The following is a 144179-nucleotide window of genomic DNA, read 5'->3' on the forward strand; positions in this document are numbered from 1 at the left end:
GGAATCCCCAGCGCCTATAAAACTGTACTACATAATACAGTGTAAGCAACAATAAAAAAAAAAAAAAAAAAAAAATGAATCATGGCCCCATGTACCTAGGATGCTTTCCTGTGGAGCATTAAGGAGGAGACAAAACATGAGTCATGAATCAGAGATGATCTGCTTTGCAGCTGTCACTCTTCGTTGCACATAGACTAATTTTATAACCCTTCCATCCTTTCCTAAGATGGATGGCTCCAGGAACTCCTCACCTCCCTTGTCTCATTTCCAGTAACACTAACAGCTTGGGTTTTCCTACATCCGCCCCACCCGGTCGCCAAAGCAGCCTTCCGCGGGTACCAGCCTGCTGGGGAGAATAGGACGTTTCCACCCACCACTGTATATTGACACTTGCTTTGCTTCTGCCTATAAATCATTTGATGACATCACATTGTTGCTATAAATCCATGAACAAATAAGCTATCCTTCCATTAGGGAACATAAAATGGTCCATTTTCAGACTCAGTCTGCATACTGTTTATGAGCTGCTTGCTGCTTTCTGGAGTTTTACAAGAGAACATCCACTGTTTCTTCCTGGCCCTGTTCCAGAGAGCTATGCTCATTTTGCCCATTTTCCAACATATTCGGCAGGAGTAGAGCAGAACAGCGCCACATTTTTCCATCAAGGACCTGCACCCCATTTCAGTCTCTGATTCCCAGACTTAACCCACTGTTTCTCGAGCTTTCTTCAAACTATCTGCAAAGTACCTTCCTTCCTTGATTTAGTATGTGTGTCTCCATTCAGAAAGATGATCATGTGAGAGGGAGACCTTGAATTCACACATTCTACAATGCACGAATTATTAACCTAGCACCTTACACTTATCATTAAATTTCCTTAGGAAAAATTAGGTATTAAGGGTAGTCTAAACTTACAGCAATTAAAACAGGTTTATCTGCTCAGAAGAGGCAGAGGGGCCAGTGACTGTAAAAGATGCATGTGGAATTTAGAAGAATCAAGAATCAAGGGAGAAAGGTGGACATTGTGGTGTGGCTGGTTAAGCTGGAGTTCAGATGACTGCATCTCAGGTTGAAGTGGTGTTGGAGCCCCAGCTCCTTGCCAGTGCATCTTGGGAGGCAACGGAAAATGGTTCAAATACTCAAGCCCTTGCCACACAGTGAGAGAATTAAACAGAATCCCAGAGCAAATGGCTTTGCTTGGTCCAGACACACCTGTTGCAAACATTCACAAAGTGAACCAGCAGATGGAACAGCCACCTTTCTCCATTTTAAGTAGTTGGAAACAAACATTAAAAAAAAGGAGGACTCAAGAAAGGAGTACATCTTTACGTCCTCATGTTTTTTTCATTTCTTCACTTGAAAGTGAATCACCTAGTCTTAGTACACTCAACATTCAGCTGTGTGATTGTCCTCATATTTTTAGCATTAGGACTTTGGCTTAAAATTTTAATTGCTAAGTTGAAAGGATACTAAATAAATAGCTTTAGAATCTATATTTTTTTATTCAAGGAAGGAGATAGATACAATTGTTAGAAAACTCTCTCTAACCTTATACAGCCTGTAAGAGGAAGATGCTGGTCCCCAATATCAGCCAACTAGGCTCAAGAGAAAACCGATCTGAAAGCTATCTGATATTAATCTTGTCATATTAATAATGTAAACAAACGGTGTAGTAATTTACCCAATATGTTATTTAGTTATTGAGTGTTTTTAAAAGGGATAACATGGAACTTGACGTTGGAGAGCAGGCTTTGGCACAGGGGGAGGACCTGCAGGGGAGGCTTGGAACACCTGCAGCACATACCAGAGCTGAATCCAGCTTCCAGCTAACATGCATCATGGGAGGTGACATCTGTTGACTCAAACACATAGGCCCTGGCACTCAGGTGGAAGAGCTGGATTGAATTCCAAGCTTCTGCCTTTGAACTAGTCCCATCTTGGTTCCTGCAAGGATTTGAGAGGAGAACCAGGCTGTGAAATATCTTTGTGTCTGTTTCTCCCTTAGTCATTATGTCTTTAAATAAATAATAATAATAAACATGGGCTTGGCATGGTGGCCTACCAGCTAAAGTCCTCATCTTGAACATGCCAGGATCCCATACAAGTGCAGGTTCTAATCCTGACTGCCCTGCTTTCCATCCAACTCCCTGCTGGAGACTTGGGAAGCAGTCAAGGATGGCTCAAGGCTTTGGGACCCACATCGGGGACTAGGAGGAAGATCCTGGCTCCGAGGTTTGGATCAGTGGAGCTTCGGCCTTTGCAGGATAGAATATCTTCCCTCTGTCTCTTCTCTCCGTATAATTGACTTTTCAATAAAAATAAATAAGTATTTAAAAAATTTAAAATAAGTAATTCATTAACATAATTTAAAGAAAAATGGTGTATTTTATAAACAAGAAACAATAGCATGGAATGACTCAGCTGGAAATTGATGAGGCAAATCAGAGAGTTCAATAAAAAGACATTGAGTTATGATTAGTGAAGTTCCAAGGAATAAATGTTTTGATATTAGGTGAAATTTCACCTCCTACTTAAATTTCAAAATTCATTTCACATTTCTGTAAATACATCAACTCGGACAAACCTGAGTGAAGGATGGTTAAAGTAAGACTTCTGGTTACCTTGGTAATAACAGTCCTATAATATTTCGGGAATATCAACTGTAATTACCTAAGATCTTATATTTTATTGTTATGAGAAGATTACTTTAAAAACCTCCCCTAAACTTAGAATCAGCTTCTAACTTTATGGGAACCCATACTCTTCGGATTTGTTTATAAGCAAGCCTTCAACACTAACCAATTATCAGAGGTCATCGCCAAATTGGAACAATAAGTCAGGAAGCTGAATTCTCCTCCAGGTTGAAAGAAACCAAACAATTGATTTATAAATAAATTTCTGCTAGTCAAGATTTTTAGATACTGAAAGTTCAGGCGCTGGGGTCTCGTATGTTCCAGGACTCCAAGAGTGGTACAGCTGATGATAAACACATCCCTTCAGTGCTGTCACACTCAAAGCAAAGGTGAATCCCTGTTCCTGTGGAGCCGTAGCATGAAAAATAATGAAATAAATAAGAGTTCAGTAAACTAAAGGTGAAAAAGGCATCGTTTTAAATGGTTCCGCCCACACTTGCAGAGCTAGCTTTAGTACCAGCACTCTCAAACATCTGTGTGCTTTGGCGTCAGATGGGTCTATGTTGTCAGCCTCCTATATGGAGACGAAAAAGCAGTGACTGTAGATTCCTCGCTTCTTTCTAGTTGTTGACAGAGTACAGTGCTAAAGGTGTGGGGAAAAGTATGCTTCTTTAGGAAACATACACAACACTGTATTAAAGATTAAAAACGTGAAAAATGGCATATATTTATAAACACAAGAATGTTGTTGGAACAGTGAAACTAAAGCAAAACAAATAAGCCTTTGCTGGTTCTCCCCTTCCTGCAAAAACATGTTGTAAAAATGGCCTTATTTTCAGGCCCAGCACAGTAGCCTCATGTCTAAAGTCCTCACCTCCCACGCCCTGAAATCCCATATGGGAGCCCGTTCATGTCTTGGCGGCTCTACTTTCAATCTAACTCCTGGCCTGGGAAAGCAGCTGAGGATGGCCGAAAGCCTTGAGATCCTGCACCGGCGTTGGAGACCTGGAAGAGGTTTCTGGCTCCTGGCTTCGGATCGGCTCAGCTTCAGCTGTTGCAGCTACTTAGGGAATGAATCAGTGGAGAGAAGATCTTCCATCTGTCTTCCCTCCTCTCCGTATATCTGACTTTCCAATAAATATAAATCTGTCTTTTTAAAAGAATGGTCTTATTTTCTTCCAAATAATTCTTTCAACAATCAGCCACAAGATTTGTGGAAAGAGAGCAAACCAAATCTTCAGCTCTGAGAATGAGAACAAGATGTTTGGGACATGTGGTGGTGACAGGTGAGGTGGGGTATCTCAAGGGGACATTCCCCCATCACCTATTCATGGAGCAGGTGCCAGCCAGGGGCAGTCCCTTGCTGGGATGCTTTTCACAGAAGCTTCAATTCATATGGGGGAAAAATGACAAGTGCACTTTTATTGTGCATAAGATCCTAAAATTCTCCCAGGACAGTGTTTCCACTGATGTTTGTCTTTGGGTGAGGAAATCTTTTACCACAGGATAATTTTCCTGCATCTGGCTCTAAATTAATATTGTACGGTGACAGGCTACTGTGTATGTCTATCCATCTTTAAATTAGGACTTTATTCAGTCCTTCGGGGGTGGTTTTATTTCCAATATTTATGGACAAAGGTGACCAGCCAGAGTACTAGCAAAAATGGAAAAGCTGTTGGCTCATTTGTCAAACAGCTGCCAACCTAAATTTGCCCCAAACAGTGTTTTCTCTGAGGCTTCATTTTGGCCTAAATCTGCTTTTACCACTTCAGGTATTTTTTTTTTTTTAACAGAAAAACCTTAACATGCCAAATATCAGCACGGAAACATAATTATTGCTAAAATGAAGCAGGGACTATTAAATCTTTTCATTTCGATTTAGAAATAGATGATGAAGAGTTTAATATTAACTCAATCAGTCAGCTTCAACTAGATCATCATGTTTTACAGCTAATGGCATTAAGACATCGCTAATACAGCCCCTCAAAGACAAGTAAAGCATTATAGTTAGTCCAAGTAGAAATATTCTACAATGATTTGATTATATTTATGTGTTTTCTTGCAAACTGCAGCGGTCTTTCCAAAATTTTTTAGGTGTCAACATATGGTTTCAATTTCTCCAAAATATATAGCATAGCTTGTTCTCAGAGAAAAGACTGCCAAATAGGACTTGTAAATGTATCTTGAGGTAAAACTCCACATCCCGTCCTTTCCCCTAAGTCTCCTTGGCTAATGCCTCCACAACCACCTAGGACGGAAAGTCACACTCTCGCCCAAATGAAGTTTTCTCAAGTGGAAAGGGAAACCGTTTCTTTTTTCTGAGATACACTGTTCAATACAGTGACTGAATTTGCAATATGCAAATATCGCCCTTCAGTTTCTTAAATAATTGCCCTTTTTACCTGTTCTCTTTCACTTGATTCAAGCTATTCACAAAACACGATGTTCAAAATCATATAATTTGGGACATGTTAAAAAATTCCAATATGAAATATCAAGAAAATTTGAATTACATCTGAGATCAATATCTCAGCAAAAATTGAACCCATTCTAAAAACTGGAAACATCATTTTCTTCCGCTCATTTTCTTTTCTGCCAAAGTTACCGACTTAATTTTCTCTTCCTCATAATATCATGAATCATTTTAACATGGTATGTGTACATACATATATACATAGACACATATATATTAGAAATTTTGTGAAGCTGAATGATGTTATGACTAAACATGCAAATACAAAAGCAGAAATCCTTCCTTAAAGTTGAATAGCACTTACTGAATATAGAAAGATTGGGATTCAAAACAAAACCACCGTTAGTGTGTGGGTGAGCCCCGTTAAGGAGCAGTAAGTATGAGCCACAGTGTAAGCAGAAACTGGACCTTTGCACAGTCTCGAAGTACCTGCAGCAGCTCTTCAGTAATCCTGAGCAAAAACTCACGTTTACAGAGGAGAATCCTGCCGGACACCGTCTTAGCACAGGGATTCAGATTCACATGACCAGCAATTCAGGGTGGCACCGGATTCCCCTGACACCGTCGGAGGGCTGGATACTGCGGTGACAGGACAACTTAAGGGCAGGATGTGGCCCTGGGCATAATCTATTAGTGGGAAAAAAAAATCGCTACTTTTTAATTTTTTTCTAATATTTTATTACATCCATTTAAACATGTTTAGTTATTTTATTACTTTATGATACAATGTTATAGGTCTAGGATTTCCTTTTCCCCCTTCCTAACCACCCCACCCTTTTGTCCACTGATTTCCCCTGTATCATTACAATAATATGGTCCTTCATTCTAGTCTCTTACTTTTAAACTTTCCAATTAATAGTGTTGTATCAGGGCATGGTATGGTAGCCCAGCAGTAAAGTCCTCACCTTGCATGCACCAGGATCCCACATGGGAGCCAATATCTTGTCCTGGTGGCCCTGCTTCCCATCCAGCTCCCTGCCTGTGGCCTGGGAAAACAGTTGAGGATGGCCCAAATCCTTGGGACCCTGCACCTGTGTGGGAGACCTGGAAGAGGCTCCTGGCTTTGGATCGGTGCAACTGTAACTGTTGTAACTGCTTGGGGAGTGAATCATTGGATGGAAGATCCTCCTCTCTGTCTCTGCTCCTTTCTGTGTATCAAACCTGGCAATAAAAATAAATAAATCTTTTAAAAAAAGTGTTGTATCAGGGTGAATGTCTTAATTCTGAACAGTGGTTTATGGTTATAGTAGATATTAACATAAGGGAAAGGTGTCTTAAGGATATACCGGAATGTTAGTGTTTTTAGTAACCTTTTTTTAATGATGCATTTGCACAGCCTCTAGGATTCCCCAGATCTCCTCCGCACCACTGGTTTATTATTACAACAGTATATTGCATATATTTTGTCACAACAGCATGGTCGTTCATAAATTGTGAAAGGTCCATCATTCTGCTATATACACGTATCCTGACTTTGCAGGGGTGGACAATGGCAGAGAGCCCAGCATCCTATTGTTGAGATACATTCAACCGTTTCACTAGGAGTCCATCTTTGATTCGGAAGTAGGGTGCACACTGCGTTGTATCTTTGCTTCTGGAAAGGACAGACTCTGTTACACAGTTGCCCTAGAGGACTAAATGTCCCTGCAGGCTTACCTATGTATCTAATGACCTTGTATTTTGCATGAAGGTTGCCTTATACCTGGAAAAGCATATGGTATCTGTGCTTTGGGATTGGCTTATTTCATTTGGCACCATTTTGCTGCAAATGGTAGAATTTCATTCTTTTTAAATGCTATAATTTTTATAGCTCTTCTTTAAAGCTGAAAGTTATCTAGAAAATTTTAAATTAACTGTAAACGTTATGCACATGTCTGCATATGTGTATGTATCTTCTTAAGAATTATTTTTACACAATTGCCTTTATGATCAGTTGTGTAGCCATTTCACCTGAAGGAATTCAGGATACCTACATAAATGAAATAGCATCCTAAAATGTCCTAGTATCCTTACCAGAAAAAGTTAAAAGCTTTCATTCTGTTTCCTATAAAAACAAAAAATTGCAAGAATTTCTGATCGTGCTGTGGCTTCTGATATGACAGATATTTTCACAGATTTGTTTATCTTTAAAGTAGATTTCAGATTTGTTTTGTGTATATTAACTTAATTTGTGTGCATCCATTTCTGAAAGCAAGTAACTGTTACACATGCTTTACCAAACTGCAAATTTCCATGGAATACAGAGTTTTCTTTCCTGATTTTGAACAACGACATCCCTCGAAAATATGTGAGTACTGATTATTATTTAAGATGAAGTATGGTTCATGTAAAGAAAATGATATTTATATGATTATATAAAGAGGATAATATTGTTTGGCAAAAAGACATTTTGTCTATAGAGCCTTCCCCTAAATTCCAAATGATGATCTTGAAGGCATAAACAATCGAGCAGTTCATTAAACCGTATCTCTGGGTTGTTCAACATTTACATGCTTGGTCACCTCCACACTATTATTATTTTGTCTCATAGCAATAGAGTTTATAAAATGTGTGCCCAGGAACAGACTAAATAGAACTGGACAATGCTACGCTCCAGTGAGAACAAAGCTGCTTCAGTGTGTCTCCTTCACTCTCCTAGGAAAGGGCTGGGGGGAGGCCAAGACTCCAAGGACAGTCAGTGCTCAATGCCTTCTGATTAGAAAAGAGGTTATACACAGGTTAAAAAAAATTAAATACAGGTAAGCCCCCAAAATGGAATTAAAAATACATTAATCACATGCAATCGAACATTTAAAGACATTGTGAATATGTGAATTCCGGTCATCTTTAAGCAAATGGGGCCCAATTTGTTAAATATTTTCATTCATGAAGATGGATCAGATGCATGCTTCTGAGCCAGTTAGTAATTTTCATTTTTATAGAATCGTGTCTACATAAATGTACTTATTTCAGAAGCATAGCCAAATTGTACTTATAGAACCTGCTGGACTCTTGGGGGATTTCCTACTTTGTGCTTTAACTCACAATGACAAGGATGACCCTTGACTCGGAATTCACTCCATGTTCAAGGTGTCTCGTTTGGATGATCTGATATAAAAAACAGGACACTGTATCCTAGTCAACTCCAGCCTGCTGCCAGCTTTTCTAAGGTTGTATCGAGCCAGAGCTACACTCATTTGTTTATATATTGTCTGTGCTTGTTTTAGGTTACAAATGCAGAATTGCCCAATTGCATCTGAGGTCATAGAACTCATTAAAGCTAGCAGATTTAATATCGTGTTCGTAGAGAAATGAAGCTGACTTTTGTTACTCACCGAGTGCTAGTCTCTGTGATGTTGGTGCTGTTCTATACCCAATGCAGCCAAAGCAGCCAGAGCAGAAGTATATGAAAGTTTTCATTATTTTTTGCAATAAATTTCTGCTGAAATAACAATGGATAGCATGTTAATAACAATAAGAGATACTGTAAAATCACATGAAATTTACTGAGTGTCTCCAATGTCCTGTGTTCGTGTTGTGTTGCTGTAACAAGATTCCTAAAGCTGATAAGACATAATATATGACAGCTATCCAGCTTATAGTCTTGGAAATAGGGAATTTCAAATTTGGAGGAAGTGGGCCCATGTCTGGTGACAACTTCCTGCTTCATCACAGCATGGCTGGTACCACCCAGTGACAGCAGATTGTGCAGGAGTGGTGAGCATGCGTGCATGCACAGAAGAGGCCGGAACTGACCCTCATGCTAGTGGGCACGTACCCACAAGGCTTCAACTACTCTCTTAAGATCCTAGCCGCTTCCATACAGGGACATTAATTGCCTCATATAAGGTAGTGCCTTTATGCAGCAAGGCTCCACCTCCTGACACTGCTGTCTTCGGGAATTAAGCCTTACATGAGATTTCCTGCTGACAAATAACATCTAAGCCATAGTCCCAGCAGGGTGTGGGGTATCGTCATGCATGTGATGGGGTGACGGACATGCCCCCTTTAAACGTGGCGCCTGGCTATTTGAGAAAATGGGAAAAGCAGGAAGACCCCTCTCATCTCATGCAACCATGATTGTCCCTGAAGCAAGCCACAAAACCCAAGAAGGCCATTCCTGTAACTTCTCCCTCACTTGTCCTCCAAAGAGTTTTACGTGACAGGTGTCTCACTAAGTCCTTGAGGAAAGAATGTCACAAGGTAACCAAAGAGTGGACTGACCGGCTGTGCGAACTTACCCTCGATTCATGGCTTTTCAAAGATTGATTTTATTTTTATTTGAAAGGCAGAGTTACAGAAAGAAGGAGAGACACAGAGAGATATCACAGATCTTCCATCTGTTGGCTCACTCCCGATGTGATCCCAATGGCTGCAGCTGAATCAAGTGGTCTAAAGCCATGCTTCTTCCAGATTTTCAACATGGGTGGAGAGGCCCAAGGACCTGAACCCTTCTCTAATTGTCTTTCCATGCCATAAGCAGGGAGCTGGATCAGAAATGCAGCATCAACGACACAAACCAACACCCCGTATGGGATGCCAGCAGCACAGGCAGAAGCTTAGCCTACCACACCACAGCGACCAGCCCCACATTTATGCTTTTGTCCTCAAGTCTATTTGTGCACAACGATCAATAATAGTTTTCTGTAAATCTTTGTCTTCATTTGAAGGGTCTTGTGACTGTAAAAGTTACATGAGAGACATTTCCCTTTTTCCTCCATGTTAATCTGCTTTTTATCACATGGGATTCAACCAGGAACTTTGTAATGGGTAAGGAAAAGACATTACATTTGCTCCTTTGCATATCACACCTCATCTTTGGTTGAATGTGTTGAAGCCATCATGTCAGGGAGTTGTTTTCAGAAGCTAATGATCCCTGAATGCATGGACGCATGCGTGAATTTGATCTGACAGTTCCTGTCACATTGTATTCCTCTTCAGGCAACCATTTGCTGCTTACACACTTGCTTTCATGCTTTCATTTTTTTTCTTTTTTTCTTTTTTTTTTTTTTTTACAAATTTCCCTTCCAACCAAAGTAACAGTTTCTTGGATTAAAAAAAAAAAAAACATAGCAAAATTATAAGGAGAGCATAAACAAATAATAATTGAGAAATGGTGACTGAAATTTGGAGAAACGATTAGCTTGGTTAGGCCCGTCTGTTTCGTGCTTGGATCTCTAAAGCTCTCTGTTCATAACTGCATTTTTCTTGCAAAAAAATCCTTGGCTTTCTAATGACCCGAAAGTCTGCTTCTTTTTGATTCACTCTGCACCAACCGAACAGAGTCAAGCAAATGCTTTATAAATGAGGAATGACAAAAATAGCTTAATACATCAGCTTAACCAATAACAAATGCCATCTCCAGACAGCCATTTACAAAATTACTGACAATGCAAATCTTGATCAGAAAAACAAATCTAGGAGGGACGATTCTTTTCACTTAAATTCATCAAACGTAATTCTGTGGCGTCACCTGGCCTTGAATGTAAGCACACACGTGCACGTCTTTATCAATCTCCACGCACATCCCTGTATTTCATTTCCACATAAGTATACATCTGCTAGAGCTATATAGTTTAGAGTTTACTTGAGTTATAGCATCTATTCAGGTATTTGTTTTTCCTTTCCCATTTAAAAAACATTAAAAATGGAAAATTCTTCCCATAAAATGAATATTTATATAAACAGGTTCTCTCTATATATAACTAAATAGTCAAGTAAATCATTTGAAACATACACACTATTCCCTAAAAGCAACAACTTGGTTCCACATTCTGAATTTACATTTAGTGACTAATGTGTTAGTATTACTTTCTCTAGTTTAGAAAATACAGTGTCACTTGTTTTATTCCTAAGATGCAGCAATATCGGGAATAAATTTCAGTATCATTTGATACTTTATCAAATTTATTTAAATAAATGACAAGTTATTTTGGCAAAAAATTACATGACTTTTGAAAAAAAAATTTCCTAGATCTAGCCTTCGGGACAAAAAATAGTTGAAAATTGAGTCTCTGGTTAATTATAATAGAAACACAGAGCTGAAGCAATTCAGCCCATTGGCCTACAGATGAATTCTGTGTGTAACTGGTAACTATTCTTGTTGTCTCTTCTCTGACTCCCTAGTTTACAGACATCAGTCATAGTATGACTTGTTTTGATTCTACACAATCAACATTTGGCTACCTATAATTTCCCATATGCTTTTATTTCTTCAGCACTATCATACGGCCATCTTGTTTGGTCATGTGAACCAATTGCTATGTAGAAACTAACTTTGTAGAGCGGACTCTAAGGGGTGGATAGGCCTGTGATGGCAGTGGTCCATGTTCCCCTTACAGGCCAGCCACGGAGCAGGCATGTTCTCCTTTGTGAATTTCAAAACTACTCTACTTGACTCCTGCGGTACAATGGCAGCCTTCACTATCCTTTAACCAATGAGTGTGAAAGTTTTGCAGTTACACTCTGGACCCTGTGTTTGAATTTCATACAATACTTTCATGTCACAAATTATAATACTAGTTTTTTTTAGGTTTTTGAGCCATTTAGGAATATGAAGTCAATTTTTAAACTTAAACCTGTGTTAAAAAATGTAAGCTTTATCATGGGTGTGATTCAAGAGAACAATTTCCTAATATATGATTTAGTGTTATGTTCATGTTCAGATATCAATTGGGGGTTTTGAAATCTATCTTTGTGGATAAGCAAGAATGCTTGTAGATGGCAAAAGAATAGAATAAATTCAGAGTCATTGGGTCAGATCCACGATGCAGAAATATGCCACTAAGTATTCTTTAATACTGCTTATAAGCAGAAACACTCCATCAGCTCTCTTCCTAAAGCAGCTGCCCAACAATGCTATAAAAACCTGCCTAAAATAGCAATGATCATTTGACAGGAACATCATCTTAGCTCTTACAGTCTTGATTTGAGACAGAAGGGAACCGAACCTTGAAAGTTTTAAGTAACTCAGATCATGCAATCCACAGAAGTGGAAATCTGACTTTAGGCCAATCTGACATGTATTAGATTCTTCATCTGGCTATAAAAATAACTTCATTATCCATCACAGTGACTTAAGACAGCTGAAAGATTGGTGGAGTTCAGAAATGCCGCCTCCTGTGACTGAATCTTGGCATTTGAGAAAACAGAAAAAGGGTCATTCTGTCCCTTTCTCCTATTAGGCATCCCGTATCATCTTCTTTCAAGGGAGGCCCTCTTTGGGGACAGCATTGTGGCACAGTTTGTTGAACCACTGATTGTGAAGAGGCATCTCAGGAGTGTTGCTTCCAGTCCTGGCTGTTCTGCTTCCAGTGCAACTGCTCGCTCACATGGTTGGAAAGGCAGCAGCAGTTAGCCCACCTGACACAGCCCATGGCTTTTGGCCTGGCCTACACCTGGCTGGTGTGATAATTTAGAGGTATAAACCGGTGTGTAGAGCATATCTCCCCCAACTGCTTTATGCAGAAGCCTTTCCAGCAAGTCTCTTCGAATCTTTAAACAAAAGGGTGCTTCTTTAGCTCTGAATACACAGACACAGAGAAGTATCTGAACAGATGTTACTGTGGTCCACCCAATTTCTTACAATTACATCAATCCTTGTTGGCTCTGGTCATGATTCTGCATGGTCACCCACTTTTCACCATTTCTAACTACAGAAATACTCCAATTTCCCTGAGTCTTTGAATTTCCATTTCCTTCTGAAGGCTCTTCTGTCACCTACTCTGCAGACTCACCTGGATGCATTGGCTTGCCTTCCTCATCTGCCTTTTGTTCCAGGGGTTTCTGTCCTGAGATCCCATGGGTGAGACACTTTCTCATTCCATGAAAGGTCATTTTCTGGAAAAACTTCCTAGCAAAATCATGGGCAAACATGCTAATAGAATAGCAGTTGCCTAGCTTATTGAAAGGTTTCTGTAGTAATTTTACGTGTGTGTGTATGTGTGTGTGTGTGTGTGTCTGTGCACAGTCCCACAATATTCCCAATGAGAACTGCTCTTATTGAAAAGAGCTGTCGTTGAGAGAAGATTCATGGAGCAAACCTGAAAGCGTTGCTCCTTTTCCCTGCAGTTAAAAGCCCCACTCTAACATTTCCTTTTAGTTTCGCTCAGAGGAAGGAGGAAAAAAAAAATTACCCAGGAGAGTACACTGGGACAACACAATTTGCATATCTTAACAGCCTCCCGTGGTGCCCTGCAAGCCGAGAACAGTTGAAGGATATAGAGTTCCTTTTACACAGCATAACCAGCGGAAATGGCCACCGATGTTAATTTGAAACAGAATGAGATAGCCACACTGGAGCGCCTTGAGGAAGTATACAAAGACGGCCTTCTCTTGTTCACAAGGTGCTGACAGTGTGGCCGAGAGTCCATCCTGTGCAGCTGATGGAAGGCATGGCACATCCTTCAATCTCAACACCTGGACAGAGCTCGGGAGATCTTGAAAGAAAGCTGTACAGACGGTTTCTCATTATGACACTGTGAAAATCCCAGCGGGCATCTGCAGCTGGCTCGCCGAAGGACGGAGTTGAAAAAAAAAAATTCTTTTTTGTTTTTAAGAAAGACTCATTTATCAATGCAGACAATATTAAGCCATTTAATAAATCCTTTTTTTTTTAAATTCTCAGTTTGGATGAATATGTTTTTGCATCATTAATTCTGGGGTGCTCATTCTTCACACCAACAGGGCAGGTCAATAGTTTATCTTCAGTTCAGGTAGTTTAAGCCCAATGGATTAGTCCTGATAGAATTCGATTTTCTATTTTTTTGTTTCTTATTGAAAAATGCCACTTCCTTTATATCCATCTATAATTAAAAACAGAACGCTTTGAACATTTTACAAGTGAGCGCTTGAAACATGTAAGCTGCGCATCCTCCAAAAACCATGATACAACTTTCTTTTTTTTTTTTAAAGATTTATTTATCTTTATTGGAAAGGCAGATATACAGAGAGGAGGAGAGACAGAGAGGAAGATCTTCCGTCCGATGATTCACTCCCCAAGTGAGCGCAATGGGCCGATACTATGCCGATCAGAAGCCAGGAGCCTCTTCTGGGTCTCCCACTCAGGTGCAGGGTCCCAAAGCTTTGGGCCGTCCTCCACTGCCTTCCCGGGCCACAAGCAGGGAGCTGGATGGGAAGCGGGGCCGCCAGGATTAGAACCGGCGCCCATATGGGATCCCGGGCGTGCAAGGTGAGGACCTTTAACCACTTGCGCCACCGCGCCGGGCCTGATACAACTTTCTTGTCCTCCCAAATAATCCGATTCTGTACGTCTGCCTAACTGGTGCCCAAGATTTCCGAGATATGTAGATGAAAATATAGACTCAGGGAAATGGTGAATTCTTCTCTCTAATGGATGGGAAGCATGCTGGGCACAGTGCAGGAAAGAAAACTCAGTACTTTGGAGTGGGATCTGGTTTTTTCCTAATACAGAGCAGTAACATACGTTCACTTATCACCTAGGATGGGCCTGAACTTAAGCACAATGAATGTGATATAAAGGCATTGAAACAGTGGAGGACAAAGGCGTGCATCCACACAGGGAATTGGAAAGGACGGGTACTTGGCAGATGTGGTCACAACACGGTGCCATGGTCGTACAAGAGTTTTAGTCTGACATTTCCCAATATCTAGAAAATGCCCCTACACGGGTTGTTGAATGAATATCAATTTGCACATTAAGATAATTCTATGACAAGATATCTATTTCCAGGGCTTTCTGGGCTGATCCGCAAGAAGGACGATAACACTGGGGCATAAATCAAAAATAACTACTTGTAAGTTGCCTGTCATCTGCAATGTGCAAAGCTTCTGAGGGAGGAAAAAAAAAATCCTCACGATACGAAGCAAAAGAAATTTTAATCTCTTGGTAATTGAAAGCCGGGTGTTTATTTGATTAGTAGCCATGGCAAAATTCTATGGAGAGGACGATTAGAAAAGATGAATTTAAAAGTAGTGGAAAAAAAGAATGAGACAGGTTTTGTACCACTTTCTATCTCTAACATAAAGTTTTGGTTCAGGAAGAAATAATTATAAAAATTCAGGTTGGGGTTGGTGCTGTGGAATAGTGAATGAGGCTGTACCTGTGACGCTGGCGTTCTCTCGGGGCACCCAGCTGAATCCTGGCTGCTCCACGTTTGATTCAATATGCTACTCATGGCCTGGGAAAAACAGTAGAAGTTGACCCATGTGTCAGGGTCTCTGTTATCCCACTTGGAGGACCGAAACAAAGCTCGCAGCTCCTGGCTTCCCCAGCCATTGTGGCTATTTGAGCAGTGGAACTCTTTTCTGTTTCTGCCTCTCTCATTGTAGACTGACTTTCATGTGAATAGGTAAGTTTTTAATAATGGTAGTACCTACAGTGGTAGCAACAGCAGCAGCAGCTGCAATAGTAATATTAAAAGCAGTAATAATTCAGATCAAAGAGAAAAACAAATTGTAGAGGTAACATAACCAGAGGTCATGCGAATTTGTCTAGAGAAAAAATTGATCATTTTCTTAAAACTGGTTCTTGTCAGAGCACGGAAGGCTTTGACATCCAGGCTGGGAAGCTGAAAGTGAATGTAACCATTTCCATTCTCATGATGGTCTCAGGGAACATTCCAGTACTAAGATTCTATAATATTGAATGTTCGGCAAACCACATGTATTTATTTTTAAATGGTTTGCTGCCACAACCACAGTCTATTTAAGGAGTGAACACACACACACACACTGAACACCTGATTCTGGAAAAATTTAGTTTACAGAAATGTTCTATCTAGGGTTGGGTGTGGTGGCTCATATGGATAATTCTCTCCCTGGAATGCAAGTATCCCATATGGGTGCTGATTCATGTCCTGACTATTCCCCTTCCCAAGCAGCTTGCTGCTTACATCTGACAAAGCAGCAGGACCTGGCCCAAAGCCTTGGGACCCTGCACCCACATGGGAGACCCAGAAGAAGCTCCTGGTTCCGAGCTTCAACAGCTCAGTTCTAATTACAGTGGTCATTTAGGAAAACAAATGAACAAACAAACAACAACAAACAACAACAAAACAGTAGTTGGAAGATCTTTTCTCTCTTTCCCTCTCGCCATAAATCTACTTTTCCAATAAAAAAACTTTATCTTTTTTTTTTTTAAATAATATTCTATCACCATGAAACAAAAATATAAGGTTCATTATGTTATTTTAGTTTCTTTCAAAAGGCTGCTCTGAAGAGTTTCCCATCCAGGAACAAATCTTACAAGTTGATGAAATCACCGCACGTTCACACCGGTGGAGAGAAAGATCATCCCACTGCCATGTTCGGGTGGGGGAGGCTTTAGTTTGACTGTCACGTGATCTGGTTGACATCATCCCCGTCCACGTGTACCCTACAGAACCTTTAGACCTCCTCCAATGCTTGGCGAAAGAAGCAACAACACAAGGGAGAGGGACCAAAGTCCGTGGAGAATTACCTTAAGCTAATTCAGTAGTTTAATGAATTACAATAAAAGAGTTTTGAGAACTCATTCCGAGAAAATAAATAAAATAATCGAGCTAGAGTTACGTATTGGACAAAATTGTGCTGTCACATCTGATTAGTTGCAATTTAGACTACCAATTATGGTCGTGTCTGAGCTGAAAACAATAACTTCTGATTACCTAGCTGAAAGAAAATGCCGTAGGATGGAAAAATAAAACTTCACAAAAGAAGGATTGGATTAAAACAGTGGGTGAGTGGCTCCTGGGAGCTCAAACAGCTTTCAAATTGCCTGAATATTTAGGAAGGTGACTGGAACATTGACCAGCAAATGACATAAATCTAGAATTAATTATACAAAGTTAAATAAGCAAAAAGAAGGAGGCTTGCAGGATTCAGGCTTACTGCGAGATGTCAGTATAATGAAATTTTAACCAGTTTATTTAAGGAAGAATTAATTGCATATCATATTGTAGCAAATATAGACTACGGTAAAGTTATCTGACTTGAGACAATCATTTAAGTGGAGCACTCATATCTTGATTTTCTTAAACAATTTACAGAGGTTTTGGTTTTGATCAGGTTTGTGCCTAACTTTTTACATCACCTGGTTGAAACAATACATAATGAGATCTCTTAAGGGACGCAATTAATTTTTTTTTTTCTACGAACTGCTCGTCTTTCCCATCTCCACTTCTCCTGAAATATCATTCTTCCATATAATTTGAAGAAAGCTGTTTTTTTTTTCCTAGATTGTTTTTAATTTTAAATAAAGTGATGAGAGGCATCCAGCTTAGGAGAATCCCCCAGCGCAGTTCCAGAGATCAGCGCTGAAGACAACCCTTTACCAACTGACTTTAATCTTTCCTACCGAAAAAACATGATTTATTTGTGTGCCAAAACATGAGCTATATGTTTGAGTAAACCCAAATTTTTAATATGTCGCCTAAGCATATTTCCCCTGGAAATCAACTGTTTGTAAAAAGTGGTACGGATCAGAGTGACTGTTTGCCAAGAAAGGAACCAGAAAACACTGGTATTCAAAGCTGGGATATGTACATTTGCCTCCTATATTTTTAATTTCTAACTCAGCTTTCATTTCTGGAATAACTGTTCTGTACACACATTATAGCATTCAATGGTAAGATTGTCTTTAAGACTGAAATCCATTGTCTTTCCTATAGCATCCTGGAATTAAGGCAAACTAGTGCAAGTAACAATACAACGAAAGCATGGCAGTAGAGAATGGAAATATATATATAATATGAGAAAAATTTATATGTATGTGGTGCAAAAATTATCACATGTTTAAAGAATTATCAAAGTTTCCAAACCCACATGCCATTTTCGGTGTATTATTTTATCCAGAGGCCAAGATTACATAGCATTAACATAGTTTGTTCAATGGTTCATAAAAATCAGACACTGTTCGAAGGACTTTACATGGCAAATTATCTCATGAAAACTTGATGAGACACGTTACTATTATAAAAATTAACAATAGGGGGAAAGTGAGGTTTTCAGAGCCAAACAACATTCCAGTGGTGCAATGACCGGGAAGTAGGTGCTGTACCAGTCATTGTCTTACTCACTGAATTTTATAATGAGTTGACACCTAAGGAAATGACAGCCCCGTGGAGGGATCACTTCTTGGGGAATTAGCTAGTTTTTAGACATAGCAAACAGCTTCTGTGAGAGAAGATCTGCGGTATGCAAGCCCATTGATTTGGAGCCTGTTCTCTCATCCATTAGAGCCCGTACTCTCACAACATCCGCAAATCAGGCCAATGCTCCCCTCACATGAGCATGTATTAGTCGTACCCAGCGGTAACCCCTACAACCTCCATCAGTGGGAACCATTCTAGTTCTTAACGCTCTCTGTCGGCTGATCCTGCCTTACTTACATCATAGAAACGCAAATACACATCCTTAGCACATGGTTCGTTCTTACAAGGAATTAATTTATTGCCGATAAACAATTGTCGACTACACGTATGTCAACAGACGAGTACATCAGTATGTCTCATAATATAGCACAGGCGTTTATAGTGTCTGAAGGTTGTCGAATTGCTTTGGAGTACAAACAATAAGACAATTTTTTTTTGCTGTACGGATTATTTCTCTGAATCTCATATATCATGGGACATTGTTAGAGTCAGATTAAAAACCGATACACATTATTCTTCACAATGTAAAACATTAACTGAATATAGGGTCTTTTTGTAGCGACGAACAAGTAAGTTGGCTCAGCTTGACAAATGGATACAAAGGAAATGCAGATAATAATTTTAGTGTAAGGAACACTGAAATTTTACTGCCACAATTTTTATTATCAAAACTATACAGTGTGTTTAGACAAGATATAGTGTGTTCAATTTTTGTTCATCTGTTTAGAAATCCATATTTTCAATAAATTGAACTTGAAATGAAATCTATATAAAATGTGAGTAGTAGCCACAGTGTTCATGTGAATTCAGCAAGGTATCTGAAAAGATAATTTCATTCTTTTCATATTTTTACCAAACTTCTGTAACATCAAGGAGAAATGGAGCCAAGCTTTATTGCCAAACACTCCTACGAAAAACTCTTCACTTTTTTGTCAACAAAGGAAAATTGACAACATTTGATATAGAGACCAGCACTCACTTTCAAATCTGTTTGTTTCTAAGCTATTACTGGGTTTCATTCGTCATTGAGCCCAAATTAAGTGCTGGTTAATGTGGTTACGTTTTACTGGCGCTACTAAAATCAGGTTACATGAAGCAGAAGATGGAAATAAAAGTTTATAACACACTGCATTCTGCTTGCTTTCTTTGAAGTTCAGTGGAAACTATGACAGCATTGCACAGTTAAGTCTTTCCTATTATTAAACTAAAAAAAAAAAAAAGACAAGCTTCAAGAAAAAGAAAAATAGACAGCTTCCAGTTGTTGATTATTTTCTAAAGATACCCCTCCAGCTCCATGAAGAACAGCATCATGAACCGTGTGAAGAGTTATGTACTCATGATGTCAAATGTCTGAAAACTGCTGAACGTGAGTTCCTTTGGAATGCTGTTGTGGTGAACGGTCAGTGGATGGTCCATCTTTCTCCTCTACTAATTCCCCAGTCGTTCTGATATCAGTTACTCATGAAATGTGTATGATCATCTTCAGAATTCATTCAAAGCAAGTCACTGGCAAAGCATAAAGAGAAATATTTAATCTTCAGAATGAAACTCATTTCTGAAAAGCACAACCATGAAAACAGGTCATCCAAGAAAGGTACAAAATATTAACAAACCGTTGCCACATTTCTACTCTGTAGAAAACTTCTCAGTTTTAGAAACTCCTCCTTAGGACCATGACATGTTATAACAGTCTTTTTAAAAAAAAAATTATTTTGTTTTATTTGAAAAGAAGGATTACCGAGATACGTCTTCAGTCCACCAGTTCATTCCCCAAATAGCAGAACCAGCCAAGGTCGGGCCAAGGTCGGGCCAAGGTCGGGCCGTGGTGAAGCCAGCAGCCAAGAGCTCCTCGCAGGAGTGCAGGGGCCCAAGCACGAGGGTAGTGTTCCCCTGTTTGCCCAGGCACTTAGTGGGGTGTTGGATAGAAACGCAGCAGCCAGGGGTTGAATCGATACGTGTATGGAGTGTGGTCATTTCAGGCAGAACTTACCGCATTGTGCCGCAGAGCTGGCCAAACAATGTTCTGCCAAATTACAATGTAAACCACTTTCTGTTTGAATCTTGACATGCACCCTGTAGCATTCTGGAAGAATTCAGGCCAGAATCCCCGCCCCCAATGTATAACAATTGTAACAATAGCGCTATAATGGAGAAGAAGTTAGGGAAAAGATCCAAACCTGAAGGAGAAAGTTTCTGTTGCATTTCAGAAATAGCTCATTTACAGAGTATTTATCCTAAATTCACCTGTGCATCTCTAAATTAAAAATGCCGACATCTGACCACATAAACTACACCAAGTGATAAGAGCCAAATAACAAAAGAATCCAATATGTTGATACATTTGACCGAAAGAGTTTGCAGAGCACAGAGTTAAATGTGAGTGCAAGAGCGTGGTAGCAATCTTTGATTTCCTGTGCTGCCTACTTTTGGAAATTTATTTTTGCACGTATCTACTCCGCACCACTAAGTCACAGGTTTCTCAAAATCTGTCATACAAATAAATGCTCAAATAGCTATATTTAAGTAAAATACACAAATAGCGGTGAAATTGAGAGAAGGAAAATTTTACTGTAAAACTGAGACAATATCCCATTTATACATCTACAACCTTAATAGATTATGATTATAAACCTGACTTTGATCTTAAATAAATATTTTCCTTGATTTTTAATGTATATGTTAGAACAGTCTAGATCTTTCTTTGATCAAATGCTCTTTGCTAAACCCTATACACACAGCATTATGCACGGTATAAAGCACTTGGCAACTTAAATAGTCAAAAATCAGATACATTTATTAAATTTAACAAAACTGCCTGATTAGAGTAAGAAAGCAACTTTTGAAGGGCAAAAAATGATCTCGGATTAACTATTTAAAATGAGTTATGTTTCCATAGCTATTACAGATAGAGAATCCATTCCATTCCTACAACAAATAAAAAATAATAATAATAATTAAATAAAACAGGAACAAAACAAGACCTCCCATTTTTGTTTTCCTCTAATCCTTTTTATTTGTCCATTCAAACATTTTCATCTGGACTTTACTTTTACATGATATATACTCCAACAACTTTATAATCAAATAAAGCACCCTTCATTATTTTGCAACGCCATTTTTACAACCAACACCTTTCCTGTGCAGCATCGATCTCTTCAGCCCTTCTTACGGGAGGACACTTCAAAAAGTTTCTGGAAAAAAAAAAAAACAGATTGAAAGGAAAGTTAGTTTTAGTGCAAAAATATTTTGGAATCGCGCTTAGTTTTTTTGTAAATGCACATTTTCATTGAAATTTGCAAAAAAAAAAAGCCCTTGTATTTCATGGATTTCAAGATTTCTGGCAACAAACTTCTTTCCGTTTCATTTCCGCGAAGTTGCTGAACTGCAGTCAGGGCTGCATCAACCAGCGTAACTGTTGGTGAACAGAATTCTCTCCCTGCTTCTCCTGCCACAGAAGCAGAGGGGCACAGGGCAGACACAGGCTCTGTGGCAGGTGCAGAGATCTGGAAGTGCAAATGGACTTCTACAATGAAGAAGGGCAATACTTAAGTAGCACAGAGTAAGAGATGAGATAAATCCCTTCTGCCTTCGGTGAAGAAGCGTGTTTTGCAGGACTCCTTGTACAAGTGTCTGCAGGGGGAGTGGATATCAGTGGGCTCGGACTCATGTACTGATGACCTACAACACAAATAGAACCTCACGGTGGACACTCGTGTCTCCAGAACGGCCTCACTCTCCAAGTCCCCTGCATTTATCCTGTGGTAGGATATTCTACCTGCAATTGGCTAGCTAGATGCAAACACTTACATCGGACACTGATTTGAGATCGAACACCCTCTAAGAAAAGAATCGTCTTTCTTGATTCTATTCATCAGTCTATTCTATAGTTTTATAATGCATTTAATACCAGAGAGGACAAAGTCAGCTAATTTTTTTCTTTGTTTTCCAACAATATTTGACTGCGTCTTCTACAGATGTATCTTTGGAGCACTCGGTGTTTTCAAAATATTGTTAAGTGTTCAATTAGAAATGAATTATAATTCCACATGCCTTGAATTGTTCCCACATAAGCGCATTTGCTTTCTTTCTCTAAGTCCCAAGCGAGTTATTGTGAATAATAAATGAATTCTATCCACATATGTATGCACACAAACGATGTCAATCTATTAATCATAGTTGACAAAATGTGGACACTAAATAGTCACTAGAATTGCACACGCAACAAGTGTTGTAATATTGAAGTCTCTTAGTCTATAATCATAGCACACCATTTCACTAAGAGAAACAAACCTCATATTCCATAGTACGATATTTTCCTTTGTTTTGGCCCTACTTTTCATTACTCCAAATCTTTGTTTCTTAACATTATATGAACACTTTGGGATGAAGCTTATGATTATTCAGTACTGCAGCTTGATATATGTCTAGATATGACGTATGAATAACTTTATATCACAGCTGAATCCTGGAACTATTTACTAGTTCTATTTTACAGACTTAAAACAACAACAACCTGAAAGTTTGATTTTTTTCTCCCTTAACTACAAAACGATTAATCTCAAATCCAAGTCAATGTTAACCTTGAGGTTTCGAAAAACAGTTGATCTGTCTGTACTATTTTAATAGCGAATCACTTATTACTTAAACTTGTTGCTTCCAATTACTTCTAATTGATTGTCTTGCCTTATTCTTTTAAAGACATTCATAATAATCTTAGCTTTTTATAATCTTGCTTCTTCCTTCCTAAGAGTTATTCTTATAAAATCTTTTGGCCAAAAAAAAAAGGCTTTGATGAATTAAAAATATTATTTTTAAGTTCATATTTGAAGTTTTCACAGAAATAAGTGTCCTCAGGACAGAATGTCCTCTGCATTTCAAATCTAAAATATTTTGCTAAGTTTGTTTTTTTCTCCTGCCAAACCATGAACACCTAGAAGTTCCACACTTTTTTTTTTTTAAATAGGCTTCAGCTGCCACCATATAATTGTCCCAGCCTCATTTCACGGACATTCTCTAATGCTTGGTTTATGAAAGCAAATTCTGTAAAGCCCAGGAGCCTATGGTAGAGAAAGGTGTTTGGGATCCAGGTTAACCACCGTCACCACTCAGGACACCACATGCGGCCACACGTTCTTCTTTGGAATCCTCACACAAGCCAAAGCAGAGGTCTACGGCCCGAGCTCTGGGCGAGCAGTTTAGTTTTCAAAGGGCACATGACGAAAAGGTGACTTCAATTTTCCATGAAATCCTTCAGCTTGTTTTCCTTTAAATGCATAAATTAAAACATGGAAATGGAGGCTCTCCATGGTGGGAAACTGCCTTCAGAGAAACTGGATTATTCACCAGAGCTGAGGAATTAACCCAAGGAGACATTCCTATAATCACCACTGTGACTATAAGTCAAACAAGGGGAAAAAAACCAGCATCTGAGGGTAAGGCGGGAACATCGGCTCTCCCAACTCTGGTGACAGAAGAGAAATGATGGCAGCAAAAGTAGATTCCACAAAGTCATCACAGTTAGGACTATTTGATTGAGTGATTATTCCCTAGTGACTATATTTGCGTGGATTAAATAGACAGGACTTTAAAAATCTATTACGCTCCTCCAAGGAATTCTAGCATATTTCTATAAAGTACTTTCTCAAATCTGTTCAATAAATGTTTCCAGCAAGAAGAATAAGTGTATTTAAGTAATGGTTAAATGAGAAAGGTGTATTTTTTTTTTCTTATACTCATCTTTGTCAAGAGACATGAGAAAGGAATAGCATTGAAAAGTCTCCCTGTTTACAAAGCAAAAGCAGAGTCTGGTGTTGTGGCCTAGCAGCTATAAGCTGCTGTTTGTAACAGCAGAATCCCACGTAAGCAGCAGTTAGTACCCCAGCTATTTTGCTGCAGATTCAGCTTCCTATGAAAGGCCAGACAAAAGCAATTGTTTGTGAGAGAATATGGCCTAAGGTCCTGGTTCCTCAATACAGCCTGGCCTAGTGCTGTCTATTGGGGCCATCTGAACAGTGAAACAGCAAAGGACGATTCTTTCTCTCTCTCTCTCTCTCTCTCAGGGGTGTGTGTTTGGCCTGTTGGTTAAGGGGCCCATGTTCCATACAGGAGTGACAAGGTGTGAGTCCCAGGTTGGAGCCCCTGTGAGGATCCTGGAGGGAAGGCATCAGTGAGCACTCAAGTCACTGGGTTCTTGCCACACACAGTGGCGGACCCGCATAGCTGCTATTTCGCATCTTTGCTCCAGGCCTAGCCCTGGCTATCATGGACGTAGCAGGAGTGGACCAGGATATGGAAGGTTTTCACTCTCTTTCTCCGTCTCAAGTAATTTCTTATAAAAACTAAGGGAAAAGGAAACTGACATGGAAGGGGCAATACTGTACTGTCATGATGCCTAAATCATCTGTTACTTTTGAGAGAGCAACGTATGAAATTGACCTACAGGTCTACAACCCCGTACTAGACAACCTGTGACTTGCAAACATGTATATGTAGCAATAGATCAGCTTCAGTATGCACAATTAAGGAATAATCATGGAGCTCTCCACTTACCTCAGAAAATCTTACAAGTATGACCTGCTGTTTAAATGAAAGTGATTCTCTGAACATAAAACTAAGTAAAACACCCATCATTTCTCTGTCAAATATGCTGTTTTGATCTTTCTTTCTTTCTCTCTTTCTCTCTCTCTTTCTTTTTCCCTCTTTCTCTCTCTCTTGTTCTTTCTTTCTTTCCTTCCTCCCTTCATTCCTTCTTTCTTTCTTTAATTTTTTTTTTTTTTTTACAAAGATAACAGAACTCCAGCAGATGTTACGGCCACCTGCAAAAGGAGCATCCTCTACAGGTTCCAATCCCTGCTGCTTCACTTCCTATTCAGCTTCCTGCTAAAGTGCCTGGGAAAGCAGCATAAAAATGGCCCGAGTGCTTTGATAGGTGGCCCCATGTGGGAGCTCCTATTGAAAGGCCTGGCTTCTGACTTAGGTCTGGCCTATTCCCAAAGATCGTGGCTATTTGGGGAGTGAATCGGTTCATAGAGAATCTATCTCTCTCTCTTTATGTCTTCCTCCTCTCACGGCACCTCTGTCTTTTAAATAAAAATAATAACAAAAATCTTCGAACAAATATAGAGGATGGAATAATAGCTATGGGAAAAACAGAAAAACCAAAGTGATGGGAACGGAACAAGTACACTTCTCAGGAAACTACTGATGCAAATCCAACAGATACATAAGCACAGGTGAGAGACACAGTGAATGCAGCTGCCTGATTTGCATAAGCAAATCATCTCACGTACAATATCGGAAGTGACTGATCTTGTTAAAGAGGTGACAGAAGGCTGAGACCAAATATCATCATTATTAGCCTTTTAAGTAGAGTGACTCACGTACATGACTCCTCTCAAAACATAAATAAAAATCAACTCATCTCCTGCGCTGAAGGATGCACAGCCACTCATCTTGCAAAGGCTATTTCCCTTGAGATCTCTGGAGCATCAGGTTCACGCCTTCCCAAGGGCAGACACAGATCCCTACGTTGTTATACGCTGTGTGTGTCTGCAGAAGCATGCATAGACACACTTCTGATATCAAAAGGATCCACTTTCAACAACTGACTGATGATTAGAGCTCCCCCAAAGTCAAGTTCAAGAAAGCGAATGTGTTGCTAAGAATAAGGGCACAGAGCGTGGACCAGAGGTGCAAATCTCCCCCCCGCCACGTCCCTGCTCCCCCTTCCGTGTGCGGTTTCTCTCTGCCCGGGCCTTCCCTGCAGAGCCGCCGTCACCTGCGGAAATGGCCAGGCTCTGCTCGGAGCACCAGGCCGTCTCCCAGAGTCCTTGCGCAGCCGAATGGAGCCGGAGGCTTGATCCCGCAGCCCCTCTGCACAGGCTTCTTTTCACCACCTTCCGTTTATACAAAGACTGGCTTATCCCACTTTTTTCCCTGTTGCCTTTGCAATGAAAAGCTCTCCACGCGCAGCCTAATAAAATCCTGTGCCTGCCCCACCCCCATCCCAAAAACCCCTGCCAAAAAAAAGAGTGGGGAGACTTAAACCTGGAACTCATTTAGCTAAAGGGACTTTAGTTAACAAGAAAGTTACCCATCATGAACTGCAGGTAACACCTCCCGTGATCCTAAATCCATTAGCCGGAGTCCCAGTCCAGGCTGAGTTTGATTTTATGAACTGTGAGGTTGCGATGTTGAAAGTCTGCAAATTGGACATAAATTGGACGCAAAAGACTGGGGGAGCCTAGTGATTTTCTTTCTATTGGTGCAACAGGCTTTGGCTCTTACTAGAGATCCCTGTAATTGGGAGCAGAGACAGGGATGAGTGCCCGTGTCTGTACGTCTCTCAATTCAAGAATTCTCCCTCAAAAAAAAAAAAAGTTTGACTCTAACTCAAGTGGCTCTATCGAGAACAATTATGTTCTACCAAGTGAGCTGCTGATAATTGCACTGAAGAATTAGAGCGAAGAATGCTATGATGGGTGTGGTTGTATGCACACGCAGATCCGTGTGCAGTGACACAAACACACTGCCTATGACAGAAAAGTGGCTTTCTGTGGCTTGCTTAAGCTGTTTGGCCAATGCTGCTGGCCTGTTTGTATGCCAGCATTGGGTGTGAGTCCTGGCTTGACTTCCAATTGCTCCACTTCCAGTTCAGCTCCCTGCTAATGTACCCAGGAAGGCAAGGCAAGAGGACGAAAGCTCTTATGTCCCTGTCACCAAAGTGGGAGACCCAGAGGGAATGCCAGGCTAGTGGCTTCAGCCTGGCCCGGCCCTGGCCATTGTGCACACGTCGGGGGACTGAACCAGAACATGGGAGATAAGTTTCTCTGTCGCTCTCATTCCCACATTCTCTGTAGCTCTGTCTTTCAAATGAGCAAAAAAATCTTAACAAATAACTTCCACATTTTATTATTTTTTCGTAAAAACAAACTATGTGCAATGTTCTGTTATTTAAAGAAATTATAGATTTTCTATGTTAATGCCCTAGTAGCCATTCTCTATGAGGGAATTTTTATTTCACTGAAGAAAAGTAGAAAAAACGAAATTGAAATCCAAAGCAAACATCACAATATTTAATATCTCTTTTACCTGGGTAGTGGATGCACAGTTCTTTGGACTTCTATTAAACACGTTGCAATTTTAAAGATGCAAATGGCCTTATCTCTCTCTCCAAGTACTTGCCCTGTATTTGAGCTACAGCTGAGATGCCTCAAGTGTTTCTCAAAGCAACCAAGGAAGATGCCTTTGCTGCAACATCAAAGCGTGTGCTTCTTACATGCTCACAACGAACCTGCTCAGACAACAGGTGCCGGTGGACTGCTCAGTGGACAGGTGGCATTCCTTTCCCCTTTGTTGACGTATCTGAGCATCTCCATTGAGTGTCAGAAAGATAGAACTGTTTCCTCCCAGACACTGTGCGTCTCTGAAGCCCAACTTAGCAAGACGTGGCACTGGCATCCTTTTCTTCACTTGGATAACACAGCTCTAGTAATTTTTGTATTAATATGTAAGCTAGAGTTAGGATTCTACAGTAATGATTATTTTCCCTTTGAGCATATGGGGTTTTAGTAAAATATCTCTTGCAACTGTCACTCCTCTGCCATCCTCCATGGTGAAGACACGATGTCAGGTAGAACAATCGTGGACTCCTTGCTGAAGCAAGAGGCATCTTTTGTCCCTGGGCAACTGAGCTTGCATTCAGTGACCAAACTTTCTCTTTTCCCTTCTCATTGCGTTTCTCCCTAAAGGCTTCCTAAGGCCTCCTATCAATAAATTTCTTGTTGTAAGTGACCACAGTTTGGGTTTAAGTCAGGCTCTCTACTCAGCCAGGAAATATACTCCACATAATCTTGCAAAAACACGTGGGCAGCTTGAAACAGGAACAAGCTGGAGTCTGGGAGGCCAATACAGAAGGAAGCCAGTGCAAGCCATCGGACACACTTCCATTTTCACATTCCATCATCGAAGTCTATGTTAGTGATGGATTGTGGATGATCTATGAGGGATGTATTATATCTGCAATGTGATAGTATTTCCCAGTACTTCAAGCACACACACACACACACACACACACACACACACACACACAAAAGAATATAATTAAAAACGGTCTTGATATCAGTGTCTCTTGGTTACCTGCTCTCTCTATGGTATACTCGAGGGATGACTGTTTGGTGTGGCTGTAAATACCCCACTTGGGATAACCACATCCATGCTGGAGCACCGAGATTCAGTCCTTGCTCTCGATTACTGCTTCCTGCTGATGCGCAGTCGGGGAGGCAGCAGAGGAAGCTCACTTATTTCCATTCTCCACACCTGTGTGGGTGACTTGAGTTGATTCTCAGTTCTTTGCTCTTTGGCCAATCTCCAGCTGTTTGGGGGCATTTGGGGAATGACCTTGAACATGAAATCCATCTCTCTCTCTCTTCCCTTCCACCATGCTTAAAATCATTTCAAACTGATTCCTCCAAATCCACGGTCATCTTCCTAAAGCAAAACTCTTGGGCAGATGTGGGAGATGAGAAAACGACCCCGAGGGACTAGATGATTAGCCTAGCGTTGCAAACAATTCATTGTTACCTCCTGTACATGTGCCATTGCCTATTTAACGCAACCACCTACATGTCTTACCCACAACAGCTGTTTATAAACTCTGCTGAGTCAAAGCAATGTTCAAACCAAGGAAAGCAACGATCAACACCTCAATTCACTGGTCAAATCACCTTCTATCATCATCTATTAAAATTTGGAGTCCTACAGCAAAGCTTCTTTAGGATCTCACGAGTGAGATTATGTTACTGTTGGTTACTGGCATGGTTCGAGGGAGACGAGATATTAATAATTAGCACTACAATGTTACCTTGAAGTGAGTATAAATTATTTTGTTTTATTCCATTATTAGAAGAGCTAGCATTGTAAAGTAGATACTGTTCTAAAATCTCATTTGCAAACAAGTTAGATCTCTGGTTTTGTTTGTTCACAGATTTTGATGGCGCATGTTGGAATTCAGGGTGTAAGAGGAAAGAAAATAAATTATTGTGTGAGTGGCCTATAGTACAACATCCATATGCAAGTCTCTGCTTTCTTTCAAGCGAGGTTTGCACGTTTAATCTCTCCAGCACAAGGAATAAGCCTGGATTTTTATGTGTTAAATTTTCAGATAGCCGCACTTGGAAAAAAGGACAGAGAAGACAGAATGGTGTGGTTACTCCCAGTCTTTGGTATACGTATGTGGTTAGCTCAAGTTCACTTACCCTGCGCACTGAACAATTAGTTGCCATAAAGCAAAATCTAAAACAAACCAACAAACAAAGCTTCTCTAGTGCTTTCAATTACCATCACCACTATCGCCAGAAAAACAGTCAGATGCTCCAAAATCGTTTCCTTACACCATTTGGGGGGAGGGATTAGATGTCAAGTAGGTCTGGTTTTCTTTCTATGCTTTGGGAAAATGAAGAAATGCTATACACAGAGAAGAAGAAACCGTTTCATTTCTTTCTCGCCTTGACATTGACAAAGCAAAGTCAACCAGTAAAGGTGGCACCTTGAAAGAAAGATCCATCAACATCTACAACAGTGTTATGCACTGGCATTTCATGTTGTGCCACATGCAGTTGAAAGCTTTCTCTCTCTCTCTCTCTCTCTCTCTTTATATATGAAATGCATTTTATTTACTTCATGTTTCTGTCCCTCAAACGGAAATGCAGTGTTCCCTTCTGACTCAAGGCAATTGGAAAGGAATTAACTGTTACGAGAAGTCGACATTACAAACACTTCAAGCTTCTTCATAAGAAGTGGACAATTGTCTAAGCAATTGCGAGCTCAAGTCGTGGTAAAGTGAAATTGAGTCCTCTGCTGCAGGGTGTAAACTGAGTAACTTCAGTGGCTCAGGAAGGCATTTTCACTTCCGCTTATTTATTGATTATATTTCCTGAACCCTCCAATGGCAGCAAAAGCCTGAAGGCACAGTCATGGATGGCCAAATATGCTACCTCGGAAGGCATCTTTTTATCTATTTATTTATTTTTCTTTCTGCATCTTACAGAGCCATGTGAATACAGGAAAAACTCCCAGCGAGCAATCATTGCGTTGGTTGAGCCATATTATGGGCTGTTGATGTGCTTCTATATGGATTTTTCATCACCCTGAAAACACTAGAGACCAACTTCCATGAGCATAATGTGTATTTGATTGGGACATTATTGGGCCTTTGTCATCATAGCACAAGCTGTACTTGTGGCTGAATTAAGTCAAGAGTATTACAGAATAAGAATGAACATGTGGGGGAAAAAAAAGGAATAAAGCTGTTTGGACTTTTTTTTTTTCTTACCACACATGTTAGTGACTTTCGACAATTTGAAGCTGTTATTTAATTCTTAGACGCTGTAGCACTAGGGTAGAGCAGGTGGGATTGTAATATCCACACTGAGATAGAACGGAAATGACACGGCTCTCTAGGACTTGTCATGAACCCAGTTTTCCCTTATTATTTCATTGAATACATTTTTAGACCCTGCTTCTCTTTCTGCACCTTCTGGAACTCCCATAACTCTTGTATTTAGCCTTTAGTTGTGTATCTTAATTCTTGAATATATTTTTAGTTTGACCCAGCTAACTCCCACGTTTGTTAGTGTGACAAGAAATATCTTCCAATTCTGCAGTATCTGTTAGCTGCAACACCACATTGTTGTCTCTGGTGCTTTCTCATGTCCACCGATCTTCGGGGGCCCCTCTGACCTTGGCCTGTACTCTTCTATTTCCTGGAAAGTGCCTTCTCTGCTTCCGCCTGGCTAATGAGTCTCTGTCTGTTTAAACGTGTCCTTATCCTTGTTCTGCATCTTGATTCTCCAAAACAGTATTTTCAAAGTTGCATGCTCATTGCTTGCAAACATGCATATGCACCTAACTCCGTGGACACCATGTAGTTTCTGTCCCTTAAAAATAGATCAGACTCTATAATCTGTTTTAAAATCTCTTGCACAATATTGTTAGATTCTGAACATTTTCCTATGCATGGAATACTTTTCTGTATTATAAGAAGTGTTGGTATCCATATTATTTTAGTTATCTAACTGTATCTTTCCAAAATGTTTACAGGTGTACTACAGTGGACCAGAACTAAGGCTATTGCTAAATATTTTCGTTTTCTACAGTATTCAGGGTGTATCAAATGACTGCCCAAGTACTAAAAAAAAATAATTGTTATTTCCACCTATTAATGCTATTCTTGAATTAATAATCAGTAGCGATGCACCATTTCATTGTCTGCACTGAAGGAAAACACCCAACTATTGCACGCAAAGCAAGTATTCCTTTTGTTTCCTTATAATTGTGGACACTCTCTTCACTTTTCCAACTTTGATTTTGTAGGCTACTATGTATAAAATGCATGGCATCAATGATTGATGCAAAACTATGCAAGATTTTTTAATGATTTAGCAGTGCATTATTGAAATTAGATATTATTTTTATGAGCAATACATTTTTAAATGTAAGGTCAATTCTTCATCAAATCTGTTAAGTATGTCCTTTGTGGAAACAATATATATACCTAAGGTTGGACTTAGAAGTAGAAAGATTTTCAAAAGCCAAAATAAGTGTCTCTGGTCATAGGGAAGTAGCAGAACTTGGCGGAAAAAGAAAAAAAAAACCTTGAGATTGGTCTTACTTATGTTGGGGATTGTAAGCAACCAATCTCAGAAGTGGTATAAACCAGTCCTTCTGTGGCAATGAGAAAAGAGCTAAGCCTGAGGTCAAAATGAGAACAGTGTTTTTTCCTCAATAAATCTAATTACTTGAATCATTGGATTATTTTAAGAACTGAAAAAAATACCCACCTACAATGTCAATAGAGTCATACTAAAATAAAATCCCCAAAATAAAAATGAAAATCCATTACGTCTCTCAGGAGTTAACGGTAGCATCTTGCTGTTCTATGCATTAGTGCGAACAGGTGGCATCTAACTACAGAATGCCGAAGGGAGAGAGAATGTTGCTCAGGACCATCGCTCTCCTGGGGACACAAAGCACAGTTAGCGGTGAGAAAAACTCAGACACTCCTCTTTCCACACGTACGTGAAACACTGTGTTTGTTACAGGGCCTGCTTGAGCATCTTGACATTGTTGTGAGAGAGTCAAGGTGATAAGACTTCATTATATCCTTTCAAATACTGGATCACTTTTATGAATCCTAAACCGATATTTGAAGAATAATCTGTTTTCTGGATTTTCAAATCCCACACATTTTCTTTCTGCAATATTTCTGTAGTGAGATCGGACTGGAAAATTAAAGAAAATAAACATTCAAATGAAAAACAGTTAGCACTCGTTGGATCTTTTGGTAAGTGAGGAGCGGGGTGTGTTCAGAGCCAAGTTCCTCTAGAATTTTGAAGAGAAACATGAAAACATTTCCGTTTAACTTTCGGCTTATAATTAATTTAGGACCACTAACATTATTTGGGGAAACAACAAAACTATTCCACAGCATCTCAATCCCCCTCTAGGAGAGTGTCCAAAATAAATGCTTGATACCATGTTATGAAATACATTTCTAAGAAAATCTTGGCACTTTTTCTTGGATTTCCATCACCATATACTAAAGAAAATCTTCAACAAAACCACACAGGTACCAGCTGAGGAAAAGTTTAAAAAAAAAATAATGTGAAAACCTAAGGACCCGAAGAGCATTTTTCAGCGAGTTACTTGGCAATAGCCACATGTTCTATATTAGCCAATAGATGTTTGGAATAGCATCATTTTAGACTTATTTTCCTAATGATACTACTTTCCGGGTCCGTGTCTGTTTCTCTGTATTTCTTCCATTTCTCTTCCTCCCCTTGTTTATATGTTAAATCAATATTTCCAACAGAATCATCCTAAACACAGTAGCCTTGCCAGCATTTCAGGATCTTAGACCTGCTTTACAATACTGCTTGAAAAAATCATAATGTTAATATTTCTTTAATAATACTGATTCCATTGTTATGCATTTTTTACAGATACACATCAGGGAAAAAATTGTTTAAAAAGGAATTATTCAGAGAAAAGACTTAAAATGTGTATAAAACAGATATTTTTCTGTATCTGAAGAAAAATATCCAGGTATTTCTTAGCAAGAAAGAGTTGCACCTAGGGTGTCTGCAGATAAGAGAGACAAAAGTAGGAAATAGATCAGAAGCATTCAAGCAATCATATTTCTAAAATTACAATTATGTACCATCTTTATATTAAAAAGGCTTATGGGCTCTTTGAATATCTGTCGGGGACCCGGAGATTTATGAAACCAGAGTCTGTCCCTGAGCCCTGAGAATGAGTTTAGAAATGTCATTTACTTCAGAATGATTTGGGAATGTCATCCAAGGTACCCCAAAGGGGAGCCTGGTGGTCTCAGTCTTTGTTTTCTTCCTCTTAAGCCCTTTCTGGTCCTCCCCTACGGGTGGGGATGGACATCCACATGCAGTGGTCTGACTCTTGTATGTGTGGAACATTCTCTCTGGGGGCATCCCCTGGCCAACAGACCTTTCATACCTTAATTACTGTCATTCTTGCCTTCCTGTCTTCACTATCACCTTTGACAACTGTGACATTCTTGTGGATGGATCATCCAATAACCTAATAGCGCCATTGCTTTAGCTCCTATCGTATGTCTTCATTCATTCTATTTCAATGCGCGTTGACTCGATTCCATAATACTACATTACTAATACTGATTCTAAAATATTGACAATCTATGAACTACAGATGTTTAGCTTACTCTAGTATGCCATCAATATAGCCAAATATCGAAAGCCTTGTGGTTTTATGATCCATCAAAATCCCTTTGACTCTGTGGCATCTCCCCTCGTCACCCATTTATGTTTTGTCTAGCACTACACTCATCCCATTAAGTGCTCCCATACTTCTACAATCACCACTACCCGCTAGATAACCTAGTTAACTACTTAACATGACTGCATTGGAGAGCCTGAAATTTTCTTGCAGTAACATGACAAATTCATGATCTCAAATCCCAGATGATCCCTTATGTCCCCAGCGATCTCAGCATTTAATTCTATCATTTGTTTCACAGATGTCTTTTTCCCACCATCTCTATCTAGACATCTTCAGCACCTTCATTCCCTACTCCCCCCTGAAAACTTCATTCAAATATCACAAAGCAGTTCCTGTTAGAACTGTTGTCTGTCTCACCACAACCACACCTGCATCTAGATCACCTCTTGTGACTAATTTCTCTGTAAAACATGTGAACTTTGATTTTCCTTATTTAATGTCCTTTGTGTACTCTGGACCCACATTGGATCAACTCCCCTTTATCTTCTTAGAATTTCAGAAGTTTCTCCTTTCCTTCCCACTGTCCCTACTATTCATTCTTATGACTCATTCCCATTATGATCCAGACATGCTTTGAACTTGGCCGTCCTTAAGCTGAAGTGCCTAGGGCCACATGCGCCCCATCACTAACTGTTCCACTTCTCCAGTTCTTTGACTGACAGCACTCATCCAAGGGATTGTCTGTAATCTGTGTTCCTGCTTCTTCAAAAACGACTATCTGTTCACTCCACTTGGACTTTGGTCTTCCTTACTGCTCATGTTATTGTTATAACAAGTTAATCCTTTCAAATATGATGCTCAATTTTTGCTGTTGATGGTAAATCACCTTTCAGTATCGACTCACAAAGAATAATGTTGCTTGTTGAAGCATCCTGTTCTTTGGGATATTTTTCCAACACCAACATCCAAATGGTTTAATCCCCTGCCCCAATCTTGAACTTACCTCCCTTCTTCCTATTTTACTTCTTCCTCTCTTTAATTGGACCTCAAAACTACAGGAGTTGTCAGAAGCCCCACAGTCAGACTTGGTATTTTGTGGTTTCACTGAACACTGGGCAGATTTAACTTACTATTCTCATGGTTGAAAATATTTTCTAAACTATAAGGAGCCTCAAGTTTCTTTCTCTAAATCTGTGCCTTAAGCATGAATGTGACACACCTGATTGCCTATTTGAGAGTCCACTAGAACGTGTTACCATCTCAACACAAAGTGACTCCAGGCAAAACATTGATCTTCACCTACAAATTTGCGTTAATCATTTTGTTAAGCCAGTATGACTACCAAATTTATGATACAAATAGTTTAAGACTTTCCACTCGTTCTGCTCCCCTTCATGCAAAACATGAACTCAATGAAAAAAAATCATGCCAGCTCTGTCTCAAAACATTTTGAAAGTTCAAATATTTCTTATCATTGCACTGTCAAATAACATGGCACCACGTCAGAGTCATCTCCTAACTTTATTCTGACCATCTTTCTTTAAAAATAAAGATGTATTTATTTTTATTCAAAAGATAGACTTTTAGAGAGAAAGATCTTCTACCCATTGGTTCACTCTCCAGGTGGCCACAACAGCCAGAGTTGAGCCATTCCGAAACCAGGAGCCAAGAGCCAGGAGCCAAGAGCCAGGAGCTAAGAGCCAGGAGCCTCTTCCAGATCTCCCTCACAGGTATAGTGTCTCAAGACTTTAGGCTGTCCTTCACTTCCTTCCCAATCCACAAACAGGAAGTTGGATGGGAAGTGGAGCAGCCAGGACACACACTGGCACCCAGATGGGATCATGGAATGTACAAGGAGAGAATTTAGCCACTGAGCCATCATGCTGTGCCCTCTGATAAGCTTTCTAACTGCCCTTACACCCATACTTTTTCTTAAGATCTATTTAGTTGAAAATCATAGCTCAAGAGGACTGGGGGGAGGAGGGCAGGAATAGAGGGAAGGAGAGACAAACAGAATCAGAATGAGAAATAAAAGATTTCTATATCTTCTGGTTTATTCCACAGATGATTATAATGAGAGTGCTGGACCAGTCAAAGCCAGGGACCAGACACTTCTGGTAGGTCTGCTATGGATACATGGACCTGCGTACTTGGGCCGTTTTGCACTGGTGTTCCCACTTCATTAGCAGGGGGTTAATCAGAAGTAAAACAACTGGAACATGAGCTGGTGCCCACGTGGAATTCCAGCATCACAGAGAGTGGCTTTACTTGCTATGAAACATCCACCCCCTTATTTTTCTCTGTAATCCTTTTCACCTGAAATTATCTTACCCATTCAGTGTTTACCTTTAGTATCTTCTCTTAAAGCCACCTAGAATACAATTTGCTAGAATGTTATGTTTACAGTATATTCCCAAACATCGATAGGGAAAAATTTAACATTCTGATAAAAACTCATTAAATCAGTTTACTGGACTAGCTACATCCACCTCCACCAAGATATGAACTGCTGCGCACTTAACACATTACAGCCAAGTCTGATGCATCCTCAAGAATGGATTATACATGAGTGAACAACAACAACAAAAATCAACACACTCTCTCTGATAAGTTTCCATAAATTAATATACAGAAAATCTCTAACACAGAGAGCACACTGAACCAGAAGATCAAATATTGGGACAGTGTGGTCTAGACCAGCGAGGGCGCCTGGTGCCCTTCCTTCACGTAGGACATGATGACCATGCCTGTCCATGGAGCGCCTCTGTGTTTTGGGGTCTCTGGAAAACAACTGACTCATATGAAAGCCTTCTCTGTACCTCCTTTCCTGAGTGTCAATCTTTAATTTAGAAGAAAAGAAAATTACAGCTCTTTTATTTGGCTATATGAAAATTTATGGGGCAGGGTGGTTTCCAGGCTGCTGCTCCTGCCGGGCACCGCTCTGATGATGTATGTCCATGACATGTCACCAGGGTAGCTGGGCTCTGATGATCCATTGCGGCAACAAGTCATTCGTCATACATCACTGTCTCGACAGCTGCCCCCATCTGGGCCTCTCCTATACACTCCAGCAGGGAGTCCTGGCTCCAAACAAGCTCCGTGTTCCACTGAGCTTCCATGATCACTGAATTCAGTGTGTATTTCTTACCAGGAGTGGGAGAGAAGAAAAATAATGGTTAGTAGCAAACTCTATTGGAATATTTTAAAACGTTTAAAGGTAAAGCATTCATCCGTTGTGATTCCAGAAGCTATTAACAAAAGATGAATATGGGAAGTCAGATTTAGATTTTTAGATTTTCATTTACTACAGCACTACTGTTCAATAGACACGGAGCATTCATTCTTTGCCAATTAGTCTGCAGAATTCACATGTATTGACTTATGTAATCCTGTAGCAGTCCTGTGGGAGTGTTAAGTACTGAGAGAGTATTATTATCGCCCATTTTGTAGATGAGCAAAATGTGGCTCAGTAAGATTAGCCTGCCAATTGTTGCCCTGCTAAGTAGACTAGACAGTACTTAGACTAAAAAAGTTGAAATTTGAGAACATTTGCTCTCAACCACTCGCCCAAAGTTGTATACTTCTTTTCATTGTACTCTGGGTCTTAATATAAGCTTGTAATGGCACCCATCTTCTAAGATGAAATGAATGTATCAACAGTGTACAGACATTTTACTCCTTTATAATAGCTATTACTATTAATGATAGCTTCATTAACAGTTACCTGTCAGATTCAAAGTTACATTGCAGGAGATTTTGTTTATGTTACTTAGGTCATTCAACCTTACAGAGTATCGTACTATTTGCTTTACTTTCAAATATTTGGGTAGAAAAAAGTACAGAAAATATATTGAAGGTATTTTAAATACATGTCATTTGCAAATTGATCAGGGAGAGAATCCTAAATAACTAGGAGGAAATTGTAACTCTAAAGAATGAATGGGGCACTGGAAATAACCTCTCTAGAACAGTAGAAATGCAATTTGTGTGCATTCTAAATTAGCTTGGCTCAAATCTGTTCAAATACCATCAACATGAAATCTACAGAATCTACTTTTTTCAATAAAAATCTGAAGTTGTATGGGAATAAAAATATATTTACACTTTATACGTTTTTTTTTTTTCATTCAAAAGGCAGACAGACAGAACTCTCACTTATTGACTCATTACCCGAATGCTTGCAGTGGCCATCACTGGGCTTGGCAAAACACGGAGCTAGTAATTCAGTTCAGGCCTCCTCTGTGGCTGGGACGGCCATGACTATCCCAGCAGCCCCCATTTCCTCCCAGGTCCTGTAGGAGTGTGAGTGGAAACCAAGACTAAAGATCAGGCACTAGGCTGTGGGACAGACGTCCCCAACTGCTGCTTCCCTACGAAGTCAAATACCGGCTCCCCCACAGCTTAACATTCGATTATGACAGATTGTGTCTTTCCATACCCAAAAGACATTAATGACATTTTATATTCATTTGAATAAACTAAAATAAACCGCATAACTAAAACACAATATTTAAAATAGAATAAATAAATAAACATAAATAAATAGATAAATAAAACTATCTGGGCTTTTTAGTATCTGTTATAAATGACCTTTATTGCTATTGCAAAGAATTGAGACTAGGAATAAAGATGTTTGTCCTACGCGTTGTGTACCTAGTATAAATGACCTTTATGATAACAGCAAGGAGTTGAGACTAGAAATAAAGATGTTTTTCCCAGGCCACAAGCAGGGAGCTGGATGGAAAGAGACACTGCCAGGCTTGGAACTGGAACCATATGGGATCCTGGCACATGCGAGGCGAGGACTTTAGCCACTAGGATACCGTGCTGGGCCCTAAATCCTGCTTAAATTTTAAGGTAAAATATAAATGGCTACTCTCCTCCAATGGATCAATCTCCCCATCAGCCATTTTTACACAGATTCAGTAATTTAAACTCAATGTTAAAAAAGAAAGAAAAAGTCTTGCCAGTTAGCAAGGTAGATTTTTAAAATGATTTTTTTTCTTACAATGAAAGGGAAAGAGAACTTGAATTTTGCTAAAATTAAGAACTTCTGCACTGTGAAATACTAAGAGAATGAACACATGAAAATATAAATACCAACTAAAATCGATAAAGGAATGTATGAACAAAATGAAATAAATAAATAACTAAATGAGAAACTCAGTTTACCAATGAGGCAAAGATTTACAGAAGATAATTTATAAAAGAGACATGCAGGTGACAAATAATGTTATCAACATATGCTCATCACTTGTCATTAGAGAAATGAAACAAAAAGAGTGAGCTAGCATAGCACATACACTAGCATACGTTAACTTTCAAAGATTTACAGAGAGGGGGAGAGACAGAAATGTCTTCCATTTGCTAGTTCATTCCCCAGATGACTGCAATGACGAGAGTTGAGTTGATTCAAAAGCCAGGTGTCAGGAGGTTCTTCCAGGTCTCCCACATGGATACAGGGTCCCAAGGCTTTGGGCCACAAGAGTAAACCTTCTAGATTATGAACTGGAACCAATATTGGAGGCTAATCTAAAATCCATATGTAAACCAAATAAGCACATGCATGTTGACAACAGATTCTTATACAATCTTCAAAAAGTGCAAGCAACCAGGGGGTCCTCCTAAAAGTGTGTCCTCCTAAAAGTGGGTCCTCCTAAAAGTGGGTCCCAACCCTGTAACAGAACACAATTCACCAAGAAAAAGAAATGGGCTGTTGAACTTCACAAAGGCATAGATAACTTTAGGTCTTGTTCATTTATTTGAAAGTCAGAGTTAGAGAGTGTGTGTGTGTGTGTGTGAGTGAGAGAGAGAGAGAGACGTTGAGGCAGACAGAGAGATCTTCCATTTGCTGATTCACTTCTCGGGTAGTTGCAGCATCTAGGGCTGAAGGGCTAAAGCCAGGAGCCAGAAGCCTCTTCTGGGTCTTGCGTGTGGGTGGCAGAGGGCCAAGCACTTGGGCCATCTTCTGCTGCTTTTCTCAGTCATCATCAGGGAGCTGGATCTGAAAGCGAGCAGTGGAGAAACAAATCCAGAAGGAATACTGGTGTTGCGGCTGGCAGCTGAAGCTCCTAGATCATAATGCTGACCTCAGACATAGAAAACCTTAAACATCAATCCCAGTAAAATAGGTAGCTTGAAAAGGCTCCAACTTATATGTTCCATTTATAGGCCGTTTTGGATAACCAGCTAAAACAAATCAATGGATCAATGGTGGAAGGAGTTATTGAGTAAACACACTGTGTTGGTTGTTGTTGTTGTTGCTGTTGTTGTTGTTGTTGCTTTTTAGGGCATTGAAATAATTCTATGTGATACAATAGCAATAGAGTCATGTGACTACAAATTTGAACTCAGAATGTAAGAGTACAAATAATGGTCGCTTAAGAAAGCTTTCACGGGGCAGTCACTGGGCAGGCACACAGTGGTTAAGACAACGGTTAGGGCATTCACACCCCAAAGTGGTAATGCCTGGATTTGAATCCCTGATCTGCTCCTTTGTCTAATTCACACCCTGCCAAGCAACAGGTGAAAACTCAAGCATCTGGGTCCCTGCCACTCGTGCTGGACATCCAGACTGATCTTCAAACTGCTGCCTTTGGCTTGGCCCAGCTCCAGCTGTTGCTGGCATTGGAGGAATGAATTAGCAGATGAAGGATACCTCTCATCCCTTCCCTGTGTCAATAAACCTGCAATATTTTAGAGAATGTTTTATATATTCAACGTCATTCTCTTCATTTCACTTGGACTAAGAATTCCCAGTGCGCCAGGAAACTCTTCAATCCCACCACCAGCTCTGCCTTTGAAAGAGATCTCCATAGATCAGGATCTTGGCTTAAACTCTACCCTCAGCTGTTTTATCTCTCTTTACGTGTCACTGTGTCACAGAAAAATGACAGTTCCACCCCAGATTTCCTCATTGTTGTTGAAGCAAAGGCTAATAGTTTTGAATCTCTGTGCCTCAACGGCGCCCAAAGCTGGACATTCCTCCACAATATTCTCCCGAGGCCAAACTTTTAATTTCAAGCCGAATACCAAGGTCAGCAGTCTCTAAGTTGACCCCCCCTGCCTCCCCCATCTGCCTTTGACAGAGTAAATGCCGGACTGCCTGCCACCAGCCCGTCTGGGATCAGCTGTTTCTCTGCCTTTGATCTGCTGGTTTTGGGCTGTCTCAGCTCCAGAGGGCGTCTGCTTCAGCTTAGATACAGACCATGTCACTGATAAACTGTCCCACGGCCTATTGTGGCCATTGTATTTGGGGAGGGGCTCACCTGTCAAAGTGACTGGTTACAACCCCTCCTTGACTGCAGGAAGCCTTTTTGATGCAGGCCAGATGATAATGAGAGTCTAATTGAGTGATTAACTGCCTTGACTGACTTGCAGGTTTAAATGACACCACCACCTTCAGGTCCCTATTTGTCAGCAGGATCCCAGTTTGTAACTGTATGGCCATGATATTTGCAATTATAAGCCTTTCTTTTTAACCAGCAGGGATTTAACAAATGGACTTGGTTAATCACAGCTAGATGGCCCTCACATCTGACTTTGTTATGCAAAAGCAGTGTATACATTCAACTTTATGATGGGATGTTTCATACACTCCCTTTCAGGATGCATAGGACCCATAAACTCAATTTCAGAAGACACAGAAACTCATCAAAACAGATCATGACCAATGCATGTTCAGCAATTCAGACACACCTTCAAGAGAAGACCTGGCTTTCGGGGACTGTCGCACACATGAGCCGTCTAAGCAATGAAAGTCTGCCCAAATATACTGTCTTTAATTAACTGGGTCTGAAGGGCCTATTAAGGCAACATTAAAAGGAACCAATCTCAGCGGGTTCTCACAGTGGGAAGGGTATCCAAGGCTTTCAATTTACAAGGTCTTATTACAAAAAAATGCCCTGCTGTTCTGGTCCTGTTGTTTCTGCTTAGGAGCAATTTAATGATCTGCTTTAGAGCAGAGAAATGATCCGAGAGAAAATGTCCAGGGTTGTGTGTTAGTGATCAAATGCGCTGTGGAATTTACAATGGAAACCAGGCACTTCCTTTTCGTATCAAAGTAGACCTGGGATAATGACATCAATACATTTGATTTGAAAAACCCTAATTGAACAAACCAGTAATCCTTCCGTGAATGTTTGCTGACAATATGAGACCGATGCAGGCCAGCGTGACCCTACATATGACACAGACTATGAAAGCAATGAAAATGAAAAGAAGAAAATAATGGACCGAAAACATAGTTAAGGATGAACATGGCTTTGGACTTGCAAGTCACTTTGCAGTTTTTCCCTCAGTGATTCAATGTCATTCAAGGAGTAGACACAATTACGTACCATGTTTCGAGCCCTCCGCTGCCTCTGTCTACGGTAACTGATGCCGTCATCCATTATACATAAAAGGAATTGTTGATAAATGGCTATAAAGTGACAAGCTTTAGGATAACTGTCTTGGCAACATGAAAGTCCTTCTATTTCTCCAAAACAGCATACAGAAGACCTAACCCTGCCCTAGGTCAATGAATACACAAGTAAGTATTTATAGACAGATTTTTCAAGGACAGTCTTTGGCTGCCAGGATGGAGTTCCTGGTCCATACTGGGCTACTGTGGCCATTTGAGAATTGCAGCAGATGGAAGTAGTCTCCTGTTTGCCTTTCAAACTAAAGGGATACATCCTTAAAGAAGATACTGTACAGGGCACCGGGATTTCATCTTGATTACTAGCTCTGCTTGGGTCCCTTCCACCCGTGTGGAAGATGGGATGGAGCTCAAGGCTCCTGACCATCCACACCTGGCCAAGTCAGGTATTTGAGGATAGACAGAAGATTTCCGGGCCCAGTACAACATCTCCCAGCTTAAATCCTGGCCTGCTGGGCCTGGCGCAGCGGCCTAAATGCTAAAGGCCTTGCCTTGCAGGTTCTGGGATCCCATATGCTGGTTCTAATCTCGATGGCCCAACTTCCCATCCAGCTCCCTGCTTGTGACCTGCGGAAAGCAGTCATGGACAGCCCAAAGTCTTAGGACGCTGCACTCTCATGGAAGATCCAAAGGGGCTCCTGGCTCCTGGTTTCAGATTAGTGCAGCTCCGGCTATTGTGGCCTCTTGGAGAGTGAATCAGCAGATGGAAGATCTTCCTCTCTGTCTTTCCTCTGTCTGACCTCCCAATAAAAATAAATCTTTTTTCTAAAAAAAAAAAAAAAATCCCTTTTGAACCTCTCTGCCTTTCAAATAAATTATCTTTAGCCCAATGAATATAGTTCTGTCTGAAATGAAACCACAGAAGTCACGAAGCATTCCAACTAAAAAAGAATAAAGATTTGTACACAACACCGAAAGAGTGAGGAGGAAAGCTGACTAACTCTCTCAGCTGGAATAAAACAGAACTAACGATGGGAACTGAAACACCGTGTGGTGAGATCAGAGCCTCGCAGAGGCTTGCATTCTGTGTCGGAAGTGTAGTCATCTCTTCTTTAAGGACAGACATTTGAAAATGCCTCATTCTATGTTATATATCCAGAATGCCTTTCTTTCCAAAAGACCAATGATGGGCTAAGTGACCTGAGAAAGCTGGAAGACTATTCTAGTTTTTGTTCTCCAATCACAGTTATCTTTAAGAGCACTGTCTTACAACAGAAGGTAGGTGGATCAAAGGGCTGCTTACACTGCAGAATGGCAGGAAACCCTGTGTGATATTAACTTGATCTTCTTATCTGGCCTGCGCTTTCATCACAGGGATTTTCCTTTCTTTTAGTAAAAATGTTGGGACAGCCATCCACGAGTAGTTTGAGTTGTCCCCTAGTCAGGTCCTTGTACCACCATCTACATTATGTGACTCTGTTTCTCAGAATCCAGAAAGTGCGTATTTCAGAGGTGCCCTACAATCAGAATAACGAGCTCACTAATTAAGTAAGCAAACTCTCAATGGCCAAGCCCTTCTTAATAGCATCAAGTTAGGTAACTAGAAACTTCTTCCAGTCTAATTCATGAATTATTTGCATCCAAAGACAGTTCGTGTCAATTAAGAGTGGATTTAATGTGTTGGGATGCTAAGCATGTTGAATTCATTAATAGATATGTATATGAAGCAATTAGAAACTATTATGTGTCATGTACAATATGAAACACTAGATACTATTCTTCTCTGTAAGCGTAGTAACCAAAACCATACTAGATAAAGAACAAGTCGCTTTAACACATTTCGATTCATTCAATCATGTGAAAGTTGTAAAATCTCCAACATTAGTTATTCCTGTATAGTTTTGTTGGCTGCCACTCGAACTGTATTTTAGCAAATGATGAGACACTCTCTAGGCAGATACAATAATCCACTCTTTGTCTTTAGTTTTACTTTAGCCATAGTTAACCACAATATGAAATAATACATGGGAAATTCAAAAGATAAGCCATATTAGAAAATCATTCTGTTGTTAGTAGTGTGATAAGCTCTTATATATTTTTTTTTCTGTGCCACCTGGAATGTAAAACGTACCTTTGCCCAGCCTAACCACCCTGTGCCCAGTACCATCCCTCCCTTGACCACGTAGGAGCCATCTGGGTTATCAGAAACACTGCTGTGGTTTTACAGGGCTTGTGTTCAAGTCATTCTAAGTTTATTTAAAAATAGTCCCAAATGTAAGAATTGTGATGCTAGCAATTCATAAAAGTCTTCTCAACATGAGAAAAGAAAGAAAGAAAAATCACGGCAAAGTTGCTAACATCCAGGCTAAGATGGAATGTTCTATCCACGGAAATGTAAAGAATGAAGAAATCATTGTGGTTTTGATGTTGTACTTCATACAACAAGAGGTATGACTGCAGCGTGTAAGTGCTTAGTTAAGTTGGGAAAAGTACAATATTCAGCAACATCCACTTTCAGTACTCAATCTGTGTTTCAAGTTATCCATGACTGGGGACTGCCTCCTCTCCATGTACTGAACAAGCAAAGGATGATGTTAATAATATGATTAATGCCTTTTACTGTGAAAGTTGATAAAAGCTTATCAAACCAAAGAAAAGTTTGAACTTGGTATTTTGAAAAAACTGCCAAAAAGTTCCGTATTAATTTTAAAGTTCACACATGCTGGCTTCTATGATAATGCAGCATACCACAAAATTTTTATGATGTGTAAGGAACTGGATCAATTATGACACTGGGTGATGTGAAAAATCACTATCAATATCCTTTGATTTTTCTCTAGTCTTTTAAAACTGCTCTTCTAGCAGCATATTTGTTAACAAATGACTTATATATATATGACCACACAATCTCATTTATATATATAACTTTTGCATGATCATTTGGGTTCTCATGAGACTTGATATCTATGTACTTCCCTAAAAGGGAAGAATCTGAGTGTTTGGCCTCAGTAAAGGTTATGCTAAAGTGAAGGCAGCAGAAGTAAAGTATTTGGCCTCTCATGCCCTCCTCTTTCTTGCCCCTCACTCTGCATAAGGCAAGCCACAGAAGCTGCAATTCCTCTTTCCTAAGGGGGTTACGGAAACCGGAATCTCTTTTCCAAAGCAGCCGTAAGCCCAGAAATATTACTTTAAATACCCCTCCCTGCTCAGCCTGCCTTTCTGTGTAAAAGCAGGACACAAGGAAATTAGAATGCTTATCCTGAAAAAGTCTTGCTCTACCTGTAAAGGGAAGAAACGCTACTACTACTATAGAATCTTGAGAATATGAAGCACAGAGACCCTGTTGGGTTTCCCGTCCGTCTGTTATGTTACTATTGGCTTTTACCGGTTTTGTTCCAGCATGTACTGCATGGATATCTCCATCCAACCCAGCTATGCAATGAGCAGTGTAGCCTGGGTCTTCACTCCTGAAGGCTCACATGTTGTACCAGACCGTGATGGAGTGCCTTGCTGGGCTTGATTCTTCATCCGTTTTATGCTACCGAGGTGTCAACATGACACTCCCTGAGAGGTACAAAAGCACTCAATCCCTTGGCAAACCTTGGATTAATGAAAATTAATTTGATAAACAAAACCATTGCATCTTACAAGATGTGGCTTTTAAGATGCAACATTCTAATTTTCTTTTTATCTAAGATTTACTTATTTTTATCGGAAAGTCAGATATACAGAGGAGAGACAGTGAGGAAGATCTTTCATCTGCTGATTCACTCTCCAAGTAGCCACAACTGAGCTGATCCAAAGCCAGGTGCCAGGAGACCCTCCAGGTCTCCCACAGGGGCTCAGGTTCCCAATGGTTTGGACTGTCCTTGGCTGTTTTCCCTGGCCACCAGCAGGGAACTGGAGATGAAGTGGGGCCTCCAGGACATGAACCAGCACCAACACGGTGTGTGTGTATGGTGAGGACTTTAGCCAAGGGTATTGCTCTGGGCCCAGAATGCTAATTTTCAAAGCTTTGGCTATAGCGATTGCATGTATCACTGATGACAGGTCACTGCACACATAACACTTGCACTAATTAGTCTACTTATACAGACGTTAAAGAGAAATCGATCCCAGGAATGTGCCTAGTCTGATTGTACAGACTCCGATTAGAGAACTCAGCTCAACTCCCAGCTACAGCATCTGACTTGAACATGCTGCTAGACCCTGAGAGGTAGCAATGATGATGACTCCACTAACAGAATCCCACCCACCACAAGGGACACAGTGGTCGGGCTTCCAGGTCTCAGTTTTAGTTCTGGTCAAACTCCCGTGGTTGCAAACTTTCATAGAGTCCAACTGCAGATGGGGAATTGTTTCTATTTCTTTCTTTCCTTCTCTGATGAATGAATGAATGCATTTTAAAAATTCCCCTAAGCCTCAACATTCCTTAAGTTGAAAATGAGTGGAACATGTCTTTGTTTTCTTTTAGAAGTACGGCTTGGAGACATTTGTCTGGAAAATGTGCGGGCGTGCACACACACACACACACACACACACACACACTGCATAGAAGAGTCACATTATCTAATGTCCCACTGGAGATAACCTTCCGACAATCTGTGGTGGGAATGGAAGACTCACCGCGCTTTAACTAATACATTTTAAGCAAGTAAAAGCACCAAAATCCCATTGCCTTTCCCCACGTGAAGGGTGATTAAATATTGTAATTCACTAGGAGAGTTATTAGCCATTATTTTTTGGTAGAATCATAGACTTTTAGTGTCTTATAGCAAGGGAAAGAACTGGCCCAGTAACAATATGCAAATGACCTTGGATATTTACTTGTTTAATTAGTGAGATGAAAGCTCTGAGAGAATATGGCTTGTCTACAACCACAGAACCACCCTGTGACCTAGCTGGTGTTAGAACTCAAGTGTTGCTGATATGTCACCTTGTTTTTTTATCTTTTCACATGCCGTGCTTATTTTTACTTAAATAGGGATGTGAGTTGTGTAAAAACAAGTATGAGTTTTTCCAGTGGAAGAAAGGAGCTAATGTCCACTAGTAGGGTTGCTATTGATTCGGGTTAGGCCCTATTGGAACATGGTGGAATGTGGTTTGCTTTATTTGGCTGGGAGCATTTCTCTGTAACCTGAGGATTCATTAGTTTGGAGTCCTGGCCTCTTGCCTCTCTCTAAGGCCATTTTAGATGCAAATTGTACCCCAGACATCATTTTTAAGTGACAGGAAAATCTCTGGAGATAACAAGAATCAGTCTGTTAAATTTATGAAGCCTTTGCATTTTCTAATCCTTCTTGATGAATAACTCAGTTTCCAGCCAGGGTTTGAATTTAAGACTTGATAAAGCATCAATCCAAGCTGCTGGCTACTAAATCAATGTAAGCAATGGCTTAATCAAGCCTACACACTCCCTCTGCTCGCTTCCCACACAATTCCATCAGACTTCTACCCAGCCAGGTCCGCAAGAGGCAGACAACCTGACACCCTATTTGTAGAAAATAGGCAGTATGAGCAGAGATTGTTGGCCTGCAAAATGAGTTGCTCTGGCTGTGGTAGATATTTACATCCTAGGGAATAAAAGAAAAACACTGACTTAGTCTGTTTAAGAAAGCATCGCGAATGAGAAGGGGCATATCGTGAGAAACTGGAGAAGCCATGAACATGATAGCATTCCGACAGCTGAGCTCATTGATAGAGAAGAAGCTTTTAAGGGTGCCGTGGACATAGATGAGAGGGATGGATACCTGGGAACAAAATACGCAACACACAATAGAAGGAATCGAGTGCTGTGATAGCCCCTACTTATGCTGGGCGAATGACTTTTGAGTTAGAATGGGTTCACACTCTCTGGGAGCTGGTGATGAAGACTTACCCAAAGAGTTTCCTCTTCTTTCGGCAGCTTCAGAAAGATGAGTAACTTTCGGAAGCCAAAACAAATTTAAGTGCAAATTAACATTACATAGAGAGAAGTCTACTGCCATGAAATGATCACCCAGCACCAAAGTTTTTCATTTCAAAATGGCACTGTGCACGTGAGATGGAGTGTGGTTCCCACTGGGAAAAAGTGTGGGTAAGATGTGTAGTATTTAATTCACCTGCACGCCTCCCCTCTCAGACCCATGAGGGGATGCTGGTCCCTTTCTCCCTTTTGGGCACAGGGAATTTGACTATGCCTTTCTAAGCCAGTTTTCTGGAGAAGACAGCCTGAGATAAGAAACTGCACCATGGTGGTGAGAAGGTAAATTATTGGGAAAAATAAACAGGTCTAATTTCCTCTAACCTGTTTTTTTGGAATCCAAATGATGGTCATGGAAAATCTGTCACCAGGGAGAACACACGTAATGTTGCTTGACAATGAATAAATAGCCACTAGGAAGCTGGCCTTGTGTTGAGATTCAGTGTTTCCTACATCCTGAGAAACACAGGGTGGATAAAATGTTCAAGGGATTCCAGGACCACCAGTCACAGCACGTATCCCCTAGAGACCTTCAGAAAACACACCATAGCAGTTTTCAACCCAAAGAAAAACCTACAATTTAGCTAAATTTTGGGGGTAATCCAGATGCACCTCGACTTATGAGAATCATCTGAATTCTAAAGAATGTGCCAGATGTTTTTCTCCATCGACGGCCTCAGTTCTCTCTTAGCCCCTACAGGCATCCAAAGTTTCTGTAGTTAAATCCAACTCTAGGACGACAGGCAAAAATCTATCATTGTGATTTAAATTTTTCAAATCAATTTTCATATGCATGTATATAAGCAACATTCAGGTTTTTAAATGATTGAGACAAATTTCTTTCCTCTGTCTCCTCTGTGTGTCTCCCTCTCCCCGTGACTCCATCTCTCCCTCTCACACCAGCTGGATATTCAAATCCATCAGTACATAAACCTCAGATATTTCCGTGTGAAAAAAAGAAGCATTGTATCTAGCATAAACTTGAGATTTTATTGACAACATAATGAGGTGGCATCTATGATTTTCATTAGAACTACAACAAAGTGCCCACAATGCTACCCCGATTGCCAAAGCCGTAAGGGAGCTGGATCTGTTACACAAATGTCAATCCATTTCTGCAGTTTGAACTTTAACATTTTCATCTAGATTGCATTAATTTTTGACCAAATGGAAGGGCTTGCAAAACGCAACCTTTATTTATTTATTATTTATTTATCTATTTTAGGGGGTGAGTGAGGTGAGATGGGGAATATGCTTACATAGGTACTTTGTGGCCAGAGGGGAGTTTGTGCAATCAACCAAAAACTTACTCTAGAAGGATCTAAGTAAGCAGCCCATGTTGGATTCCCCATTTCAATCTATTATCATTAGCTTCGACCCTTTCACACAGTCACATTTCTACTTGATTTTTATATATAGGAAGAAAGAGAGATATAGAGAGAAGGTCTTCCATCCACTGGTTCACTCCCCAAATGACCATTAAGAGCAAGAGCAGAGTTGATTCTAAGCTTGGAGTCAAGGACCCCTTCTGGGTTTCCTAAGTGGGTGCAGAGGCCCAAGAACATGGGCCATCCTTCACTGCTCTCTCAGGCCATACGCAGAGAGCTGCATTGGAAGTGGCGCAGCTGGGATAGGAAGCAGTGCCCATTTGGATGCCAGCACTGCAGGGTGAGGGTTAGCCTGTTGAGTCGCTGCACTGGCCCTTAGTTTGCTCTTTTTAAGTAATTGAGACCTAGAGACAGGGAGATCTTCTATTCATGCCTCAGACTGACACACTAGGCAGAGTTGAGTCATGTCCAGGCCAGGGCCTATCCCTTGTTGTCTTCCAGCGTGCACATTAGCAGGAAGTTGGAGTAGAAGTGGAGAAGCCATGACTCAAGCCAAGTTCTCCATGATGAAATTCAGGTGTCCAAACAACGATTTAACTTCTGCACTGGATGTTTGCCCCTCATCTTCAAATTTCTGATTGACAAGGTGGCTAGGGTATTTCTCAGTAAGACATTCTAATAAGGGGAAAGATATTAATGCCTACAATAGACAAAATCCCTTAATGAATTGAAGATATAGCACATGAGCTCATCCCTAGCAAGAACATTATAGAAACCAAGAGAAATGGAGCCAACTGGCCCTTGACATCCACAGCTCCCACATTCGTGGATTTAGGCAAACACAGATGGGAAGCATAACCCAAATGTCACCTGTTCTTAATACTTATTCAATTTTCCTTGTCATTTTTCCTGAAACAGTGCAAAATAATAATCATTTACATTGCAACAGACACCATATGTAATACAGAGCTGCTTTACAGAACATATGAAGATAAATATGGGTTATATGAACACACCTCACCATGTTATATACAAGATTGGAGAACTGTTACATTTAGACAACTGTTGGGAGTCCTGGGATCAAAATCCGTAAGACACTATGAGTAGACTGTAATCAGGGTTATGATATTAACAGTGAGGAATTGGGAGCTGGGAAGATATTAAATTTTGTTTTAAAAAGTTCTCAGTTAAAACACATAATGAAAGAAAAAGCTAAAGAAAAAGAAAGCAAGTTCTTTGGGACAGATACCATACAGCCTAGCTTTTCTTCCTCTGTAATTTTCCATTGCTAATTACTCAGAAAGAGCAAGAGAAGGAAAGTGAAGAGAAAGTGCTTTTGGAACAACCTGGTTCATAAGTTTTGAAACCGTGGCCATGTGCTACCTGTTAGTCATTTCTGGATTTTAAGTTTCTGGGCCAATGCAAATGATCACGTAGAGAGAGTACACACAGTCATGATGCCAGGAAGGTCTGGCCAGTCATTGTGGTCAGTGTTCTATGCAATGTCTGCTACTGAGTAACTCCACACGAGGGTGGGCCAAAAGCAATCACCCATTCCCCTCCCAGTCTTCCCACCACAGGAGCTGTGCTGGTCCCTGAGCAGCCCATGGCTCCAAAGGACTCCGGGAGCTGCATACGTCACAAGAACCAATTCTTGCTTTAAAGGCACTCTAGCTCATCCTGCAATTTATAAAAGCCTGGTGAGATAAAGCAGACTCTCTGAGCTTTCTTGATTCTTTGATTTATTTTATTTTATTTTTATTGGAATGTCAGATATACAGAGAAGAGAGACAGAGAGGAAGATCATCTGTCTGCTGATTCACTCCCCAAGCAGCTGCAACAGCCAGAACTGGGCCCATCCGAAAAAGCCAGGAGCCACTTCTGGGTCTCCCACACGGGTGCAGGGTCCCAATGGTTTGGGCTGTCCTTGGCTGCTTTCCCAGGCCACAAGCAGGAAGCTCGATGGGAAGCAGGACCCCTGAAATACAAACTGGTGTCCATATGGGATCCTGGCCTGTGCAAGGGAGAGTACTTTAGCTGCTAAGCTACAGTGTGAGGCCCTATTCTTTGATTTTTTTTTAAATTGATTTTAAAGGGTGAATTTTTTTGGTTTGTTTTTTTTTGTTTGTTTGTTTTTTGTTTTTTTGCTTGAAAGTTCTGAGGTAATCCCAAAATTCAACATGTGGGACAAAATTAATCATTACACTTTAAAAGTCATGACCTGTTTAGTTGGTTTTAATTAGATGTTTATTGTAGGTGATGGATCCTAACATGGAGCATATTAGAACTCTGGTGGAAAGTTATCACAATCTGTTGTGGCTTCTGAGACATACATAAACTCACATTTTTCTTAAATATCTGCATGTTGTAAAGCTGGGTCCCTGAGACCGCTCTCAGCTCTCTGTAACTTCAGCTTCCAGAAGCAGGAAGAGCCAAACCCTGCACCAATTCTGTGTAGCTTCTGAACTCACATCGCCATTGTCCTCTTTTGGTCCAAGAACAGGAACGTGCTCAACAGAACTTTCCACCTGCCAATATTTTTTTTCAAGCAAGAAAACAGCATGGCTGTCATTAAACAGCATCCCATTTTGACACATACGGAAGTGGAAACCCTGCCATTGAATACTTCTCACATATTCTAGAAGAGAGTGGGAAATGTGTTGCTTAAAAATCGATTCCTGTTATACCAGCAATACTGGGCAACATATAATCTCTCCCAAGATCATTCATGTGTCCAATGAGATGGAAAATGTCTTTTTGTTTCCTCTGGCATTTTCTGATCCTGGCATTTTCTGGCATCATGAACCTGATTTCTTTGGTTTGAAAATACAGGTAGACCTCTATGCTGAAGGAAACTTTTGGCTTACTTGCTTTTGTGTTTGTAAGCCCATCAGAAATCGTTGGTGCAGGAACACTTCCAAGAACAATGACTTAGAGATTCATCTGTTGATACAGGGTTCGGCGGATCTACTGAAATGATATACCTTATATGGCACAAACACGTTTATTTCTTTTAATTTAAGTGTTTATTTTTATCTTTTAAAAAAAGTAAAGTGATACACAGAGCAGAGAGAGTCTGGGACTTTATTGATTCTCATATTTCTGCAAGGATGCAATTGCATGTTTCACAAGTACATTGAAATTAGAAGAGAGCCTGGCTTGGCATTTAGCTCATCCTGAAAATAACTTGATAGATGGGCACTGCAGAGACCTTGGCAATGTGACGGCATGGAAAATCCCTGCTAAGGTCTCTTCTCATGCAGGATTCAAAGTCAGGCCTCTGGACTGTGGGTTTGCCCCCCGAGCCCTGAGCAGCTCCCGAAGAAGAATAGGTTGCATCAAATCATCTCTTTCTAAATATAGCTTTAAAAATAAACCCTGGTTTAGATATTCTCTTTAAATTTAAGAACAATTTCTTCCAGGAAGTGTAGACTGTATGTTAGTCTTAGCAAGAAAGTGTTTATCCGAAGGGTTAATACAGATGAGTAATCTGGCACTGAAGTGCCAGTTCTCTGGAGGTGGGATTCCCGCAAACAGCCAGACACTTTGAACTTATGGTTTGCACTTTATGTACTTCTCCAACCGCTAAAACAACACACAACTGTGCAGTTCTTCTCTGCTAATCCAAAACATACCTGCCAAATGGAAAATAATCCTGAAAAAAAAATACCAGGACAGAGAAATGCCCTCCAAGACAAGAATCATGTTCATCTTTTGGGTATTCATGAGTCTTTTCATTACACCTTAAACATATCGTGACTACAATGCATTAGTACCCTCAGCAAAACCAGGGTTCACATCCTATTACTTTTTTCAACTCCAAGCACATAGTAACACTCGATATGATTGTGCAATGAAAGATAGAACATTTTCAATTTTAGCCTAAGTTCTTCCATTTATTATTAATTTGAATCAGAAGCACTGTGTACACAGTGAAGTACACTGATTTTTAAATACAGTGAGCTTTGATGAAAGCATGTGGCTAGGTGAACTACCTCCCTGGGTGGCAAAGAGCACCCCAAGCACCATTGTGGGTCCCATTCTCCTTTCAATGGGGTCGTCACCATCACCTGCAACTCACATGATTTTGGAGAGTTCAACTCGTATCATTCCTTTGCTACTTATCATTTTACCTATTGCAGGGCTTCTTGTGAATGCAATTAGATCGCTTCTTCTCATTTTTTCTAGTTTTTAAATTTACCACTTGCCTGTGAGGTTCACCTGTAATTTTCCAGTATCACATGCCTATTTTTTATAATTATTTCTTATTTAATAATAACACTATTCTACAATATGTTTAAATATTTAAAAAATTTATTTATCTTTATTGGAGGCAGATCTTCCATCTGCTGAGTCACTCCCCAAATGGCTGCAATGGCCAGAGCCCAAGCTGATTTGAAGCCAAGAGCTTCTTTCCAGGTCTCCCAAATGGTTGCAGGGTCCCGAGGCTTTGGGCCGTCCTCCACTGCTTTCCCAGGCCACAAGCAGGGAGCTGGATGGGAGGTGGAGCAGCCAGGACAGTAACTAGCATCCATATACAATGCTGCTGCTTCTGGGGTGAGGGTTTAGCCACTGAGCCATCTCACAGGGCCCTAAATATTTTTTGGTGGCCATTTGGATGGTTTTCACTTATTTTACTATAAATGAAAGATTTGTGTATGTCCATGACCACATTTTTTCAATAAAGCCATTAACTCATTATTATTGACCTAAATATTTCCATTCCTAGCTGTGAGATCAAGAAAAAACAAACATTTATGTCAGTATCAAATATTGTCTCTAAGTGTCAATAGCAGCTGAATCCATAATAGCTGAACATGATAACAATCCAGAGATCAATGATAAATAGATAAATAAAAGGTAGTACACTTGTGACTTGTAATACTCATTTTAGTATAGTTGAATAACTGTTAAATGCTTTGTCGTAAATGAATCTTGAAAATAAAGAAAGTGAATGACAATCTCCAAGAGAAAAAATGTTGTATGAATCCACTGTAAAGCAAAAACAAATCTGAATCTCCATTCAGAAATATCACATACTCTGATACTTAAATACATAGCACTTTAGTGCTCACACTGGAGCACACTGATTGAAAGGCTGAATTCTATTACATTTTCAGTTGCCTGAAACAGGATCTTTTTTAATAGAATCATTATTCAGGTATGAAGGAAAACTCAAGATAACTCTTTAAGTGGCAAATTCATATTTTGCGTGGCAGGTAATGCTTAGTTCTTCTTTATAACCCCCATGAGCTTCTGGTGTGAAAGCAAAATGCATCTCTATTTGAAATTATCCCAAACTCTCTTGCTCCAGGGAAGAGTTCACGGAAGGTGTGAGTGATGAAAGCTGTCTTCATATAGAGTAGCAAATTCCCCCCAAGACCATGTTGTTATATGATAAGAAAAGCCAGCCATCACATAACTCATTTAACAATTTGGCTTTCTCCATCTACACACGTCAGTGAGCCAATGTCTAAATGTGGGTTGCTACAGGCAAAATGGTTACAGAGACAGAACAAATAGAACAGACTAGATGGAAAGTTAAAGAACTGATGAAAAATTACTTTGGGATGTGAATTTGCTATGGGAGATGCAAGATGAAGGAGAACCTCAAAGAAGGAAAACTACCTGTTCTTGGATGGTCAGGGCAAGCTCTTAGGAAAATTTAAATCTTTAAAGGCTGATGAGGCTCTTCAATGATTCAGAGAAGTTATGGCAGAAAAGGGGCGTTCAAATATAGTACTTGACAAGGTATAAAGTCAGAGTGCAGAGTGTGCATGTCATGTGCAATATTATTCATATTAACCTGTGCCTCAATACAGAAAAAGCATTCACTAAATGTTAACATTGAAATGATCAAATCCATGTATGACAAACCCTTAGTGAATATCCTGAATGAGGAAAAACTAAAAGCATTTTCCATAGCGTTTGGAGCAAAAAAGTCCACTTTTCCCATTCTTTTTTATTCTAAGATTTATTTTTCACTTGAAAGAGCGATAGAGAGACAGAGGGAAGGATAGAAATCATCTATCCACTGGCCCGCTCCCACAATGGCAGCAACAGCTAAGCCCATTGGAAGCCAGGAGTCAGGAACTTCTTCTGGGTCTCCCAAGTGGGTGCAACGACCCAAAATCTTGGGCTATCCTACACTGAATTTCAAAGCCATTAGCAAGAGCTGGATGGAAAGTGGAGCAGTTGAAACATGAACCTGTGCCCCAGGAGACACCTCAGGCAGTACTTGGGTCACTGACACTCACTTGGTGACAAGGATGAAGGTCCTGGCTCCTGGATTTGGCCTGCACCAGAAATGGTTGTATGTGACTATTTGAAGAGTAAACTGCTGCTAAAAGATCTCTCTCTTTCTTTCTCTCTCTCACGCTGATTTATAAAAGAAGGAAGGAGGGAAGGAAGGAAGGAAGGCAGGAAAAATAAGGAGTAAGTAGTCTAGAGAAGTGTCTACATACATTTGTAAGCTACTTATCTAGCCAAATATAATATCCAAAATTTAACAGGAGCTCAAAAATTTCAAACAAAAGGAAAAAAAAAACCAAACTAATGAATCTTGTTAAAATATAAGTGAAAGACTCAAATACACAATTCTCAAAAGAAGAAATATGAAAAAATCCAGAAGCCTGGAACTCCAATTCTGGTCTCTTGTGTGGGTGGCAGGGATGCAAGTATGTGAGCCATCACGCGGTACCTCCCAGGGGTGCATGTTATCAGGGAACTGGATTAAAAGAAAATCTGGAACTTGAACCAGTCATTCTGATGTGGTATGTAGATGTCCCAAACTCCATCAAAAATCCGCCTGAGACTGCAGAACATGACGATAGCCATGGACGTCCCAGGGTGGGGCTGAGCATGTGGCTGAGGGGCTAAGTCCTCTCAGAGTGTGAGTAAATGATCATTACCGAAGAAAAATATTACTGTGACAGGAAGAAAGGAGAAATGTCAAAATGAAGACCAGTAAGAGAGAAGCCAGCAAGCATAGTTGAATTTGGATGGTTCAGGGACCCTGCTTTCTCAGCAGAGGTAAGACAGAGAGCAAGACAGGTAAGGAAATAAAACCATTCCTTATTTCCGTTGGAAATCCCAAACAGCAAAGAAACACAATTTCACTGACCAATAATTGATGATGCCATGTCCAAGCGTCTCTGTCTGGCAGGAAGAGCGTATGATTTAAGGTGGAGAGTCTGCCTCTCTGTCTGCTAAGGGACCATTAGATAGGGAACAAATGGGCTCAGTGAGTGGGGGAGGCGGACAGGACGAATGAAGTCTCCCTGGGTCCATTTTCACTCTAATTTTATTCTCTGTGGACGAGAACAGATGTTCTCTTTTTCGTTGAGAAAGCACCATGCTTCCTTCTCAACTTCATTTTAAACAGAAGGTTTCAAGAGAGGCCACCCACCGTTCGCAGTGTTCCCACTGAGAGGAAAAATAAATGCCAAACCCATGTGCACTGAGCTGGGAAGAGCTGCCGAGGAAAACCGAAAACAGAAAACTGTCGCCAGACCCGTTGGCTAGCTTCTTAACAACGTTTAAATTTACTAGACGTGAAAGAGCAAGTTCACATGAATTGTTCACTGCCATTGATAATAGGTAACCTGCTGTCTCATTAGCGATAGCCCAATACGCTAAATGCAGACAGCGTAGAACTTCTTGGAATATTGTGGCTACTTCTTTGGGGGCATTCAAATGGCAAGAGTTTATGAAGCCATCAAAGCCAGGAGAACCAGCGACAGTGACCTGAAGATTTTCTCGAAGAGGACTTGGTGGGCACTGAGAACCTCTGCAATCAGAAGCAAGCAACAATCTAGAAATGGATACGGCTGCTGATTTTCCAGTGTTGCTTTGTACAACTTTGGGGGAAAATTCTTTATTATTTTTATGTATCGGTTTTCTTCATCATAAAATGCTTGCCCTAGCAGCACATTCCCTCCAGGGATAGGTAAATAAACAGACACATATGTGTAGTATATACATATACCATAATATTTTTATTGATTTATTATTATACACATTTTCTATTTATCCTCGTCTCTTTATTAGTATGTATGTTCTACACCATTGGACATCTTCCAGAAAGTAAAATTCACAGATGACTAAGAGGCAGACACTTTAAAGCAAAATCTACATCCCGGGGTGAGGGGCAGACGGTGTATCTGAAGTTGCAGTAAGATGTGCCTGACTTCGTGCCGATGTCCAGGCATTGCACAATAAGGACACGGAGACAGCAATAGGCATCAGAGCAAGCAATATCAGGAGTGTCTGGAACCACGGAAAAGGGGTCACCCTCACGCGTAATCAGTTATATGCCCTGCAAGGGGCTTGTGAATACGGGCAGAAGCAGGAAGAATGTCTGACCTCGCTCCCTCTCCTCCCAACCCTCTTTTGGTTCTTGCCACTGACCGAAGCGACCAGAACCGAGCAAAGCAAGACCGAGCAATGCCTTTGACAAAAGTCAAAATATCAGAGTAGGGGTCTTGAAGACAAAGAAGACAGAGGGGGCATGAGTGAAAAACATCAATAAAACATCCGAGACAGTTCTTAACCGACAGTAAAAGCTCAATAAAGTAGGATATAAATCAGTACAGTTATTAAATTGGTAGCAGTGAAGAATATGATGATGATGATGACCAAGTATTACAGAGGAAAAAAACTGTAGTTTGAAACAGGCACGTGTCTCATTAACTTTCACTTTAATGTTTCATTAACTTTCACTTTTTTAAAAGACAAAGCTCAAGTGCTAGGCATATGAGCAGGCTTTTAACCTTTCATGGCCAATATGAAACTTTACGTTTAAGGACTGCAGAGGTTGATGGAAGACATAGATATTCAGCCCAAATGTTTGGTTCTCTGCATATCACTGGCATCATTTTCAGTGACCATTAAATAGATGCTTGAATCTACAGTTAAGACTGCATGTACTGCAAACGATAGAGATGAAGGACAATCAGAGGTTTCATATGAGTTTTCCTTTTCCTAATGGAGAGAAACTGAGGCACAACGAAATACCTAAGCTGCACAAACATTTAGAGGTATGTAGCTTGAAGCCAGATTTCAAAATTAGTGCCAAGGAGATATGTAGAAACAATGGGTTCACTTTGATAAATCTCCAATTCCTTAATCCATTATTTTTCAGTGTTTTCTGGTTGGTTGATACTTCCAGTTTTATGTAGGTTTCAGTATTACTGTGTGGCTTCATTAAGGTTGCTCGACCTACTGTTTTGCATGGAAGAGGTACGAAGCCCTAAGCACTGAAGCCATGGAACGGTATCCCTCTCTTTGTAGTTTAGCATTTTCCTGGATGCTTCATGGGCCCTTCTAGAGGAGCAGTTTCCTTGAATGTTAATGGTCATCTGAATACACACGTATTTTAAGAGTAATTTATGGAGGACAACAGGTGGCTGTCACTCTGGAGTTTGGTAGTTGGAATTTGGCAGTTGGAGTTTGGTAGAAATAGCTGGAAAATGACCCACCAAAGAGATCTAAGAACGTCTGTACTCTCTTTTGCAGGAGCTGTGTGAACCCAGAGGCAGAGTTTGGAATCTGAATTGAGTCCTGAGATCCTGACAAAACAGCCTGGCATTCACAAAGAGACGACCACAGAAGCCTGAAACTTAGTTCCTAGACTTCCGTATGTTGCTGCATAGTTGCTATTAGCAATGCTACATGTCTTCATGTCATTCCTGCCTCTTACTTGAGAAAGCGCCAACGTTTCTCTATCATATGTAGCGCGGACTGACCTGTATTTGAAAAAATGAGCAAAATCAATTTTCAATTGACCATAAAATTATAATGTACTCCGGGGGAGACATAGTTTGGAAGACAAACTCAAGTTACAGGTAAACGGAATTATTTACTTTAAAATGTACTCACACTAATGTACTTTCAAGCTAGGTTCGTTAAAGGTTGAAAGTCTTTCAATATGCAAAGCCGTGACTTACACAGGATCTTGAGTTTATAAATGCAACAATCCTATTTTACCGCCAGCCTGCTCTTCCTGATCTGCTCCATGTTGTCTTACTGGCCTTAAACAATCTTTCATGGCATAGTTTTATTATGCATGATATTAAAACTAAAATTTGCAAAGATAGTTCTACATGTCTAGTAGTACGCATATCTATAATACGTGGGCTGTTATCACACATTCTGTGCTCCCAGAATCATCATTTCTTTATGGAAGCTATAAAGGGAAACAAACTAAGCTAGAAATGAAATCAAAATAGGAATTGAACTTGAGTTTATTTTGTTAAGGCATATGCATGCAAAATGATTTCCACTGTATGTGTTTAAAATTTTTAAATATAAAAATATTTTTCACATATGAGAAATTCTTAGACAGGCTCCATTTATTTTGTCATACAATAAAAGATGAGACTATGGTAATAATGACATCAGAAAGACATTCACATACTTATTAAAGGACCTTAGACAATTTTAACAAGAAAAATCCGAAATGGCTTTATTTTCATTCGTGACCTCATCTTCCACTTGGTGGACGATGGAGAATGTGGTCCTGATAAATTGGAGGGAGAGTAACTTTTGTTTTCCTGTATTTTTTTCCTCTTGCGCTTGTGTTGTCTCTTTGGAGGAGGCCTTGCCCTAGTTTTTGGCTTGTCTTATTTCTGCAAGTTTGCTGGATTCAAACGTGGGGGCATATGGTGCGCACGTCCTTCTGTATTCTTGTCCTGAGTTAGATGTTCTCCTTCTGCTTTTTTTTTATCCTCTATTTTGTGTACTTGTAATTTAGAACACTGTATTAATGATTTGCCTTTTCTGTTAACACAGGAAACTGTCACGTTGGTAGCTTCAATCTTTAGTACAAACAAAAAACCTAGGCATCTGAAAGTCTGCCGTGTATTCAGTAAGCATGTATTGTCTAAATCAACCTAGCAAAACCCCACATGAGCTGTATACACATGTTTGTGCTAGGATTGTACACTATTCTGAAGTTCATGTCAGCAGCCAGAGCAAGCATCATTTATTATTATGCTGCCAAGATGAATTTTATCTGTTTCGTTTCATCTGAGTTATTGTGCCCCCGATAAAATGGCTAACTCATGTTTCAGTTTCACTCATTTGGCCTTTCACAGTAGGGAACCAGACTAAGTCAGCATTTTTATATACTAAACTCCCTTCTAGGCATAAGGTCCTACTTAAAATAATAAATGGTCACCCTTCAAAAGTCAATTAGAATCAGAATCATAACAAGCTCTTCCCGGGAAGGATAGCTCTGAGAGACATGTGCTTCAGCTGGAGTTGAACTGACTCATGAATTTGATAATTGCTCCCCATGCTGTGAATGTTAGCATCTATTCAACAATAAGCTCCAGATACACGACCCTTTGCAACTGTACAACCTGTTCCTAACAATTGGAAGTTTGTATGCAACACTCTCCACTTTTTTGGAGCCTGTTTCAGTCATTCAGAAGTCTGAAAATGATAACTTTTAACCCAACCAAAGTTACAGGAGTGAGGTCCCATTCTTGTTTCTCCTCAAACATCTTGTTTTAGCTTCACGAAGCAGTAAACTTTAAAAGGGGGTCCCTTTAGGAAATATCTGACATAGTGATCCATGAATGAAACTCAAATCCAGAGGCTCTCCCTGGCAGAGAAACAACTTCACATAAAGTCTTGAAATGCCTTGGATGTCACTTGCAAGGTTTGTGTGGTATGTAAGACGTGTGGGCACACGCATGCCCAATTGTATGTGCATGCAAACACATATAACAAAGCCACCATGTATATGCACAAACACATATGCACACATGTATGTGCATATTAATCAGCTGGATCTCACGAAAGACACTGTCCTATGGAAACACCCGTGAGCTAACAGCTCCAGCATCTGAAACTGTTCCCAGGAGGAACTGGCAGAAAAGCACAGGTTTAATGGGGAGGTTAAGAAGGAGAGACAGAGCCATTAGTTACGTTACACAAAATGTGAAGTGGAGCATGGCATGCGGAATGGAGCAGACAAGGGACCACAGCGAGGAATCTTACAAGTGATGCACCGTTATTCAAAAAACAGCAGAGGCCGGGGCTGACCGAAGTGAAGGTGACAAGGTGAGAAGAAGCCAGGCAGCTGATTATTGAGGGGTGTGTGTGTGTGTGTGTGTGTGTAACAGGATGGCCCAATAGAGTTTGTGAGCTTTAGGAAGATGTGATCAGATTTTTGTTTTGAGAGAAAACTCTTGAAAGTTCTGTGCAAATTGGAATGTGTGAAGAAAGCAGAACAGATTGGACACAGCCACATCAGTGGAGGCTAAGGATGCTGGCACCTGGAGTGGAACTTCCCAAGTGGAACGAAGATAAAGTCACATAGGTGCAGCATGTTTGACTTGCAAGGAATCCGCTGTAAACAAAATCTAAAATTTGCTGCATATATTTGTTTCACACCAAGCACATGGCGATTTTAATGCAGGCTCTTAGAGTTACCATTTCAGGTTTGGCACGATGGCTTAGTCGCTAACTCCTTGCTCGCGTGCCCAGGGATCCCATCTGCGGGCCAGTTCATGTCCAGGCTGCTCTGCTTGTCATCTAAGAGCCTATGTCCCTGGGAGAGCATCATAGAATGGCCCAGAACCTCAGGATCCCTCACCCACACGGGAGATCCAGAAGTGCCTGACTCCTTGCTTCAGACTGACTCAACTCCAGCTGTGTGGCTCTTGGGGCTGTGAACCAACAAACTGAAGGTTTTTCCCTCTATATTAAAGAAAATACAAAGGCAGTTATCATTTCTAGATATTTCACTCCGCCACTACCTCATCATGAATGTCCAAGTATACACTCCCACCTTTGTACATATGTGGATGCTCACACACACACACACACACACACACACACACACACACCCCACACCCTGGCTGCATACCTTTACAGTGTTCACGCCTAAAGGGCCAGCATGACTGCTAATTATATCACAACTGAAGTAGAAAAATTCGATTTAGATCCAGGCCTAGCTCTCATTAAAGTCATCTCGATTTGTAAACTTAAAAAAAAGGAATGTTGGAGGGAGAAGAATACGGCATAAACTCTTCAGGGAGCTGACTCATACTCGATTCTTCGTTTCACTTTGAAAGTAAATACATTGGCCTTGGGCTCTGGGCTGCAAAGAAAATAATGGGCAATTATTCAGTTAATATGATCATTATAGACAGTGAAACCAGATAATGTCTGCTGCACTCCTCATTACAACCTCCTCTCCAGGAGCGCGTTGTTTTGTCTACACAGAAATTTCCCAACGTAGCCCAGGTATGTCGTTTCAGAGTTCACTTTTGCAGAGTGCCCCGTCTCAGTAAATTACAGAATAAATGCTTTCTGGTACATGGGGACTACCGGCTATCAGAGGGTGTTAAGACTGCTTCGACAGCGTTGATCTGCATTTGGCTCTAAAATACACCGAAATGGAGAAACAAATGCGTTGATCCTGTGATTTTTAAAGCATATTGAGAAGGAATGGAGCTTTTCGCTGGTGAGTAACTCTGCTGCGGTGACCTATTTGAGCTGAAGAATGCATTTGATGTAAAAGCAATTACCCCTCTGTTTTAAAGGAAATTTCTAATGTGTAAAAAGTCTTTTCTCATTGCAAGTAACCTTGTTTTCAAATTTAGGCAGAAAGCAAAAAATCCTTCTTTCTTGCTTTGAGTAGACTGTGCCTAAGTGCATTTTTTTTAAAAGGCTACAGAGGTAAAACTAGGCCACGGTGCTGATGTTAGCTCCAGGAAAAATAGTCTGATTTACACTTGAATGCAGTTATTTCAGCTTTTCAAGTAATGTAATCTTAGAGAGAGTTTGGTTCCAAAAATATGACAATGTACAAAGTTGAAAAATCAGACTTCACAAGATCATTTTATTTCCATTAAATTCTACTCTGAACAGTGCACAAGGCAATATTCAGTTTTATTATTGTTAATTCCAAATATAATAAATACTCGTCTCAATCTCCGTTGATTTATTATCATTTTAAATAGTAGAATATTTGAAAGTTTCGTTATATAGAAGCTACCATAGGATTTGCTCCAAACTACCGTTTCTACAATTCCCCTTTTGCTAAAAGCAGCATGGTCTAAGTTCTTAGAAAGCATACACTACAGGCATGGCTTCTTGAGAAAGCAAAAATATACACATGATTACGAAAAGATGCATCATATAAATGATTACTTTGAGGACAACAAAAATAATAATGGCAAGTGCTTCAAAAATTTTTTTTGAAGTTATGAAATTGGAAGTCAAGCAGCTGGCATTTGGCCCAGTGTTTAGGCCACTGCTTAGGTGGTTTTATTCTTTAAGGGAGTGCCACAATTGGGTAAGAAGCTCTCATGTGTCCCTTCTGGTGCCTTGGTGATGGGGGCCCTGGGAGGCATCAGGGGTGAAGGGGGAGTTTGGACTTTTGTCGCACCTGGAGTAAGTGCTCAGGGTCTGGTTGCAACTTCAGCATAATGGGTGATGGATGTTACAGAGTTCTCGAACTCTTGTGCTTCCTGTATCCTAAGTAAATCAACAACATTTTTGAAAGGAAGTAATAGTAATACTAATAGCAATACTAACAGTAATAGTAAACCATACCGTATCTTAGTATATTAAGATTTATCATCTCAGTTTTGCTTATGTCTGAATATTTAGCTCTTTTGTTGGGGGTCACTATTCAGAAGTTTTGTACGCTTCTACAAACAGGTAGTCCAACTGGCTAGGCTTAGTTATGTGTAGCTTATAAATAATATCCATTTTGAACTTTGGCTATTAAAAATGGATGGAATTGTATGACTGTTTAGGTGTTTATAAAAGCTCTTCAACTGTTGCCGTGTAGACTTTCGCACAACAACTGAACAGTGCAGAGTACTGTTTCTCTCTGGTGGATTAAGTACTTCTGCACCTAACTGTACTTGAATTATGTATTGTTAGCACTTATACTCTTCCGAGCGGTGACTTATGAATGTTTAGGTTATCTGAAAAGTCGTAGTAGGCACAGCTTATAACAGTGGCTACCAGTGGCCCGTAAACTAATGCTGGGAGCAGTTGCTGCTACAGCAGTCCTGGTGGAGAAAGTCACAAAGCTGACTTGAGGTTCAAATGCCACATCTGCAGGATAAACCTCTAGAGAATCCAGATGTTGGATGGTTTTCTGATGGGGGTAACCTCATAAAGGAGAGAGTCAGACAGGTTAGGCCATTCTGGACTATACCCAGGTAACAACTGGGCTTTGACTGCCAGACTGTTATTCATCCTATAAAAGAATCTTCCGGGTTATCTAAAAGCCTGTGGTAACATAGGGACGTTTAAACATCATGCCCGTTTAGCAGCAGTGGAAACCTTTACTGTTCAGAAGCAAATGAAAGCTAAATCTTTCAATTGTGGCATGCCAGGCCCCAAACATTCAGAGGTTTAAAATGTGGAGGAGTGTTATGGCTAAGAAAAAATTGCGATCCTTAGGAGCATCAGGTCAGCAACTCCCTGGAGGAGATCACTTGACTTATTGGTTGGAGATGGGCCATGGATTACTACAGAGCAGCAACCAAAACTACCTCAAGGTGCGCTTACTCATATGCGGAAAGTAGCATTGTGAGCCTGGGAGAAAGTCGACACCGGGTCTGAATCTGCAGGCCGTTATACAAAATTCATCCAAGGAGCCGGAGAATCTTATGCTGACTTTATAGGATGGTGGACGGATTGCATAGAAAAGCAGGTCAGGTATGACAGTATAGAAGCTCAGGCTGAAATTCACTGCTTTACATAGAAACTAACAATTGGAAAAAAGTTCAGCTATCACTGAAATCTGTGGATACTCTGTTTTAACAGTTATAAAAACCTGGCTGGTCTTAGAATGTTTATTTGTTTTGTTCCAGTTTTGCTCACACTGATCGAAGTCATGTATTTCAGAATTCAGCAACCACTTGTGAGATTGCAGACCACGTGGGAGCATAGCCATTGGCGGTGCCTGCTCATGAAATGGATCCACGAACTAGACGAAATAGGAAGAAACTTCCGAACCCCAGAAAGGCAGGGCCTACGCCCCCACTCAGCAGGAAGCAGCTACAGAAGACATAATTCTGTGTCCCTCAGCAACCTTAGAATTAAGGGTTGGGAAGTCAAAAGGGGAATGGGAGGTAGGCAGCCAGTTCAGGGTCATGAGCTTGAAAGTCACTCCCCCAGCCTGCAGTGGACACTGACGGGACCCCCATCCCTGTGTACCAGCCTGGAGACATCGTGTGGGTTAAGAGACATCACCTACAAATCCTGGAACATCCCTGGAAAGGACGTTACCTGGTGATCCTGAGCACTCCCATGACTGTGAAGGTGGCTGGAGCCAACCCCTGAATTCATCATTCCCAGCTAAAGAAGGCCACATCTGACCCAGTAGAAAAATGGACTGTTCAACAGAGTGGAGTACCCTTAAAGATAAGACTCTGTGGTTCTGTCATGATGCTTTTATTTTGTATGAATGGGAACTCTGGGATACAGGCATTAGGCATTTAAACTCCAGGACGCTGCCAGTGTTCTGGACTACGTGTGACTGAGTCAATGATTTGACTAAGGTGTTAAAAGAAAAATGGGGAATGTTATGGGGTGCAGCCAGTGATAGCCAGCACCCATTGACAGTGAGCAAATGAAATGTGGCTGTGTCCCCTACCTTCTGTCCTGAGGGTGGGTCCTAACAGCAGTGGAATGTTAATTCCATCCTCAACCACTTCCCCACCACCACTTACCTATTCACTCCTGCCCACCTGTGACTGGCCTATCATCTGAGACAGGATAGTATTACATTGTTGTGTAACCACTCCCCTCACCAGCCCCTTTAAAAGGGCCCATGAAGCAAGGACTCTCTCTTTTTCTGCTTCCATTACTCTGGCACCTCAACTCTTGGCTGTCCCATCAGTGTCCAGGACAGATCATCCTCTGAACATGGTTCCTGTGTACTACTTAGATGGGACAATAGATATAGCAATGTTATTTCTGGTTTGTGTACTATCAGGAGTTCCAGGAGACATGAGGCCTAGCAGTGATGGAATGTGGGCAGAGAAGCCAGGGAAAGACGAATGTCTGCAGCTTTGTAAGTGTGTCCAGGTTATTCGTGGCAGGTCTCTTAGGATAACTTATGTTGTTAGGGAAGCTGGGACATAGGTCTCCAGCTTAACGGATGGACTTAAGAGTAATGACCGTTTGTTTGTTCCTCTTGGGGTTATGTTTGGTTGGATTGTGATTGGTACTTGTAATTTGTTATTTTTAATGTGCTCTATTATCACCAAGCTTGCTTAATAAAGACTCCTTAATAAACCTTTAGGAAAAAACAAAAAGAAACGTAAGGTTATTTTGAAATCCCTGACCACTTATTTTATAATATGAATTTCCATTGAACATTTTGGAGATTCTTTACTTATATGCAGTTATCCAAGAATATATATATGTGTGTGTGTATACACAGAGAGATTGTGTAATATATGCTATATCAGAATTTTTGTATCATAGCCTGGCATTTTCCAAAAATTAGGCATATTCCAGCTTATACAAGATCACTGAATCAGGTGCTACAAAATATTATCAAACACAAGTATTAAAAATACCTTTCAGAATAGTCTCCACAGTAATGGATAAACTAGTGCTATTATTCTTACCGTAAACTGTTAATGTCTTATAAGGATGGAGTGAGTAATATCTCAAATGCAATCAGGAAGTGACAAGCATGCTTCTGCACTGTGTTCTCGACAGGCAGTGAGTCTGTTTGAGCAGCAGTGGAGTGTAACATTGGGGAAATATCTGCCAGGGTTCAAATTCTGACTCTTCAATTTATTATTGCTTGATATTGGGCAACCTGCCCTTCCTGAAGTGTCTCTTTCTGGTGCCAAATTATTTGATCTACTTCATTTTTAAAAACAAATTTTAAAATGTTTTGTAAGAGGATGAGATCATAGATATGTGAGGGTCATTGGAATTTAGGGTAATACATTATTTGACCCATATCTGCTCAAGGCTAGCCTCAATTCAATTATATTATCTTAACTGGAGTGCTATACAATTGGAGATAAGAAATAAATATTGAAGTAAAAACCTACAAAGAGGGCAGCAGATCCCTTATTATATATGCTGAAAAAGAAAGGTGAATGACCTTGGTTAAGAAAAGATGCTGGGGAAAATTATATATTTGGGGGTTGAAATATTTCACTTCTAATTCCTGGGATCAGATCAGTACCATGATTTATCATTCATCAGATTCTACATATCTGTACTATTCCTCTCAACACTTTCTAACAGTCTTAGAGTTTAGATGCCAAGAAACATGTTTGCATTTAGGTTCAGCATCCTTTCAACACTTGCAGAAAAGCAGCAAAAAGGAACATAGGCTTAAATGAAACAGCACTGTTCTTTCCAACGTGGACAAAAACATTCCTTGTAGACCATGCTTTTAAAGAACGCTAATCTTGTATTTATTGTAACTTCAGCTCAAATAAGGATACGTTATAGTGGAGAATAAGAATGTGAATATTTTTTACTCCGAATATAAAGGACTTCTCTGCCCATGTCGTTCTGTGGAGCGTTAATAAGCATGGCATTTGATTGTCTTCTTTCTGCTGCACAAATTACCTACAAGATCCTTTATCTTTTCTGGACATGATTAATGTGAGCATACGTCAATGCTAGGTCTCCTACGTTCTCTACTGAGTGTCCCTTAAGAGGATTACTTACTGTGGGGAACAATAAAAGATAGCTGGAATCCTAAAAAAAATTGAATCAGGCTGGAGAGAAAAATCCATCTATTTCATCACTAAACCTCAAATAAATGGATGACCCTGTTAGGATCGCCCTTGGAGCCCTAATGTGATACAAATTGATCATCAGATATTCTCTCAATGGAGAATTGTGACCTATTCAGTCCAACAGAGCCAAAGACAAAGTGAAATCTCTTAAAATATCACACCCTTGGTGCTTCAACTATGTCCTTTTGTTGCTCTTTAATTTGAGACATTTGCCAAGTAAAGAAAATATATGCCTTCTGGGAATTCCCTTGTGGAGTTACAAAGGATGCAAATCTGACCAGAGATACAGGGAGTTTTCCCAAACTGTCAGGCCTCACGTTGTTGCTTTCCTCATTTACTGCACCACTTGTCAGCTGGAGCTCACTGAGTCCCGCTGCCTCGGACGAGAGCCACCACCTAGGAGCAACACTCATCTGCTAGATACCAAAGGATCTTTGCTGAAGCCAAAATCTGAATTGCAATGCTCCAAATAAAGAAAAAAAAAAGAGCCAGGATACAACATGAAGAAGAGGAAGCTGGTAAATCTTGTGGTGTATTTTGCCAGAAAAATGAGACACTTAGCTGGGATTTCTTAAACAGATTTATATTGTTTCATGCAGGCTGGTTTCATCCCAGAGGCTTAGCTCCATTTTAGTTTATAGGGAAGATGAGCATGTGTAAATTCTATGGTATATTTCGAATTTATGATTTAGTTTGGAAGAATTAGAACTTAAGAAATAAGCACGTTCAAATAATGAAAACCTTGGAAAAATATAATTTTTTGAGATTTATAAGAGGAAAAAAAACACAAAGCAGTACAGAATGCTCTTTTAAATACATTTAGAAAATTTCTTCATCCCAATACTCTTGACCTAAAACATCGCTGGTTCACATAACCTCAAGTTGCAACTGGATTGGGCTGCTGTTCCTACTTGTGTATTTGAAAGAGAAAACAGTTGACTTTAAATCTGAAAACTCCCAAGTTGCTGGAGACACTGAAAGGTGAGCAATAATTGCAAAACTTAGCAGCAATAGAATCGTCAAGCCATGCATGCTGTCCACTCACACACGTGGGGTTGATTACCAAGATGCACCTGGGTGACAGGACAAAGCTGAAAACACTTTACTCTTTTCCAAAAAGAAGCTGAGGAACTCTGATACAATGCTATTGTTTATTATATTATAGACTATGCATTATGTATCATACATCATGTAGCATGTATATATATGTACATGTATGTGTGTGTATGTAATTGATTCAGAACTCCTTCATGGACGTTTCTCTATGCACATACAGACATACAGAATCCTATGAATGGAAGTATGTCAAAAAGAAGATCATGTGGTGCAGGATAGAAATTTTTCACAGGGAAAATGAAGACTAGTTGGAGGATACATCATTTGAGCTGTGCCCTAAAACATTTTGAGTGAAGGAAAAAATCCATCCATTTATTTGCTCATTTTTTAAATTACCATTTCTTAAGCAATGACAACATAGGCGGCTGTGAGATCAAATAAAGCAAAACCTTTACCTTTTGGCATCATTACTTATATACAAAGCAGCTAGGAGATTAGTTCATCTACACTATAAAATACCTAGATGAGAACACAAAGCGTTACATGGGGAACAATGGTTTAAGAAAGTAGCTGTGAGGGGCTTGGATCTCAGCTTAATCTTTATTTGACAGGCAGCAGGAGGGACATAGCAATGTCTGAGCAGCTTATACAACAACGCACTAGAAGTAAAAGTTGCCACATAGGTTGGAGCAATATTGATAGGTCAAAATAAGATAAAGCTTGATCTGGAGAAAGGAAAACACAAAGCTAGCATAATACGTTTATCATGGACCAGGGCCTCTATTTTCACAACCTAAGGTGGAGAACTCCCTTTCTCTACGGAATCACAGCTTCCTCCCAATGGCTCTCTTGAGGCTTTTGTACAGGAGGTCAACATCCTAGACCTCAGACAAACATGAAGAACTAAGTCAAAGTGGATCAAAGAAACTTGGAAAGACAGCAAGATTCACCAAGGCCATCAAGTGAGTCAGAGATGTGTCAGGATGGGGCTGTGTGAGTCATGGCTTCCATTCAGTTCTCTGACCATAGTACCAAGCCCCTCCCTAGCAACCAAGATACCACTCACTCAGTCCAAACCTGACCAAGTGTCCAAACCAGCTCTTTCTATCTCTAGCCTCCACTGATGGCAGAACCATGTCCATAGCATTTGTTCTGTAGCCTGGAATAGAGACATTTTGGACAGATGGAGCAGTGATAGCAATGAGCTCATTCAGCTTCTAGTACTGGCCCCATATCGCCCACAAAGACAGCAGGGCTGAAGCAAGAAGCAGAGCAAACAGACTGCAAGGAGCGTGAAAGGTGGAGTTGCAGTTGAAGCAGGTGAGGAATTCAGCAAGTCAGGAACACATGGGAAAGAGGAACTGGGTAGAATACAATGTTCAGAGTGTTGTCTTTCCAAATAAGGCACGTCTGATCTGGGATAGTGTATCAGGAAGGGAAACGAGTGCCTTAGTGGAAGATGGGATGACGAGTTTGCTGACACTGGGTTGGGAGGTTTTCACTTTGTTAAGATATATTTTCTTGTTACTGTTTCCCAACCTTGAGACTCTAATTTATCCTTCTAGCGAAGAAGATGATATTTATGACAGTGGTAAAATGTTGTAAGCCAACTCTTACTGGAAATTCTTGTCCTAACATATCAAGAGTAGCTGTTTGGACTATTGGTGAACATGCCGGTGTCCCTTTTTGTGGTCCCTGGGTCTTAAACTTGGCATGGACCCAGACTCCAACTTCCTATTGGTACGGACTCTGGAGAGCAGTTCAGGTGTCTATATGAGAAGCCTGTCTTGATTATAGAGATTCTCATTCTGGCCCTGGCCCAGCTCTACCAGTTGCAGATTTGGAGGAGTGAAGAGCAGATGGAGTGGGTTCTTTCTCTCCAATTCTCTGCCTCTCAAAATTTTTTAAATAAATAGCAGATTCACTTTGTTGGAGTGTGTCTCCTCCCGACAATAAAGAGATGGGTTTAGTTTTTAATCCAGTCTACTAATCTATGATGTTTGATTGTCGGGAGGAGACACACTCCAACAAAGATCAGCAGAAACTGTATCTCATGGGTTTTGTTGTTTTCTGTTGGTTTCATCTCTTCAAAACACTTTCTTCTGATTAAATCATTCAATGACTCATAGATCATGCAGTGGCATCATTTTCTTCAAGAAGGTTCTTGATTTTCACTTCTTCAGCTACATGTTAGACATTTAATAGCATGTTGTTTAACTTCTTGGTGTTGTTAATTTCTTTTTCCTCTCGGATGCTGAGTTTTATTTGTGGCTCTTCATTTAAGGAGATGTATAGTAGTTGTGTAATGGGGACTGTCATATCTAGTAACATGTCATTTAACTTCATGGCATTGTAAATTTCTATTTTTCTTTCTATTGTTGATTTTGTATCATGACTTTTCATTTAAGGGAATGTACAGTAGTTATGTAATGGAGACTAACAACCAGATGTGAGGATGCAGTGTGGTATGCATTTCTGTTTCCAGACAACAATGGATTTACAGTGAAACTGTTTATATTATATTTTGACAATAGGATTCTGGACTCTCTGCCATTGTCCATGCCCGCAAAGATGGACATATGACTGAGTATGAAGAACTATATGTTAGTAATGATATAGAGGAACTAGGTGGGGGGGGAAGGAATTGGGGAGGGGATAAGGGAATATAGAACTGTATCATAAAATGATAGCAATAATAATAAAATGTGAAAAAAATAGATTCAAATTTTAAATGCATCTGCTGTTGTTGAAATTATTTCTATTTGTCTATCATTCTTTAAGTCTATTTTTAAAGTAATATTTTTAAAATATCTTTTTAAAACTATCATTTGGATCTCTAATATTCTTAAAATTGTGTTCTATGTTTTGTATGTTTTTGTTTTTTTTTTAAAAGATTTATCTATTTTTATTGGAAAGTCAGGGATACAGAGGAGGAGAGACAGAGGAAGATCTTCCATCTGATGATTCACTCCCCAAGCAGCCACAACGGTCAGAGGTGAGCTGATCCAAAGCCGGAGCCTCTTCCAGGTCTCCCACGCAGGTACAAGGTCCCAAGGCTTTGGGCTGTCCTTGATTATTTTCCCAGGCCACAAGCAGGGAGCTGGATGGGAAGTGGGGCAGCCAGGTTTAGAACCGGTGCCTATATAGGATCCCAGCACATGTAAGGTGAGGACTTCAGCCGCAAGGCTACTGGGCAGGGCCTCATTTCTATTTTTTTTTTTTTTTAAGATGCTCTTTTATATAGATGTGCGCATGATGCAGTGTAGCCAACATCCAATTCTTCAGAAGGTCTTGCTGCTGTCAGGTGCACTGCACTAGCTCCATCCTCGCTGCAGTGAAACGTGGGACGTTCGGCCCTTGTGAGAAAGTGATTGCTGTGGGGAGAGGCATTGTGGGAGTGGGGGTGGGGACGGTGGTCCTCTGGCATCTCTGTAGAGCTGGGGATGAGATGGTGGAAGCGATGAACTCGCGGGATGACACAGCATTCCTGCCGCACAGCGGGGCCGCGTCTTCGTCATTGGTACACACAGTCATCTTCTTACCAATGCCATCCAGTCATCCGTGCCATCCCAGGGGTGGTGCCATAGTCCTCGATCGATCGTTGTTACTTGTTCTGGTTCCTTGTACTACGCCAAGTTGTATTCACAGCACTTTCACATGTCTCTGCATCTGGACTTCACAGTAAACCGCTGTGGTGGCCCACTCGGGTGGCAATAGCCTTGTTTGATGGACAAGGGTCCTGAGCTCACAGGCGGTCAGTGGCTCTGCCTGCTAGAACTCAAATACTCTGCTCTCAGTGTAGCTCACTGTACGTCGTTATGTGCATATCGACCAGTATTCACTTGTTCAACAAATAGGATGTGCAACACACACACATATTGTGTTCTCCAATAGATTTATTTTTTATTTTATTTATTTTCATTGCAAAGGCAAATTTACAGGGAGAAGGAGAGACAGAGAGATCTTCCATCTGTTGGTTTATTGCTCAAATGGCCACATTAGCCAGAGTTGAGCTGATCTGGACCCAGGGATAAGCAGCTTCTTCCAGGACTTTGGCCATCCTCCCCTGCTCTACAAGGCCACAAGCACGGATCTTGATGGGAAGTAGAGTGAGTTGCCAGACATGAACCAGCACCCATGGGGAATACCAGTTGGAAGTGGAGGATTAGCCGGTTGAGCCATTGTGCGTCCCCAAGGTTTTAATCTATAACATTAAAACTTAGCTTTAGTGGTGTGGAAAATAAGTATTCCTTACCAATACATATATTTATATGTAGTTGCATATAATAATATATATGTATATATATTATGTAGTATATGTATATATGCATATACATTTCTGTATATATTATATATAACATTTATATGTGCACATTATATATACACAAATACATTTGTAAGAAATATTTCAATGTATACACACATATATATTTTTTACTGTTCCAAGCAAGGGTAAAAAATGAGTCACAATATTTTTCTCTTCTGAAAAATCAATTTTGGACAATTAGTGTTCATCACTCTTTTGGATGAAGGACTTACAGATTGAATTTTCTATTTGTATACATAAGATAAAATTTTAAAGTTGAATAAGCTGTAGGCGCTAAAAATTCAGGCAGTAAACATATTGAACAGCTGAGCCATGTTGTTGAAAGATGGATACGTAGATGTGGACATGGAAATACATACACATACAAGGAGTATCACAAATTCAGATTCAAACTACCACTGGAGAAGGGAGGTTCCTTTTGTTGTTTGTTTCATTTTGTTTATGCCAGAGGTGTACAGGGTGAAGCACACAGTTCTTTCAGGAACTACACATGGTCTATTTTTGTTTTTACTTGACTGGTGTTATATATATATATATAACTGGTGTTTCATATATATTTATTATGTTGTTGAACTGTCCAAGTGTGCTCTATGTAGTTTTATCTCTGTATGTTATAATTCACACACACACAAAGTTTTTTTTTTCTTTTATAAAGTTGAAGAGTAATGAGAGGATCTAATGAAAAACATGGGCTCTTGTGCCATTGGCTCTCAGCTAATTACTGTGCAGTAGATGTAGCTGCTCAAAACGTTGCTGATGATACTGATTCTCGTATTTCTGAAGACAATGTCTTATATGGCTGTCTTTCATGTTTAGAGTGGTGGACGTAATAGTCCCACTTTCCCCTGTAGCTGATGAGGAGTCCGTCCGGTATTCATCGTTCAACAGGTATGCTCTTCTCTCTCCTGCACTTACGGAGTGGGGTCAGGTGATTTTCAGCCACCACTTTTAGGATTGATCATTTTTTGCATAAAGTTGAGCCACACTATATTTTGATCTATATTTTTCTCTGCTTTGTACATTTTTATGCTGCCCTTAAATAGCTGTTCCTGCTTTGTTTTCCTCTGCATTTGGCTCTATGTACCCACCACGTATTTGTCAGCAGAGATTTTCAGAGAGGAAACATAGAATTTCCTCGGTACACTGCAGGATAATCTAGCAGTTTAGGGGTGTGTGTATGTGTGTATCTTTCTTGGGAAACTTTCTGCTACCCCAACCAGCACAAGCTAGTGTTTGAGCTTGTTCTGCCCGCTGCCTTCCTAACACTTTGCTTTACTGCCATCCTGGGAATAGTCTTTACGTCTTCCATATTTCATAAATGCTCCATATTCCTCTTTCATGGATTACTGCCTCAGCGTGTGACGCCAGGAGCTTCCTGGAAAAGAGACGTAGGGCAGGTAAATTTGGGGAAGTTGACAAGTCTGAAAATAACTCGATTCTACTATTACACCCCCCGATGGTTTGGATAGGATTCCGATGATAGTTTTGGATGTTTTTCAGAATGTTGAAGACTTTTCTACTCTCTTTTCATTGCCAGTAATCTCATTCGTGATCCTCTTTGAATATGACTTAGCAGGTTTGTTCTAAAAGCATTTGGGATGTTTTCTTTATACTTGGTGTCCTGAAATGTAGTGAGACAACTTGACGTTCATCTATTTTCTTTAAAGTAGAATATTGAAAATCAATATTTAAAAAATACTGATTTAGTTGCCCAGCATGGTAGCCTAGTGGCTTAAGTCCTTGCCTTGCACATGCCAGGGTCCCATATGGGCACCGGTTCTAATCCTGGCATCCTTGCTTTCCATCCAGCTCCCTGCTTGGGAAAGCAGTCAAGGATGGCCCAAAGCCTTGGGACCCTGCATCTGCATGGGAGACCCAAAAGAAACTCCAGGTTCCTGACTTTGAATCGGCCCAGCTCTGACTGTTGCAGCCACGTGTGGAGTGATTCAAAGGATGGTAAATCTTTCTATCCCTCTTCCTCTCTGTATATGACTTTGCAATAAAAACAAAATAAATTTAAAGACAAATACTGATTTAACAATCATTTTACTTATTTGAAAGGGAAAGTGACAGGGAGACACAGGAAGACAGATATATTCCATCTACTAGTTCACTTCACAAAGGTCCTATTAGCCAGGGTTAGCCAGGCCAGGGTCAGGAGCCAGGAACTCCACACAGATTTCCCACATGAATAGCAGGGGGCTAGGTACTTGGGCCATCATCCACTGCCTTGCCAAGTGCGTTCCCAAGGAAACTATTTCAGCAGTGGAACAGCCAGGGCTTAAACCAGTGCTCAGATACGAGATGGCAGCATCGACAGCAACGGCTTAAACCACAAAGCTGACCCCACAGATAATGATGTTTTTGAATCCAGAGACTCAAGTCTATGTAAAACTCTTGTCTTATTTTTAAATTAAAATTTGTTTTCTAATTTCTGATTTGCCCTATCCTCTTAGATGCTTGGCTCATCTTTGTTTATATTTTATTTATACTTTTCATTTTTCTTCTGTTTGCCTTGCCCTCTCATTATTTTGTGAATATTCATTTCATGAAATTCTTCTTCCTACTATACATGAGATGCCTTTTCACAGGATTCCTTTAGTGGCTCACTGCTGATTTAATAAATGTCTGAATACATTTGTTAAGACAAACACGTCATCCCTCAGCATGTTTTCATGACTTAGCTACTGCTTAGCTATTAAGCTAAGTCACAGCTGCCAAGCACCATCAATAAATTCTTGCACCTCTCCTGGTTTTCTGAGGGTGCCATCTTTCTCTCGCTTGTCTTCTTTGTATTTGCTAATTCCTATCACTGACCATAAGCTGGCTGCCTAGTTCCTATTCATTCAAATGTGGATGCTCAGAAAGCATTTTCTATCACACCTTTCTGGGACAACACACCCTTGATGGGTGGATGATGTGAGGCTGTTGTGAGTGCCAGGCAGCATGACACGTCCCTCTCTTCAAAGCATCCATCACATCATTTCATATTTGCTTGATTATCTTCCATGGGATATATTTTGTGCACTCTCCTTGGGAGACTGTGGGTCTGTTAAGCTTGCACTGGTGTCCCTGACACAACCTAAGTTCACGGACTATAGTTTGTAGTCAGTTTCTCCCAAATGAACTGTTGCATGCGTGGAGTGCTTAGAATGGCCCATGACCGTTCTATATTTATCACTCACAGAACTGACAAAGTCAGAAAGAGGCTGCTTCTATTAATTTGCCATTGTAGAAATAGCAAAATTGAAGTGATTTGAATTTTTATTGATCTCAACAGATTTTGACTCAGGTCCATCCACTGCAGCCCACAAGAGTGAATACATAAAGAAACATAGACAATGAAATGCTTAACTCAACCATGTCTGAAAGATAAATAAATTTCAAACTATTTCCACATAAGTGAGGTTGTATAGAAAAAGGAGCTGACTCATGCATATTTTGCTAAATGTATCTAAGACAGTTTTGTTACGCACTCTGCAAGTGAAAACCTATGCAAGCTTCTATATTTGTGATCTTAAAAAGGGCCTTTAAAAACATCTCAAAAGGTTATCTAAACACTAATACTCCCCTTATGTTGAAAATATAAAATATCAAACTAATGTTTTTATTTCTCAAATAGAAAAGACAACCTCATATTTCAAATCTCTATAAAAATTGCTTTATAAATATTCATGCTTGAATTCTGAGGCATGTTTCTGCATAATTTGAATGCAAGATTTGTGTTTAGGACGCTTAAGAAGTTGTATATGAAAAGTTTTGGATTATGGAAGAGTCACTGTGAGCAGGTAAACAGACCATAAAACTTGTTTCCGAAAAATCCTTATCTCCAAGATTTTTTTCTTATTACCTGAGCTTATTTATAAAAAAAAATATTGGTTATATAAACAAATCACTAGGCTGTATAAGTAAAGACATAGGGTTTTTTTTTTTTTGCTATTTTATTCATATGTAGGGAATAGATTTCTTGTACTGCATGAATACAGTCATAAAAACATACTGATATTTCCCACTGAACACTCCTGCACTCCCACCCTCCCCTCCTTCTATTCTTATGTTTTCTTTTAATTTTTGTAGTGACGTGTTTCCATGTTTCTTTACAATCATGAGCTTAACCCTGTACTATCACAGACATAAACAGAATCACCGCCGTTCCTCAAGAGCATAGGCAGTAACTATCAGCTATAATCAAAACTCACAACGTCAATTTCACTCATATACATTACATTTGTTTTGAACTCTGTGTATTAGTTCCTGTAAGTCTGGGGGAACCTCTGATATTAGTCTACCGGAGTTTATTTAACTAAGCAAAAGACACAGAAGCCAAGGCTGTGAAATAGCTTAAGGATTCCTTCCAGACTAAACCTTCATGGGTGAGAAGACTCATTAAAGGAAAATCATGAGTATCCATTCTGTATCTGGATAAGAAGTGTTTCGTGGCTGAGCAACCTGCATTACCTGTATGCAAAACCTTGTACCTACAACAGCACCATAATTTGTTTCATGTTCTCATTCCATTTTGCAATGTGCAATGATTTTTTGAATAAAATGCTCACATTTCCACTTTGTGCTGGATTCCACAGTTTATGCAGCTGGTCCTTCCCTAGCAGATGTTTCTGTATATCAGAGAAAGAGGTAGTTGAATGGTCAAAGTAGAGACGTGGAGAATTGGAATGGCTAGGTTTAACACCAGGTCTAATTTTAACAATCCATCCAAAACAAAGCCAAATCAATCCAATTAAAAGAAAGCAAACAACAGCAACGGCAGAATCCATTCTCTCCTATGAAGTATTCGTCTGATTCCCTTGTTACTGATTTTACTTTTATGGTGGTTCTACTATCTGCTACTTCCAATATATTTATGTATTTTTGAAAATGTATTATTTGAAAGTTAGAGAGTGAGAGAGCAAGCGAGAGAGAGAGAGAGAGAGAAAGAGAGAGAGAGATCGCTCTTGTATCTGATGCGCACTCTCCCAGCAGCTGTAACACCCGGGGCTGGGCCAGGCTGAAGCCAGGCGCTTCTTCCCAGTCTCCCGTGTCAGTGGGACCCATGATATCCTCCTCCCACCAGGCCTTAACAAGGAACCAAATCAGAGCTGGGGCCACCATGATTGCTGTCCATGCCGAATACCTGGTTACCTGCCTGTATAGGATCGCAAGCAGTGGTTCATACACTACACCGCAACACCAGCTCCTCACTATTTATTTAATTCATAGCCTCATCATCTTCATCTTAACTAAGCTATTTTGGAAATAGTTTTATCTCTCCACGGTCTCTTCTTCTTCCATTCTTGATTTTCTAAACTAACATGAGCAGTACGATTCTCTTTTCAAAACCGAATACGGTCCCTCCTTCTTTGTGTCTTCCTTTTTAGACTACTGCGTTTTCATGCATGATCAGATTGAAATCCTTGATCATTGTGTTAGGTAGAAAGCAGTCTCTCAATTGCAGATGGCAAAATATTCCAAGTCATATTATTTGAAAAGAAGAAAATTATTCATCCAAAATATTAAAAAGTCTGTAAGAAGCATTTGGTTTCAGGTATAATTGAGTTTGGAACACACACCATGTTGCTGCCACCTGGAATCTCTGCCCTGAACGGCATTTGTTTTCTCCTGTCTGTGGGTAGTTTCAACAGTCCCAAGCTCACATCCCACCACCATACCAGGCTCTCTCAAAATCATAACTATTTAAGCATAATATTAAATATGTTTGAGTTTTGGGCCCAGTGCGATAGCTAGTGGTTAAAGTCCTTGCCTTGAACACTCCCCAGGATCCCATATGGGCGGCGGGTCTAACCCCAGAGCTCCATTTCCCATCCAGCTCCCTGCTTGTGGCCTGGGGAGGCAGTCGAGGACGGCCCAAAGCCTTGGGACCCTGTACCGGCGTGGGAGAATTGGAGGAAGTTCCTGGATCCTGTCCCATTGACAAAACATGTGTCCAGTGTAACACACGCTATTAAGGAGTGATTTTGTGAAAATGTAGAAGAAAGATGAGTCAGTGTCTATTGGGAATACACCAGAATTCATAGCTGATGGCTTTCACCTACCTTGGCCTATGTGTTCTATAACTTAGATAACCACGTAAAACAGAGTAGGAAGTGGGTCAGAAGGTAAAGTCCAAACCTGGAAGAACGCCAAGCAGTAGAACTTCCTGTGTCAGTACCTGACTGCAAAACTGTGACCAGGAGAAGGAATGAAGCATATGCAAGCCCAATCATTTACCCAAATCTTACATTGCTTTAAACAATTTTGAGATTTGGAGGTCACTCCAAATTTCCTAATTTAAAAAAATCACATAAATTGCACAAATATTTTTGCACCAAAATATTCTTGAAAGTATTTATTTATTCAAAAGACAGAAAGTGAAAGAGATTGTGTGTGTGTGTGTGTGTGTGTGTGTATAGGAGAGAGAGAGAGAGAGAGAGAGAGAGAGAGAGAGAGAGAGAGAGAGTCTTTATCTGTTGATTAACTCCCAAATGGCACAATGGCAAGCAGCTTGGACCAGGCCAAAGTTTGTTACTTCATCCCAGTCTGAAACGTAGGTGGCAGGAACCGAGGCACTTGGTCCATCTTCCACTGCTTTTCCTGGCACATGAGCAGGAGCTGGGTCAGAAGTGGAGGAGCTGGGAACTTGAGCCAGTGTTCACAAAGGATGCTGGTATCGCAGGCAGCAAGTTAATACTGGGCTGCAACGTCACCTTCTCTCCCCATTGTAGTTTTCTTTTAAACATTATATTATAGAGTTGCCATGTCAAGTTCTGTGAAGAATCCTGTTAGGATTTTACTGAGATTTAAATAAACTTTATCGAAAGTTGGCATATTGACAATATTGTGTTTTACTAATTTGTAGCTATTCCTTAATAAAATTTTATATTTCACTGTTTAAATGTCTTGTGTAAATGTTCATAGAATAATAGTGGGTGTTTTACATATTTATTTGTAACATATGTAATACAACATTTTCCTCATTCATTTCTTAGATTTTCTTTCTAGTGGTTAAAAGTGCAAATGAGTTTGACACATAGATATCAAATCAATCTAACTTACTAAACGTCTAATAATTATTTTGTTCCACATTTTGGGGTATTGGCAGATTTTTCATATTTTTTCCAATTTGTGCATCTTTTGTATTTCTTACTTCTCTGGGTTACAAAAAATATGTAATCATAGGCCATCTGCACATTGCTAAATAAGAACAAACATCAGGATTTTTAAATCCTGTGAGCAGCTTTTACCTCATAACAAATATTTTATCCATGAATATTTTTCACTGTGAACCAGTACACTCTCTTTACCCAAGCAGTTGCAAAGTTTATCAAATTTATTCTTTTTGACCTGGTATGATTTCTCTGTCCTCTGCAGCAATGGTTTTAAGAATGTGCTAGAACATAAAGAAGTAGACTTTTATTTCATCTAACTTTAAAGGTTTCATGACATTTCCGAAATTATATCCTACCATGTCTTATATCTAAATGTTTGTTAACTAATCTTCTCCTTGCCTCAACTCCAACCAAATCTCCAATTCAGGAAGTCTCATGTCTGAGTCCAGTCGAATTAATATTGCCAGCTCTACAAAAGCTGTAGGTGAATGCCAGTTAGAGCAATGTATTATTTTTCATTTCAGCTACAGGGGAAGATCCCGGCGCAGAACTTTGGAAAATTTTTTTTTCTGCTCATGAAAAGCAAATAGGTGGAACTGAATATGATTATTTCAGCCATAAAATTAACCATACATGTTTTGAGTACTTGAGTTATAGAGTGAAATTCTTGAAAGAATTCTTACACATTATACCAATGATAGCGGCCTGAAGACAGTCTGAGAATTCACTGCCTTATCATTGCTGATTCTTTCCACCAAAGCAGCCCCCAGCAGCCTATTTTTTTAAAAAAAAAAAGTCTCTCAAACTATTCCCTCCTCCAACACCCACACACTGGGACTCTACCAAAAAAGCACCTAAACATTGATACATCTTTTAAAGTTGCATGTGACATTAAAGTTAGTTTTGCTTTTTCGGGCAACCTGTCATATACACCAAGCTGATTCTAAAGCTAGACATTTAGAAGAAAGAAATTAAACTCACGGATCAAGTCTGTGATTAATCTATTACTGCGATGCAACCACACGTTCTTTGCCTACATGCGTGCCCAAGAGTTCTTTTCCTGGCTGGATTTATTTTCTTAATGCTTTTTCCTTGGTTCTTTTTAATCAAAATATAAGCTTACATTGTTTAGGTTTGCTCCCCTGCCTCCTATTTTCTTTTTATTTTCTTAGATTATTTGTCTGGAAATTCCAACGACTAGATTTTCACTGCCTTGTTTGTTCCTTTACCCTTGATCAATAGTTCCCACTTTTAGGATTCACAATGTTAGTGTTTCTACAGAAACTCAGATATTTGATTAAAGGACGTACACATTTCACACATACTGAATAAAAATAGTTGGACGTATTGGTTGTGTTTAAATATTTTTCCGTGGGGGTTTACATGGAAACAAAACAAGAAGGAAGTAAGTTCTAAACTTGGCTTGTTGCCTCATTTAGTTTATTGCTACCTTGTTTTATTTTTCACCTAGACACAAGTTTGTTTTCTCAGCTGAGATAAAGAAACTGAACAGGAAGCTCCCTTTTTGAGAATTGCGTCTCATGTATGGGACACCACCCAGACGTTCTCCCTTCTTTTCCACCACTGCTGACTCGCATAACATTTGCCAACATGCTTATTGGGCTATAAGTGTAAGGACCTTATTTAAAAAAAAATTCTTATAAAATAGTGTGATATTGGTGAAGACCGACAGGTCTAAGGCTCCTTTGTAACCGCTAAACGTAGGAAAAACCACAAATTACCATCGGAGAGGGATTGGTCTTGGGCTCCGGTTTTAATGGCTGCACCCCACCCACCTTAAATTCCAACACCCGCGTCTGTGTAAACGAACATCTCTGAACGTATGGTAAGGGAATATTTATCAGGATTCCATTTCATGCAAAATTAGCAACAAAGAAAACTTCTAAGCTTGTAATTAAATAAGAAAAAAATAACTTATTAACTTAACTAAGGGGTATGCTCCCGTTTTCTTACATGGGTAAAACTTGAACCATCATTCTTTTGCATAAGCATCACTGACTGAATTTCCAAGGCATTTTTAAATCTTCCTTCCCTCACAGATAATTTGTAATGATACACATTTACTGACAAGAAAGCAACTTCTGTCTCTCTCCCTCATATTTGACATTTCCAAAATGACTGAAACCAAGCCCATGTACTCCAGATAACCTCCAACCCTGTTCTCTCACCTTCGGTGGAGGCAAAGTTGTGCTTCACACACCTTGAAGATTTTTAAATGTATTTATCTATGCATTCATCTATTTCGTGTTTTTTTAAATAAAAAAATAAAGCTGAAACTTTTTTCAAGTTTGACCATAACGACATATAGATTGCATAAATCGGTATTCTAATATTCGTAAGAGTGCATTCTTTATATTTCTTCAGACTTAAAATATAGTCACAAATATTGTCTATCTGTGCTACCGTGTCTACTTTGTTAGATCCGGCACTCATCAAAATATTTGATTCCCCGACCGCCAAGGAATAACTCAGCTGAATATTTAAAAAGGATTTAGAAGGCCTTTATTTTAGGGAACCATGGTCACGGGCTGCTCTTCCCGGTGTAGCTGGCAGAGGCGAAGGAATGGACTCCGGGGAAGCAGCGCACAGCAGAAGCAGAGAAGGGCCTTTTTAAAGGAGGAGGTCAGAGGAAGCGAAGACATGCCCAGAAGGGCGGCATCGCTGGAGAATCCCTCCACCTGCTCCAGATAGGGTTGGAAGCAAACTCCACCCTCCTCCGGCTACCGCGGCAGCCATCACACTTTCTATATATTTTAAGTCTTGTTATCATGATTATGATATTTAATATGATCTGACCCCTTTTTGTGTTTTCTGGCTTTGTTTTCTTTACAGTTCCATTGCTTGATAAAGTTATACAAGTGTGGCCCTTGAGCACCTGAGGAGCGAATGAGTCAAAGTGAAACTTCCTGAAGTCTTGCAACTTGGGAAAATTCTCCAGACACTGATTCTAAGATTGGGGGGAGAGGGGAATGGGGGAGGGATGAAACTTAGTGGGGGGAGAACCCCAGTGCCTATTAAACTGTGTCATAAACAATAAGAAATAATTTTTAAAAAAGCAAAGTGAGTCTTGCTTTACAGGTAAAACACACGAGATTTTAAACCATAATACAAATGTAAAAATGCAGGAAAAAACCCACCCTAATTAGTGATTATTACATTGATTATGTGCTTAAATATTTTCAACTATTAGACTAAATAAAACATCAAAACGTTTTACATTTTATATTTTAAAAGTATCAAAATACTTTAACTTACACATGTCACATCTTTTGCATATGTATTGAATAGCTTTGTTTTAGATAATTTTTATCGACACCAGATGGTGAATATTATTTTTTGTTTGTTTTTAAGATTTATTTATTTTTATTGGAAAATCAGAGATACAAAGAGGAGGAAAGACAGAAAGATCTTCCATCTGCTGATCCACTCCCCAAGTGGCCACAACAACCGGAGCTGAGCCAATCTGAAGCCAGGGGCCAGAAGTTTCTTCCATGTCTCTTACATGAGTGCAGGTTCCAAGGCTTTTGGTTGTCCTCTGCTGCTTTCCCAGGCCACAGGCAGGGAGCTGGATGCGAGATGGGGCTGCAGGAACATGAACTGGTGCTCATATGACATCCCGGCCCATGCAAGGTGAGGACATTAACCACTAAGCTGCCAAATAGTTATTTTAAACAGTATTTATTCAGTTACTGGGTTAGTGTCAATACATTGTGATTACCGTGTTTTTGATTTGTTATGTACATTTTTTTGTTTCTAATTCTGAGAAAAGTGATATGGGCCAAAAAAAAAGTAAGCATTACAGTGAAATTCTGGTACAATTTTTTTAATTACATGAATTGCTATAGCCGAAAGAAAAAACATTTAAACTCTTAATTTGAATTCCTCCATGTCTGCCATGGAGTTTAACCAAACTCTGAGCAGAGAAACATAAAAGCAAGCACACATAGTAATAGAAAAACACTACTGTAGTTGAGAAGCACGAACTACAGGGTCACATGGTTCAACTATGTGTTCAAGTCCTTTTCGGTTAGACTCAGTGTTCACACCCACATTGTTTTAAAACCTGTGGTACACCCCCGTTCAAAGGGGTGACGGCAAGTTGCTGTGTTAAGCTCACGGAAGGAAAAACTCCACTCTCGTGCAGTGTGCACAGACTTAGACATTAAACACAAATGCACTCCTGTTAGCCATCCCTAACGTACGTAGCCACGTATCTTAGAATCCTAGCCAACAGACCAAGATGAAGCTCACACAAAAGGAGAGGCAGAGATGGGCTGTGTGTGTGTGTGTGTGTGTGGAGAGAGAGAGAGGTTGGAAGATTGTCCTAACCCATGTGATGATAAATTTTCCTAAGAATTCAGCTCCTGTTCTCCATTAAGCCTTACTTTCCATACTTTAAAATATATGCTCTAACAAAATATCCATGTCTGGGCAAAACGTCTTCAGTGTGCAGACAAAATGTTCACGAGGATCTCTTTATTGAAACACCTACCTTTGTTTAAGATAGGTGTGGGACACCAACGCCTGAGGAATGTCCCTGTGAAGGTCAGGCTCCAGAAGCAAAAGGCGGAGTATGTGATGTTGAATAGCTAGTGTTCTGGAGCTGCGTTGCTTCAAGTGTGACTCAAGGACCAACAGTGTGAGCCTCACTTAGAGGCATTTTAGAAGCTCAGGCTCATCGTCACACGGAGAGCCCCAAGGGACTGAACCCTATATTGAATTCCAAGGAATGGTGGATGCCAAAAATGCCTTCGTTCTTTTTGCAAGTGACTGGACTGTTTTCACCAGGGTAACTTCACATTATGCTAGTGATCCTTCCCCCGCAAAACAACAGAAGAATATAGGAAGAACTTTCCTAGCGCAGGTCTCACACCTGTAGAAAATAATAGAAAACTTCACAAGACAGGTGGCAATGATGTCCCACTGCAGGCCCATTGATTGCAACCATGCAATACTCTGTTATAGGGTTTTTAAAAATACGCATTTTATTTCATTATTCCACAGGCAGAGAGAAAGAGACATCTTTCCATCATCGCATGCTTCCAGATGCACGCAGTAATAGAGTGTATGTTTGGCCAGGAACTCAATCCAGGTCTCCCACATGAGTTCTGGGACCCACTACACGAACCTTCACCTGCTGCCTCAGAGGGTGCATGACCGCAGTAAACCGCAGCGGAACCCAGACAGGAACCCAGTCACTCCCACATGGAATGTACAGAGCACTAGTGCAACCGCTTTGACAAACTCCAATCCTAATGTAGGATGCTGACAGAGACACAGAAGGGCTACGGGGTCTCCTCTGCATTTTCTTCTCAATTTTGTTTTAATTCTCACAAGAAATGAATTTTTTTGAACAAGCAACAACAACAACAAAACAGAGTGAATGATCCTTTGGGTGACTATTTCAACTTTACTTATGGGCAGTCATCGGAAAGATTCCTTTTCTTCAGAAATATACACACCCTTAAGTCATCTCATCACAGAAACAATCATCTAGAAGAAATGCTCTTAAACAGAGAAATTCCTGTTTAAGATTTTCTTAAACAGAAAATTCCTCTCCATGGAATCTGTTATAGCCAGAGAGGTGGCTTCTCACCAGTAATGCAGTGTGGATAGTTGTCTTGTTTAGAAATGTTCTCTATTTTTAAAATTATTATTCCAATGTCTTATTTATGAGTCTCCGAGAAAAATGAGATTTTTGTGATATTAAAAAAAAAGGAGAGTAAAACTGAGTTACATGTGTATAGACTCGAGTCACTAAAGAAACAATGGCTATTAGGGTCATAAAACAGTTCTTAGACATTGCAAAATGATCCTTGTTCGCAGGGATTCCGGGTAGGAATTAAGAAGAGTGCAGGTGCAAGACCCCTGCACAGTCTTATCAGAGGGTGTGTTTGGCACCCTCTGGGGGGATGTGGTCATATCACCTGAGTTCTTTGATCTCAGAACCTTCATCTTTGAACAGCAGAGAAGCATTCCTATTTGCTTTTCTCTTGCTTGAGGCCTGAAATTACTCTTAGTAAACTCGTAAAATCAATGGCGATGATAACTTCCTGAGGATCAAATAGGCTAAGAGCATTTCATAAAAGCAAGATGAATAATGGTGTCATATTTATCTCTTTCAAGAATTGGCTGATAGAACGATCAGATATACCGTAAGAAATTAACAGTGGACAGGCAGGTGTTCAGTGTAGTGGTTGAGATGCCACCTGAAACACCCACATCCTCTTTCAGAGTGGGGTTTGAGTCCTGGCTCTGCTCCTGGGAATACCCACCCTGGCAATACCCACCCTGGCAGCTCAGGCTTGCGTCTCTACCTCTCATGTGGGAGGCTCATGTTGTGTTCCTGGCTCCTGGTTTCCACCTGTTCCAGCTCTTGTGGGCATTTGCGGAGTTGGACAGTAGGTGGCAGATCTCTCTGGCTGGCTGTTGTTTGGTTTGTCTATTAAAAAAAAAAAGCATACATACATTTAAAAGTAGTAATGAGGTATTTAAGAATAATTTTTCATTGCGGCACTTGGTATTTGCAACCGTCTATAAGTGAGTTGGCTTCTCCTGTATTGGAATTATAAACGCTGTATTGAGCACTTAATGTGTTGCATTCATGCTGCTTGGTCCTTTCCAAGCACCATTTCCTGAATTCTCACCTGTATCTATGATCAAATACCATTATGATCTCCAACTTAAGGATAGGGAAATTGGATCACATTTTAAGAAAGCTGCCCAAGGACAATATTTAATAACTGTTGGAAGACATAGAAGCCAGAAAGAAGTATTATGTAACTCCTCCACCTTGAGCACACATCAGAACCACTGGGAAAACTTCTTACATTACAAGTCTAGGAGTCCACATCAGGGCTTCTGATTTAGTGTATGGCATGAGTCTGACCCTGTAACATATCTACAAGTTCCTAGAAGGCAGCTGATATAAATGACTGCATCAGAACTGCTGGTGGGATTTGTGCAGCACTCGAAGACCAATGTCTACCACCATCATTCAGCAGGAGCTTGGCTGTTCTTGGATCTGATTTAACATTAGGAAGTTTGAATGAATGATGTGGAAGCCTCCTTTTTGGGCCTTGTGCTCTGTAATCTCCGGCTGTATAAGCTTCTTCCTCTTGGCAGAAGCCAACATTCACACAGTGAGTTCTGTGTTGTTTACCAGCCTTGCCGTGTAGGAAGGTTAATTATTTATTTCTCTAACCTTGGCTCCAGTGATTCTGCTGATAGGCTTCATGCCAGAAGGAGTGTGGAACTTCTTTCTTGAATAGGGCTGCTCTATTAAATGACATTCTAGCTCAGCCCCCGATACCCATAGAAAGCCTTTTCAACAACTTGGTATACACCTACTTCCAGGCCCCACTTCCTTTTCCAGTGTGGAAAAAAACAAAACAAAACAAAACAGAAAAAGGATAGCGTTCTGAAACCACATGGGCGGGTAGGAGGATTAGATGCAGGGGGTACGATGCAGAATAAAGTTGGCCACCTCTGGCCTGTCTCCAGCTTCCTTTGGTCTCTCTTCTTTGAGATTTAGAAATATAGTGGTTTTAGATTAACCTGTTCTTGGCATTGTTTCCTGTTTCAAAGAAAAAGAAGGGATGTCAGTGGTGTCCGATTTCAAATAATTTAACCAGAAGGGTAGCTAAGCTAAAGCAAAGAGAGTTCAGGGCTCATTTTTCAACAGGTTAACAAGAAGAAAAGGAAAGCTTCCGATAACATTCATTTTGATCTGAGGCATGTTGACCAAACACCTATTAAGCTCTTTGAAATGTTCTCATTATGTTGTGAGCTGGAAATAGATGGGTATTAAATGAATTTATTAGTGAAGTCGTTGTGTTGTGTGCAAAAATGAGAGTATGTTGATTTTTGGATCGAAGAGCTTTAAACAGCTTGAGAGGAGCCATGTGAACGTTTGTGCCATTAGCTCCAGTAAGAAAGTACCATGAAGCAATAGACGAAGAAGATGCTATAATTACAACACATAGCATGTTTGCTTTGACCAGAGCAATTAGATGATTAAGGAACTGATTTTTGATGTTCTGCATATCCTCTTTGAACAGTTTGCTGTTAGAAGGGCAGGGGAAACACCCTCTTGGAGAGGGAGAAGAGGAAAGCAGGTCCTTAGGGAAGCTTTCAAAATCCATTTTTGGAAGTGCGGGTTTGAAATGTTCTAAAATGTGTCAGGAATTACATCTATATATTTTAATTGGAAAAGCAGAAATACAGAGAGAAGGAGATACAGAGAGAAATATCTTCCATCCCCTCGTTCTTTCTCCAAGCGACCGCAACAGCTGGAGCTGAGCTGATCCAAAGCCGGGAGCCTCTACTGGGTCTCTCTTGCAGGTGCAGGGTCCCGAGGCTTTGGGCCTTTTTTGACTGCTTTCCCAGGCCACAGAGAGGAACCTGGATGGGAAGTGGAGCAGCTGAGATATGAATTGGCACTCATATGGGATCCTGGCTCATGCAAGGCAAGGACTGTAACCATTAGGCTAGCGTGCCGGGGCCTCACGTGTCAGAAATTTTAAAGAAAAGGTGTCTTAAGTAAGAGTGCAGAAGGTTTGTTCTGCTCTAAATTTGGTATCAGTTTTCTAATGCTATGGATTGATTTGGCATATTAGTTCTTTACAGCTACTGCAACAGAAAGCTAAAAATTGGGTGTCTGACTTAAGCCAAATATTTATTTCTTCACAGTTCCAAGATCTTGAAGCCGGAAGCCAGAGTGGTGGTTGGGGACATTCACTTGCCCTGTCTCTGCTGTGTTTTGGCCATCACTGACAGTGTGTTGGTGTTCTTAGGAGCACGGACACATCTCTCCATTTTCCTATGACCGTCTTCTCTCTGCGTGTCTCTGTTGTCACACGATTTTCTTGTAAAGTCATCACCATTGATTCTGGACCTACCCTACTGCAATATGACTTCACCTTAACTACTTGTACCCTATTTTCAAGTGAGTTTAAATTCTGAGGTTTCAAGTGGACATGAAGTTTAGGAGGAGATCATGCTCATCTACTCCGCCAATGTTTTTGAGACTGTGATTTAAAGATCAAAACATTACCAACACTCTGTTCACTGATTTTCAATTCTCTTTGAAACATAAGCCGAGGCAACCAAAGATGAATTCAATAGCTTTCTTTAAAAATTATTATTTGAAAGATAGAATTACAGAAAGAAGGAAAGCCAGAAAGAAAGAGGAGAGAGAGAAAGAGAGAGAAAGCTTCCATACTCTGGTTCACTTGTCAAATGACTGTAATGGCCAGATCTGAGATGATCCAAAGCCAAGAGCCTGAGCTTCTTTTTTGGGTCTCCCGCATGGACCCCTGATTGGAGTTAGGGGCCCAAAGACTTTAGTCAACTTCTACTGCTTTCCCCAGCTTTAAGCAGGGAACTGGATCAGATGTGGAGCAGACAAGACCCAAACTGACAGAAGCTTAACCTACTAGGCCATAGTGCTCACCCCAGGCTAAATATCTTGAAATTTAATACCAATTAAAGTCAAAGGAACGATTGCAAGGATCTGGGGAATCAAGAAGTCCACTGATGTTGAGCTAACTACAGGAAAAAATAAATACCTACATGACACAGCAAGATGGAGAACATTATTTTCAGGTACAACCCATCCTAATTTCTACCTAGAATCATTCACGCTTTCTATGTTCATAGTTTAGCTCCCAAAGTGAGAAAATAGACAGTGTAGCCAGCATTGCATCCTGGTAAATGTGCACTTTCATGGTAATATCAAGTAGGCTATAAAAGTGAAGGCCAGGTAATAGGTGATTAGCTTGAATGATTAAGAAAGGGGTCTGACTTCTGTTATATACCTAACGGATGACATACTAGATATTTAAGTGGGAAATGCCATGACATGAACCTGTAATAGACATATTATGAAGGAGAAGACTAATGGTAAAATGATGTCTTTGGAAGAATTTGAATAACCCCATGTGAGAAGTCAAACATGTGTAGAAATAAGACATTTTAAAGAAAGTTGAGAATTACAAGTCCTTGCCCTTGATGATTGGACATTGAAAGAAGAAGTGACCACAATGGCTGGTGCTGCACCGATCCGAAGCCAGGAGCCAGGAACTTTGTCCAGGTATCCCACGTGGATGCAGGAACCCAAGGCTTCCTCTCTCTCTCCTCCTTCTCTGTATATCTGACTTTGTAATAAAATAAAATACATCTTAAGAAAATGATAATGGTCTGAAAAGGAAGCGACCTTGAAGGAGGTATTATTTTCATTTCTCTTGCTCACTTTGTACTCCACACAGTTTGAGTTATTGATTATATTAGGACAAGTGAGTATACTGAACAGAACAAGCTTAGAAGAAGATAATCATGAGACAAGCAAGGAAACTTGTTTACAAAACACCAAGCAACACAGTGGGGTACATCTGAGTATGATAGGATTGAGGCCAGGTTCAAAGCAGGTTTTAGGAGTGAATGTTTGTCATAGCAGTCAGCATGTCGTTTATGAAGATAGCACAGTACAGGAAGGGCACTACATGTGACAACGCTGAGTGGTAACACAGTAAGATTGGCTTTTTCTAGGATTTAGACAGGAGTCAAGGAGATATCAACAAGTTGGTAATACAAGAAAGTGAAGGAAAATGCACACCAGAACATCGCACATCGCAGAGCTTGGCTTTGATTCCCTGCTCATGTGCCCCCTGGGAGGCAGCAGGTGCTGGTTGCCATCCTTCACCTGGGAGACTAGGCTTGAATATCTGGCTCCTGAGTTCAGTTTACCACAGCCCCAGCTACTGGAGAGTGTACCAGCACTTGGAAGATGTAGCTCTCTCACTTTATCTTTCAAGTAAAGAACATATAGACATTTAAAAATGTATAAAGATGATTTTAATACATATTGAAGTTGCAAGCATTTAGTCTTTCTAGCAAGACACCTGTGTCCCATATTGGAGTATATGAGTTTAATGTCTCAATCTGCATCGTGACTCCACTTCCTGTTAAATAAGAACCTGTGTCGATTCAAGTTGCTGAGTTTCTGTCACCAGAAGCAGGACCTGGATTGCATGCCAGCTCCTGCATTCAGAGGAGGCACAACCCCAGGCTAGTCTTGGAGGAAAACTCACTCTCAAATGAATAATTAAAAATAACTATAAGAAAACATCAAATGTGTGCATATATTTATATGAAAATAATTACAAAAAGGTAAAACAAAAATAGGGTTTGTTTTCCAAGACACTCTGAGATGGGAAGGAGAAATATTCAGATTTCATAATTAATAGATTCTGTTGTTAGACTTGAAATGGGAGGATCAGAGGAGTGAGATAGAAGTTAAATGGGTACTTCTTTTTTAAAAGATGAATTTTATTTATCTAAAAAATAGAGTGAAAGAGAGTCAGAAACGAGATTTTGCAATCACTTGGTTTGCTCCCCAAGTGGCTCCTTGGGTTACGATTGTGCCAGGATAAAGCCAGGAGTCCAAAACTCCATTTAGTCTCCCATGTAGATGGCAGAGACCCAAGTACCTGGCCCATCCTCCGCTGCTTCCCTTTTTAGCAGAGGTTAGGACTGGAAACAAAGCAGTGGGGACTCTATCAGATGCTCTGAGAATGGGTGCTAGTGTACCAACGAACGGTTAACCTGCTGTGCCACAATGCCAGCACCGTTAATAGCAGTGGGGCTGAGAATGGGTGCTAGTGTACCAATGAACGGTTAACCTGCTGTGCCACAATGCCAGCACTGTTAATAGCAGTGGGGCTGAGAATGGGTGCTAGTGTACAAGTGAACGGTTAACTTGCTGTGCCACAATCCTCCATTAATAGAGTATTCTGAGGATCATTCAGTTCACATGTCATGATGTAACTGATTCTCTTTCTTGATATTTTTCTCTCTGTCTCTATCTTCCAAACTAAAAGTATTAATATAATAAGTAAAAGTCAGAGGGAATGGGAAAGCAAATTACTAACAAAAGGAAAAACTTCAATCAGTGACATCATTTTTTTAAACGCTTATTTTTTTTTTTTATTGGAAAACAGATACACAGAAAGAAGGAGATAGAGACAGGGATATCTTCCATCTGCTGGTTCACTCCCCAAGTGGTCACAATGGCCAGAGCTGATCCAATCCGAAGCCAGGAGCCAGGAGCCTCTTCCGGGTCTTTCACATGGGTGCAAGGTCCCAAGACCTTGGGCTGTCCTTGTCTGCTTTCCCAGGCTACAAGCAGGGAACTGGATGGGAAGAGGGGCTGCTGGGGTTAAAATCAGAGCCCATATGGGATCCTGGCATGTGTAAGGTAAGGACTTTAGCCAATAGGCTAGTACGCCGGGCCCAGTTACATCAAATATTTAGATCGGAACTACGTATGTCTTCAATATTTTTACATATTATATTCAATTTGCATGTTTTATTTGTATAGGAATGGCTACCGCCATATCAGGAAAATAAGACAAAGAGACAGCCACAGCACGAAGAGAGTTGATCAAGTGGGATAATTTTAAGTACCTCAAACAGCATGGGTAGCTTTTTCTGGGTGTGTGTAGGAGAAACGGAGATAATCAGGCAGCTGGCACATCCGGAGCAACTGAACCATCACAGAGCACATGCAGGTCAAAGGTCAGCTGGAGAGTTGGCTTTGCAGCTTTCACTGTCCTGCACCTATTTCAAACACTTTCCTTAAAGCAACGTAATCAAGAAGATAAAATTGCACCAAATAATTAAAACAATGAAATAATATTTACGGACCACATAAGTGTGGTGTGTCCCACCAAGGGACTGCTCCCATTATGTTGTAAACCGAGTTCTCCTTACGGCTTGAGCACTGTTCCATCACCTCTGTGGGAATTTAGTGCAACTTCTAGGCAGTATATTAATCTTGACAAATCTGAAATGAGGTTTGAACAGACAGCAACTGTATGTAGGTGATTCTTTAAAAGAGTTGCTGTCTCGTCTTTGGGATGAAGTTCACAAGCTGCCATGTGCCTGTCTGAACAACTGTTTTCTCATTAGAAACAGAAGTCATTTCGAAAATTAAGCCACACACAAAAAGTACATTCTTTTAGCACTAAGTGGATTTGTGTTGTGATTACCAAAAATGTTCAATGTAGTTTATGCAGTTGCTGAATGGCTTCCTGGGCTAAGCTGAGAGGGAGCTGGAGCATTTAATTTTTATTTAATTTTTGATTGGGAAGTGATACAATAGTAGTGTTCCAATGAGGCAAAGGGAAGTAGAGTTTCATGTCTCTTTCTTCTTTGTTCATTTTTCCTTCCTGTTGGGTGTTGGGAGGGTTCACTAGCGCTTCAGGACTGAGATGTTCAAAATGACCAGTGATTTTCAAAATAGGATTCAGTGATCAGATTCAAAAGCAAAGAACAGCTAACAGGAAGGGATGACTGGCCTTTATGGAGTAGTCCTGTGAGCTGGGAAATGGAAGATTCTAAGAGAACATTTATTAATCCTCAAGAAATACCCATATGATAGGATTATGTCACTTATAATTATGGGCTATAAGTTTGGAAGAATAAGAAATTATTTTGAAAGGGAGAATAGTGGAAATGGAAACGAAGTTCAACATTTAGCTGTTGGGACACAGAATCATGGCAATGGGTTCCTGGTTGGGCTGGGCTTTTAATGAACCACTAACATGAAGTGTCATGTTTACGATATTTTCAGAAAAAGGTATTAGTTCTCTTGATGGAAGGTGTTGACTTGATAAATATATACCTTCTGCATGTGCATCTATTTACACACGTATGTATATATATACAGATGTATGTACCTATGTATATGTGTGTATCAGGCTCCCCCTTTTTCCATTGATCACATTTCTGTATGTATTTTTGCAATGAATATTCCACCATGAGAACAGGCTGAGCAGTCACAACCCAGAAGTCAACTCAGTCTACTGTTTTCTAGTATAATCTCGTAGTTTGAGCTGTGTGTAAACGTGCAGCGTAACACCTGGTTTTGGTAAATAGTAGTTAAAAGCTGGTTGGGCTGTTTCCATCAGTGGAAAAAAACTACCTTTCTTTACTCAGACCAATGTGAACCAAAATTTCAGGCATTTGGGGCAATAACTGTCTACTTATAGTTTTTGTCTCTCCTAGTATTACTGAGAATAATTTTGTTTTTTATTATGGACAACTGTTTGGGGTCATATAAAAAATGTTTTTTATTTGTAAACTAATTAGTCCCAAATCTGTTTATCATTTAGTATGACAACACTTTGTGTTTTAAAAACCTTTGGATGGAATTGGCATTACGATGTACCCAGTAAAGTGACAGCTTGGAAGATCAGCATTCCACATGAACACAGGTTCAAGGTTAGGCTGCACCATTGCTGAGTTGGCTTGCCACTAATGACATGGGAAAAGCAACAGGGATGACCTGGGTGCTCAGCTTCCTGTCACCCATGAGGGAGACCCGAATCAATCTGTTGGCGCCAGACTCCTGCTTGCTGCTGTCCCACCCCTGGCCACTGCAGCCATCAGGAAGTGCACCAGCAGCTACATCTCTCTGTCTCTCTCTCTCTTCCTCAATCCCTATAACTTTAACTTGCAAACAAATAATACATCGTTAAAAAATTTACAGTTTTTATTCTCATTTCACATTCATTTTTTTACTTGGTTTTATCTCCAGTGCAATTAGTATTTCAGAAACACAAACGTTCACAGCCTGTGACTTTCCTGAAAGGAGATTTTTCTCATGAATCATGAAGTCCTTAGCACTCACTCTCTCACTTCTGATAACTTGCTCATCTTGGAGTACGTGTTCATCTTTCCAACGCCACAAATCCATCTAGGTATTGTAGCTATGTTATGACTATGACTCGGAGATGAATTTTAACTGAAAAGTAACAACGCCCGCTAGTACTGGCTAAAAAAGGTAAGCCTAACATGCGCTATTGCAGATTCTCGTTAAAAAGCAACCAAGAAAAGCAATGTATGTAGGTGACGACTTAAGCAGAAAATTCCCAATGCTTTGCAGAGAAACGTTACATGTTCTCTCACGGAAAACTCCAAAGACAAACACAGATCCGGGCGTAGATAGCTCCACCTCAAAGGACAATGGACAAGTGAGGTGTGAACAACGACCTGTCCTTAATAAAAGGATCGCATGTGGTAAGATAGGGATGTGAACAAAACCAAACAGCGTCAACCAGGAGGAAAACTATAAAACCTAGACAATGCACATTTCTTCTTTCTTCCTTTTGTTTTTTGGTTAGAAGGAAAGCACCCACTTTGTAAAACAAGTTTGCATTTTTTTTTCTAAAAACAGAACAAGATAAAGAAATGTGTTGAAATAATTTTTAAAAAATATTTTCCATGTAAGCATTCAATTTTAAATGTGTTTTTGTTACAATAAATAAAACACTTTGAAAAGACGTTCACAGCACTATTCCATAGATTTCTGTGAAATTAGATGGAGTGTTACACATAAAGAACTTGGAAGATAAATGCACGTAAGTATTATGATATTATTAAGGATTAGTAAAAATGGAGTGCTTTCTCCCGCGTCTCGTTTCCCGTTGTTTCCGCAGCGATTGATGCAGGCACAGCCTTGCAGCCCGCCTGAGTATCACTATCAGAAGAGTGTGTGATTGCACCTGTACGTGCGTGGACACACTCACATTTTGTATCTTATCATTCCCGCGAATAAAATAATAATCACTTTTTCTGTAGATGTTCCTCCAGTCATTTTTTTTTTAAACTATCCAACCACCGTATATGGCGTGGTTAATGCCTTTGGAGTGCATAAAAGCAGTGTTACATCTTATGAAAATCTCAGATTACTCATACTGTTCCTTTGGATGAACACTAGGTCATCTTTGATACGGGGAATGCTGCTAATGTTCAGGCAGATAGTTGAATTCTCCCGGTCCAATGACCTGCTGATCTCTCTCTTTCTATATGCCTGTCTCCATCATTTTCCTCATGTCTTCCCATGATACTTTATATTTCTTTTTCTTTAAAATCTACTGCAAACTTATTGTTCATGATGAAGTGTTTAGGACATAAGGTTTTAGCAAAAAAAAAAATGTATAGAATAAAAAAATTCAGGTCATATTGATATTGTAGGTATCAGAAAAAAAAATAGTTGTATCTAATTTTAAGAAATTTAAGAATTATTCCAATTGGACGTCTTTCTTGTTCTTGGCCAATTTAATTTTCTTTCGTACTTATGCACATTATCAAAAGTTTTAATGTTGTGGATTTGTCTTAACTCGATTAACTTCCTGTCTTGGCTAAGATAAGCTGCTCACCTAATTTAGGAAATAACGGATCCGTGTTTTTAGACAAAGATCTTTTGTTCAAAGAACCTTAAGATTAGAATGACAATCAGGGGACATTTGACCCAAATCTCAGAAAGTCCTGGGAATGGATTTTCTCTGTTTAGCACATTGCTACAGTTGAAAACATTAAAACAGAAGAGAAAGGACCAGGAGTAAAGCTCCCGTTTACCTTGCAGAAGTAGAAGAACCGACATATTCTTTCCAAAAGCCTTTGTTTATACCCCTCCAAGGAATAGATGAATTCGAGTTAGGTGTTTTGGTCAGTTTTATTAGGAAGTTGAGTCAGGTCACAAATCTTTAGGAAGTGTTGAAAGCTGAGTCATTTCAGACGTGTAAATCCTCTTGCAACAAACGCCACACATTTGCTTATTTTGGATGGCTAGAGAAAGGAAAAAAAAAAAAAAGATCGATGTGAACTGAATATCAAAATGGAGGCAGAATAAGAAGGATGAAAATAGTGGCTCAGGGCCAAGGAAAGATACCTCTCCACGCTGCCTCCTAACCTCCCTGTGCTGCACATCCTGGCAATCCCCTCCATCCTCATCCTTGCCCAGGAAGCTGGAGAACTCTGGGCTCACACACAGATTCAAAGAATAAGTTGTAAGATTTACTCCGTAGAGAAAATGAACTCTAAACTGAAGCGTTTAAACTGAACAGTAAAAACTATTCTAAAATGAATTGTGCCTCAAGATTTACTAGCCACCTTTACTATGTTTCAGGTTGATTTCAAAACAATGGTTCTCTCTCTTTTGAAAGAAATCTGTGTGAACCAAATAGGGAAATGAACAAAGATTTCCCAATCAATCAGGCAGGTATTAGTTTTCACTGCTCAGAATGTTAGAAATTTTTAAAATCATGAATGAGCAGAAAATTCTTTAGTGATTTTCGTTTCCCCATAAACCTGATGATCTAGCATGTAAAACAAAGGCTGACATGGAGAGGACCCATCTCCCTGTTGGCTGGCTTAGACCATACCACCATGAATGGCCACATGTCTCGCCCTGTGCCTCGGATTTGGTGGCAAATATTTGAGCAGTGGAACCAGTGAGGACTTGAATAGTAAATATTTTACAAGGGAAAAATGGGAACTCCCCTTTGCTCTGGCCTTCCCTTACATTAAACAGATTAATTTATATTAACATGGAACCATAAAATTCTCTATTTGCCCCTGTCAATAATTAGTCATCATTGAATCCTGAATCCTGGTTCCATCACAGATAGGATATGTGACTTTATTTTTTTCCCCTTTTCGGGCTGGAACAAATCTAAAAGGATCCAATGGATCAAGCTCTATTAGCAGACTTAGGTAAAACACAGTGCCCAGGAATAATTTGGTATCAACAAGCCAATTTTCTTTCCCCTGCTTTTTCTCATCCAATCCCACCTTCATGTGATTTAGAAAGCTGTATTTCAGCTGCTAATTCTTTGTTCATCCAGTCTTCAGAACCCCTGGCAGAATCTTTTCTCTTTGCCTCCAAGAGACAGCAGCTGGTTTTCATTATGTATCAGACGATGATGCATACCAAAAAGAAACTGGTCACAATGAATATGAGGCGGGTGCTGACCGGTCATGCTGTGGTTTGTTCCTGGGGGTGTCAAGGTGAAGGATCAGCACTTCAGTCTACCCCACTCCATACGTAAATGAGTGAGAAGGCAGTGTTTCCTTAAGAGGTCGGCTGCTCCCGGTCATTGTGAGAAAGGCCTCTCCATGTCTGTTTCTTCTTCCTTTGCTGTGTCGCTAATGCATTTTATATGTCCTTTAATCTCAGTTGCAAGTCTGTCAATATTTGAACTTATCTTCAAATGAAGAACTCCAGAGGAGACATAAAGAAAGTAAAAATCATACCGGAAAGCAAATAAGAATTATCTCATTAAATACCCAAAACACAAAATATTTCTTGGGCCAGTTCTTGACGAGTCATAATGAGTGTTTTACAACCCCCCGAATTTTTCAGATGAGCTATTGTTCTGTTCAAAATTTCAATGACAGGTACCTGTGACAATGTGGTCTCTATTGAAGTCTATATCTTTGGAACAACTAATCCTGGAGATGAAAAGTGGGTAGCAACGACCTGTATAGTGAGCCTGATTGACCAATTGAATTTATTAATGATGAAACATCAGTAAGAAGAATGGCACAGAAATCAGCATCAACCACACGAGGCGTGAACTGAGGGTTAGCCATAGATCTTTGGTAGTGTTGTGCAGGTGAGAGTCTGAGTTCACAATTACAGGAGTACCACAGTGGTCTCTTCAGATAGTCACATGCCCTTCAGTTTCTATAAACACTGGAAATTGTGTTATCTTAATTCAAGCGAGTTCAACTTTTACAAAAGCATTGCATAAATATGCACTACTAGTTACACATCCTGTAGCCTCTTAAGCATAAGCCAGGGGAAGCTGATAGGCAACTGTTACCAGCTTTGGCTTTTAAAGTCTGCAATGAGCAGAAACACACACACACACAGCAACACAAAAGCAAGGACCTGGCATTGAGAAAAATGATGGAAAGAAACATGGAGATGGCTAAAACTTTCAGATTGCTTTTTCCTTCTGTGTTCTAGTAGGGACAAGGAAAAGGATGCAGACATCGTTTTACCATAATAGCGCAAAGAACTGTTCCCAGACACTGTGTGAAAATTCAGTTTGTTTGCAGATTCCACACTCAGGGGGCAGATTCCACACATTGTCCTGGCTCTTTTCCTTTCCCCTTCTTTCAGCTTTTCTGCCATAGGAGATGCTGGCTCCATCCTGCTGAGAAACAATTAGTGCTGAAGGGATGACAACCAACCCAGGTGTGACAGGGCCAGGAGCCTGGAGAGCAGAAAAGGGGAGAAGAGCAAGGGAGAATTCACTGAGGACCAATAAAGGAGTTGAGGAGTAAAGCCTGTTTTCTCTGGATGCTGCTAACTCAACAGCCAGATGGGCTCCCAAAGTTTAAAAACTAAGAGCTTGAGTTTATACAGAAACTAAGAGTGAGGAGAGAGCAGTGTTGTCCAGTAGAACCTTCCCCAGTGAAGCAATGTTTTACAGTGTGATCTGCGCAAAGCAGTGGACCTTAACCACCCGTAGCACGTCAAATGTTTGTAGTGCAAAGGAGGAACTGAACATTTGCAATGGGACTGGGTTTTTGTTTTTAATTTTTATAAGTTTTATTTATTTTTCTTGAGTTGAAAGGCAGAGGAGAGAAAGAGAGAGAGAGGGAGAGAGTTTTAAATGCCCACAAGAACCAGGACTGGGTCAGGCCATTGCTAGGACGCTGTAACTCACCTTGGTCTTCCACGTTGAGTTACAGGGGCATTAGTTTTGAGTCATCAGCTACTACCTCCCAAAGCACACAGCAGCAGAAAGCAAGAGTCAAAACAGAGCGAGGCATCAAAGCAGGCGCTCTAATAGGGGATGCAAGCATCTCAAGTAACATCTTGGCCATTATGCCAAGTGCCTGTCCCTGTTCTATTCATGAATTTGAGTGGCTACAGGTGACCAGTGGGCATCACATTGAATGCTTTAGGCATAGTAGAACTACCCACAGCTCTCCTTCTGATTTTATGAGCTACATAGCAGGCTGGTATCAAGTACATAATCTCCAGTAAAGGAGTTTCTGCATATTAGTACAGATTCTTCTAAAGTGTTTAGCTAACATAGAGAACACTTAACAGTCCTGGGTATAAGAAGAAACATATACGTCTGAAGTGCTACTGGAGTTGCTTCAATCAATGTCATAGTAATGAAAGATTTGAAATCAGATAGAATTGAATTTACATTCTAATATCACCACGTTCTACCTCTGTGATTTTAGATGAGACAAAACTACCTTATCATTTTTCTTCTCATTTGCTAACTTGGGATTTTAAAGACTCTTCTCATTCAAATGCTATTATGACTAATGTATGTGAGGTTAGCAAATATTTCAACAGATTTCCCTGCCTCCCCACTGCCAAATGGCTATGCCTGCTGTTTAATCATATGCAATAGTCCAGATTTATTATAAATTTAAAAATAAAAATGGTAGCAAGAATATTATCAAAAGCTATGACCATAATAATGACTTCAGTTAGTATCTAATTGTAATGTGTCCTATATGCATTAACTAATTACCTGTGTTATAACAAAGAAAGATTGGCTTAAGTAAGAAAGCTATTTCTCTATCACATGATCGCCCTGAATTGGATGATTTGAGATGGACTGTCTCATAAACTCCACTTCAATCCATCTTGCATCTCAATAGCTCTTTAAACCAAATATTGGCTAATTGCAGTCCCCTGGTCAAATCAGTTTGTTATCTGTCTCTGCACATAGAATTGTACCAGCACACAGTAGCATCCAGTGGTTTGTGTGCTGTCTGGGCTGCTGTGGCGTTCCAGTGGCAGGGTTGATGTTTCAATGACCTTAGGGCCTATGCATGTTCGTGATCTGACATTTAATTTAAAAAAAAAGTTTTGCCAGGCCCTGCTTTAGAGATAGTTGATCCTCTGCACGGTCCCAGATGTACCAAAGTCTGAACATGAACAAGACAACTTTTTTTTTTTTAAAAAAGAAGCATAATTTATACTTATTACATTTTTCTCAATGTAATTCATTTCTCTTATCATTGTGCTACATTTTGAATATCCATTTTGCCACCCACAATTAGCGTTACTTAAAACATAGCCACGGGTTAAAATTTAGTCCCGTGGCAACCCATGGCCACTAGAATTTTCAGGCACAAAAGAGATCTTTCAGGTGAACTCCTTCATCTTATTAGTAACAGTTTTTACTTTGCAATTGCAATAGAACCACGTGATTAAGAAAAGAAACGGAATATATAGCTTCAAAGAAAGATCAGGATGAAAATTATCTGGACAGTTTTGTTTGATTAAGCTTCCATAGTAGGAGATTGAGTTTCTTAAATGTTTGTCAAGCTTCTGCCTATGCAAGACTTCGGGAATTTAGTGCTGAAAGAGCCATGTGGGTTTCCTGAATTTACTGCTTTGAAGTCCAACAAATTGATACATATTGTATGTTCTTTATAAGATGCTTATGATGGTATTTTGAAAAGCTCATGGAAAATATAAATTTTTTAAAAATTACACTTGAATTTCAAAATTTTTCTGTGTGTACCAAAATGAACTCAGTTTCACAGTCGATTTTTTCCCATGAATTTATGAGTTGCCTTCTTACTTCATGTATAAAAGTCCTTTTTCAAGTATCCCATCAGTTTCCTATTAAGAAACTGGTTTTATACAAATATAAACTTATATTCCTATCCTCAGTATTGTTTTATTTTGTCTTGACTATGCACTGTTCTTTCAAAGGCAAGACATGGGATTCTACGCTCAAGTGCTCCTCTACCTGGAATTGTTCATTCATGAGCTTAGAAACATATAATGGATACATTATAGCAAACAATTCTGATTGAAAACAAGTATTTCATTGAATTTATAATTTTGCAAGCACAGGATCATTGGATTTTTTCCCCTACTGTTGTAGTTACAGTAGAGACAAAATAACCAAATAACAATAGAATAGACATATGCATTAATTAAACTTACAGGACAACTTCACAAGTGTGAGTGCAGGTAACTGAACAGAAATCACAGAGTATAGATATGATATAATAGGTTATAAAGCTAGAAAAAAATCAAAATTTGAAACCAAATCTTCAAATTCTGATGTTAAAAAAAATCTTAACTTGAAAAATCAAGACTATCCTAATTGAAAGTTAAAAAAAAAAAGAAAGCTTTTTGTAAATAATTTTGTGACTATAGTGTGGTATTCTAGTTCGGATATTTTATCTGTATTCATTTTTACTCTATCATCAAGTCAAAGTGACAGAAAGACACACACACACAAACAAACAGAGATTTTCTGTTTGCAATTTCAGTCCACAAATGCCTACAGCAACTAAACCTAAGCCGTCTGAAGCCAGGAGCCCAGTTCTCAGTCTGGGACTCCTATATGGGTGGCAAGGAACACAGTATTGAAACCAACATTTTCATGTTGCTGGGTGCCCACGAGCAGCATGCTGCAGTTAAAGCAGAGGAGATGGAACTACAAACAGGCTTTTGGTACTTGGGCATTCTGAGCAGCATCTTACTGACTTTACAAATGCTAGCTGCCCAAATTGGTAGGCATAAAAGTAAAGTACTGTGCGTATTCCACACCCAGGCATCTGGTCCTAGAGAATTGTAGTATCTGGAAATGGGCCACTGAATGTAACTGTGTCATCTGATCAGCAGTCAGATTGAAGGGCTAGAATCTAAGAGAGTGCTCTTGCGTCTTGGGGTGAGTTGAGAAGTCTCATGACACAGAGGCTGGAAGACATAATGGAAAAGAGAAAGTGCTGTGAAATGTGTGTTCATCTATTTGTCAATCAATATGTAATAGACACATGTGACATGCCAGCTCTATGTTAAGTGCTAGAAGATAATGGTTAGCAAAGAGAGTTGCCTTATTATTTATTTATTTATTTATTTATTTTTAATCTTAGCAATTGCACTGGAGCCAAACAGCTCCAAAGAAGCAAAGAGAGTACATGATGACAGACTGGATAAGAAACATAACACAGAGGGTAATATGTTTTTGAACTGGTCCAAGAGTTTTTGTACTAGATAGAGAGATGGTATGTATTCATATAAATGCAAGAACTTAGCAATTAAATTATAATAATGAAATCTTTTTTCCTTTGTGTTCCAGAAAGACTGAATTTCAGCTTACGTTAAAGCATATTGAATTCAGAAACACCACTGAAAACATTTAGGAATGAGAGATCAGGTATAGTTTGTGTACCTGACAGATTTATGCAGAGGCAGAAGAATATTTGAATCCAAGCATAAATGAATGCATTTATAAGAAAAGTTTCATGACAAAAAACCGTTCACCTTTGATACTCACAGATAAGAAGTAAGAATGAAGGCACAAGACACTGGACATAGTGTTTAAAATTCTGCGTGGTATCCCCACACTCCATACTGAAGTGCCTATTTATACATCTCAGCTCCATGGTGATGCTAGCTTCCTTCTCAAGCACACCTTGGGAGCCAGGCATGACGGCTTATGTAGTCGGGGCCTTGCCAACCATGTTAGAGAGTAGACTGAGTTCAGATCTTCTGGCTACGGCCTGACTGGTGGCAGGATTTGTGGGGTGAGCCGGTGGTTGAGGGCACTCTCTCCTTTCATCATCATCTCTGTCATCTCTATCATCCACCTACCGTTCCAACTCTTTATCTGTTTCTCAGATAAGTTAAATAAATACAGAAAGTTTTAAAAATCACCAAGACTTAGTGATGCTGTTAAATAAAGAAAGATGAAGCAATAATAGCAGGAAAAAGTAGACAGCAAACCGCACAGCTGGAATCCAAGGAGGAATTTCAAAGATGAAGTTGAGGTTACCAAGAGGTCAATGACCATGAGTTGGGAACAGCCATTTGAGTAAATCAGACCCCATGCTTTTGAGAGCAGTTGTAAGGTGTCGATGAAACAAGAAAGATTTGGGAGAGCTTGATATTAAATAGGCAGATAAAATGTAGTAGCAGCAAGACAGCCCACCACGGAAGAATAAAAATTTCAAAATTAGCTCACAAACAAATTAAGTTAAAATCAGTAGTGTACTTATAGAACTGAGTATTGTTGAAAATTCAAAAGAGGAAGTAATTTGAAGTTATTGAAAAAGAGTGGAAAATTCTATAAATGAGGAAGAAACAGCTCCAGGGAATTTTAATAACTAGAAAGACCATACAATATTTCAAGTCATTTCATTCTAATAAAGAACACCAATATCCATTTAAATGTAATTGTTGACTCAACAGCAGTTCTTGCATTTATTGTTTTAAGAGTTGGACAGAGACGGAGGTTAGTTTTCAGGCCATTAGACACTGAAATGACTTTTCCAGGGTGAAATTCCCCTGGCTCCATAAACACGTTGATCCGTTTCCCCAGGTAGCCACCTAACCCCCTCTATTTTTTCCACCAGGTGGCAATGCCCCCTTACTATTGAAGAGCTGGAAACTCGGCATGATAAATACAGTGTAGACGCTGCAGTTCTCAAAGAGCATTCCAATAAATCTCTCTGTTTAGAAAGTTGGTGTTTTCGTCATCATTACCTCTTGGGAGAACCATTAAAGATTTCAAACTGCCGACTATATAGAGCATCAGTAGACACCTAGAGGAGGGTGACAGAGGGTCTTACAGCCAAAGAAAGTACCTTAATGTCTTGAGTTCAAAGGGAGTTGTTCACAAAAGAAAAAAAAAAAAGATTTTTCATAATATGAAGCCTCATGGAGGATTGGAATAGAATAAACCTTGTGATGTACTATCAAGAATGAAGGACTCTGCAACTCTCCTCCTCAGAATTTATCCAAACAATTAAAATCAGCATATGAAAGTCTCCCTGAGACTACTGTAGCTCAATTCACATTAGCTAGTACGTAAAACCAACCCAAATATCCATCCGCTGATGACTGGATAAAGAAAATGTGGTGGATACAGAGCATGGAATACTATTCAGCCTTAAAACATGAAATCCTTTGATTTGTAATTAAGTGGATACAGCTGAAAAAAAAAAACCAAGTTTAGTCCCAAAGAGACAAATATTATGTTTTCCTTGATTGGCGGTGACTAATATACAAAGTACCACAATATGTATTGTATGTGAGTGAGATTTGATCCTTTCTGATTTGCTTATTGTCGGGAACCGTTGTAATTACTGGTGAAGATTAGTCGTTTTCCTGCTTACTACTTGTGTCAAATTCTTTATCTGATGGAGACTTAAACCTGTGATTAGAAAATTCACTGAAATTATCTCATGGCAAACATTAAAATAAAAAAATGGAAAGGAAGAGAAAGGGTGGAAGGGGGCAGAGAAGAGGGTAGGGTGAGAAGTATTATTCTCTTAAATGTGTACGTATAACATATATGAAAATTTCACCTTATGCAAATAAGACTGCTTCTTAAAAATAACGGAGTTGTGGATGAAACAACTGATTGAGAAACACTGCAACATGGGAGCACGTAGAAAGAAATCAGAGATTTATTCAACAACTTAAAATTGGCAATCAATAGTGGAAAGGAAAGCAAAGATTATGTGATCAGACATGATATTCTAAGATCCAGTCCTCCAAAAATTGGCGAGCAAAGGTACACAATTTTTAAGAATTCCTGTTTAAGGTTGGCATCTGGTGTCCTTGAGACCCATCCATGTAAGGCACCTGCGTCTGACACTGGAGTGCCTCGAATTGACCCCCGCAAATGTTCCTGATTCCAGCTCCTGTCCCTTGGAAAGGAGCTGCTCATATTCCATGTACCTGGGGCCCTGGTACCCACATAGAAAAACCAGAGAGACTGGCTTCTGACCTTGGCAGGCCCAATCTCAGCTGTTTCATGAATTTAGGGAGTCAACCAGTGGAATGAAAGATCCCTTGCTGTCAGTGTCTCTTCCTTTCAAAGAAAATTTTTTAAAGTACAAAAATAAATAGTTAATAGTATGCAATAGGATATGGGTCTCCATCCTATGATTTGTGTGGCTAATCTGGCTTTCTACATGCTTTTGTTAATATTTGTGGCTGGGGGAACAGCCGTTTTCATGTATTTGCATGTTGTGTATGACTACTTCCATGTGCGGTGATGTAACTACAAATGTTTGTCACAGGTGACCTGACCCGCCTACCCTAAAATATGTACTATCTGGCTCTTTACATTAAACGTTTGCAAATTCTCAGAGTGGCATCTAGAAATATGATTCTTGGATCCAGAAAAATGTGGATCACAGTCTCAGTTCTGTTACTTGATAGACGTTTAACCCTGAATAGATTTTAATGACTAGTAGCATGCCTGTTTCTAAAACACTTGGCACTATATTGGCATATGGGAATCGTCTTCCTGCCCATTACTATATTCTCACTTAAACTCCACAAGCATAGGAGATAATTCTCTAAACTCTCACCAGCCCTCAAAGAATAAAACCAAATTCTATCAATGTTTAGAGAAGGATCCTAAGGAGCAGTTGTATCTCTTTCTCATCCTGAAGCATCTGCCCTCTCCCATCCTCTTTCTGTAAGTCAGATCACTGATCATCCTACTCAGCAGTCAATACAAGCCTGTACCTCGATGTCTGCCCTCATAGGACACTTTCCACACACCCAGAAGAGGAACATGGTTCCTAACGTGTATAAAACACAATGGAAGCATGAGATAGATATGATTTGTGGTGAGTGTTTTGAAATTTACCCTATGTGCCATTGGCCCTGGATAGCTTGGGTCTAAATCTGGCTCACAGAATACAAAAAAAAAAATGATTTTGGTAGTTCTTGTTCTAATTTCTAAATAATTGACTCCCAGTGAGGGCTCTTGGCAAGCACCTATAGGAGAAGTGTCTGAAAGGTAACGTGTGGCTCACTGGAAATGGGAACTCTGTCAAAATAAGGGAATTAAGTTCATTAAAGGTGTGGTAGCTTAATTTACTGTGCCAGCTCATAATGGTCAGGGTTGGCATGAAATACCCAGCTAGTGCAATCCCACCCAAACTTGGCAGGATAAGTGACCCCAACCCACCCAGCCTCTTGGCTTTCGCTCTAGGTTAAATGGCATACATTAGTAAAAATTGGGTTTGGATTTTGGGTTTTTCTTGTCTTCTGGACTGGACCTGGGTTGTGTCAACAGCATGAGGACATATGGCAAGGAGAGCATTGCTCATGGGACTTGTGGTTTACATCTCCAGGTAAGAAAATTCATTTCAGACGTCTCGTGATCCTTGGGAGAGAATCAAGAGCTACAAAAACTTATGATCAGCTCTGTAAATGCACGTTTTCAAGACTACATAGAGATGACAGCATCTTCATAAAAAAAAAAAAGCAAGCAGATCTCTGGAAACAGGGACTCAAGTGCCAAGTGAGGCTGCCTCTGGGACTTTTAAACCACGTTGGCCAAGGCACGGAGTCCGTGGGCAGTGGGCAGGATGCAGCAGGGGCCACCCACTAACACACAGACCTTAACACCTAACTGAGGTTTGTGTGGGCATGCGGGCACAGGTCAAAACACAATGTGTTTGCTGCTGCCTGCAAGTTACAGGAATTTTCCAAGTAACAGATGAAGAAGGATACTCCGTATTCTATGGACAATCTCTTCAATCAAATGAATATGTCTCAATTTTATTTTTCACAGGATTTACACAGCTGAATTTATTCAAATGAGATTTAGTTTGCATTTCTGGAAGTGCCCCAGATTCAAACTGAAAGCGTCTATCTTTGACCTCATAGAAGTTACCATTTTGAAACTTGAAGTGGCTTGCTCCACAAATAATTACAGTGTAATTTTTAAAAAAATAGTAAATATAAGGTAACAGCAGGGTGCTACATAGGTGAGGGATCTTCAGGGAGTCTGCTAGTGTGCTTTTTTCCATCAATATTTCTGTGTTACAGAGGAGACAGTCAAGAAAATTTATGTTCCCTCAGTAGCTTCCTATCCTCCAACATATTTTCTTAGATGCAAACTGAGGATTTCTTTTTAAAAATAACAGCTATTGATTGATGTTATATCCAATTTTTCATTTCTGTGTTGCTTTGGAACCATTACATTTGTCAAAACTGAGCTTAAAGGAGAAGAAATTTAGATAAGAATATTTAAAAGACCTATCTATGTTCCGTTACAAATGCGTCGTTTATTTGATGTTTCTCTCATCATAAATGTACAAGTGGAAACATCAGGGAAGACTTCAGTAGTAGCTTCCTGCATCATCACACTAGTATTTTTTAATTGAAGGTAAAGGTTTTGGAAAGATAAGCTAGAATAAGGCGTAATTGGTTTTGCCTTTTTATTAATCATTTATTTGTTTCATGAAAAAAAAAATAATGTTGACAACAGCTAGGGGCACATTGAGAGTTCTCAGCATCACAGTTGAGTATTTCCTGGTGAAGCCAGAATATATCTGTCGACAAAGGTTATTAGCCAGGTGACTCAATTAACAAACATTGAACACCTGCAATGTGAAAAGTGCCAGAGAATGGGCGCAGGATGGTCATGAGCAAGACAGCCGCCCACCCTGGCCTCCTCATTGGCTGCAGGAAGCAGATGCAAGGGAGCTAGTAAAAAGATGTTGAAGAGAAATAAAATTACAGCTGCAGGGAAGGTGGAAATGGGGTTAAGAAGAGGAAAGACACGCTAACGTGAAGACAAACCTGGCTTGACGGCTTGACGTTACTGACTAGAATTCTTCGTGACCTTTTACTCCGCCCTTTCAGTTTTGACTTAACCTGAGAACTGGTACCAGTGCACTTGGCATTTGACGAGGCAAAGCAATGGTAATATGAAAAGCAAATGTGGGGAATGGCATGGCAAGGGCAAACGAAGGTTAATCGTGAAAAAGGGAAGCAAAAGTGCACGATATCTGGCTTCTCTTAAAGTAAGGAAAAGGAGGTGTTTAAAAATCTATTATATGAAAGGGTGTGTCACAGCAGAGAGGTTAACCTTAGGGAGCAGACCATGTCTTTTTGACCCTCCTTCTTCACTTTCCTCTGATTTTTCTTGTTTTTTTTTTTTTTTTCCAATCCTCCATGGACTTTCAATTGCTGAGTTTGGCAGAAAATGTTCACCAATACTACTTTTGGTGGTGCCAATGCATTTTCCCTGACAGTATTTACGGAGAAATTTCAAGGAGAAAAATTTGCAATGTGAAATATGAAAGCTATTTCTTAGTAGGTTTGCTAGTGCATGCCTGTGGTTATATAAAGAAAAAATTGTGTACTTTCCAACTTTGCATGGTGTAAGATACCAGGAATTACAGGTAGGGGAATATAGTTTAGAAGATTCATATAATTCCTAGAATGGACTGCAGTTTGGTTTTTAGAGCATTCAGAAACAACTTTAACAGAAACCTATAAAAAAATCTACATAAGTCTCTCTCTTTAGACAAAATTTACATCAATTGGAAACAATATCAAAACAAATCAGTGTATAGTTTGTGTTTCTTTACCAGTTGTACTCTGAACATGTAAAACCTTCAGCGATAAGATGATCAAATATGCATCTTGGATCTATAATCAAAGAACTGTACTTCATATGTGCTAGACACTGGAGTCAGAATTTATGTACAGGAGCTCAGCCCCACGAATATCCAGGAATCACTCTGTCTTACTTTCTTAGGTGAGGAGACACTGGAACGATGAGCAGTGGATCACTTACCTCTATTCTGTGTCTAACATCTACTGCTAGAACACAAATCTCTACCCAGGTGTCCATTTTAAAGCAACAACATTGTTATAGAAACCCCAGCATGTCGTCACATACTTGACGGTGTCAGCATGACCTGGGACACTTCTGTTCTTTCTTTCCTTTAGTCAAATGGGAAAATATATTCAGTGCAAAACAGCACAACAAACTCCTCATTTCACCTCTCGTAGACATCAGGATGCCCCTTGTTCAGTGTTTTTACTTTTCCATGGAAATGTATCCGTGACATTGTCCCTGTTGTAATTTCTTTTCATTTATCAACGCATCATTAACATATCATTAACATATCCTCATGACCTCTAATGTTTCAAATCAGAGATTCACATAAGAGGTCAGGAGAATGTGACCTTTTTAAAATTTATTTACGAAAATAAGTTGTTGACGCAACACAGTCTTATCAATTTATTGTCATAATGTCTATGTCCATCTGGGGGAGCCACACTGGCAGAGCTCGGTCCTTGTCACCGAGACTCTCTCCTACAAAGCTGTAACTATTGATTTTCCTTTTTTTTTTTTTTAATTAATTAATTTATTTTTTTATTGTTGCTTACATTGTATTATGTAGTACAGTTTTATAGGCGCTGGGGATTCCCCCCACCCCTCCCATACCCCTCCCCCCATGGTGGATTCCTCCACCTTGTTGCATAACCATAGTTCAAGTTCAGTTGAGATTCATTGCTTGCAAACACATGCCTAGCTTGAAGTTCAGCGTCTTATTGTCCAGATAAGTTCAGTGGCCTCTTGGGGAGACCTTCTATGGTCTGAAGGTAGGTCTAACAGAGTAAAGATCCGGTCAGTTAAAAGCCCCAACAAGGCCTCAATATCAATATACAACATTATGGAATTAATTGACATAGTATTGGGTAAACAATATGTTAAAAATAATGCAAGTTCCATTCTTCGAAACCTCTGGGTTGAGACAGTATCAATGACAGGTTCAAAAAATAACAAACAACCATACAAAAATTACAGGTTAAATCAAGGCAAACATGTGGTATCTAATCTTTTGGGATTCACTCATTTCCCTTAGCATTATAGTTTCCAGTTGTGCCCACTTAGCCACAAAGAACTGCATTTTGTTTTTTTTAATAGCTGAGTAGTATTCCATGGAGTAGATGAACCAAAGCTTTCTTATCCAATCTTCTGCTGATGGGCATTTTGGTTGCTTCCATGTTTTTGCAATTACTGATTGTGCTGCAATGAACATAGGGATGCATGTTGGTTTGTCATAAAACAGGTGTTTTGGATATATTCCTAGGAGTGCTATTGCTGGGTCATATGGTATGCAGATTTTGAGTTGTTTGAGCCATTTCTGATTCGCATACCAGTTTTTAATGAGCTAGCAGAATCCCATGGTAACATTTAGATAAGCTCTGGCATATGCAACATTTGATGTTTAGCTGGAATTGCAAGATGCATTGCTGCAGTAATTTTACAAATCGAGCCATTATTTCCTCTGACAAAATAAAGATCCATTCAATCAGTTTCATTTTATAGACTTCCTAAGAGACCCGTCTGTAGGGCACAGGGTGAATTCTGCAATGTGTAAGACAGACAGGATGGTAACACGGCCTTCAGACTGGGGTAAACTAAACTCTACACTCACTTCCTTAGGTTCACCAATCTGGTCACGGTTATCTCAGAAAAAGACTCCTTTGGCATTTTATTTCGGAAATTGCCATTCAAATTTTCTTTTTTTTTTTCCCCCTCTGTTTTCTCTTTTTCCGTCTAAATCTCTCTCAAGAAAAGCAACTGTCATGCTAGGTAGGAGTGTGATCCAGTTTGCTTCTGGTCAGCCCGTTGGTGCTGCGTCATCAACAGAAACGTTCTGGGTGTTTGTTTTTGAGTAGGTTCTCCAGTCTTCACTCCTTGTGTCTTGCTTTCAGACAACATTCTCCGCACAATTTGTTCGCTGCAGAGTACATGAGCTTTCTGTAGTGTTACAACCATTAAGGTGAACATTTAGGCAGGAAAAAAAAAAAGTGTAAGAAAAAGTTAAAGAAACAAGGCGTTTCTTTCCAAAGAATGCTCCATGGTGGCCCCCGTCGGGCCCCTGCTCGGAAATGCTGGAACTTGTGTTGAGCCCTTCAGTGGCAAAGGAAAACAGGCCACCCTTATTAGAAATTTTCTACAGCTAAGGATGTAACATCATAGCTAATTTCAGTCGGAGACAGGTCGAGCAACAAAAACCAGGAGCCAAGGCAGTCTAGTCGGCTCTGAAATTTGATTCAGGCACCAGATTATGAATAGATTTAACTAGTTCGCCAAATGAAAATGTAGATTTTGGCACTGACTGAATTTTTCTTGGGGTGTGGGGGGAGGGAGTGGATTCTATATGTGGAGTCCCAGTACACACTGAGGGATATGAAAAAGAGCTTTTTATATTGTATAACTACTCAGTGTATGTTAAGCGGGGGGGAAGCAATTAACTCAATAAATGCCAAAGAAATCTAACTGCATGAATATCCAGCCTTTCTTACCTTACTTTCTAAATGCAAACTTTTTTGTTATATAAATGACACAGCACCACCCAACAGTCAATAGCCCGAAACTTCTTCAATGGCGTGCATCCGGTCCATTCTGTGTCAGCGAGAGCACTGACGTGACGAGAGCCCAAGTCCCACAGCAGGTAACTAGCAGGTTGTCAGCAAGGATATGGAAATGAAGTTGTAATTGTCCTGAGGCTTCTCAGATTCCCTCTCTTTTCCTGGAGAGGGTGGCAGAGTGTGCCACCGACACAATGAACTTCAATTTCCTCCTGTTTCCTTACGTTGGCCGCAAAGCCCTATGATCTCATGTTTTCTGATGATAAACTAAGATTAAAACAGTGAAGAGATCCCTTTTTGCCTAACCACTTGCAATCTGCTTCTCTTTAATCTTCCGCTTTGGACCACTTTATTTTAATAAGGTTCCCATATTGTCCTTTAAACCAAACCATTCATTCCAACATCAAATACCCAAATGAGTTTGAAACACTACTCTAACAGAATTCAACGCGCACAAAACACAATGGAAAGGTGTTTGAGAAAATGGTTTTTATAGAGCCCTGCTTTGTGATGGAGTGCATAAAGCTGCAATCAACAATGCCAGTGAGTGCCAGCTGCTGTGCTTCCGATCCAACTCTGATGGTACATCTGAGGAAGCAGCTGGGGAGGGCCCAAGTCTGTGGACCCCTGTCAGCCACAAGGGAGACCTGGAAGAAGCTCTTGACCCCTGGCTTCAGATCTGGCCTGAAACTTTACAACTGTAACAGGGACAAAGGCTTAAGGGTCCTCGTCTTATTCTACCACTTGTCTAATATTCAGGTTTCTCAGCAATCAGAGAATAATGCTAATCTAATAAGATTTACAAGTCTGCCAGATGCTGTGTGAAGCATTTCTCGTTTGAAACCTGTTCAGTGAGTAATGAGTCACTGGGCAGGTAAAACCAATGAAAAGCCTTTCTCCTTCAGAAAGAACTGATCTTCCCAGAGTAAACACACTGTTTTGGTACATCTGAGCTTAAGAGGGACCAGTCAGAACAAGGAGACAGAAGAGAAAACAGGAAGTTGATTTCTTGGGTGGCACCTCCCTCAAACAGCACGCATCAAGAAAGCTGTGCTTTCATTCGCTGCTGTTCCCGCCCGGAGTGGGACAGACGCCTGGAGGGCCGAGTTCTCACTAACACTCACTTGGAAGGAACCCCAGGTGATACCAATGGATCCACATGTATAATGCCAAGTCAGTATCTAAGAAGTCGTGAAAGACCAATTCATCTCTCCAAATCCAGGCAACACCCCAGGTTGTAGCAGCTTTCACTCTGCCATTCATCATTTATGTAAACGGCACTTACAGTGGCTATAGTTACATAGGTATAGTGAATTATAGTATCATAGAGTTTTGCTGTTAGAAAAATTGCATTTTACTTAATCCAGGTCTTTTTTTTTTTTTTTTTTTTGAAAAAGAGCAATCCTAACTAGAGAAATAAAATATCGGGCCCAAAGTAAAGTAAATAAAGTAACAGAAATAATTCCTGTTTTCAAAGTTTTGCCTGATTGATAGTTTAGTTTAAACCTAAACTTGAAATTATGTCAAGTATCTATCTACATACTACAATAGCATGCTTTGTGTGTGGAAAAGCATATTTTTTCATAAATACTCAATAATCTCTACAACTTAGGTTTAATTAAAACTTTTACACACCTCACAACCTTTCAATTTTTCCTTTTCTTTGGGCATTATTCAGGTTTCTTGATTGAAACAGCAATAATAAAATTTAAAAAAAACACACACACAAAAATCACTCGAAAGGAACAGTTCTCAAGGAAACTTATGTGTAAAGAAAAATATTGGCAGCACAGCTGGCTAGAAGAGGACACACAAAAAGAAAGAGAATCATTAGTTTTATTCTTTACATAACCTTGCTTTGTTACTTTAATAAGGATGAGTATTGCTCACCTCGATTAAAATAAAATAATATTTTAAGGAGAACAGATTTGAGCAGTCAGGAAATTTTAAGCATTTCAATTTGTAGGGACAATGACTATTTGTCAGAATGTGTTTCTCAGTTTGATGGAGTAGGAAGAGTGTTCGCAAAGCTTTATCAAATTGTGAACACAACACGATTCGCCTAAGGTTTTAGTGGTTTTCCCCAAATCACACGTGAGCAGAGTTCGGGCATGAATGTCAGGCAGGAAGTGGCGGGACGTTTCCAGGAGGAAGAAAACCGGATATTGGCTGTTTCTCGGTTCTAGAACTTTGGGTGTGAGTGTGTGTGAATGAGTGTATGAGAGAGAGGGTGTGTGAGAGTGTGTGTGTGAGACTGTGTGTGTGAGTGTGTGTGTGTGTTTAAAGTTGTGCCTATTAAAAAAAAAAACTCTGCATGCGAATTCTTGTAAAATAAAACAGATTCTAGGACTGGCTTGGCTTCAAATCTGATGTCCGTCCCTATTTTGTCGAACCTGAGATTTGTAAAAGCTGGGTTCCAACAGAAAGCAAGCTGTCAAGAGGCCTGCGATGGTCTCTGCTTACCCACTCAGGGGGAACCAGGCGCTTGTATTTGCAGACAGTTCCAATATCAACCAGTATTCAGTGAATGTGTTTTAATTATGATACATTTATTTTCAACCTTCTGGGAAAGCATGAGGAGAAAGAAGATGGCACCATGAACTTCTTAGTATGATTTTTCTAATATCTTAGGGAGAATACTTTTCTTTATTTCATTTTTGAGATTTATTTATTTCAAATGTGGAGCTACAGAAAGAGAATGACTAAGAAAGAGAGAGTCTTTCATCCATTCTTTCACACTCCTAAATGAGCACTATCGGGTCTGGGCCAGGTCGAAGTTGGGAACCAGAAAGTTCCTACAGCTGTCCCACGAGGATGAGGGGCACGATGACTTGGACCATGCGTGTTCCGCTGCTTCCACAGATGCAGGATCATGGAGGTGGACTCGAAGTGGATCAGTCACAGCCCCGGTAGTGGATCCTGCCACTGCAGGCAGCAGGCTTAACCTGCTAGGCCACAACACCAGCCCCCTACTTTCTTCAAATCCTAAAAGGACACTTATTAGTCTCTTTTCCTAAGCCAAAACAAAACAAAACAAAAACACTATTAATGATCCCTTTATCAACTTTTAAGAGATTTTTTGGTATAATTCTTTATTCCATTTTGATACTGTATATATAGGTATAGCATGGTTTCATGATTTTCATAGATATGATTTTACGAAGATCACCATACTTTACTCGCTCCCCCAATTCCTATCTTTTCTTCCTTTCTTGTTTCCAGTTCGTTTTGCAAAGATACCATTTCAAGCCATTCTATAGTTACAGGTTTAATTCACCATTAACCATAACACTAAGCAAGTGAAATCCTAGTAGGAATACTACATTTTCATGGCAGTTATAAACAATGGTTAAAAACAACAATCATGTCACCAGCTCGAACTGTTGAAATACATGACAAAAATATTGCTTTCCCTCTAGGATATAGATCTAATGGCATTATCATTCACACTGTCACACTGTACTACGACTGGAAAGTGCTAGTTGTCCTCATTACAGAATGCATATTTCCCAGACTCTTCTAGAATGTTCTGACAATGGGAGAGCCTTGGGGGATGTAGAATTATCTTCTTTCACATGGTTCATTTAGTAATCAGTTCAGATTCTTAGCATTGTGCCTGGATTACAGGTGTCCCCTAATGCTGATAATTTTATATGATTTAAATAATTTCCACTTTGTTTACAATCTGTGAATCTGATCAACGCCAAAACATTACGCTAAAGTCTGACTTAGGGAGGATATTGCATGTATTTTGTAGAATAATGAGATGCTTTTTTGGAAGACATTGAGGTGGGTATCTTGCTCATATATTCTTTTAAATAGAGCAAAGTCTGTAGGTAACATGTGTGCAGATTCAAAACAAAACAAGAAAGCAGGACCCTCGAGAGGTATATTTTGATTTTAGCTGCCAGTCCCCTCTGGTTGAATTTTACTCTGATTCCATTCATGTATGTGATCTAGGAAGCAGTAAAAGGCAGATGCTTAAAAAGTAAAATGCAATAAACTGAAAGTGCGAAAGGAAAAGCCTGACCTGTGCATGTTTTGTGTCTGTTGGTGGAGACATAAGGTGATGAAAAGTGTGTACGTATTTAGGGTATTTCACTCACAGAGAAAATGCATATACCTTTTGTATTTGGTTTTGTGCATGACACGGTTGCAATTTTAACCTAAGATTCTTGTCGCTTAGTAAGTCCCATGCTCTCAGCAGCAGGAGTGATAGTTAAAGTGGCAACTAAAATGGAATAATTTACTTTCCTATGTAAAATATGCATTTTAAAAACAAATAAATATAAAAAGGAAAGCCAAGCTAAGGAATAAAATAAGCCTATAATTATCTGTGCCTTTTCTATTTGTGTTTCAATTTTCTGTAACAGATAACCACGAACATAAGAAAAGATGTAGAATCATTCATTCTTTGTCTTTCAGGCAGAGGTGAATGAAAACACTGGGTACAAAAGAATTTTAAGAACAGTCATTATGAATGCTTTCACATTGCATATAATGCAGTATAAAATTGACATAACTAAAACGGGTTCAGTATAGTATGCGTCATGAATGACAATGGTTACTACCTGGGCCTCTGACTCTCTGGGCCTCCCTATATCAATGCGTCTATTTCTCTCATCCAAACAGAAATACATTGACAAAGCCATAGTCATGCTTGATAATGACTTACAAAACTAATCGAATTGAAGCGAATGCTCTGCTTTGCAACAGCCACTTTGCTTAGAGTACACTCATGACTAGTTGTTACACAAATCTGATAAGATGTCCGTTTCAATTGCTATGCATGACTGTAAGAGGAAGTGTTTAAGACACAACAATATAAATGTAATTCATTAGATCTAAAAGTGTATATGTAAATAATACAGGCACCCGTGTGACCATTTGTAAACTCGTTCTAGATCTGTAAACAAAATACTTGTAACGGAAAGTATGAGGTATCTGCATAAGGCAGTAAAGTATACTTTAAAAAGCAAAACAAAATACAGCCATGCATTTATAGTAAAAATTGCATAACATGATTTTAGATAGATATCGACGCATTGTCCCAATATGTGACACATGCCAAAAATATTTTAAGGTAATTACTAGTTTATGAAACATACTTAATTTCCATTGTGATTTGTGAATCATATATTTTTAATATATGATTTGTTTTTCACAGACTATGCTACTAAGTCTATGAAACATGAAATACTTTCATTAGTGCAGCTATGGAGAAGAGGGTAGTTTCATAATTGTTCAAATATGATGTTCCGTTACATTTTCTAAGGGAGAATTTAATGAAATCTATCACAACTAGGTGGGTACTTATCTTTTGATTCAGTGATTCCATTTTCAGAACTATACCATGAATGTATAGACTCAACAATATGGAATTTATTGCGTGAATTTTCCAGGATTCAAAATCCATTGTGTCTAAGCATTGATAATAATCTACATGACTCTATTTCAGAAAGCAGTTCAATTTACTAAGGTACATTCCCATAGTGGCATACTATGCTGTTACAACAAATACTAAAAAAAAAGGTATCTGCGACAGAATAATGTTATTTCCTGGTAGTGATAACAATTTATATGACAACTTCTACAGTGTGCTTCAAATATCAAAGAAAAGAACATTAAAAAACACAACGCATCTTCTAGTCCTGAAACTCTGTCTCAAAGCCCAATCCTCTGTTTTGAAGCACTAGCATCTCCACGAGTGCCAGTTCACGTCCCAGCTACGTTACTCTAATCCAGCTACCTGCATGTGGCATGGTATAGGCTTGGGTCTTTGAGCCCCTTTACCCATGTTGGGGCAGACCTGGAAGAATATCCCGGCTTCTGGCTCCTGGCTCCGAATCTACTCCACTCTTGCCATTGCAGCCATTTGGGGAGTGAACCAGTGAATGGAAGCATCTTTCTTTCTTTCTTTCTTTCTTTCTTTCTTTCTTTCTTTCTTTCTTTCTTTCTTTCTTTCTTTCTTTCTTTCTTTCTCTCTCTGTTCTCTGTAGATCATCCATTCATAAAAAAGAATCTTTAAAAGAAATATATAATGCATCTTCTGAATTGTATAAAAGTCAAACAAGCAGAACCAAATCCTGTTGATCAACTAAGGTGGGTGGTTGCCAATACCCGGAAAGGAATGGGGAACTTGGACCAAGGCATGAAAGACGACAAGGATGTAATATTTCTCCTAGTAAAGCTTTTTCTAAATACATGCACACACACACACATATAGATATACACACAGCAAATTAGCACCAATCAAATTGTCACAAAGAATCTAAGTGCAATCCGAACGGAATCAAACAAGACAACCTGTATTACTAAAAAATGAGATAATCACATATTTAAGGAGCTGGAGAAAGAAACCTGAACTAAATGCCCGTGCTGCAGGACTACAGACAAAACAAACCCGTGCAAACATCATGCTCGAGGTAGTAAGTGGATTAAGAACACTGAAAACTATTCTATTTGTATTTTAGGATTGAGAAAATAAGCAACTATCACACTGCTGGAGAGGGGAATTTTAAGCAAGGAGAGTGGGAAGCTAGAAAAACCCTTATGTTAGATTAGAATCAGGTCTTTGAAATCATTATTTTAATGATATAGGAAGACAAATATTTGTGTACATACATTTATTTCATAGCTCTATCTATGAAGAACACCTCAAAAATAGTCATAGCTTAGGAGGAAATAGAACATAAAAGTCTCAAACTTTGATTTTGGGGGTGTAATCTGCAAGTAAAATAACATTGTCTTATTGGTCTTGATAGAAATGCATAAACCCTTGGTTCATGAGAAAAGTATCAGAAAGACTCAGGGAGGAACATGCCAAATGAACCGGTGCCTCTCTTCACAAGTGCCAAGGCAATGAAAAGCAAAGAAGGGCTAAAGAAACTTTGTTATCCAATGTAATATTTCTCTATAAAATGATCTATCAATCATATTCTTTGAACACTGCATATTAAATATTTCCATGAAGGCTGAATGTCGGTTTGTTTTCTATGTTTGTTCCTAAGATTAACTTCAGCAGAAACATTAAATGCAGCGTTCCATTCATTCTGTTAAATATTTTCTTCTAGAGAATTGGCTTAGACCAGAATTTCTCAGTAGGTGGGGTTATGTTTATTACTTAGCTTTATATCCATATACAGAAAATAGGTAATGCCTTGTTTCCAAATCATGTGCATATACACACACATAAAGCAATAATTAATGCAGATATAACAAGTTACGTACATACTATTTTATATTTGTTTGTATATGCAAAGTTTTGTATCCATAGAATAAAATGATGTATATTGCTACGTACATGTCAATATATGCGTTGTGCATACGTATACATATATGTGAAGAAATTCTGTAGCATCATAAATGTGACTTACAGATTTATCTCAAGGTAAACCTTGTTTGTATTTTTTTTACTTTCAAATGTATGAACACATCAAACTTGTACATATTTCTGTAGTAATGCACACTTTCAAATTTATCTCTAAGTGTATAGTGGTTCAAAAAAGATTAGAACAGATTTCCTGTTTGCCAAATGGCAAGGGACACACGAAACATTTATGATCTTTGGTTGCTGGTCTTAGTGAAGGCTCTTAATTGCTTGAAAAGCTGTCTTTAGGATTTGTTTGAAAATCAGAAGAAGAGGATAGATCTTAGCTCTTGAGCTTACTGTACATCAAATCTGTGGTTGTTAGGTAAATTAGTCACTTCTAAGTTTTCGCAATACATTGAGGAGCAACAATAGAACACTGCTCTTCATCTTCTATGTGTTACAGAGAAAGGCAGATTCTCCACCTTGCAAACCCAGGTAACTGTGGTTGGGAACATGTCTTCCCCATTGCCTTTGAAGTGCATGGGTGCATTATTTTAATCCAGAAATTATCTCACTGGGTTGGAGGTCAGTGGATTTGTCACTGGGTAAGATTTCCACATAGGGAATCCACATGCTGGTTTGGGTATCCATTAATCACCTAGCTAATTTGTTTTAGCATAGGGGTGCTGACAGCAAAAGAATGTTATTCCAGCAATGGTGACTGCATCTTCCAGGCTGTTACAACATTAACATTTACCAAGCTGTCAGGTCCATGTTCATGTAGGGTTATGTTCTTTCAGTCCAACTGTAATATCGATATTTATGTCTCATATTTAACTCACAACTGTTACAGTCATTGGATGAGCATAATACAACCAAAGGGATAAAGGGTTAAATAGTGCAGTTTTGTTTTTATGGTTTGTTTTTCTTTTTAAATTATAAGATCAATAGGTATTTTGAGATTCTGGAGACATTAATCAGGCTAGAAATGTGTTTCTCTATATACATATGGGGAAAGTAGATGTTTAAATGGATTCTTTTACTTTTCTTATTTAGATTTAAAATATTTTGTAGAGACGTGGAATTTTTGTTGACTTATTTGTGATACACCCAAACACACAAAGTCAGACAAAGAAAAAGAGAAAGGAGAGGTGTGAGTGACGGAGGGAGAGGAGGGGAGGGAGGAAGGAAAGAGAGACTGAGGGCCGGGAAGAGCTGCCCTGTGCACTGGGTCTGTGGATCATACCTGAATACTCTTCCTGGGCGTGTTAACTCATGGCTTACCTGCTAAGCTGTGTGTCTGTCTCTCATTTGCTGTTTAGATTATTCAAACTCTGCATGGCTCTGCAGCTTCCAGTGCATATAGGTACTTTCATTTTTCTCCCTGCTGATTCATATTTCTTTCAGTTTCCCTCAGATGAGATTTTTGTTCTCATCTTTATTGTATAGTTTACATTATGCTTAACCAGAGTAGATAATACATTCACAGTGATTTAACTGAATAGTACTTGAATTCTCAGATTCAGGAAGCAATCACTTAAAAATATGACATCTTGAGTTATGCAAGCTCATGATGGCTTGGTATCCATACCTCCAAGTTCAAAGTAAATCCCTCCTCTCCTTTCTTTAAACACATATGCACATCTCTCTGTTAGTGTCTTTCAAATAGCCATAGCGAAAGGGCAGCTACTTTTCCAAGTTGTGATTATTTTTAAAGATCATTATTGTAATTTTTTAACAGTGTTCATTTAATGTGTTCACTGGAAAAAAATAGTAAAGGCCTTTAATTGACTGAGGGATATACAATACAAGGAAAACACCAAGCTGTTTAAAAGGATTCCTGTTCACCCCACCAAAGGAGTAACAGGAGAAATAAATGATTCTTTCCCTGAAATGTTTACATTGTTATCTGCAGTCTTTTAAACAGTAGCAGAGCTGTGGTTCTCTTGATTTGCTCACTCATTCTGTTATTAGAGAAATTCTTAACTTCTTCCAGGGGGAACGGTTTTTCTGTCTTCACTCTTTCCCAAGGACCTGTTCCAAGTCCATCAAGATATTGTTAGGTTGTTGAAAGTCCAAGTATATATTTTTTCCTTTCGCTAGCTGGTGGAGTGGCTTGGTTTCCTCACACAATGCGCTCATGGTTCATCAGTTCATCAGTTCATTTGTGGAATACTGGCCGTTCAGTTGTCAGAAGTATACTAGGAATAAAGCTTGCTTTTATAGGGTTAAAACAATACATAACAAAGCTGTAGACGTTTTTTTTTCCTGTTTAACCAAATTTTTGTTTTGCATATCATACAGAATGAAATGTTTTGATAAAGCAATGCAACTCATTGCTAAAGCAAAGATATTAAAGCAAAAATATTACCATTCCTACTTTAGAGTTGCAGCTCTGAATAACTAAGACTATGTGTCTTATAAATTAGGGGTTTTTTTTTAGTATCTTAGGAGGTTTATTCCAGTTGGGCAGGAACAGGACCGGGGTGGTGAGGAGGCAAGGGGGAAGGGAGAGGAGGAGGAGCCATAAAATCGTGTTTTAAAATTTCTTCACCAAGTAAAATCATGTCATTGAAGGAACAGCTTGTCTGAGTTCTGAACTGCTTCATTTCGGGGAACAGGAAAGGAATATCATTGTATTTAAGTGACACATTTGAATGAATAAGTTTTTAGTGTATACTATTTCAGAACCAAATGCAAACATTAGTCCCTTGTATGTATATTTTACATAAATATCTTATTATTTCAATTTAAGGTTTCAACCCCAAACCAGTGCTTCTAGTTAATCAAGTTCATGATTCTATTTGTCAGACTTTAGCAATGGCTATGAAAGGCAAACCAGGATTTAAAACACTAGAGGGCTAGTACCTCAGCTAAAATGATTAAAATAAAACTGAATTTTATACTGTCATTTTAAATAATGTTGCTTTATTTAAACAAAGCGAAACTGCTCATGTTTTATAAAATTCAAGTGGCCACTTGAGCATGAGGCATTTTTCTCCTTGGTTAGTCATAACTAAGTTTTACTCTCCCGGTTACATGAGATAGTGTGTAAGTGAGCTAATTTGATAACAATTATTAAATAGAGAAGATAATTACAGTATATTTTAGAAGTTGCAATTAGCATCTTATCTGGGAATTTGAGTACTATTATTATTATTTAATTTATTATGTAAACATGTAATTCAGTACATTTGTATAATTTGTTTAAGCAAATTACCCTTAAGAAAATATATAGGATACATGCTTTTGTCTGGAGCCAGACAAGAACTTCCCCAGGGCAGCTCAGGGGTACTTGCTTCCTTTCATCCGACACCCAAAGGCAGAGGTTATGGCAAAGAGGATTCATCCTTCAAAGAGTAGTCACATATGAACACAAACTGATTGGAAAATCATTCTGTTGTAACATCACTTTTCAAATGATAATACTGCTACAACGTGCACCTCCAGCTGCAGAATAAGCTTACTCCTGTCTCTTTTTGAACGGTTTTCCATAACACTATTCTATATGTCCTTCCTTCCCCCCTCCTTCCCCTCTCCTCATTGTCTGCTCTCCCTAGTCTCTCCTTGTTACAGTAATACAGTCCATTAGTTACAAGGTGAATGTTAATTTCATCTTCCATGAACTTCATGAAGACGTCTTATGTCACTGTTGATGTTATGATTTTATTTAATATAACTACAGTGGACTTATAATAGCATCAAAGTTAACTTCATCAAAACACATTTTTTGAAAATATTTTTTTCAAAAAGCCTTTTTAGCATATTAAAATTATATGCATTTACACAGTAACATGACATTTTATGCATGCATACATCATATAATATCTAATTAAAACACATACATTTATTTCCTTGAACACTTAACGTTTCTTTATGAAAAAGACCTCAAAATCTTGTCATCTATTTTTGTTTTGGTGGAGAAGCAAAACAGTCTACACAGTCATCCTGACCCAGGCCTTCAGCACTTCTTAATCCTTTCTGATGCAGCACCCAGGGAGCATTCTCTCCACATCCTTTTCCTCAGTCTTCCCTTTCCAGTCCCTGGTAACTGGAACTACATTCTTAACTTCCTTGAGATCATCTTCTTTCAGTTTCACAAAGGGGTGGAATCATGTGGTACTTATCTACGACTGAGTGGTATTCTGTTGTAGATGGATCACATTTTCTTTAAAACAATATATATAACAATACAATATTACATATTATATTATGCATCATTATATCATACATTATATTATTGCATACTAATTAATATGAATACCATTATATTCATGGTATAAAATATTATCTAATATATTGCTACGTGTTATATATTGTACATTATGTATACTATTTTATAATAGAAATCAGAAAGGCCAGTCATAATTTTACTACCTATTCGAGATACATCTATAATATTCTTGTTCAGCAGGTTTTTTTGAAATTCGACTAATATTACTATAAGAACATAAAAGACTGATTTATCCGTTTATAGACACAAGCGCTGTGAGTTTCTGTTCAGGTGAGTGCCGCTTATTCCTTTAAATTGGAACTGGTTATGTGACTTATTTTTCTTTGTTTTGTATTTCTCCTTTTTTAACTGAGAATGAACGACTGGCAATTTTTAGTTTTGCATAGCAGTCATCAATCTTCTCTTTCCTGCTCGTGTAGGATTTAAAGAGCAAAGAGGAAGTTCATTCTTATCCCACAGGAATGAAATTTGAGCGTTGTTGTTTAAAGATGAACAAATAAGCTTAAAGACAGTCATTTCCCCGATGGGTGGATCGATGAGGGCTCTTTAAAACGCCATGTGTAATAGAAGGAGGAAAAACTCATGTGTGAATTTCACATTTTTTTTGCATTGAAATAAGCCTTTCTAATTTTGCTGAGATAGCTGATTATTTAGATATGATTTTTTCAGTAAACCAAACTTAGATTTTTGCATTCACAAAAATATAGAGCTAATATTTTATCATGTTTTAAGAAATTTTCTTTTATATAATTTCACAGGACCTATGATCTCTATATAAACTCACATCAAAGCTCATATTATTGTCTGCAATAGTGAATGACTCGAAAGTATAGAGTTGTACTGTCTTTGCATCTCAGCAAGATTTAGAGAAATAATTCATTACAGAAAGCAGTGTGATGGGTATATGATTTTAATCTTCCTTCCCCACCATGATTCATTTTATTTTTGATGATTTTCCTTTTCTGTATTGAACCATGCTTACGTGAATCTGTACGTGTTTCAGAACCCACTACATTTCAAAAAGCTACAATGATTGAACGGGAGAGCCAAAGGAAGCGTCCACGTTTGGCTAGAGACGTTTTTCAGATCATCTAAAAATAGCTGATGAAGCAACATCAGGTTAGTGCACATAAGCCTGCCAGTGACTACAACACAAATATAGATCAATTTTATGTTGAAAATTAAGCACATTGTCTTTTTTCTCTAAATGTAACTATTGCTTAGTGAGTGTCTTATACTGTATGTAAGAGCTCATGTATGCTCACCTTAGAGAAAACTGTCTTCATTTCCTCTAGTTTCTGAAGACTTATAAAATACACAAGATGCATGTGAAGCATGTAGTGACTTCTGACATACTCAAAATCAAGCCAAATGCTTACCAACATCATCCAAAAATGATAACTGTAATCAACGAAGGGGAAAATCAGTAAGAATCTCTTCTTTTTTCCCCCTAAGTTATTTCTAGCTGTGTTGGAACAAAGGTGGAGTGGTGTGGGGTCGGGGGGGAGATTTGGAGCAAACTCCCTTGAGAACAAGATCTCAAGGCATTTTTAACCTGATTTCCAGGCCAGAGAAACTCTCTTGACAAAGCCAACTTTGAATAGCTATGCAAATCAAATTTAGAAATCTTTAGAGAGCCATCCTTCACGAAGCTTGCTTTCAGCAGGGAATACACAACAAGAACAGATGGGAGGCTGAGGCAAAAGGTCTCCACGCAAATCATATTAAGACCAAACCCATGGAAAGCATGCCCATGATAGACTCTCGATTGTTTCAGCACCCCCAAATAAAAAGGTGTTCCAAGGGTTTATGACAGGTACTGGATACGTTTTAAAGATGCTGATTTTTCGGTTGCAGTCATTTGGAGAGTGAATCAATGGACGGAAGATCTTCCTCTCTGTCTCTCCTCCTCTCTGTATATCTGACTTTCCAACTAAAGAAAAGAAACTCTTTTTTTTACAATGCCAATTCTTCTCCTGAGTATTTTGCATATGGAAGGGACAGCGTTCTCAGAGGAGCAGCAGTGCACACTAATCCGCAGTGAAGACACAGTCAAGCAGAAGCAATCTAGAGGATCCTTCTTCCAAGCGCAGTGCATCACAGGGGACCTGGATGGAGTGAAGGAGATGGAAGTTCAAACTCACTTAGGAGAAAAGTCAAAGTGGGAATCGGAGGAAGGTGCCTCAACCCTTGGATCCAGGGGATGTTGTGCAGGCTTGTTCCAGCGGTTATGCTCTATTTAATGGGCCACAGAGCCACTGCCATGAAGCTTCCACCCCAGAGCTGCTAATGAGTGGCACAATAGCAGGTAGATTTTGTCATTTCCTCCATGTATTTTCCCTAACAAGGCCAGACACTCTAACTCCTCAAGAGAAAATTAAACTATGAAATTAAAGCATAACCAAAATCAGGGCAACAGAATTCCTCTTGGTAACCTAGGTGAAAATCTGCAGTTTTGCGTTTTCCAATGGTGAGCTGGTTGCATCTCCAAGGATGTAAAAATCTCCATTCATTGATGGGAAAATTAGTTTAATAGATGCTCCATGTTTCCACGCTGTGCATTCTTCTTTGCTTGACAAATCAGTCATTTGACTGCTTTGCATTCTATACAAAGGAGAGAAGGCAATGCCTCTTATTTTTCCCCAGGCTCATATAACAATCAAAGTGAAACAGGAAAGTAAATGAATCTAGAATCACTGTTGGTGACATTTTCTTTCTCACAAATATATCCATTCTCTTTGTTCTCAGATTTCCTTCTCTTGTCCTTTTCTACTTTGCTCTCCTTTTTTTTCTCTTCTCTCTTTCATTTCTACTTTCTCTCTTTCACACACACACACACACACACACTCTCTTTTTCTCTGTTTGTGTACACACATGTGTTACTATTTCTTTCTCTTCAAGATTATAACTTAAAATGACCCAAAAACACCAAATTGCAGAGCTCAACACTTGGAACCCTGTCTGTCTCCTGGCAAGGAGCAGAAGATTTATTTATTGTGACAGAAGAAACCAACAAAATGGAAAGTGACAGTTTTTTTTTCTAGCATTGTCAGTAGGATTACTAGGCCTTTGAGATGGGATCAGGAATAAAAAGGTAGGATTCCTCCCGAGACTTTTCTTCTTTTAGTATCTAACACCGAGTGTAGCTAATTGTCAGCAGCGTTATGGAATTCTAAACCCAATCCATGAACGTTTAGTTAGAAGCAGATTTTGGCTGCAAATGACTCAAGCAAACTTTCCTTCTTCCCTCCTCCTTCGTCCCTCCCCTATTTTTGGTTGTTTTTCCCTCTATCCATTGTATGACATCCAAGATTTCACATGGAAACACCCCATGGCTTGTTTTTCATTGCAGGTTAAAATCAGCTTTAATTCTGTTATTTTTCCCCCTAAGATGTCGCCCATCCCATTAAGATGATTAGGTTTTTCTTTTGAATAGTTACCTAAGGTAAAATCTAATTGGCATATCGGCCACTGAAAAATAAAGCCAGCGGCAGGAGTGGTGCCAGCCAAGCTGATGCATGGCAAGCCAGCATAGCTGGGACTCCATTTCACACCACGATTTAAGATACCGTGTGCGCTGCCCTGATGACAAAGTGTCTCTGGTTGTTAAGCATTGGAAAATAGAGCTCTGTTTCCTCAATAGAGAGGAACTAACCAACGTTAAAGATCACATTTAGGTGCATAGCAGCTGTGTATCGAATGACACACAGCAACAAAGGGTCCTGCTAGAGAGACGCTGAAGGCTTGCTTCAGCTGACTTCGAAGTTTTATGCTGTCTTTTGTTCATTCCTGGAAGCTCCAGCCTTGCCAACATAAGTTGCAAAACCATCCATTTAATGGTATAAATGAAATTATGCTTTACAAACTGGCTTCGCAATGCGGTAATATGATGCATTCAATAGTATGTTAGCAGAAGACAGAGGAAAAGGTTTAAATAGCAGCTTCCCAAGTTTCCTTAGCAAAACAACATGGTACTTTACAATCAATGGCGTATTATAGCTGAAACCTAGCAGAGATAAAAAGATTGTTTTTAAACCAGACTGGAGAACATTTCTTTCCACAAGAACTACTTTTTTTTTTAGGAAAAAAAAAAACTTTATGGTAAAGAATTTAAGAGCAAATAAACAATAAAAATCAAATTGAAAATATTTTTCTTTTTTCTCCACTTTTCCACTTAATAGTACACATCAGTTACAGAAAAATTCTGGTGAACTTGTCTTTGCCTTGGAAAATTTCAGATATTAACGTTGCATTCTCATTGTTTGCACAAGAAGAAATTAATATATGTACTGGTAGCATTGGCAGGGACACAATATCCATTCTTTGCTTTTTTGCAATGCAATTCTCCTGAGTTCCATCTTTCTTCTTTGGATACAAACATTTGATGTCATGTGACATTAAAGGACTTTTCCATTGAGTAAGACATGAACAGTGCTCAACTGCTAGTCCAAAGGCTGTCTACATGTTTTAAGATTATTATTTGATGTTTTGAAAGGAAGACTTCCATAGAGAGGAGAGACAGAGAGAGGTACATAAGGAGAAAGGTTTCACGTCCGCTGGTTCATTCCCCAAAAGCCTGCAAAAACTGAAGCTGAGCTAGTCCAAAGCCAAGAACCAGATGCTTATTCCAGGTCTCCTACACAGGGCCTACACAGGGCCTCAAGCACTGGGGTCATCCTCCATTGCTTTCCCAGACACAGAAGCAAGGAGATGAACTGGAGCATCTGGGACTCAAACCAATGCCTCAACAGAATGCTGGTGCTAAAGGCAGAGGCTTAAGCTATTATGACACAGCTCAGGCCCTGGCTAAATTTAAAATGAGAAAAATGATCTTCCTATTGCCAGGTCATTCCTCCATGAAACGGCATGCCTACACCATCACAGTTCATTCAATCACTTTTTCAATTTTCAGTATTCAAAAGATCTGTTGCAATGATGTATGTTAAAGTTAGTAATGTGTCTCTTAGTCCATGCTAAAACACTTCAAAAGTTTTTTTCTTTAATTTATTTATTTGAAAGATACAATGAGACAGAAATCTTCCATCAGCTAGTTTACTCTCTGTGTGTCCCCCACATTTAGACCAAGCTAAAGCAAGTAATCAGGAACTCTGGGTCTCTGACAAGGGTGATAGGCACTTCAATATTTGAACCAACACCCGTTGCCTTCCAAGAATATCAACAAGAAGCTGGATGAGGATCTGAGCTAGGACTCCAACCCAGACACTCTGACATGGGAAGTGGGTGTCTGAAGCAGCAACTTAAGCCATGGTTCCCCTGATACACCTCATGTTAAAGCATTTATTTATTTTATTTATTTGCAAAGGAGGAAGAGAGAGAGAGATATTTTAGTATTATCTCTCTGCATGCATTTTTTTAGGAGCTTATTTGTTTTAGCTTCTTCTTTGGCAGCCTACTTATAGGAGGGCATAATCAGTATACAGACACATTTAAAACGGAATTCCATCCTTTACCAATTTTGCCATTTTGGAAATTTGCCTTAAGTTCTTTGAACCTTCTATTGCTTCCTCATCAGAAAAATTAGGAAACTTGACACAGGATAAAATGCATGCAAACAACTAAGCAGATCAAAATCTATGATGTGAATTTTTATCCTACTGATTATGTAGGGAAGGTAACCTGTTCATAATAACACAATAACAATTTTAATAAAAAAAAATGTTCTGCCCACAAACTAACGACAAACACAGGTGCTATCACTTACTGATGGAAGCAACTTCTAATGGTACAAAAACAAAACAAAACAAAGGGTGTCTTACAGCTTGTTTAGTGCCACCCAGTTGGCTTCAAATCTGAATGCAAGTTCTTTCTTCCACGTTAGGCACCAATAGAACTCCCAGAAGGCTGTTGATTGGGCAGTGAGATGCATCATGCCGTGTGAGTCTGGGCAAATAAACCTTGTTGGTGAAGTCTGAACTAAGAACCACAAAATAAGGTTGTAAATGTCACTCATTTTCAACGGGCACTGGACTGTTAAGTATTTCTGAGCATCATGGGAGCTCAAAGAATCTTCCATGAACAGGCAAAGACCAGGCAGGAAGGATTGGGGCTTCTGAACTGAAAGGTGTTTTCCTTTAAACAAGTTTGTTTAACATTGTATTAATATGCAGTTTGTAGAAACATGGTACAAAGCAATTTCATCCCAAAATAACCCATGCATCGGTGACTGGATAAGCAAAATGTGATATGAGAGTGAAATATTATTTGTTAATTTAGAAAGGGATTGACACATAATACAGCACAAAATGTCCTAAAAATCAGACAAGGATGTGTTTGGCTATGATTCCACTTCTACGGAATATTCAGAAAATGCAATTGTATAGACAGAAAACAAACCTACTTGTTTTGTGGGAAGGGCGAGAGGACTAGGGGGTACCTGAAAATGGGTGTCAAGGCTCTTACGGGGGCGATGGACATGTTCTAAAATTGAATTTGTGGGGTTTTTGGTACTGAGCCTACCAGTGAAGATGCCTTTGACATCAAAGTACTTGGTTTGATTCTTGATTCAGATTCTAACTCCAGGTTCCTGCTGATGCAAATCCTGGGAAGTTAGGTGGTAAGGGTTCAGGCAGTTGGGTTTCTGCCAGCTACATGGAAGATCTGGAAAGAGTCTGTAACTTTTGGCTTTGGACTTCACTCAACCCTGGTTGTGATGGACAGTTGGAGAGCGAGCCAGTGGATGAAAGCGTGCTGTGTTTGCCTCTTTTTCTTTTTCTGTGTCTCAAGTAAAAAACAGTTTTTAAAATGCGCTATATTAATGCTTACACAAATTTTGCAAAATTAGTAAAATCATTGACGCTAAAGTAAAGTGATTCCTTTTCACCAAACTGTTATCAATGGGAGAAAGCACCGTCTTATCTATTAGTATCACCCTGACAATTTTTGCTGTAGGTGACAAACTTTGGAAAACTTGTAAAACTTGGTCATCAGGAAAACATTTGTGCTCAGAACTCGTGAAACATCAGAACTCCTGAACTTCAGCGAACACAGTACTCACGGTGCATTCTCACAACCCTTTCTCGTGACCACAGCTGGCGAGGGAAATACAGAGAGCACAAATGGAAGAAACCTCAAGCCTCAACTCAGGACTTCTGCATAAATTACCTTCATTCCATCTTATATTTAACAATTTATCTAAGATGTTGACCCTACCAAACGTCATCCGAAGCAGTCCTACAGTGGAGTCATTTCTCTGTGTTTGCAGTGCCCTCTCTGCACATCAGATGTTTTACAGATTAAGGAGGGGCAGGGACAGGGGGAGTTCTGCATGAGAGAAAACAAAACCATGGCCAAGTTTTCTTTCTGTCATTACCCTCCTCTCTCCCCATTTCTGCCCCTTTTTTTTTTATTTGTAGCCCCTCAATGCGACATTGACAAATGACAATGCAAGAAGAGAATTTATGTTAGGTCTTGGAGATTAGCACATTATCACAAGCAAAACAGAGCCCTCAGCCTCTGTCACTTGGGAGCCATTCAAAGAGTCTTTGGATATGATGCATGGGTCAAGACCCATTTCTGAAGAAGTGGGGATGCTGTTATGCCTGGACAAGTCTGGAGAAAGCCCCTGGAGAGCCAGGTGAAGACACTCAGCATAGGACTAGGAGCATTTAGCCTAAAAGCTCATTCTATAAAGGAAAGAGGAACCGGGAACCTCCCTAAAGACCACTGTGTTGAATGATTTAGGGCTACCTGTAGGAAATGCCTTTTGCTTTATTACTTTTTAGTCTCCTTTCTCTCAGAAGGGAAAACAAAGCACAAGACAGACCTTCCTCACCTTCAACACTTGGTCTACCCCGTCCCATCAGAATTCTCCAGGAAGTTGAGCGGGATTTCTCTCTTACGATCTCTTCTATAAGGTAGTTTTCACTTCTTGGATAAGCACAATGGATGCATTCTGGGTTGTGTGAGACTAAAATGTCACATACACACTGACACCTTTTTCCAACTCAACAAATACTATAGGTCATTCCCCAAAGGGTAAGACACAGAATGTAAGAGTCTAATCCATTCAGAGGGCAGCTTTTTTTTTCTTTTAAGGTCAGGAGCAAGAGTAAGGAGATTCCCTCCAATTCAAGTGTTATTTGAAATTATTTGATAGAGCTTATCATGTAGAACATAGGCAGTAAAAGGAAATGAATCTATGCAACATTATTCACAATTCAAATATAATTAGATGCGTCTTACAGAAAGAAAACATCGGTAGGTAGATTACTGAATATTGGTGTGGGCAGGGTTGGAGACAGAAATATTAGAAGATAGTTTTAATATTAGGGATGAAAAATGATGGACCCTGCTAACGCAAAAACCATGGGAAGAAATTAAAGAATCAAAAGTCACTCTGAACATGATTTAACACAGACTTGAGAAATAGGAGTTTAGAAGGAACTGTCAGACCCTTACTTGCTTAGTCTACATACTTTTGCAATGTATTTAACGAACACTTCAGCAGCATAACAGGGATTATGGTAAAAAATTTAAATACTAATTCAGTGAACCAAAACAATGGCTAGTATTAATCTGTAGCATAATTGTCTCCTTACACATGAATGTGTGCACGCACACACACACACACACGAGGGTAAAACAGTACTTGTGCAACATGACATTAATAGCAAATGGTGAATCTTAAACTCAATTCAAGCAATGGAGGCTGTCACATTTATACCTTACTACTAATATCCCATGGGCACATGAGAAAAAGAGCAGCCATGTGGAAAATAGAACACATTCTCTTGGATCTTTACTTTTTTTTTTTTTTTTAGTATTTTTTGGAACATTTAGCATTTCCCTTCAACAAATTCAAAATGTTGGTACGTTTTAAGAAAATATGAGACAAGAAGTTCTGTAATGCTTGGAGTCCATTTTTCTTTAAATATTACAAGAAAGCACACATTCTGGGAAATATTCATGTAGAATGAAATCAAGAAATGTAGCAGACCACAGGGACATGTTAGCAGCCCAATAATAATAGTTACAAACCAGAATAACAATAATAAGTTTGTGATCTGTGTGTTTAAAAAAAAAAAAGGTCTAACTGTACCTAATAGACCCGGCAGCTGAACCAAGTGTGTTAGCACATTTTTAAATTTTAGAAATCCTTTTCACTGACATTGGTGGGTAGATACTGGTGTGGATACTGGTTTGTGTCTGTACCTGCACCTTCAGCCACAACGTCCATGACTTTACCCTGGCACTAGGCTTTCCAGGCTTTTCCAGTTGAATCATCATGCTCTCCTTCATCTGTCTCTTATGCAAAATCCCTCCAGTATTTTTCTTTGTTCCGATTCCACTGATCCACTAAAGAATCTCCCTTTAGGACATGAGTAGATGCATTCTGCTACTACATTACGTTTGGTTGGCGATTTTCTGGACAAAAGGACAATTCATAAAAGTGGGAATCTCTGGACAATTGCAGGATTGTGGAAGATGTCGTATGTTTAGGAACCAGCTCAAAGCCAAGGTTTGCTCTGAGTGTGTCAATATAACTCTTCAGAGGGACGTACTAGCATAATGCAGATTCATCAATTCTCTAAAGCAATTCATTACAGCAACAGAAAAGATAAAATTAAGCTAGCTAACAGTTTCAAAATTCGCTTTAGGTAAGAATCAATGTGTAAAACCATTGGTTGCATGTGTAAATATGCAGGTAGGTGAGTGTGTGTCAGTTTATAAAGACATGGATGACTTAGCAAGGCAGGGCATGTCATAGGCACTGGTTTAACTCTGTCATCATTCCTACAAACAGTGCCAGAAGACAGACATAGAGCTCTTTGAAACTTGCTTATCATTGTCTCCTCTGAATGCAATAATACATAGGGCAATACTTAGCTTTCAAAACCTCTGTACCTTGACTTTTTAAAAATGCACTTAGATATGATTTTGACTAGGCACATGGTATATATTTGAGTGTGTATGTGTGACTGTAAATGGACAGATAGGCACATGAAAGTATCTAGATAGATAAAAAGAGCTGCAGTTTGTATTGAAAGTTTTCTCTCTAGTGAAAGACCAACCAATACTAATTTGAACTGACAAAGGTGCCCATATGAAGGCTGAGGTCCTTTTAAGAGATACTTGGCTCATCTGGTATCTCATAAACTCTTGGTAAAAAGTAATCCAAACTTGGAGAAAGAGCATTTGTGATGGTGGACTGTTGCATTAAGGGGAAAAAAATACTATGGTTGGTCTTCAGCTTCTCCATGTGGTATACAAGGGTTGAGTTGTTGAATTGTGTAGACTTGTGTTTACAGAGAAAACACAGACCCTGTGCTTCTCTGAGTCTACAAGGCAAAGGCATCACATATGAAAAAAGACTGCTTCAATCATAAGCTTTATGGATAATCTAATCCATAAGGAGACCAAAATTATTCGGCCCCTGTGAATAAGAAGAAAACCTGAAAAACTTAATTATTTGCGAATTATTCATGAAGATTTTTGATCCTGGCTCAAGGCTAGAGTTGAAAAAAGAAAGGCAATCACAGATTGTTGCCAATCAGTGTTTCATGGGAGAAAAATATGGAATACTTCAATCTCAAGATAACACCCCATATTTCCAGGCTATTTTTCATAAAAAAAAAAAACCCTCTCAAAGGTGTTGCTAGAGACAAGTGAACCTTGGTGTTTTATGGAAACAAAAGCAGACCCTCTGAGAAAGAAATGGGATATGAACTGTTGCTGGGAAGAAATTATTGCAGCAACGTATGCTGTTTAGGTATAATGCGCAGATTATAAGTTTCATTTTGTCAGAAACATATGGCCACGTGCTAAACATCCATATGCCAAATTTAATAAAATTGAATTCCACTGATAAACCTTGTGCCCCTGATCCCAGTCATTTTAGTGGTTAGGAAATCTATAAATATGGCAGCACGCACACACACACACACACACCAGTCACCAGCGTGTCTGGGGGTTACATATAACTCACATGTACTTGGTGCCTAATATGAAGGGTTTTTACCAAAGCTACAGAAACAAGAAAACTGATCATGTCCAAAATGTGTTAGCTATGCTTTTCCATAACTCTGGAAAATAGGGGAGAGGGAGGAGGGTGGGGTTGAGAAGGAGTACTTTACCTCAAATGTTTGAGGAAAACCTCCCTTGAGGAGGTAATGTTTGTTCTGAACATGATTAATAGGGAAGGGTCAGCCAGTGTGTATTTCAGTGAAAGGAGTTCCAGTCGGGAAATAGAACAGGCAAAGTTCCTAAGTCTGGAAGGAGTTTAGCCTGTTCAAGAAAAGGCCAGCACGGTTACAATATCACACAAAAAGACAGTAGTATGTGATGAAGTTCAAAAGGCAGTCAGTGAGTATATCCTGGAGGTCCTTGGGGGCTAACTTAAGGGATTTGAGTAGGAGGCCAAGTTCAACAGAAAGCTGTTGGAAAGTATTAAGGAAGGACTGGTGAGCACTTACGAGCGGCAGAAACCAGACATGCTTTCAGGTTCCCTAGTCATCCAGCGAGGTAGAGCGAAGACAGGGACCAAGTAGAAGCCATGGAGATGAATACAAGTCGCTGGGAAATGAGGAAAAGGTTTGGCACGCATTTTGGACGCCGAACTGATAGAACTGGATGGAAATCAAGAGACAGAGGAATCAGGGACACCTGTATCCAACTGATGTGATCTTCAGGAAGATCTGCTGAAATCACAGTTCTGTGCTTGCCATGTACTAGGAAGCACACTTCAGGGTCTGCTATGATTACCAAAATATAAGCTCTCCTCCACGGGCTTGCTGTGAATTCATTCAGTGGTAAGCACAGCACATATTGGAATCTACCATTTCCCACATGTTAAATAGAAATGACTAAAGGTTAGTAACTTGGTGGATCAATCAGCCTAAAGATGAACAACCAGCAATGAGTGATTTTGAGAAAGGGAAAACGAACCACAAGTAGGTTTTGGACTTCAGGATTAACCCTTTTATTTTCTATAGCATTCAAGTCATTCACATCTTCCCCAGAAATTAGAAATATAGATTCCTTGTTTAGTGACATTCGCCCCTGCTTCCAAGTGTTCCTGTGTTTCTACTGTAATAATTAGGACAGCTAACTCCCATGTGTCAGGCACCCTACTGGGCATTTTCCAGTGATTACATTAGCTTAATTATAACAAAACACTATGAGATTAATGCGAGTACTGTTCCTGTTTTATAGATGAGAAAATTAAAGACAGGGATTTTATCTTGAACTGCTCCCCTCCCACGCACACACCCCGAGCTAATTATTTTAACATAGAAGTTTTTGGAATAAGCAGTATGGACAGAAACAGTCCAAGGTCTGGGAACAGCGAATTAAATCAACATTGAGGTTTACTATACGTCCATTAGAATCAATAGCTGGAAGAGGCTGGCCAAACTGCATGTGGTAATGGCATAGATCTAACCAGAACTCTCGGTGCTACTGGGAATTGAACATGGTAAACAGCTTCAGGAAAGTTTTTATCTAGTGCTAATCAAGTCAAATAGATACTTTTTTTTCCCCCTGCGACCATGTGATGCAATGATTTTATGGAGGTTGTAACAGTTCCTATATTTACTAAGTGGCAGCTGGGTACCAGATAGAATGTTGCTTTGGCCAGAGTTCTCCAGGGATTGGAGGTTTACTATAAGGAATGGGCAGCTGTGATTGTGGAGGTTAAGAAGCCTAAACTCAAGAGAACGCATGGATTTTAGTCTAACAATACAGATCCAAAAAATGAGAGTTGATGGGGTTACAGCCTGAGTAAACCTGAAACCAGAAGATCTACGTACAGCTCAAAGGTCATCAGGCAGGAAGAAATCAGGCAGGAAGAATTCTTTCTTCCTGCCTGGCCTTGTGTGCTGTTTGGATTCTCTGCGGATTGGACTAGGCTCAGGTACACTGCGGAGGGCCACGCACTTACGCATTCTGCTAATTCAAGCATTCTTCTACCCGGAAACACTACCATTGAAATACCAAATACCTGGGTGCCCTGTGACCCGGTGAAATCACACATGGAAATGGCCACACATCGTCAACCATCACAGAGCAGATACAGTCTACACTACAATAATTAGGACAGCTAGCTAGCATTTGTTGTAAGGCTCCCATGTGTCAGGCACCCTACTGGGCAATTCCCAGTGATGAAATTAGCTTGATTATAACAAAACATTATGAGATAAAGCATTTTCAAGCTATCTCAATGACAAGAGGTTAACATTGACAGTGAATAATAAACTCAATCTACTAGTGGAATACGTAAGTAATCCAATTTATAAATAGATCAGGCATTTCTTGCAAGAAAACACGGAAGTGGCAAGGTACAATGAACAACTGCTGAGCAACACAAACATCAGGTGAGCAAAACATCAAAACCACAGTAAGGCAGTATTTCACCCTGCTATATCAGAATGACACAAATAATAAGTTTTGGTGGGGTTCAATGCAGGTCAACTTTTTAAAACCGGTCTAATACTATACATGACACAAAGAGAAGGATCTCCCATCCTCTGTTTCATTGCCCAACTGCTCACAACTGCTAGGATGGGACCAGGCAGCGGCCCGTAGCAGCAGCATTCAAAGACCCCTCATTATCCAGCTCACTGCATCATTTACTGGCAATGCCTGCGTGCTCTCTCCACTCTAGGCGTTCTGAACAACTTGGAGTGTTCCCAGGATGTCTTGGCCTCCTTACGTCTGAGTTCAAGAGCTTTAGAAATTCTGGTCCCTCTTTTCAAGTCCTAGCAGTATAATTATTATGCCCCTTTCTGGTTTCTGCTTGAGTATCGCATTTTCCTTGAAGCAAAGTCTAGCTGCCACACTCCACACTCATTATGTCCTTATACTTACTAAATTGTATTTTAATTAAATTTACAGTTATTTGTCTGTGACTTATACATAGCTTTTTTTTTCTAGAGAATAGACTACCAACTTGTAAGGATTTATTAATTTATTCACATCATATTCCTAGAAACCTCTGCATTTTCTGATTAATAATTGGTTTTAGGTGAACATTTTTTGCCCAAATTAATAAATGAATTATTTTCCATCGTTTCAAACAAGTAATGAAGAACAAATTCACTATGCAGTTAAAAAAATCTTTGGGCCCTGTGTGATGGCCTAGTGGCTAAATCCTTGCTTTGCATTAACTGGGATCCAATATGGGCACAGGTTCATGTCCCAGCTGCTCCACTTCCCTTGTTTGTGGCCTGGGAAAGCAGTGGAAGACAGCCCAAAGCCTTGGCATGTTGTACCTGTATGGAAGATTTGGAAGAAGCTCCTGGCGTCAGATCAGCTCAGCCTTGGCTATTGTGGCCACTTGGGGAGTGAACCAGCGAATGGAAGATATTTTTTTTCTCAGTCTCTCCTTCTCTCTGTATATTTGCCTTTCCAATAAAAAAAAAATAATAAAATAAATCTTTAAAAAAACAACAGAAGGGAAAATTCTTCATTTAAAAAAAATCTTTACATAAACTCATAAATAGATAAATAAATCAAATGGCACCATCAAACTGATAACTAGAAAGGTTTGGGGATACAAAGGTGGATTGAGGGTATTTTATTTTACATAACTTGGCCTTGAGGGGCTTTCCTAAAACTAATTTGAAACTTGAATCATAAAATTCAGTCTCTTGATGAACTCATGCGGAGGGAGAGAATATCATTTGATGCTGAGGAAATAGCACAATAGCTCAACTGGCTAAACCTCTACCTCCACGTGCCAGCATCCCACATGGGCACTGTCTCTTACTCTGGCTGCTCCACTTCCCATCCAGCTCCCTGGCTGTGCCCTAGGAAAGCAGTGGAGCATGGCCTAGCGTCATGGGACCCTAAACCTGTGTGAAAGACCCAGAAGAAACTCATGGCTCCTGGCATTAGATGGGCTCAGACTAGTCATTGTGGCCATTTGGAGAGTGAATCAGCTGATGGAAGATCTTTCTGTCTCTCCTCTCTGTGAATCTGGCTTTCCAATGTAAACAAAACTTTAATTAAAAAAAAAAGCCTAAAAAGGTAATTTGTGGTCAAATGATACAATCTAAGATTATTGTACTAAGTGAAATAAGCCAGATGCAAAAATACAAGCATCACATAATTTACCTTATTTGTGGCAGGTAAAACATAGGGAGAGGACTAAACTTATGTGGATTCCAATCAATTGGTATATGGTTAAAACAGTGCTTCCCTAAGTCATGCCATATAAAGAATAATATATTCTTGTTTCACATGTTTCAAAATATGAAGTTGAGAAGGGAGAATAAAGATGATTCTTGGGGTACATAATAGTAATGCCTTGTTCTTAATTTGGGTGTTGGCCATGAGGGCAACAAGATGACAAAATACTTAGTGATCCATAAACTTGTGTGTATTTCTTGGTGTATCTATGCTGTATGTTAATACAATGTTTAAACGTTTTTTTAAATATACATATTTTAATTGTATTTTCCTTGCACCTTCTGAAGCTGTCTTACACATGCTACTGGTCTTTGCTTTTTTTCTCCGCTGTGGTACACACGCTTCAGAAGTCAATATTGCCAACTTCAAGGAATGAAAGGATCAGCACACACAGGACGATGCTCCACTACAACTGACCTCGTGAAGCAACACCCCCTTCATCAGGTGTCACCTGGGGCCTGACACCTATGAGGGAACCTTGGGTTGAGTTCCTAGGTGTCAACCTTGGCATCTTGAGCGCTTGCGGGAGGGAATTAATATATGTTAGCACTAGCTGTCTTTCTACCTCTTCAATAGTCTACAATACACTTAGAATTATTCCAGAGTGCAACTGGTTTCATACCATAACCAAAACTTTATGGGGACCCACCAGGAGACAACATATTCACTACATTAAAGGAGACTAAATGACTACCAATAATGCCTGTAGCTTTAGGCATTTGCTGAAAGCCTGTATCCCAACAGCTACTCACCTCAAAAATTATCTCTACAAATATGATAGATGATTTGAATAAGAATACTACTTGAGGAAATAATACAATGTAATGATCTACTTCTCCTGCTATCAGGAGCGAATGGGTGCTAGAGGGAGTACATTCCCAGTCATGCCTGACATCTACTTAGAAAATGGAAATGCTTCACTCTTAATAACAGCGTGAGCATTCCCCTAAACATTTACTTATTCAATTGGTAAGGGACATAGCATCCTACACTCTTCATAAGCATCAAAATAATCTCCGAAGAGCCCTCCAGAAGATGACCCACTGTTCTTCCTATTTATAACAAGTGGATGAAGGTTCCGAGAAATCTGAGAATTTTTCCAAGGTCAACTGCTAGGAAAGAATCATGCATCCTTGTTATTTTCTGTGTCTAGAAAGGGAAAAAAAAATCTCATGAGGCAATGGGACATGATGCAAACATGTTTGAGTAAGGAAAATGTTTGGAAATTTTCAGGAGAGAAGATTCTACCAAGCTACTCTCGTGGTGGGCTCTGAACCTATAAGGAATTAAGATTCAAAAATGCTGATAAAGTAAAAAGATAAACAGCACTATGATGTCCAGGTCCTGAAGATTAAACTGTAACTCCGTTAAAGTTTCATGGATGCCCCCAAAGGAATCAGGCAACTTCTACTTCAAGAAGCAAATGAGAACGCCCCGCTTCGCAAGGTGATTGCTGGTCTCCTTTACCAAAGAGCGGTGTCAAAGTGCTAATGAAGCAGATTTATACATTTTCTCTTTACAAATAAATCCTAACACTAATTAAACCTTAAACAAAAGAATAATTTTGTTTCTAAACATCTACACGTTACATTTTCTAATGGTAGTATATCTTTTTTTTCATACAAAATCAGTTTATTCTAATAACTTCTGTCTTTTAAATTAAAGAATGATTACATTTAGCATAAGATGCTTAAGAGGTAATGAGATCATTTATTGTTGCTGACCTTTAATAGTGTCTCTAAATCAGGAGGGTCAGTATTTTTTTTTTCTTGGCCTGTTTATTCTCTTTCTGTTGGATCAGTAGCAGCCACTAAATGACATGATGCTAAATCAGACTTTTTATTTTTTCCAATTTGAAAGAAAAAAAAGCAAACCTCACCTAAGCTCCAAATGAGGCAGTTGGTGCTGATTTTGGAAAAGGAATTAGCTCCAGAGAGAAAAATAACAAACCCAGACCTAAGGGCTTTCCTATATATTGAAAAGGCCAGTTTGGAAAGGAAATACGGAAAAGCAAGCAAAAGGTACCCCCATTGCTTTATCATACCTGGAGAAGGATACCCTCATGCCCGCACTGCCATGCCTGGCGCCACGTCTCTATAGTAGGTCTTTTTTTTTTTTGAAATGGCACCCACTGCTCTATAAAATGATCTATTGGGACTCCAAACCTGTGGCAATTGCATGTGGCACAGGATGTAGGCAATTAATTATGTGATGCTTAAATGACAGGGTGTAGGAAAAATAGGGAAGGAGAAGAAAAAGGGTTTTTTTTTCCCTAAAAAAAAAAAATCCAAAGTGAACTGAAAGACCTGGTTGTCTGCCTGCCAAGAACCGGGAGCAGATAAGGCCTCCGGTTGCTCTGGAAACCCGGGCCTCCAGGAGCCAGAATCCAATTTCAGAAACCACAAAATCAACATAAACGTGTGCAAAAATAAAAAGGTTTGTTTGGCAAGTAATAAGGAGAAGGCTACCAATGTATAAAACACATGAACCAAGGTGACCTCAGCCAACTGAAGCCAGAATGACAATGGTGTCCACAGCAGACATGGCACCTCTGAGACGAACGGCCACGAGACACAGTCCACCTGACCTTGTGCTATCAGCTAACGGCGACCCTTTTTGAAATATTAACTGCCCACCACTTTTTCCCATGCTACAGTTCAGAAAACAGAACACCATATTCAAGCAAGGAATATTAGAGTCATTGATTTGAACCTCAGAGCCCAGAAAGCGAATAGCTGGACTCTGATATGTTCGTTAGACTTAGAGTTACGTGTTCCACTTCCAAACAAAAGAAAAACAGATTCGATATGCAGATATCTTTGTCCCCTCTGAAAAACAAAACAAGTGCAGAGGACAATATGTCCTAAAATATAAAGGAGGCCTCCTTTGTGAATTCAGATCACAAGGCCTAAGCAAGTCCTCTCAGAGGAAACAACTTTTCATTCATCCTGTACTCTCAGAAGGTGCACCTACAAAATTATTTTTCTGCTTTTCCTTCCTGTGCTTTAGGAAATCAATGTTCTCTTCGACTCAGGTCACTGCTACGTTGATTCGTCAGTTGCTTTGGTGAAGGCCAGCTTGCTATGGAACATTAAGCTTGGGAGGATTTCAATACGGATTTCAGATTCTCTGCACATTCAGAATCAAAAAGAAAATAGAGTCATATCTTAGCTCTGACAAGCGAAAACACACTTCCAGGAAGAGAAATACAAAGTGGTTTTGGAACTCCAGAGAGACAATTCCGTTATGAGAGAAACGAAAATCAACATACAAAAGTATCAAAAATCAGGGTGAGCATATGTCCTGAAGCTGTGAGGATACTCACACGTCACTACATCACGTGCTAGACGCCTGGCTCTGTCTCCTGTCTCCCTGACCTTGTAGGCTTTGCCAACAGTGGCAATGGCTCAGGTTGTTCTGTTTCTGCCCCTCCCGGGGAGACCTGGATTGAGTTTCTAACACCTAACTTCAGCCTCACACACGCTCCGTTGCTGCAGGTGTCTGGGGTGTGTTGGGAGCTCCCTTCGTCTCCCCTTCTCGGTGTTTCTCTTCCCCTCTCAAATTTTGCACACACACACACACGCACACACACACACACACACTTAAATTCAAATGTGTCAATTCATTATCAAAATGTCTCCATCTGTATTTCTCCCTTTATCGTAAGTTTTTACTTTTCTAATCAAAAACGAAATTGAACATGTATAGCTCTTTGAAAGAACCACATTGACTGTGGCTGTCACACCGCCTCCCCCGCACCTCAGCCGACCGCTAAGCTGTGTCGCATTCCAGCAAATGTTGCCCAAAGTAATGAGGGCAGAAATGATAACCACCACATTCAGGGGGTAGGATTGCAATTCCTGAGTTACCACTTGCAGAACTATTTAAGACTATCACTCAGTCAAAAATATCCACCTAGGTCCTGGTGCAGTAGCCTAATGGCCTAAGTCCTTGCCTTGCATGTCCCAGGATCCCATATGGGTGCCGGTTCAAGTCCCAGCAGCCCCACTTTCCATCCAGCTCCCTGTCTGTGGCCTGGGAAAGCAGTTGAGGACAATCCAAAATCTTGGGATGCTGCACTCACATGGGAGACCAGGAAGAGGCCCCTGGCTCTTGGCTTTTCATCAGTTCAGCCCCAGCCATTGTGGCCACTTGGGGAGTGAGTCACTGGATAGAAGTTCTTCCTCTGTGCTTCTCCTTCTCCCTGGATATCTGACCTTTCAAAAAATTTTTGGGGCCCAGCAGTGTGGCCTAGCAGCTAAAGTCCTCACTTTGAACACGCCGGGATCACATACGGTCATCAGTTCTAATCCCGGCAGCTCCACTTCCCATCCAGCTCCCTGCTTGTGACCTGGGAAAGCAGTCGAGGACGGCCCAAAGCCCTGGGACCCTGTATTCGCAAGGGAGACCTGGAGGAAGTTCCTGGCTCCTGGCTTTGGATCAGCATGGCACCGACCGTTGTGCTCACTTGTGGAGTGAATCATCGGACAGAAGATCTTCCTCTCTGTCTCTCCTCTCTGTATATCTGACTTTGTAATATAAATAAATAAATCTTAAAAAAAAAGTTTTGAAAGAAATATAGAATTTGTAGAATGGGTAAATAAG

The sequence above is a fragment of the Ochotona curzoniae genome, unplaced genomic scaffold, assembly GCF_017591425.1.
Source record: "Ochotona curzoniae isolate NIBS_2020 unplaced genomic scaffold, NIBS_Ocur_1.0 contig_523, whole genome shotgun sequence".
Lineage (NCBI taxonomy): Eukaryota > Metazoa > Chordata > Mammalia > Lagomorpha > Ochotonidae > Ochotona > Ochotona curzoniae.